Source organism: Cibotium barometz, chromosome 48 (assembly GCF_041138505.1).
Source record: "Cibotium barometz isolate CiBa-2024 chromosome 48, ASM4113850v1, whole genome shotgun sequence".
NCBI classification, from domain to species: domain Eukaryota; kingdom Viridiplantae; phylum Streptophyta; class Polypodiopsida; order Cyatheales; family Cibotiaceae; genus Cibotium; species Cibotium barometz.
Genome location: NC_141093.1, coordinates 15,121,806 through 15,265,984, shown reverse-complemented (window position 1 = coordinate 15,265,984; position 144,179 = coordinate 15,121,806). Strand labels below are relative to the sequence as shown.

The 144,179-nt window shown below is 43.7% G+C and overlaps 1 protein-coding gene across 1 annotated transcript; it reads left to right on the top strand.

Annotated features, from left to right (window-relative positions):
- The first annotated feature begins 26,843 nt into the window (after positions 1 to 26,843).
- LOC147610860 (uncharacterized) lies at positions 26,844 to 130,997 on the top strand. The gene is made up of 18 exons (XM_086785486.1): positions 26,844 to 27,573; positions 36,188 to 36,353; positions 57,088 to 57,248; positions 57,362 to 57,518; positions 57,645 to 57,754; positions 60,506 to 60,578; positions 60,771 to 60,817; positions 62,324 to 62,459; positions 76,275 to 76,335; positions 87,377 to 87,492; positions 87,732 to 87,803; positions 88,622 to 88,936; positions 89,072 to 89,260; positions 89,356 to 89,664; positions 98,860 to 99,108; positions 103,112 to 103,239; positions 106,812 to 106,995; positions 130,616 to 130,997. Exons 1-18 carry the CDS (start codon positions 27,281 to 27,283, stop codon positions 130,841 to 130,843), a joined length of 2,994 nt encoding a protein of 997 aa, XP_086641612.1. The 5' UTR covers positions 26,844 to 27,280; the 3' UTR covers positions 130,844 to 130,997.
- The last annotated feature ends 13,182 nt before the right edge of the window (positions 130,998 to 144,179 follow it).

Genomic DNA, 144,179 nt, shown 5'->3' with positions numbered 1-144,179 from the left:
TTTATGTCAAGAATGCTGGGAAAGCATTTTGACCGTCTTGTGATCAAGGTCGTGGAGACCTAACTCATAAAGGCAACTGCTGACAGAGAGTCAATGGAGGACGTCTCGCGCAGCAAGGTCGGCCGAGGTCTTGACCAGCCTCGGTACGATTAAAATGGTGAGCTTCCGGTACGGTGGATGAGGGGCCAAGGAAGCGGCCTATGAGTGAAGCGCTAGGTCACCTGCGAAGGATCCTATAGAGGGTGCTGACCATACGGTGCTCGGGCTCTGGGTCGCCCAGGATACCCACGCGTGCGTCGAGGAAGATATTGAAACAAGGAGTAAGAGTTGTTTTCTAAAACCGGGCATGGATCTGGTTGATTGACCTTGCTGGTCCTCAACGGATGAGTCCATGGCTCTTTATATGGATTTGTTGGTTGATCTTGCTGATCTTCAACGAGAGTCCATCTTGATAAGTGATTATATTGCCGAGTATTATGGGCTAGGAACTATTGAAACGGCCCCTGAGTGGACAGGTGGTGAGCGTTCTAGTTGCCAATGATGCCATACATACTCTGATGAAGGAATGATGGGAAATTGAATCAACCGGATAATTTGGAAGATGGTGATCAGTGATACTATGGTTTTATTAAAGGATTGTTTTAAAACTAGTTGAATCTGTGAAAAGGCAATTTCATATTGGGTGTGTAAGTGGTGTGACTAGTTTTATTTTGCATGAACTTTCGGCTAGGGGGCCTTGGAACTCTTTTCCTTGGTACCCGGGACAAAACCTAACCAAATTCTTAATTGGATCCCATCACTACAGTGGTTGGGCGGTTGGCTAACCCATGGGACTGGATGGGGCTAGGCTAGACTGATGGATCCGTAAATCGAGACTCAACTTTTGTTATTACAATAGATAAAGTAAATCCCGGATAGTAACTGTTCTATGGATAGGAATCAACAGCTGTGCCTCTTGAATGGGAAAAAAAGCGTTGATCCCAATGATCCAAGTACAAGTTTCTTCCTTGATCTGATCAAGTATCTTGTAGATGCAATTGGATCAGCTTGATCAGAAATGATCTTGACTACGTTAGAGTAAAAAGTTATCCTGGTGGAATCACCCGTGATAATGTAAGATTCCTCCCCCAACCCCCTTTTGATGTCTAGTATCTTCCCCTGTAATCAATCCCTCTTCAGAAATATAAAGACCTTGTTTCTAACTGTTTTAACCTAGAGAGAGAAAATATTCTAGAGAGAGAATATTCAGATTTTTAATATTTTTGGATAGAAAATTATCTCATCTTATTAAAATAGGTTCCCCTGAAACAGAAATTCAAAAAGAACTTTCCAATGTGCAATTAGAATTTATTGGAAATGGGTATAAAGGACCTTAGCCTAAGGGTCTAGGTTTTCGGAAATTTTTGGATTATGGTCCAATTAAGGTTCCTATGGCCCAATAGCATCAATCCATGTGTAGGGAGGAGATAAATCCAATTTGTAAAAGAAGATACCCAAAAATGAGTAAATGCTCACATAAGATGAAGAGTTGAAAATGTACAAGGTTTATTAGTAAAAAACTATGAGCAATATTAAAAATATGAGATATTTTGGGTATCCAAAAATGAGTAAATGCTCACATAAGATGAAGAGTTGAAAATGTACAAGGTTTATTAGTAAAAAACTATGAGCAATATTAAAAATATGAGATATTTTGGGTATAATGATTCCATTTTGACACATATGTAAGGAAGGGGAGTTCTTTAAAGGAGGTGCATATTTCACATGCTTGAATGAGTTTTAAACTCATAAAAATTGAGATATTTTATCTCTCCTCTCTCCTCATTCAAGTCTAGTTCCAAAAAGTTAGCTTAACTGACCTAAAAATGGTCAAAAAGTGACCAAACTGACTTGGAAAATTCTAGAATCAGTTTGTTTGGTTAGGAGCTCAATTTTTCCTATAAATAGAAGCCTTCCCTTGTTTAAAAAAATATAGTGTCTTATGCTTTGTTACTCTACTCCACCTAAGCCAAGAACTAGTGAATTATTAAAAATGTAAGATTCTTCCCCCAGCCTTCGAGGTATACAGGAGTAAGAACCTCCCTTTCTGATCTTATAATTATTCCCTCTCTAAAATAAAAGAAAGATTCTGTTTAAAAAAAGAAGACCCTCTCCCTAGAATACTTCTCAGGAGTCACGCCTGCTTTAAGGATTCAGAACAATGAGTTCAGAAGTAAAAATCGGTGTTTTGGATACCAAGGTTTTGGTCTTCATTCGAGTATGGCCCAAAAGAAGTTCTTTATCTATTGGGGAGTTTAAGAAGTTATCCCCCAGATATTGTGAGCCTTATCTGAATTCAAAGAAAGTAAGTGACTTAGCTTACGAGCTTCTTTTATCTCCTCATCTCAAAGTTCTTAATGCCTTCTATAGAAAATTGTGCCAAACCCAAATCATGGAAAGACGGTAAAACTTCAGTGGCAAGTTACCGTTGGCTTCTAAGTTATGCTAGCTCCTTCCTTTATATAAGTCGTAACTTCTACTTGTCGGTCACAGTAATCTTACTCCCATCGATCTCCTTCTTTCTTAATCTCCTTCATGGATTGGCAACAAGAATTAGTTTTATCCATGATGATTTCTCACCTTCAAGATGCAAGAGAGTCTGTGAAGAAAGATTTTATAGAACAGTATGAGCGCTCACTTTTTCCTCACCTAGGAACTTCTGTAGCTCAGACCAAATGGCGAACCTATCAAAACATAACTAGGGTAACACCCTGGGGTCAGCAGCACTTTCGTAACAATGTCCGCTTGGCCATGGTTATTGAAGCTTTGGGTTTGGGTCCCCGATACTACTGCGTCATGAGATCAAGACATCTTGGGTTTTCTGAGCGGGTCTTCTTACTGGCGTGTTTTCTTCCTCATGAGAAGATATGTCTTTACCCCGTTTTTGGCTTACCTCTCAGAGGTCCTTTTATTAGATCACCTCATACCACTGAGATAGGTGCGGCTATAACCAACAGAATTATTCCCATAGATGAGTTACCTTATACATGCGCAGCTTGTGAGTGCTGCTTTTGTGATCATATGATGGACGGGCTAATGGAAGTGTAAAGAGTTCTTCTATCTTTACTGTATAAGTTTCGAGAATAAATAAAGTTTAAATCTTGTTCTTATTTTGAATCTTGCTCTCCTTGAGACTTTTCTTGGTGGTTAATCTTTATTCGTGCATCTTGCAAAATTATCCCAAGTTGCGAGATGAGGACATCTCGAGTTTTTTAAGTGGGGTAGAATGTAAGATTCCTCCCCCAACCTCCTTTCTGATGTCTAGTATCTTCCCCTGTAATCAATCCCTCTTCAGAAATGTAAAGACCTTGTTTCTAACTGTTTTAACCTAGAGAGAGAAAATATTTTAGAGAGAGAATATTTAGATTTTTAATATTTTTAGATAGAAAATTATCTCATCTTATTAAAATAGGTTCCCCTGAAACAGAAATTCAAAAAGAACTTTCCAATATGCAATTAGAATTTATTGGAAATGGGTATAAAGGACCTTAGCCTAAGGGTCTAGATTTTCAGAAATTTTTGGATTATAGTCCAATTAAGGTTCCTATGGGCCAATAGCATCAATCCATGTGTAGGGAGGAGATAAATCCAAATTGTAAAAGAAGATACCCAAAAATGAGTAAATGCTCACATAAGATGAAGAGTTGAAAATGTACAAGGTTTATTAGTAAAAAACTATGAGCAATATTAAAAATATGAGATATTTTGGGTATCCAAAAATGAGTAAATGCTCACATAAGATGAAGAGCTGAAAATGTACAAGGTTTATTAGTAAAAAACTATGAGCAATATTAAAAATATGAGATATTTTGGGTATAATGATTCCATTTTGACACATATGTAAGGAAGGGGAGTTCTTTAAAGGAGGTGCATATTTCACATAAGATGAAGAGTTGAAAATGTACAAGGTTTATTAGTAAAAAACTATGAGCAATATTAAAAATATGAGATATTTTGGGTATAATGATTCCATTTTGACACATATGTAAGGAAGGGGAGTTCTTTAAAGGAGGTGCATATTTCACATGCTTGAATGAGTTTTAAACTCATAAAAATTGAGATATTTCATCTCTCCTCTCTCCTCATTCAAGTCTAGTTCCAAAAAGTTAACTTAACTGACCTAAAAATGGTCAAAAAGTGACCAAACTGACTTGGAAAATTCTAGAATCAGTTTGTTTGGTTAGGAGCTCAATTTTTCCTATAAATAGAAGCCTTCACTTGTTGAAAAAAATATAGTGTCTTATGCTTTGTTACTCTACTCCACCTAAGCCAAGAACTGTGAATTCTTTAATAATTCACTAGTTTTTGACACTTCTCTCTTTCTTCAATCCCCATTGGTGGCTCCATCAACATACTAAACCAATTGATTGGTTGGGGGCCTCTACCGTGAACAAAGAATCAAGCAAATTGTAAGGTAAGTATGGTGAATTTTGATCTTTTCTATAATTTCTCAATGTTTCTCTCTTCTCAACCCCTCTCAAGCTTGAGAAGCTTAATTGGTATGGCTTTTAAAATGCTATTGAAGTTAATTAATTAATGATAGTAAAGAATTACATAAATTTTTATTTATGTTTAATTCTAATGGTTTTTTCTCTCTCTCACTTAATAAATGGTCATACTCATGACCCATTCTCAATCCGAATGAAGCTTTTCATAAAGCTTTTTCTTAATCCAAGATTAATCTATGCTTGAGAATAAATTAATAGTTTTTTTTATCTATGCTTTTAGTTTATGATAATTTTAATTTAATCCATTAAGGATTAATGATCCAATCAGGGATCATTCTAATCATTCCCTTAAAGATAACCTATCTTTTAAAATAATTGAGATTTATTAGTTATAGTAGCGGAGCTATGGCAAAATTTTATAAAAATTTACACATAAAATAATTTCATTTCAAAGCATGAAAAGAGGATTTCCTACCATATTCTAGGAATTATCATCCTACATTAATTGAAAGAAATTCATAGTAATCATGGAAAAATTAAATTTTTATATTATGCATAAAAGATAAATATATTATTATAAAAGTGTTACTTTTAACATAATTGAATTTTATGCATAGAGGTATGCATAAAAGATGAATATTTTATTATAAAAGAGTTACTTTTAGCATAATTGATTTTCATGCATAGAGGTATGCATAGGAGATGAATATTTTATTATAAAAGAGTTACTTTTAGCATAATTGATTTTCATGCATAGAGGTATGCATAAGAGATGAATATTTTATTATAAAAGAGTTACTTTTAGCATAATTGAAATTCATGCATAGAGGTATGCATAAGAGATGAATATTTTATTATAAAAGAGTTACTTTTAGCATAATTGAATTTCATGCATAGAGGTATGCATAAGAGATGAGTTAGGATGTGATAAGATGAGTTAAGAAGTGATAGGATGTGTATGGGATGAGGTAAGAAGTGTATGTGATGGGATAAGATGTATATGGGTTGTGATAGGGTGAGAATATGGATGTAAATGTGGATGTGTATGTATGGATGTATGCATGTATGCATGTAGATGTGAGTGTGAATGTGGATGTATGGATGTAAATAAGGATGTCGATGTAGATGCATGGATGGGATGTGGATGTATGCAAGAAGATGTGAATGAGCATGTAGATGTGGATGTATGGATGTGAATGAGCATGTAGATGTGGATGTATGGATGAGGATGCATGAATGTGCATGTAGATGTGGATGTGAAAATAGATGCATGGATGTAGATGTGGATGTATGGATGTGGATGTGGATATATGTATGGATGTGAATATATGATATGTGATGTGAAGGAATCTGAAGTGACGAGATGGAAAATGATGTGATGGGATGAGTACACATATAACTGGAATGTGGAATAAGCAATGTGGATTGATGAGGGATAATGTAGGAATCTAAATCTGTCTAGCAGGCATATAGTCTGGAATATGACCTCTACCATCATAGGAGGCGCAACAAACTCTGCTCGGATAATGTCATGAGGTACTGACGGTTTGCTGCGTATCATGCGTGCCATCATGAGGGCATGTGTGGTCTCTCTATCTGTGTTGGTGCCCATACCGCTGCTCCATACATCAGTGTCGGTGTGACTAATGTGTCAAATAGCAGCCCCTTCGTCCGGGGCTCCTAAAAATACGCCTGGTGGCACTGTCTCTTTAGCATAGCCAATGCTGCATGTCCCCGTGTCAATCTAGCTTTGGCTGTTGAACCCATGGTGAAGCGCGTGGCTGCTGTAGAGAAGGTAACCCCTAGGTACACGTATGATGTCACCACCTCCACTTGGTGTCCTGCGAGAGTGAATGTCAGCTGACTCTTGCCCTGTCTCGATGTATGAAAAACCATAACCTTGGTTTTTCCAAGGTTCACAGTAAGACCCCTCTGTGTGCAGAAATCATCGAGTTCATGTAGATGCTGCTGTAGACCTCCTGGAGACTCAGACACTAATACAATATCATCAATGAAGGGGGTGTCCATAGCTCCCTGAAGAACATGCCTAGGTCTGCTCTCTGAAGTGAGCCAGTCGCTCTACACCCTCTCTGTGAAACTGAGCTCTGATCTCTGTCATCTCTCTCTGGTATAGGCGTGGTGTCTGAAAGCCAGGTGTCCTCTGTCTCCTGTGGGCTCTGAGTGTCTCTGCTCTAGAGAGTAATTCCCTGCTGTTGTGTAGGGGCTGGGAGTAGGATGGATTTCTGAAAAAATGTAGTAATCTGTGTCTATCGTCCCCCCTCTGGAGCTGTCTGACCCTGTAATGATGTTTCTCTATGATGTAGTAATCTGTGTCTATCGTCCCCCCTCTAGAGCTGTCTGACCCTGTAATGATGTCTCTCTATGATGCTGTATGTCTAGAATGAATCTCCCCATCTGCTGCCTCAAAGATCTGGCATAGGGAATGTGGCTCTGTGAATAAAATGGGATATCTCTCTCTGATGGCTGTATATGCACTACATCTGCATACATAATGCTCCTCACTCTCCACCTCCTCTCTGCACAATTTGCATACCCTCTGCTCTCTCGGGGGATCGATGCTGCTCTGCCAGTCTCGATCTCCAATTGATGTGATGAAACTCTAAGCTGACCAATAGCCACTCAGGAGCCATGGTAAAAAGCCCTCCATGTATCTAGGCCTCTCTATAAATCCATCATCAATGATACTCATGAAGTGATCTCTGTAGTATAGCATCTTTGGTGGAAGAGGCTGTGTAGGCGATATCCATGTCTCTCGTGTATAGAGCTGCCATAGGTCCTATCTCGATACTCTGTTGCTCTCACTATGAGAGAGACGGATATGTGGTGCATCCCTATCATACTGGAATGGTGGTAGATGATCCATGTATAGGCCATGCTGTGAGAACCAATGTGTGACCTGTGCATACCATGATCCTCTCTCTCCTGCAACCTCAGCCAGCTGTCTAGATGCCTCAAGAGCTCGGTATGATAATCTATCCTGTGGCATCTCTCTAAATCTGTCTAACAATCATATAGTATGGAATATGGCCTCCTCTACCATCATAGGAGGCGCAACAAACTCTGCCGATAATGTCATGAGGTACTGACGGTTTGCTGCGTATCATGCATGCCATCATGAGGGCCTATGGTCTCTCTATCTGTGTCCACCACACTGGGTAGCAAGGCCTGGCGCCCATACCGCTGCTCCATACATCAGTGCTGGTGTGACTAATGTGTGAAATAGCCACCCGTCGTCCAGGGCTCCTGAAAATGCGCCTGGTGGCACTGTCTCTCTAGCATAGCCAATGCTGCATATCCCTGTGTCAATCTAGCTCTGGCTACTGAACCCATGGTGAAGCGCGTGGCTGCTGCTGCAGAGAAGGTAACCCCTAGGTACACGTATGATGTCACCACCTCCACCTGGCGTCTTGCGAGAGTGAAATTCAGCTGACTCCTGCCCTGTCTCGATGTATGAAAGACCATACATAACCTTGGTTTTCCCAAGGTTCACAGTAAGACCCCTATGTGCAGAAATCATCGAGTGCATGTAGCTGCTGTTGTAGACCTCCTGGAGACTCAGACACTAATACAATATCATCAGCATAAAGCATAATATGTACTGAGGTACCTGCTACATCAACTCCATCTCCACCTCCCCGTGTAGTGAAGTCAGCCACCTCATCAATGTATAACCCAAATAGCGTGGGGGAAAGTGGGCATCCTTGCTTCACACCAATGGTGCTAGCAATAGTCTCGGACATACCTCCTGGGCATCCTGACTCGCCCAAAAACCTGCTCATATAATGCATAGATGCCCCATGTCATATCTGCTAGTATGCCAAGAGAGTGCAGGCGCTGAAAGAGCCTCTCTCGTGGTACTGTGTGAAATGCCTTGCGGAAATCCACAAAGCAGCAATAGAGCTTTCTCTTCCTCACTCTGGCCTGATCAATTATACATCTCAAAGTGAATACATGGTCAGTTGGTAGAGAAAGCTCTCCTGAAGCCTGCCTGCCCTGATGAGCGTAAACTTGCTTGCTCAGCATATAAGCTAAGCTCTGGCTCCAACACTGCACCATAGAGTTTGGCCAACACGTGGCCAACCATAACCGTCATGTAGTTGCTCGGATCAAGCATATCCCCTGTTTTGTGGATCGGCACAATGGTGTGTATCGTCCACTCCGCAGGCAAACCCTCTGCTAGTGCCCCGTTAAACAGGTGTGCAAGAAAAGGAGCGAAAGAATCTACTGCATATATGAGATGCTCACCCTGTAGGCCCATATGGTCCGCGGCCACCATCCATGCTAGTGGCGGATAGCTTCCTTTACCATCGAGTGGGTAAAGAAGCTAGCTGTGTGGTAGGTCGAGGCTCCTGTGGGGCTGAGGTATAGGTGGTTGCTGTGGGGCTGAGGTATAGGTGGTTGCTGTGGGGCGTGGTATAGGCCCTCTGCATATGTGTGCCATGTCTGTGGGTCTGCAATGGGTGTCGGTGTCCGGGGCTCTCTGAAGTGCCGCCATGAGATAGGGCTATCTCTACTCATGAAGAAATGGAAGATCTCTAGCTCCTGTATCTCTGCGAAGGCCCGCCTTTTGCGGCGAGTAAGTCTCCTCATCTCTCTCCTCGACTCCCACTCTATGATGGCTCTCCCAAGGCTCTTTGTATGCGGAGCCGTGAGTATAGGGCTCTGCACTCGTCATCATACCATCTGTTCTGGGGCATAGTCCCAGATCTCGCAGGCTCTCCTGAGTGGACACGATGTGGGAAGCTCTGTAATGCAGTCGTGTGTAGGAGTGATGCCAGCTGGGCTGTAATGGTATCCATAGGTGCCAGGGGATCCATGAGTAGGAGCCCATTCTCTACTCTACCAGTGTATATGTATGCCATGTCATGTGTGAAGTAGATGGTAGTGTGTGGCGTCGGTATGTGGGGGGCTGGTGATACCGGTGATCCGGCTAGTGAAAATGCCAAGTATGTATGATCTGCCCCAATAGGACGAGGTGGGATGGAGAATGAGGTGACAAGTTGTGATGCCTCCAAAGACCCCATAGACCCCCATGTGGGAAGCATGTCAGCCCTCCTAATCCTGGCCACTGTAGCATCTCGTTATAAATAACGAGACAATGCCTTGCTCCCAACTCTAGTAAGTAGTCCCCATAATGTCCTCTGTCTGGTCTAGTGTCCTGTGATGCCCGACTAGCCCCTATCTCCTCTGGATCCACAGGGTGGAGGATCTCCATGTCATCATAGTCATACATCTCACACTGTCTGCTCTATGTGTGGGCATTGAAGTCACCCGTAAGAAATACTTCCCCTAGTGTAGAATAATGTATAATCTCCTCTGACGACAAACAAGTGTATGTGGCGAGGCTCCTGTCTCCTCCTCCTGTGGTGGCATGCCCTCTTTAAAGACATAGGAGGATCCTGATGGAGGAAAGTAACATAGGGCTATGTATATAACCCTGTCATGTGAGAGCTGTAAGCTGATCCACATGTATCTGGCCTCTGGATCCTGTGCTACCACTCTCAGTCTCCCCTATAGCCCCCATTTGAATAGAACTGCTACTCCCCCCCTGACCCTCTCGAGGTACCCTGACGTGTGGTCCTCTTGTATGCTGACTCCCACTAGAATCCCTCTACTCGAGGTAGCCCTCTCTCTGGGCTCTAATGTGTCTCTATTAGAAGTATGATGTCTCTCCTCCCCATAACATGCTCCAGTCGTCCAGGCTGCACCCATAGTGAACCATTACAGTTCCATACTGCCATGTGTATCTCTGTCAGTGGCCTGGTCTGTGTCCCATAGGCCCCAAACTGCTAATCCATGGGTCGGCCACATCAATGATGACCTGACCATCTCGATAGAAGGCCTTCTTGCCTTCTCTCCTCGCGTGCAAGACTCGTGGCATGCAAGCTCTCCTATGCTCTAGCTGCATCCTCGTGAGATCATCATCCAAGAAAATAGGAGCTCCCTCTAAGCCTCGTAGTATGACCCTCTTCCTCTCATGAAGGTGATCCTCTCCGTCTCTCCTGCAAACTGTAGGATGAGGGCTCGCTTGCATGTTGAGTCTTTCCCGGCTCTCCATGCTTTGGTGAAGGGGAGAGGGTCCTCTTCCCTGTAGCCTAGCTTCATGCATAGAAGCTGTACATCTTTCTTGGGAGTGGAGTTGGGTGTCTCGACTATACCTGTGACTCGAATGTTGAGGCAGCCGGCGGGCATGCCTCATCTTCTCCTCCTGAATGGTGGTGTGAATGATTTGATGTTCTTCCCTTTGAGTCTCCTCCCTCACTTCTTTACAGATGTTCTTCTTCACCATCTCAACCCATCCTGACTGCTTGGCTTTGAGTTTTCCCTCCATGTCCTTTGTGATCTCCTTGGAGATCTCTTCTTTGATGGCCGTGAGAGTGTTGTCATTGATCTCCCCTTCTTCCTTCTCGATGTTCTTGACGACTACTAGTTCCACTTTCAATGCACTCACCTCCTCCTTGAGTGCCGTGTTCTCTTGTTCAAGGTACGTGACCCGTGCTTCAAGTGCTATGATGTGCCGGTGTAGTTTGTTCTCCACCTCATTGAGGTTGGAATCGGATGTCTTCCTGTTCTCCTTGATTAGTGCCTTCATTGCCGTCTCGAGGGCCTCGAGTTTCTCTTGGAGACTCGGGGCCATTCCTCAAGATTACTCTGCAGCCCTTCCCACAAGAAGCAGGGAGGAGAGAGAGAGAGAGAGAGAGTTATGTTGAAGCCTTGGGGGCCTGAGGAAGGGTGGGTGGGAAAAGGGAGGCATATGGGCTACCAAACAGGCAGATGGGCCAGCATAGCGCCAGCCTGCAACGAGGCAGAGGGGCTAGTGGTGGGCACCAGGTAGCGAACAGAGAGACGGAAAGAGAGAGATGGCGGGGTGTGCTGGGCGGCACAATAGGCGATGAGATGCAGCAGAGAGAGAGTGGCGGGAGGGGACTACGAGGAGAGAGAAAGAGATGGCAGAAGGCTGAAAATGCAGGGACGGGGGAGGGATAGCGAGGCTCTGAAAACGCAGAGGGAGGAAGAGAGCGTGGGCTAAAGCACAGTCAGTGGTGGGACAGCTTAAGCAACAACGCAGGCAGCAACAACACGATACGAGAGAGCAGCGCGGGTAGCAACAACGCGATGGGAGCAGTGCAAGAGGCAGCAGCCAACAGCAGCGCGATGGGAGCAGTGCGGGCAATAGCAGCGCAGGTAGCAGCAGCACGATGGGAGCAGTGCGGGCAGCAACAACACGATACGAGAGAGCAGCGCGGGTAGCAACAACGCGATGGGAGCAGTGCAAGAGGCAGCAGCCAACAGCAGCGCGATGGGAGCAGTGCGGGCAATAGCAGCGCAGGTAGCAGCAGCACGATGGGAGCAGTGCGGGCAGCAGCAGCAAAAACGAGAGAGAGAGAGAGAGAGAGAGAGAGGGGGAAGTGAGTGTGTGTGTGAGAGAGAGAGAGAGAGAGAGAGAGAGAGAGAGAGAGATGAGGAAGAGATAGAGGGAGAGGGGGAAGTGAGTGTGTGTGAGAGAGAGAGACACAGAGAGATGAGGAAGAGATAGAGGGAGAGGGGGAAGTGAGTGTGTGTGAGAGAGAAACAGAGAGGGAGGGAGAGAGATGAGAAAAAGAGAGAGATAGATATGTGTGAGAGAGAGATGTGAGAGATAGAGAGAGAAGGAGGGAGAGATAGAGATAGTGATAGACAAGGGAGACAGGTAGAAAGAGATGAGAGTGGAAAAGAGACAGAGATGATTTTTGGAGATGAGAGAGAGAGAGAGAGAGAGAGAGAGAGAGAGAGTGTTCATCTAAATGAGCATACTTGTTGCATGAGAAAGGAAGAAAAGAAGAGAAAAGAGACAATGCAAGGGTTGGTTCAGGAACATGCACTTAGCCAACCCTAACAAGGGTAACTCCTTGATGTGAAGCCGCCGCTAGGGGCTCCTTCACCACCACTTATGTCACCCAAGTAGAGCTTTCCTTGAGCTAGGTAGGGAGCAATGAGAGAAGGAGCTATGGAGAGCTCAACTCCTACTTAATGCCTTCATGTGTTCAAGAATGGAAGAAAGAGAGGGAGAGCAAGAAGAAGAAGAAGAGGCAAGCAAGGAGAGCATCACCTACATGCACATGCAAACAACTAAGCAAGCAAGCATGCATACACATAAGCTGGCTCTTGACCTAGGCTTGGTACTGGCCTATGATCCTATTATGAATCTACCGCAACGGCGATAGTCACCATGGCTCCCCATACCCTTGGTTCAGTTTGGATTGAGTTACTTGGGCCCTACCCCACCTCAAGTCTAGGATCTAGCGTAGGTGTGACAGTTCTCTCTGGTTGACAATCCATGCATGTGTCCCTAGGATGAGGCTCTTTTGATTGTGTGTTTCCCAGGATAAATTTTCTCAAGGTTAGACTCCTTTGTGAATGTGCAAGGGATCCTAGGTCTAGCTTGTGAGTCAAAGGTCGGTCCATGCACTCGGTAGCCAATCCTCTTCTCTCTAATTCGGGGATGGTGCATCCTGTGCTCAAGATGTTCTTCGCTTTCATTGGTGCTTTCAAGGATCAACACCATTTAGCTCCATGATGTGTTGACTAAATGGATCTAATAAGTGATTATGCATAGGATGGTTCAACGTCATCAAATAAGGGGTTGTTTCGCACCAACTTCCCTGAGCATAAGTGTATGAATGTGTCAAGTAATAGTGTAGAATCACACTCTGGACAGGGAAAGTTTTCCCCTCTAGGAGCTTAGGAATGGCCGTTCATTCATAGAAGAACGGGTGTTCGCCTAATGAAGGTACGAGCATGGCTTAGTAAGAGTTACGATCGCATGTCACAGTAGGTACAATCATGGGTTGAGAACAAGAATGAGCCTAATGGAGGAACGAGCATTCATGTTGGTGAGTAAGAAGGGTACGGTCATGGAAAGACAGAGGAACGGGTGTTCCTTGGTGGAGGAACGAGTGTGCAATTAGGAAATGTCTTGAGTCGGCAAAAAGATTTTCCAATGGGTGGAAACGGACATTGAGGCCAATAAGAGGGAACATACATATGTTTGTGAGGGTACTGACATACGCTCACAGACACTAGTAGGTATCTTAATTATGCCCAAAACGACGTATCTTTTGATAGCCCCCTACAAATATTTCCATGAAAGCTAAGTTGTACCACTTTTATGCCTTTTTAATGCACATTTATGCCTTTTTAATGCACATTTATGCCCTTTCTAATGCACATTTATGCCCTTTCTAATGCATATTACTCACATTTATGACGTAGATTTAGAAAGATTCTCCTACAAGAAGTGAACGGGCATGGCCTAGGAAGGTACCTCTATGAAGTGAGCAGCCATTCACTTCTCAAAGATGCAAGCTAAGATTGAACTGCACCCAGTTTTTCATTGGTCTTTGGTCTTTCCTTGATTTGCTCCCCTCAGTGATGATTTTTTTTTTGTTTTTCTTTTTATGGATGGCTAGTCCCAAGCTACCCAATGATCCATAGGATGCCTAATTAATCCTAATATTTCTAGGATTAATTATGATGTGCATTTTTTACTAGTTGAAGAAAAAACAAAAATTAATGAAATCAAGAGCAAGATTAGGGCACAAACTTATAGCTCCTGCTTTTGGTGTAGCCTCCGAAGCTCCTCATGCTCCAATTAATCCATTGTACTCCATTATATGAAGAAAAACAAAATTAAACAAATCAAACAAACAACTCATATAACGAACTCCTACCAGTGGATTTGCATTCCATCCGGGCAAATCAAGACTCTAGTGTAGGAATAGAATGTGGAGGACCCTAAGCTAATTGCTATCCTCGGCAACAACGCCAAAGATGTTCACCTAAATGAGCATCCTCATTGCATGAGAGAAAGGAAGAAGAGAAGAGAAAAGAGACAATACAAGGGTCAGTTTAGGAACGTACACTTAGCCAACCGTAATGAGGGTTAACTCCTCCATCTGAAGCCACTAGGGGCTCACTCCACCACCACTTGTGTCACCAGATGCTACAGGATAAATTATCATACAGAGCTTTTAAGGCATCTAGACAGCTGGCTGAGGCCGCAGGAGACAGAGGATCATGGTATGCACAAGTCACACATTGGTTCTCATAGCATGGCCTAGACATGGATCATCTACCACCATTCCAGTATGACAAGGATGCACCACATATTTGTCTCTCTCATAGTGAGAGGAACAGAGTATTGAGACAGGACGTATGGCAGCTCTATACACGAGAGACATGGATATCGCCTACATAGCCTCTTCCACCGAAGATGCTATACTACAGAGATCACTTCATGAGTATCACTGATGATGGATTTATAGAGAGGCCTAGATACACTGTCTCTCTCACTCATGAGACAGGACGTATGGCAGCTCTATACACGAGAGACATGGATATCGCCTACACAGCCTCTTCCACCGAAGATGATATACTACAGAGATCACTTCATGAGTATCACTAATGATGGATTTATAGAGAGGCCTAGATACATGGAGGGATTTTTACCACATGGCTCCCGAGTAGCTATTGGTCAGCTTAGAGTTTCATCACATCGATTGGAGATCGAGATTGGCAGAGCAGCACGAATCCCCTGAGAGGAGCGGGTATGCAGCTTGTGCGTAGAGAGGAGGTGGAGAGTGAGGAGCATTATGTATGCAGATGCAGAGCATATACAGCCATCAGAGAGAGATATCCCATTTTATTCAATGAGCCACATTCCCTACGCCAGATCTTTGAGGCAGCAGACCAGCGCATACTGGGGAGATTCATTCTAGACATACAGCGTCACAGAGAGACATCATTACAGGCTCAGACAGCTCCAGAGGGGGGACGATAGACACAGATTACTATATTTTTTCAGAGATCCACCCCACTCCCAGCCCCTACACAGCAGGGAATTACTCTCCAGAGAGCAGAGATACTCAGAGCCCGTAGGAGACAAAGGACACCTGGCTTTCGGACACCACGCCTATACCAAAGAGAGATGACAGAGATCAGAGCTCAGTTTCATAGAGAGGATGTGGAGCGATTGGCTCAGACCGAGGCATGTTCTTCAGGGAGCTGTGGACACCCCCTTCATTGATGTATACCATTTTATACCCCCAGTAGTATGGTACAGGATGGAGCCAGCTAGGTTGCATATTATGATTGTATACTCCATGCATATAGCTTTGCATTCTCCTAGAAGTAGAGCTCCATCCCCTCCCCCACTCATTGTACTTATTGCACACCACCCAGATTCAGCTTTTTAGTTCATTACTTTTTCATTTTGTTGGGATGACAGAGGATACCCCACACAGGTACATTGATTTGTCTCATAGGCCGAGTTCGGTCTTTTGGAAGACGTTAATAAAATCATAAAATCTTTCTTTCTTTCTCCCCCCTCCTCTCTCTCTCTCTCTCTCTCTCTCTCTCTCTCTCTCTCTCTCTCTCTCTCTCTCTCTCTCTCTCTCTCTCTCTCTCTCTCTCTCTCATCAATGGCAAGGCCACCGATTAGTGCCACGCGGCCTATGGGACATCGGCTGCTATGGAGGATCCAGATTCACAGATACATAGCAGTTTAGAACTGTAATGGAGCACTTTGGACACATCTTGGGAGGATGGAGGAGGTCATGCAGGGACGGGACATTGTACTACTTACAGAGACGCACCAGAGCCCAGAGAGGGGGCTACCCAAAGTAGAGCCCACATGGTCTCAAATAGAGAGGCCTCAGATTCTCATGCTCTCACGGATGATCCGCACAGCAAACCCTCCGTGTCCCACATGACATTGTCCGGACGGAGTTTGTTGCACCTCCTATGCTAGTAGATGGCCTCTTCCAGACGATCTGCTTCATACAGAGGATCAGAGATATGCCATCAAATCAACTCTCACATAGAGCTTTTTAGGTGTCCAGGAAGCTCGCACAGAGTGGAGATAGCAGATCATGGTATTCATAGATGATTCGGTGGCTCACTCAGCATGGTCTTGACATAGATCACCTTCCACCTTTCCAGTATGATATACATGCACCACACATCCAGCTCTCTCACAGTGAGAGAAACATAGTCGTTCGACAGGATTTATGGCAGCGATACACTCAAGAGACTTGGATTCAGCCTCTATCGTCGAAGATGCTATACTATTATAGAGATCAGTTTATGCGTATCTTAGCGGATTGATTCATACAGAGACCTGGATACATGGATGTGTACATGCCTCATATTGCCCGAGTGGTGAGTGGCCAGCTCAGAGTGTCATCACACCAGCTTGAGATTGAGGCAGGTAGGGCAGCACGGATCCCCATAGCATAGAGGATATGCAGACTATGCCAGGAGGAGGTTGAGAGTGAGGAACATTATGTATGCAGATGCGGAGCATATAGTGTCATTAGAGAGAGATATACCACCATCTTCAGTGGACATCCCTCACTCCGCCAGATCCACACCAGCGCAGATTTGGCCAGGTTTTGCTAGAGACACAGCGCCACATAGAGACACTGCTACGGACTTATACCACAGAAAGAGGTGGGCGACAGCTCCAGCTCACTGATTTCTTCCATAGATCTACCCGAGTGCCTACCGTGACACAAGAGGGGGTTACACTTCAACGCGCTCCGAACCTCCGAGAGCCTCTAGTAGACGTTGATTTGTCTCATAGGTTGAGTTCGGCCTCTAGTAGACGTTAATATAGCTTTCTTTCTTTCTTTCTTTGTCTCTCTCTCTCTCTCTCTCTCTCTCACACACACACACACACCCACTTATTGGTTACTAAATTTATCAAAAGTCAAAAGGTATTGATTACATTTGGATAGGAACACTATAAGTTCACTATGGCAATCCTCTAGCATAAAAAATGATAACACTCCAAAACAATGACATTAGAACTCCAAAGTAGTATCTCTAAGCGGTAGTTTTAAAGTTTGTTGAGTGCCTCCATCACTACTATTTTTGGTAAAGTAGGTTGTTGGATAAACATATTCTCATTTTGAGTAAACAAAATACACGTGCTTGCATGCTAAATATAGCTTGATGTTATGTAGTCTTTTCTCAAAATGTTCTAATTGCAAGATGGGTGGGTTTTGATGTGGACTTAATAAATGTTCTAATTGCAAGATGGGTGGGTTTTGATGTGGACTTAATAAATCGACCACTTCATAATTTTCTCCTAAAGTCTCCACAAAAAAAATCTCATGCACCCCACACATAATCACCCTCTTTTGTGACAATTACATTCCCTTTAAGTGTTTTCGAAGATCTTTTTGCAACTTCCTCTAAAATGCTTAGTCGATACCTAGCACACCTCTACCACCATGTGTTATAATATTGGTTGGAGTGTTTATTTAAGAGTTTCTAGTATTTTCATTCACAATGGGTTCTGTACTAGGACCAATGACTTTTATTTGTAAATTGAACCTTGCATTTGTCAAAGCTTTCACCTCTTCTTCAAAGATATTGGTACTCTTTTCTACATACCATATAGACGGTACATTGTGTGGTGTATGGTGGATGTTTTTGTATGTGATTTACTAAAGTAGAAACAAGGTGCATGCATGCTACAAGAACATCTCACAATCATGCATCGCCGATGTCCTGCACTTGACCCAAACACTTCACCCTACTATTTTGAGGTGTTCTTCTAGTTGCTTAATTTTTCATATGAACAAGAGTCTCCTTGGCTTTAGTCACTCTAGTTTCACAAGACGCATCCCCATCTCATCGGTGAAAATTATCTTTCTTAGTCGTCCACTAGGTTTTCTATTTCTAATGTGAACATTATATTATGGCCACACCGATGGCTAGCATCCTCCTCCACATTAATGACTTTTGATGTTTTTCTCTTGTGTCTTGCTGATTCTCTACCCTTAGAAGTACTTGGTGCTTTGTACATTGGAGTGCCTATAGAGCTATTTTGGTCAGTCCTCGTAACCTATGTAAGATTAGGACTCTTATGTGCATTTGCTCTTAGCTCTTGTAAATTAGGGCCTCCACCAATATATTATATGATGTGGTATAAATGTTGTTTGCACTATGTAGCAATGGATTTTCCATTTCCATCAGTATAAATAAAATTTTGCTTTGAACCCTTTAACCACCAACCAACTACTACGCTTTGATTTAAATAAGTTAGTTCAAGGTGTGCAAATAATGTTCTCCCTCTTCTCAACTTGGAATTTATTTTTCACCTAATAAGAATCAAATTGGCTTGCATTAACAATTTTTATACTAATTAAATGTCAATGGCCAACTCACATACCATAATCATTATATTTTCTTAATGGGCAATGTGCACTTTCCACCAGCTGAACCAACTATTCATGGATGGGATATCCCCAATTCTTAGATTGCCCCTACGTCAACATTGTCGTATGAGGTAACCTTGTGTAAGTGCAACATCCTTAGTTCATGTAGTTCTCCATTTCTCACACATTCTCTTATGCATTCCTTGATGAACCTTAATAACATACTTTAATGAGTGTTGATTGAGGCTCTGTTTCCAATGGAAAAGGTATGAACACTCTCGATCAACCATCTCTTCTCCACTATTATACACACCATATTGCATTATTCCAATTGCATGTGCCTCGTCTACCACAAAACCAAAGAAGTCTACCTTTACATAGCCTTGCAACTTCAACACATCATTAAGATAGTACCAGAAAAGAACTTGAGATGTTTTGTCCTCTTCCTTCATCTCACATGTTACAATAGTTAGGATTTCTTGCAAACTGCAAGGTACAATATTGATAAAGCAACATGTCCCAAGGTATATAATAAGTAAGAAAAAGAGTGTTTATGGAACATACCTTGGATTGTAAATTTTATAAGGAGTAAATTCATGGAATTTAATATTCCCACGTTTCTCATTATTTATGAATTCTCCTAGATGGGTTTAGATTGGGATGCCTTTTTAAATCCGAGCGATAGTAGCTTACTTTACATGTACGTGGGTGATTCCATACATGCGTCTGGGAGTATGGATTATATCGTCTTGATTTATTCAATTTTATATGTTTTTTTATATTTTTAATTAATCAATCAATCAATTGATTAGCATACTTTATGTAAGTGCAGATCCTGGGGTTAGATAATGGAGGTGAGGTGGTGGTGTGGTCATGTAGATTTTGAGACATTCGACTTTGGGTGTTGGTAGATTACAACTTGATTTTGTGTAACATACACTATTTATTCTATTTTGGGTGGCATTCAATTTTATTGCCAGTTGATATATTTATTTTGGACATATGAAAGCTTCCTTATATACATTTTATAAGGTTGTACATATTCATATGATTAAGGATTTTTACCTATTTTGAGTAGATAGACTTGCATGTCAAATAAAGCAAACTATTTTTATTTAAAGTTAACACATTTGTAAAGTGGAAGCTATTTTGAGTCTCACAAGCTATTTCAAGTTAGTATGATTAAAATACACCAAGAGAAAGCGTGGGCTCACTCTTGTGTGGAGGCAAATTGGACCCAATCTTATGTAATGATTTTTCTTTGTTATGTGTTTACAAGTACTTTTCTTTGTGACTTAAATTATTAGGTAATTTGCTCTATAGTGGAAAATTTTCTTGAGGTTTTCAAAGCAATTTGACAAATTTCTTAACCACTTACAATTGTTGGACCAAGTATCTTCTATCCAAATCAATGGATTTGGACCTTGATTTTAATCAAGCTGTCAATGACAACACTAACAATGATGACACTCATGTTCGAGTTGGTGACTTATCCAAATTCCCACTTCCACAACCAGCATTTGAAGAGTGGATTTGACTTCTTAAGCAATAATTTCAAGACAAGTAACAAAGATGTCTTGACCTTGAGCAACACCTTAATGGTAAATAGATCATGCTCTTGGATATGAAGATACACGCATCATCGCCAAGATCATCAAGGCTACTTTTGACACTCAAGTCACTAAAAAGAATAGTTAGATTAAGAATTATACTTTTTCTTTTATTAAATTTGGTGGCAAGAAGGATTTTTATCTTGTGCTTTCATTGTTAAGTCGATTGGTTTTTCTCTGAAGAGTCTTTTTCAGAACGAGATAAGATTAAATGTACTACCAATCATATGGTTGATCGTGCATCACTATGGTGGAATGTTCTTCGTAATTGTTTTGACAAGCCTACGACTTGGGAGGCATTCCAATGCACGGTGAAGGTTAGCTTTTTAATACCACAATTTGCCCTCAAAGCTCGTCGTGCATGGGACACTTTGTCTATATCTGATTGTGAGACGATCCCACAATACAATGCAAGGTGAAGGTTAGCTTATTACCACCATAATTTGCCCTCAAAGCTCATATGGTGCATGGGACACTTTGTCTATGGCTACGACTTGGGAGGCATTCCAATGCAAGGTGAAGGTTAGCTTTTTACCACCACAATTTTCCCTCAAAGGTCGTCGTGAATGGGACACTTTGTCTATGTCTGATTGTGAGATGATCCCGCAATACAGTGCAAGGTGAAGGTTAGCTTATTACCACTGTAATTTGCCCTTAAAGCTCATCGTGCATGGGACACTTTGTCTATGGCTACGACTTGGGAGGCATTCCAATGCAAGGTGAAGGTTAGCTTTTTACCACCACAATTTGCCCTCAAAGCTAGTTGTGCATGGGACAGTTTGTCTATGTGTGATTGTGAGACGATCCCTCAATACACTAAAAGAAGTTTTGGCAAACTCCACTTCAACTTCGCATGCTTAAAGATGTACCTGAAGATACTATTCAACGTTGTTATAAATCTGATCTTGATGAAAATATTCAAGCGGAGGTAAACATGTTCAAGGATACGTGACTTGATGATGCTATTGCTTTAGCACATGATGTAAAATGCAAAAGAGGTTAAACCAAGCATTCTCGACGCTTCAATGTCTCTTTTCTAAATAATCAACAAACTTCGAGCTTTAACAACAATCGACAATCTTTTTCTCGTCGCTATAGTACTCCTATTGGATCACGTCCTTTTAATGGTTTTAATGGAAATAGAAAGCTTTAGGTAGCATCTAGTAATGCACGCTGTCGTGCCACGGCACGTCTATGGTGTGAAACCATGCATGTGAGGCCATTAAATACAAATCTAGATGTATGGGATTAAGTGCCTGTGTACATATGGGATGTATGGCGTGTGGAGAGTTTTGCTTTGGAATGCGTTGCCAGATGTACAGGGTGGAATGGTTTGTGTTGAGCTTGTTGCAGGCCTGTCGGGTGAGAGGTCAGATGATGGAGATGATGTCAGCTGTTTGATGGCTCGTATGTGTGCGCGGCCGTTTGATATGTGTGGGCGTGTCAATAATACAATGAGCACTCAAGGTTGCTATTTGAAGAGGTATGAGGTGCATGGGCAAATAAAGATGAAGTGGCCAAGGTAGGCATGGGCATTGGTGTGAAAAGGAGGTGGCCATCTTGTAGGCCTCACAAGAAAAAAATAATAATAAATAATATTTACGTGGCACTAGTGAGAATAGCCATGTGCAACTTTATGCTGCTGCCAGCATCCATGCGCATTCTGGAAGCTGGCGAGGATTGTATACGTAAGGAAGTCGCCTTGTTTTGTGGGGTCTCGGGGAGGCAGACAAGATGGTGGGGGAGATCAACAGGCTTGAGACGGCTTTAGGGTGTGCCGGGGGTAGCTGAAGCACGAAAAGGAGGGAATAGAGCCTGTTGCGCAGAGTGCTCGCTACAGTGGCTGGATTTTTGTTTGTGTGGTTGGCGCAGCCGCGAGCGGACAGAGAGAGGGGCTTGGGTCATACAGCAGCAAATGTGAAGGGAACTTCCGCCTTAGAGGTAATCTGCAGGCGTAAAGGGAGTGGTCAGCGAAGGGACTGTGAGTGTCGCCTTGTACGAGAAGGATGTCTCTCTAACGAACATGCAGAGAAGAGAGCAGGGCCCGGGTTAGTCTGCAGAGCCAACTTTGGGGGTGTGAAGACCGTGGTGTAGAGAGGACGGGTTTCTCTGGCACATCTGCAAGACCAAGCCAAGAGCACTTGGAGCGCAGAGTGTGGTTGCTGGAGGACCGATGTGAGAGCCGCCTTGGCTTTGTGAAGGCGAGCTGCCGGCGTTAAGGGTTCAAGCTGGCGACAGAGAAGACTTGCAGTGGAATCACAACGAGGGGTTTTACCATCTTGTTCAGCAGACAGCTCTCAAGGGAAAATGTCTGTCAATGTTTTGGCTTCTGTCAATGACTTGCAAAGCACCTATGTTGGGATTGAAGACAGCTCTGGTAATAGGCTGAGCATTTATTGTTGAGCTGAATTCTACCTCTTGATCCAGAGCTCTGTTGTTCTCTACTAGTGTGTGTGTTATGATTATGATGGTAATTGTGTGTGTGATTTTGGGAGTGCATGTGTGATGATGAACTTGTAACCAAGGAAGAGAAAGGGAGAATGATACTAATTTCAAAGCTTCAAGAATTGAAATGATTTGGGACATGTACATGTCAACAAAAATGGTGATGTCTTATGCTCTTTGAGGAGTTATCTATTTTGTTTTCTTGCTGGGATTTTGGAAGTTACTCTCACAGCTAGAAGTCCCGCGCTTTCCCAGCGACACCGCCCATGTCACGACAACGCACTACTCCTATTCATATGGTTAAGGGTTTACACCTACTTTGACTAGATAGACTTGCACGTTTAATAATGCAAATGTTTCTTGTTTGAAGTTAACACATTTATAAAAGTGGAAGCTATTTTGAGCCCCAAAAGCTATTTCAAGTTAACATGATTAAAATACACCAAGACGAAGCATGGGCTCACTCTTGTGTGGGGGAAAATTAGAACCAATCTTGTGTATTGATTTTTCTTTGTTGTGTTTTGTAAGTACTTTTCTTTGTGACTTAAATTATTGGGTAATTTGCTCTTCCAATAGTAAACATGGTAGGCCTTCATTACCAATCCTTTATGCACCTAGTGTGGTCAATCTGAACCCATGCTCTCCTTAAATAAAAATTGCTAGAGTGTCTGATCTAATTCACTAAATTAACACCCGAGACTAGTACTTTGGTTGAAATTTTGAAAACAAAACAACGATCCTTGTTATTTCCTTGTCCTGGAAATCTACTCCCATGAAAAAACTCATATGTTGTGCCCCTCTTTAAACAAAGAAAATCATCATAACCAAAGGATCCCATAGTGGGGCCTTGCCTCACTTGAGTAACCAATGTGTGTGACTTGCAAAAGATGATCAATTAGAATATATTTTAGCATTTTCAAGTATAGGCATAAAGGAACTCTTTTACTTCTACATATAGAAAGAAAATTTGAATTACCCGTTATTTTTAACAAGAGGTCCAAGCTCTTCAGGTACATTTGTAAGCTCTATGTCACCAATAGTTTGTCCATGGATGCCTTTCTTTCTCAAAGCACATTCAACACTATTTCTTGGGCTATACATGTTTGAACTTTCCTTGGACCGATTCCTCTATCATATCTAACAACCTTTTCAAAATTTGTAAGCTTTATGTCACGAATTGTTTATCCATGGATACCTTCCTTTCTTAAAGCATTTGCTTTGGCTATACACGTTTGAACTTTCCTTGGACTGATTCCCCTATCATATCTAACAACCTTTTCAATAATGGCCTTAGTCTTGTCAAGAAGATGCTTCAAGGCACTTGTTTATACTAGATGCATGCACCTGTTTATACTGGATGCATGTGTTGACCAACATGAATACTTAGCCATCTGAATGTATACGTGAGCAAAGGAACATCAGAACCTTTGGAAATGGGAACTACCATGGTCTTGCAAGCCCCAAATTCACCAATAACTAGATCTGCAAATAATGCCACATAAAATTCCTAAAAAGGGTATTAAACTATCCTATCTTTGGGTGAAGTTTTGTGGAAGAAAGACCATGAATTTCAAGGTTTGCTCCCTTAGAAAGTGCTGAAACCATATTAGTCATGCCATAATGTTTCAAACATTTGATATTGATCTTGAATTGGGTTTATTCCAAGCTAGCCATGGCTAAGTAGCTTAATAACCATAGTTAACGACAATTAGGACATGTCTCTTTTGCTATATGTACCATTAGAGATAAGCATTTCACAAAACACCTAACAACAAGCAGCGACACTGTAAGTAGGACTCCCACATTCTACAGGATCCCATTATAGAAGCTTCTTCACCATGAAACCAAGCTCCAATTCTGGATGGGGAATAGGGAACATGAGAAGGGTAAAGAGCTAGTGTTTGGGACTATCCCAAACCCAAGCCATTAGGGATAAGTATTCCACAAAACATCTAACAATAAGCACAGATAGTCACCACCATGAAACTAATCTCTAGTTCAGGATGAGGAATAGGGAACACGGGAAGGATAAATAACTAGTGTTTGGGACTACCTCAAACCCAAAGGATCTACAAGGGTATTCACATAATGTGTTTTGAGCCACAGTGAGAGCATTCAACCTTAAAGCTAGCCAACATAATATGTGCCAATGGAAACCACATAGCCCAACACCATGGGTCATGAAATCCCAAACCTTGAAAAATAGAGGGATTTGCACAACCACTCTCTTACATTCCACTACCATGTGAAGATGCAAAAGACATACTTACGATAGCGTTTGAATGGGAAGGAGGGTTGCTATAAATATAGCACCTAAAGGCTTAGAGGTGCTGCTATGGATGTATGTGAGGTAGCTTGGTTGGGAAAGCTAGTTGGTGATTTGGATCAACCCATGCATGATGTGGTCTCATTATATATTATGACAATATGAGTAGTATATAGCTTGCTGGTAGCAGGTGATATTGGTATATGGTGGCATGGATATTCCACATTTTCACAAAGGCATTGGGAATTTAGACATTTGGTATTTGTTGGCATGGATGCAGATAACTGACATTTTCACAAAGACATTGGGAATTAAGAAGTTTTAGGAGTTCTTAGCATGCATGAGATGGAGTTAAGCTTGAGGTAGAGTGTTGAGAATGCAAGCTCAATAGTCATGGATGATGGGTAACTTCATGATAGAGGGGGATGATGAAAACTCGTCATCATGAGGCACTGATGGGATGCCATTTATGTTGGGTAGATATGCGTGTAGGAGCAATAAATGGCCACATGGCTTGTGTGACATACGACGACCAAGTTGTAGCAAACAAAAATGCCATTTTCCAATAATCCTTTCTTAGTAATCTCAACATATATTTCTTGTCATATATCAATCTCTAGAGCTTAGACCAGGAGTTGTTTGAAGTGGAAGTGGAAGTGGAAGTGGAAGTGGGAGTGGGCTTCCAATCACATGCTTCTTGATTCATCTCATTAAAGGGCGTGTTGGAGGATGCCAACCTAGATACAAAAAGGAAGTCCTTGGAAACATCTTAAACTTAAGCAAGGGCTTCTTTGTAAATTAATACAACTTAATAGATTTCTATTCTCTTGTTGTTAGAGTTGCCAAAAATAAGACGAATACTACTCAGAGTCCAATGTGGTTTTTCTTTCAAGAGCTTTCTCACGGGAAGTTGTACTACCATGCACCTTCCTATAATAATTGTTTTGTAGTGGATTGTGTTGACCATTCATGCCAACATTTTAACACAAGCATTAATTGTGTCTAAATGTAATATATAAAGTTATGTAGTAAAGGTAAGATGTGGAGTTAATATGTAGAGAGAGAGTGGTGTGTGTGTGTGTGTGTGTGAGAGAGAGAGAGAGAGAGAGAGAGAGAGAGAGAGAGAGAGAGAGAGAGAGAGAGAGAGAGAGAGAGAGAGAGAGAGATGCAAGAGATTTCATTGCCTCTTTCGAGATGGCTTTGGCCCCCTCTCACAAATAATAGAATATTGTTTTGAGTTGAAAGTGAGCGGTCACTAAAATGTACACATGTCTCTTCGTCTGCAAGCTGGAGGAGGTGAGGCTAGAGGAGACGTGGAGGTGGAGCAGAGAGTGGGTTCGAGGAGGATGGACAAGGAGTTGCCTTGAAGATTCTTTTTTTTTTGGGAACAATATATATTTATACTTATAAGATAAAAGCTACCATTTATAGAGGATCTCTTTTTACACCTGCCACAACCATCCTACTCCTGATCCCTCTTAAGTAGATTACAGATTTGGTCCCACCTCTCCTCCTCCCACACAAAAGATGAATGCTCCCAGGAAACATGATAACCCAACTGCCATCTATGCCACAAGTAGAGAATTAGAGGTACATCCCTTCTTTGATTGAAAAACCTTTAGGTATGAGACCAGTTGTGAAAATTTGGAGTAAGAGAGATTATTTTGAAGAACAAACTCCTTGCCTTGAAGATTCTAATGGTGGAAGAATTCTTGCATTTCCTAAGGTTGATAGTTTTGTGGACATTTGTAAATATAGAGTGACGAAAGTAGGTAATTAAAAATTTTAAATGTACGTGAAGCGAGGAAGTTAAGTTCGTTGTTTGCGGCTCTGCTCTGTGTACAAATCAGCGTTTTGGCGGGATATTATTCAACAAACCACGACGTACGCAAGTTTTTTTCGTAAGAGTTAAGGTTTTTTCTCGAGATCTTCATCGGAAAGGCCACGAAGCCGAGGTGCTCTGTTGAAAATTAGGGTTTTCATTTCGAATAAGCTATCGAAATCAGGGTTTTAATTGGCCAGAAAAGTTACTGGGAAGAGGGCCTGTGTTGAGAACTAGGGTTTCTGCTGGAGACAAAGTCATGAGCGTTTAAAGATGCTGCTGAATCCATCTCTGTAGCATGGAGATTTAGGGTTTGTGCAGGGACCCCGTTGAAGCAAGCTGGGTAGCTTTTGCAGCTCTCTTAACAAGGCATAATCTCACCATTTTTGTATATTCTAACACGTTAAAACAGGTTAATCATAGACATGCAGAGATTGAGTACTTTTGTTTATGACGCCTCCAGCTTCAGCATGACAATCTCTTTGACCCCCATCCCGGATGATGCCGTGGTTCGTGTGGCAGTGCGTGCCCGCCCTCTGTTGGAAAAGGAGGTCCTAGAGAATTGCCAAGAATGTGTTTCGTACTCGTCTGACCGAAGTGAAATTACCCTCGGCAAGGAGAAAAGGTTCACGTTTGATCATGTCTTTGGGCCCAATGTGGGACAGGAGGAGGTCTACCTGGCTTGCGTGAAGCCTTTGGTCGACAGCTGCATAGCAGGGTAAGTTCCTACATTTTGCTTTCTAAAGATGGTTGGCAGGCTGCATTGTGAAAGATGCTTCTGCCCTGCCAGTTTTGAGTGTCATGAATCAAATTTTGCAGTAAAGTCTGCAACCTCAAACTGATGGCCTCAACCGCGATCTCATATGCAGTCCACTAAGAAGTAAGAGTCCTATCACTAACTTTAGGAATGAGGTTGACAAGAGCATCAGTCTCCACCAAGTAATAAGAGTCTTATCACCACCTTTATGAAAAGGGTGTAATGCTTGTGGGGTGAATGAGTGTCTTGGTTTCTCAGTTCCTTGCAAAGGCAATTGACTACCTAGAAGCACCGTGCATAGATTCAAGTTTTGGTACTGCCCTTTCATGGACCTTGAACACTGACTATGCATAAAATAAAACCACTAGAGAGGGATTCTATCATCACACTCGAATCCGAGATCTCTTGATAAATTTATATGAAATTTATCCTAAACACAAAGACCATGTAGCAAGAAAAAACATAGGAGAAAAATTATTATCACCCAGCATCTGTACTTATGCAAGGTATGTAAAGCTCTCTTGAGCTCCTTGGAGTAAAGCATATCTGCATCTTTGCTGTGACTAATCGTCTCAATTGACTCCATAAACTGTGCTGAGCTTTATCCCTGCTGATGAATGAGACTCAATGGATGGTGAAGCATGCATCTGCATCTTTGCTGTGACTAATCGTCTCATTTGACTCCATAAACTGTGCTGAACTTTTTCCCTGCTGATGAATGAGACTCAATGGATAGTGATGGAGGATGCGATCTGCCTCACCATAGAGGCATCTGACTGCAGCACACCATGAACATCCCTGAGGCACCTCACCACCTCACTCTCATGACGAGGGCCAATAAATTGTGTCAACATATCCCCCAACTTGAGCATCATGATAACGATACTCAGCTCTGTACTCAAGCTACTCTACTTCTCTTTGGTCTGAGTGATCCTCTTACAAATTTGTGAGTCTTTAGGCTTCTTTTCATCCTCCCTCTGCAAGGCATATATTTAGCTCTCCAGATGTATAATCTTTGGCCTCTCATCTCTGCCAGTGAATGTGTATATCCTCCTAGGAAATCATCTAAATCAGAGGCTAAACACAAGATTAGTACAAACAACATAGAAGGGTGCAAGCAAACTCACTACCCAACTACAGTCCACGTCCGCAGACCTCCCTCGAGCCAGGGGCTAAAGCTTACCCCCACATATCCATGCCAAATCAGCCCTGGCATCCCATGGGCCATACCATGAGAGCTTGACCAACTGTTAGTCGCCCATGATAATAATCCACGCCTCACTCATATAGTGATAATTGCTGCTATAAATAACCATCCAGTGATAAATAGTCAGTCCATATGTGGATTTATTAATGATGAACCTTAGCCACCCATATCTGCCTGCGTTTCCTGATCTCAGGGTGCCTCAATCTTGCCAGATTAGGACCTAATCCATTGGATTAGTATTATTGCCAGATTAGCAATAATGGCTTTGATTTGGCGATGGTGAGGATGCTGTGGTCGGGATCCTGGTGGGCGTGGCCGACGAGCACGACATAAGATAACTGCTCTATCAGTGGTGACTCCCTGGGAGCGTGGTCGGTGCCCTGATGGCCCAATGGAGGAGGTATCAGGAGGTGTGTGGGTTGGGTTGCTGGTGCTGGTGCCGAAGAAATCTGTCAGGGTACTCTGTCTAGGTACATCATGGCTCAGCCTCTTGTCTGCCAAGAGGGTCTCTCTGTGTCTCCTGAGCTCAAGTAGAAACAATCCCAGGCATCTCTGATCCTCAAACTCCATGACCCTGCGTAACGGCGAAAAACCCTCTCAGAAGAGGCAGTGATATCTCCTCGGATCTCATAATAGACTGTACATCGGCACATGTGTTCCTCTGCCTCTACCTCTTGGTAGCATAGCTGACAAATGCGGTCATCCACGATCTGATGCACATATCGCCTGTCTCAATCCGCAGCTGGTGTGATGAGGTCCCGATATGTCCAATGGCACAACGTATCCCATGTGATCGGTGTACATCCATGTACACCGGGCGGGTGATAAAATCATCCGGTGAGAGGTGTAGAAAATGGCTCTTGTAATGAGCCATTTTCGTGCCCAAGGGCTCAAGGGGCCTAGGCCATGTCCTATCTGTGTCCACTCTGATGATATCCATCCTGATCACGCGGTTTTGCTCTGAGCGGGTGAGATCCAAAAATGGACAATCTAGAGACTAGACTGTACTGAAAGGGTGGTAGTGTCTCTATCCGCAAACCATGTAGGTCAAACCATGATCTCATCTCAGCGTACCAACAATGAGTGTCTCCATCCTCTGCCAGCTGTATGGATGAGGTCAATGCCAATCGGGAGTACCTCTGCTGAGGGAGCTCCCATAGCCGCTATAAAAAGGTAACTGCCTGGAATAGGGCCTTGGTTACTACTGGTGGGGCACCTAGCTCAGCCCGAACAATCTCATGTGGTTCTGATGATTTGCTCCGAATCATGCGGGCAATCATCATAATCAGTGGTCTCTCCATTTGCCTCCATCCCTCATCTATCCCTCTCTGAGATCTGTGATGTATACTGGGTCCCCAAATTGGAGCTCTGTACAGGAGGGTCAGTGTGACAAGCGTATCAAATAGCCACAATTTGGTGCGTGGCTCCTGAAATTGTATGTGTGCACATTGCGTCTCAAGTGCCCCCAAGGCTGCATGCCCTCGAGCTAATCTAGCTGCTGCTGTCTCCTTCAAGGAGAAACGCGGTCCTGTTAAAGTAACTCCCAAGTAGACATATGACCTGACGTACTCTACCGGCTCCCCTTGGAAAGTGAACTCAGGCTCTGATCTCGTCACCCATGCCTGTGTGGTGTTAAACACCATAACCTTGGTTTTTCCAAGGTTCACTGTCAAATCTCTATCTGCACAGAAAGCTTGTAATGCATCTAGGTGTCTCTGTAATGCCTCCGGAGAGTTTGAGATTAGAACAATATCATCAGTATATAACAAGATGGGTATCAACACCCCTGCCAGGCATGCCCTTGGGCCTCCCAATCTGTCTACATAATCACAGACCGCATCAATGTACAGTCCAAAGAGGGTGGGCGATAGCGGGCATCCCTGCTTCACCCCTATCGTGCTGGTCACCCTATCATATAGTCTGCCTGGAGTTCGGACTCTGACTGTCAGAGACTCATACAAAGCATATATCCCCCATTGCATATCCTTGGGTACCTCAATGTCATGCAATCTGTGCATAAGCCTGGCACGTGGTAAGGTATCGAAGGCTTTGTGGAAGTCCACAAAGTAGCAGTATATCCTTCTCTTCTGTGCCCTGCCCTCTTCAATAAGTGCTCAAAATGTCAGTATGTGATCCAAGGTAGTAAATCCTCTCGTGAAGCCAGCCTGTCCATGTGCTCGATGACCATGCCTCTGCCCATCGGCTTAGCTCCGACTCCAATATAGAGCCATATAATTTGGCCAAGTAATGACCAATCATGATCGTCCTATAGTTGCGTGGTACCATGGGGTCCCCACTCTTAAAGAGTGGTACAATGATATGCTCTGTCAGCTTGTCGGGAAACCCTCACAAATGGCACGATTAAACACATGTACGATGAGTGGAGCCAAAGTGTCTCGTGCATATGAGAAGTGCTCCCCAACTAGCCCATCATGATTCTGTGCCTTTCCATTCTGTAACCTTTCTATCGCATCTAGCACCATCCGCATAGTAAAAAAGGTGCTGCTAGCCGGTCTAGCTCCCAGTGGAGGGGGGGTGGGGGGCTGTCCTGGTGCATCATATAGCTCTCTAGCATAAGTATGCCATGCCTCAGGTGTAGTAATCGGAGTACCAGGCTGTCTCTCCTGAAACATCTTCCATGCCCTCTTGCTGTCCTTCCCCAAGGAAGAGTTGGTAGATATCCTCCTCTAGCTTAGCCAGATAGGCTCGTTTCTTCCTCCGCACAAAGCACCGAAAGATCATCCTAGCCTGTCTATGCGTGTGAGACCCAATGGCAATCTCACGCTATAGCTGTGCTCGTGTCTCACGACACTCATCATCATACCAACTGTTCTGTGGGACAGTGCTACGGGGGTGGGTGGAAGGGAAAATAGTGCAGGGAAACACATATGAGGCGGATGCATGTAGTACACCTGCCGATCCTCTTGTGATCTCGTCTAGAGGGCTATGCGGGTCTAAAGCAAACAAGCCATCAGATATTGCATCTCGATAGACCCCAACTGTCTTACGTTGATGGCACGGAAGCGGTAAAGCTATCTACGCCCTTATAGGATGCCACACTTCCACACATGCATATAAACACACTAGAAAACCAGACCAAAGAGCATGAACAAGACTTGTATTTCAGATCTGGCTGTCACAACTTGTATCTAAACAAACAAAGAACAAAAAAGAACTCTCTGGCATCACCAAATACCAGCAACAGCTAATCAAAGCGAATTTACAACTCTGGCCTGAGTCTCCAGAAGAGGTAGAGTTCCACAAAAAACCACACACACACCCTCTCACTCTCTGGTTCTCTGTGCCTGCAGATCACCAGCCCGAGCTTTTCCTCTGTAGCTAACACCTACAGCCCTTTCCTTCGGTTATCAGCTGTCATCAGCTTCACAGCAACAAACCCAACTCTGCCAAATCATCCTTTTAAGCCTTGTAGCACAAGATGGAAATCTTCAAGGGGCAGCATCATTAGGGCGCTTCCAGCTAGCGCATCCAAACACACTACTCACTGTCAGTTATAGGGTGTTTTTTTCTTGCAAGCGATCCACAATTGCTTGCCCAGGTTCCACTCAGCTACAGCCGACCCTTGTACTTCTCTGCGTCTATCTGCTTTACCACAAAAAAAACTCAAGGCCCCTCCTTACAACACGGCCGCCTCCTCTTGTCTCCAGCTGTGCCCACCTCCACGATTCGCCAACCTCTTTAACAACAGCAGCTCCACAGCCTTTGCATAAGTTGCCCTTCACACCAGGCGTTCTTTCCTCTACCAGGCGACCAACCTTGGTCGTTGGCTCACTTCAGCATCTGGACACCCACCAGAGTAGCCTTCGCATTTCCTCATCCTCTTACGCTACCCGCCACCCTTCTCTGTCGCCAGCACCAGTAGTCGCCAGCCCGTCACCAAGTTGAACAGCAGCTTCTAGGCTTCTCTTCGCTCACCACGCCTTCACCTACACGCTGCTCTCCTGCGCTGTCAGCCCGACCTGCACTCAGCTGCAGTTTACCACATGTTGGCCTGTCTACACCAGTAGCTGCACTCCACGCGAATCCTCAGTACCCGGCTTGTTCTCTCTCCGCGGCTGCTTCTTCACCAGCTCTCACGCCAGCTGCGCTCCCCCTCTTGCTTCTTTTTCCTTCGCTGCAATCAAATCAGAGCCCCCCAACAATACCGCCTCCTCTTCTTTTCTACTCGTGACTTCTTGCAGCCTTCGCTAGCACCTTCCCGAACACTCCAGTCTTCGCTGGCGGCAGCTCAACCCTCCAAGTGGCTTTTCACATTCCAGGCCACGTAATTATCATCATTATTATTATTTCTTCTAAGGCCTAAAGATGGCCATCCTCACGCCTTCATACCAATGCTTTTAGATTTAAGGCAACCTTGGCCCCTTCACCTATTAATTGCCCTTCCTTCCATACACACTTCAACACAGCTTCAAGTGCCCGTTCTTTTCTTTGACGCGCCCACAATCAAAGCCATCGATCAGCTGATACCATCTCCAGAAGATCTAGTTCCAGACAAGCCTGTACATGCTCACATGAAAACCATCTACTCTGTACACCTGGCAATGCTCTCAAAAGCAAAACTTCACACAGTGTACACGTATGTACACATTATCAGCCTCTATTTTTGTCCACACGTGTAAACTGATATCTCGGGTACCTAGGTAGATGAGTGGCTGGCGCATCTCTCGGGGATCTACCTAACTAGTGTGAAACTCAGGTATGCATGATTGGCTGCTATGCCTATGGGCCTACTGGAAATCGTGAAACCCCGCACATCAGGAGTACATAGGTTGGCGTGTCGAAGGCTTTTGGGCAGGCTTCGGTGGTATGGGACATTACTGTTAGACATGGGCCTATGGGATTGTACAGTAAGCCCTAGCCTAGGCTCGAGGGAGATTGGTGGATGCCAATCGTGGTTTTGGAGGTGACCTAGCTTGCTACCTCATGTGGTTTAGGACTAACCTTGTTTTCAGCTATGTTCAGGGTAGATTTTTGGAAGGACTTCACAATAATCCATTACTATCCGCCCTAATCACTCCCAACGTGCTAATTTCAAGTAATCACAAGCTAAACACAAGATTAATACAAACAACATAGAAGGGTGTAGGCAAGCTCAGCACTCAACCGTGGTCCGTGTCACAGACCTCTCCCGAGCCAGGGGCTAAAGCTCACTTCCATAGATCAGCCTTAGCATCCCATACCACTAGAGCCTCTTCATACAGGCCCTCGGCAACTATCTATGATCCGTCATGTGCACGGAATGAGTATGGCTACTTTGGTCGAGGCACATACCAATTGTTAATCTCCACATGATAATATCCCATGCCTCACTTATATAGTGATATCTGCTGCTATAAATAACCACCCAGTCATATATAGCCAGCTCACATGGATTTTTAAGTAATGAACCTTAGCTACCCCGCCTGCTTTCCCTAATCTCAGGGCCCCCCCTAACTTTGCCAAATTAGGCACTAATCCTGAGGATTAGGGTTAGGTACATAACAGAATGACAATAATCAGTGATGTTCTATGGAGCACTTACAAGGTCCTTGAGTGTGGGCCATGAGTTGAATCCAAGGAAGTTCCGATTTCAGTGATCTTGTGGGCAACGACCTCAGAGGTGTAGGCTTCCCACGTTGGACTTGTAGACATGGTTAGAATCCATATGGTGCTACATGCTTTATCCAGGAGAAAAGAGCAAACGGATCATTGGTGAATGGCCAGATGTCGTGGTGCCAGGTGCAATCCTGACTATCCTTCTCTATCAAAGGTCTTCACATCTGCATAAAATCTGCTAACTTGGCATGGGGATTCTATTTACCATTCTCATATTAGACCATTGCAGATTGGGGGGAGAACTGATCTTCAAGCCAACTTGACCCTAAGAGTAAGAAGAAGTTCCTCACAAAGAACTTTCGGTGGGGGAAATTCCTCCCTCTTTGAGTCTGCTTTTGTCTGAAGGGCTGCTCTACCTTGTTAAATTCACCACCTGTGACTCTGCATGTGCATCCACCAAAGGAAGAAGTTGCCCAATCCCTTGCAAAAAAAAACAATCCTCTTTCTCCTGAGGTTAGATAAATTGAGGAATCCAACTCTCCTTTCCACCTTCTCAATGATGATTCATGGAATGGCATCTGGAGTAAAAATGCTGGTGAATTTTTGTCCATGACAGAAATAGAAGTACCTCTAGTAGACCCAATATGGCATAAGTAAGAGTAGTTTTCCATTTCTAGGACACTGTGTGGCATCCAAGTTATGCGTCTAAAGCATAATAAAGTCTAGCTGGCATTTTCACAAAACTGATCTCTAATGACTTGTCTTCTATGGTGGTTGGGTGCTCTGCCAATACTTTGTTACTTCTAGCTAATGACAGCGGAAAGATGTAGACGAATGACAAAAATGCTGAAGCACCAAGTGAGAGATGAGAAAAAACAGCAAAACGCTGATGCACTAATCCTCAAGAAAAAGATGGATACAACCAGCCCGTAGGCGAGGAGTGGTCTCCGTAGGCAGAGGGCTGAAGGTGCTCACCAAATGACCAGAAGCGATGATGATAGTGAGGGGAAAGGGCATCAAATATATACTCTCCATATGAGCTGGCTGACTCCCTCATGAACTCTTACATGACCTGAAAAATGGGAAAACAAAGCATAAATGCCATAAAAGGGCACATCAGAGGTCCAATAAAAATAGGGGGGGTGCCTGAGCATGAGAAGGGCACCCGTAGACACCAAAATAGCCACCAACAAGAGATGATATATGCTAACAGAAGTGTGCTAATGTAATGACATCCCTGACTGGGTAATGCCAATGCAGGTCTAGATCCCTGTAGGTGTGGATATACATATCTTGTGCTGCTTCCTACTATCTTGAGCTAGCTCATGGAGATTAATTGTGGTCTCTGCCTGGCTCCAGGCAGATATGAAATCTGATGCTCCTGTAGTGTTGCTTTTGGTGTAGACTTAACATGTGAGAGAGGAGCCGGTTGCAAAGAAGGCACTGGAGGCCGAGGAGGTAAATGTGTGGTGCAGGGAGTGATTCTTATGATCATTGTTGAAGTCTGCTGTGCAAATATGTTATTGACCTTCATGATGGAATCGATAGGATAGCATGCCAGAGCCATCTTCTCACAGGCTAAGTTCTGTATATTAACTTCAACTGGGAGAGTCATGGGTTAATTTATTGGAGATTCCTACCTGCATCTTACTGGAAGAGGTGACTTAAAAAAAAAATTAATTTTTTTTTGTCTTTTTTTGAATTGTTTGACGTACTTCAAAAGTACATTAGAAGTGTTTATTTCCATTCATGGTACTTGTAAAAGTTGTTTGTCAGGAGACTATAACCATTACTCACTTGTTTTTGTCTTAGATACAATGCAACTGTGCTTGCTTATGGACAAACAGGATCCGGAAAGACACACACAATGGGTAGTGCAAATAGTAATGTCCTACAAGAACATGAGTTGGGAATTCTTCCTCGTGTTATCCGCCAGCTCTACAAAAGCATTGAAGAACACAATCAGGCCGAGTTTCTGGTATGTTTGATTTGCATATACCTCTATCATATCAAGACCAGAAAATACAATAAATAAAAGGGTTGTTGTACTGAATTTTAGAAAGCCCCAGTCCACTTTGTCATAGGCTTTCCGAATCTCCAATCTGTCACCACCCTCCTTGGGAATCATGTGGATCAATCCCTTTGAAGCCTCGCGGCATGGGTTTTGTAATCATTATCTCATTGAAGGCAGCTCTGAGGTTGCCTTCCTTGAGATCCTAGTGTTGGAGAAATAAGGAGATTGGAAGCCTGTCTTCTCCCGAGCATTTTTCCCTAGGTAGTGTCATCATAGTCTCCGCCAGTTGCTTTGCAGTGAAGGGAGTCAACAGGAAAGTCCGGAGAGCGGGAGGAACCACCTCTCTCATATGTATCCAACCCGCTCATGTGTGCATCCGGCACCTTTGAAGATAAGGGGGCACTCATGAGAAGAGAGCTAAAGAAATCTGTGGCAATGGCTCTCACATGGGGGGGGGTTGTAACAATGGAATATACCTGGCCTCTCAACCTGCGGATACCATCTCTTTGCCTGTGCAAGTGTGCAATCTCAAAGAAATCCTTGGTGACCTTGTCTCCCACTTGTGTCTAAAAGGAGGCTTTGGCATGGTATCTATGCTCCACCCTCCGCTCCTCTATGGATTTGAGCTATGTACAGGCACAGCCAAATGATCCTCAATCCACGGGTTATTTGGTGCACTCTCTTGAAGCCGCTGTAAGGAAACTAGACTCTGGTGGATGCTCCTCTCTTGCTCTTGGAAGCCAGCCAATCTGCTCTGTGCTCCCTCCTGTAATAAACCGCTAATCTCTCCAAGGCTTGCATCCAACGTGCTTGTGGCTCATCCTGAGTGAAAATCCAACCTCTCCCAAATCAACCCTATCCTGATGCATATCTCAGAGTCCAGAATGAGGCTATGCGGAAGAGGGCTGTTTGGGGGGGGGGGGGGGGGGGGGGGGGGGGATGGTGGTTCTGATGAAGTCGGAGTGGAGGGAGCTGCAGGGAGGAAACAAGAGTAGAAGGCGGGGGTGGGGGGGGGGCGGGGGGCGAGGGTTCGCCTGTGAGGGGTGGTGGAGGTATTACAAGGTCGGGCCTGCGGAAGGCTTTGAAGGTCAGAGAGCCTCTTGGGAATCTAGATTCCTAGAGGTGTGTCTCGACGAGGCAACGATCTCTAGACAGGGGGGGCCGGAGGCGGGTTCCTTGAGGGTACCTGGGGCGAGGGGGGGGGGGTGTTGAGATAAATGCTCGTTAACGGTTCTCTAACAAAACCGTATCTTCCGGTGTCCAACCAGCCTTGCGCGCCTAGTTGCGCTGCTCTGCTTTGGAAGTGTACCGGCGGTTTCGCCTCGGGCAAGCGGTCTGCCACTCTCCTTGCACATGGGGATTGATAGAGGCCGGGTCCTACTGCTCCTTGCTTGGGGGGTTGGTATTCCTCCCACACCCTTGATGAGGATCTGAACTGAGAATGGGTTCGGGGGGGGGGGGGGGATCAGTAGGGTAGGAATGATGTCAAGAACAAGCTCTAGCAAGGTGTCTCATCTGTCGACAAATGAAACATTGGCTTGGGAGACCGGAGTACTAAACTCTCTGCAAAATAGGACAAGCTCTAGCAAGGTGTCCCATTTTCCAGCAGATGAAACATTGGCGTGAGAGGCCTATGAGGCCGGAGTACTCAACTCTCTGCAAAATAGGATCTCCCCGGAGCCAAGGAAGCGATATGGCATGAGGAACTGACTTTGGAGAGACTATGGAGATATGAAGGGATGGAATCTCGGTTGTTTGAGTGGTGGGGGGGGATTCCATCACTCCCAATAACACCACCTATCACCGGGAGGAGAGGAAGGTATTCCTTCTTGAGACGTGGAAAGCAGACTATCACGGGAAAGCCTGAGACACCAGCCAGAGGGTTGGACGCTTGGTCGAAGCCGTGCTACCACCTCACAAAGAAGGCGTGGGCTGTATGTAGTGCGACGGGGCTCTGCTGCATGACTCTGTTTGAAGTTGTAGGCGAATCGAACTCAACCTGGTAGTAGCCACACCCCAAGGGATGAATATCAGTGACCTTTCCAAGCGCGCCAAGAAGAGTTGCCTATAACAAATCCTTGAGCTGTCCACGTGCCAGGCGGCTACCCACAATCTTGCAAACCAAGGTGGAGGCTTGCAAAGATGCGACTATCAAGGATCTGGAGGTCCGCTTCTAAGAAAGAAAGGCAAGGGATGGCAACCTCGGTCGGGGATGACAGAGCGGCTGCCATGGAGTCCTCTTGGAGGTGCTGAAACTTGCCTAAATGGAGATTGCCCGAAAGTTGAAAGCACCTGTCCAGGGAGATGGAGAAGAGGATTTGGGGGGGGGGGGAGATGGAGGGAGCAAAATGAAAAGGCTAGTGGCAGGGGGCGCTCGGAAGGATAAGGAAGAGGCGCAGGGGAAGCGAGGGGTGGACAGGCAGAGGGGGGATGGAGATTATTAAGATGTGATACAGCCAGGATAGAGATTGATGAGATGTGATACGGAGGAGATTATTCTAGGCATTGCCCTTCATCCAGTGAGAGTAGTTAGTTGCTCAGTGAAGCATTGGCATATTGACCCTCCCCCTGATATATTGATGCATGGGTCTTGGTGCTTATGGCTGTATGGTGGATGTCTTATCCGATGTCTTCATTGGGGTCTTGGTGAGTGGGAGTGGATTGGTGCAGCCAATCCAATGAAGGGTCAAATCCTTTTTCAGCCACGCTGCCCTTAATGCAAGGCTCCTTTCACTTGGACATATTCAGAGGACTTCTATACTCAGACAGGCATTGGCAGAGTTATGACATCACTCCATTGATTCAAAAGAGATTTTGGCACAGACTTTGGCACTCAAGTAGGAGGAGCCAGATCTCCCACTTCTTTTGGTTATTCTTACATGGTGGTCTCCCCATTAATCAACAGTGGAGGGCTATTTTTGGTGCTGATCCCTCTTGCCCCAGATGCCTGGTAGCTTCTTTTGGTTATTCTTACATAGTGGCTTCCTCATTTATTAGTAGTGGAGGGCTATTTTCGGTGCAGACCTCTCTTGCCCCAGATGGTGCCCCCCCCATTAATCCGCAATGGAGGGCTAATTTTGGTAAAGACCCCTTGTGCTCCATATGCCTGGCAGCTTCTGAGACAATACAACATTGTATATGGTGGTGTAGAGCTGCTTTGAGGATTTGGGGTTCTATAGCTCAACTTATGAGCAGATCGAGGAGAGATACCATCTAGGTTACTTGGGGTGCTATTGCTTGGCTCACTCAGTCTGGTCCTGTTATGTACCTAGCACTAACCCTTGGTGTTAGGACTAGGGTTAGGGGAGCCTTGGGATTAGGAAAAGCAAGCGGATTCAGGTGGCTAGGGTTCAGCTTTAATAAACCCAAGGTTGTTGGCTATTTATGACTGGACTGTTGTTTATAGCAGCAATACACACTACTATATAAGTGAGTCTTGGGCTATTATTGATTTTTTGTTGTCTGGACTTGGATCAAGAGGCTTACTTCTGTCATGGACGTGGCGGATCACGGGTTGTCCACTGTGGGTAGGCACTGGTGGTATGGGACGCCGGGTTGGCCGGCATGCACTCATGGGAGTGGAACCTTAGCCTTGGGAGACACGAACCTACGGTTGGTGGGTGCTGAGCGTGCCTGCACCCCTTTTATTTTGTTTCTTTAATCTTGTTTATGCCTGTGTATTAGGCTGGAGGAGTCCCTCATAGGTCCACATATATTTTTTGAGGGCAGGGATTTGGACACTGCCATATTGATATGTAGAGGTATGGCACAATGTTGCATGCTACTCATACACAGTATACACCACCTGTGCAGAGGATTGATACCACCTAAGAGATCATTGCCAGTAATATAGCTTTTCAGATTTGGAGGGCTAGATGCATAGACGCTTTAGAGGGCATTCATATATATGACACTCAATGCATTTTTAGTATATGGGGAGATATTATTCACACTCTTATGGCCACATGGGCTCGTATACAAAGGACCATCCAGACCTGCGCAAGCAAAACACACCGTTTTCATGAAGGAGTGGCATCATGGGATCTTTTTCTCATCAACCCCCATAGGACTCTTGGCACCATTGTGCCCCAAATTGGTTGAGATCACCATACATTTTGGGATGAGGATTCTTTGCTCCGGCGTCTAGCTGTGATTTTGTATGGTCTATTCATACTTAATAAAAGTCTCTTTTCAGCAAAAAAGAAGAAGCCTTTTTTTTTTGTGTTTTACAGAATCTCCTTTGGGTCTAGATTACAAGAAAATTGTTAGGGAAAACTTGGTGAATGATTGGCTGAGCCTTTTTTTTTTCTTCGTCTAGCAATTCCTTATGTGGTCACAATTTGGTACTCACGTGGGGGCGGCTTGGTCTTCCCACCCAAATACATTACAATTTTGACCGTAAAGCGGCCACAACACAAACGAGGGCCTGTGGGGGTTTGAACTTGGGACCTCTCCCAAGTCACAACGGCTGGGCTACACTAGATGGTGCAAACATCCAGACCGGATGGTGGCCATCCAGTGTGGCCACACTGGTTGGCCCCAGGCCACTGCATGTAGCCCGAAGCCCCTAAGGGGTGATTAGAGTCATCTCTAATAAGTCCGTTCCACATAATGAGCTGCTTGTTTCCATCATGAACATATCTTGGGGTTCTCCAATCACCCCCTCCATGGGGTGTGCATCGTGCTATCTGAAAGAGAAAGAAGTCGTTCTAGGGCTCTGTGCTGCCTGGGAGAAATCCTCTGACCACAAGTTTGCAAAGCAGAGCTCTGCACTAGATATCTAGACTTATAATGTTGAGCCCTCCCTCCTTTTTGGGTCTCGTGTCTGCTGTGCCATCCAAGCCTGACCAAAGGAAGTTGTAGACCAATTTCTGCAGGTGACCAATACAACCTCAGGAGAAACGTCAGCAGGAAAAGGTACACCACACCGAGGCAAGCAGGACCTGGTTAACCACCAACACCCTATGGAGGGTGATCTCTAATCTGCCTTTGTAAATGTAAAGCGTGCACGATGCACACCCCCTCCATGGGGTGTGCATCGTGCTATCTGAAAGAGAAATAAGTCCTTCTAGGGCTCTGTGCCTGGGAGAAGTCCTCTGACCACACGCTTGTAGAGCAGAGCTCTGCACTAGATATCCGGAGCTATAATGTTGAGCCCTCCCTCCTTTTTGGGGTGGATGATAGTCTCCCATGCAACTCTGGCTCTCGTGTCTGCTGTGCCATCCAAGCCTGACCAAAAAGAAGTTGAGGACCAATTTCTACAGTTGACCAATACATCCTTTGGAGAAACATCAGCAGGAAAAGATATACCACGCTGAGGCAAGCAGGACCTGGTTAACCACCAATGCTCTATGGAGGGTGATCTATAATCTGCCTTCGTAAATATAAGGCGTGTACTAGGCATCCGATCACCCCCTCCATGGGGTGTGCATTGTGCTATCTGAAAGAGAAAGAAGTCCTTCCATGGCTTTGAGCCTGGGAGAAATCCTCTACTACAAGCGTGCAGAGCATAGCTTTGCACTAGATATCCGGATCTATAATGTTGAGCCCTCCCTCCTTTTTGGGGCGGATGATAGTCTCCCATACAACTCTGGCCTCGTGTCTGCTGTGCCATCCAAGCCTGACCAAAGGAAGTTGTGGAGCAATCTCTGCAGCTGACCAATACATTCTTGGGAGAAACATCAGCAGGAAAAGATATACCACGCTGAGGCAAGCAGGACCTGGTTAACCACCAATACCCTAGAGACTAGATCAAGTGTCCTAGAGCTCCAATGCATCAACTTTTTCCTTACGCACATGAGAATTGGAGTGACCTGCTCTGTAAGGGATACATCGATCCCGACATGGCATGCCAAATATCTTGCATTATTTCCTCTCTCTCTCCATGTAAATCCAAGTTTAGTGCCTCAATTAACACTTCTCGAGACACTGACCCAAAAATCAACTGACTTGTGCTAGTTGATTTTAGCACCTCCAGCTAGGCAAACATCCTCTAAAACATTGTGAAAAGAGCCTAGGCAAGTGTGTGAGGCCTCAAGGTACATCACTGTGTCATCTGCAATGCGTAGAGGTAACCTTAGGCGAGAGCATAGTAACATAAAAACCCGTTTTGCCCTCTTGAAACGGCACGAAACGTTTCGAAACAAAACGAAACCTGCCCATTGAAACGGTGTTTCGCCCAAATGTAAAGTGAGGTTTAAAAAAAGGGCAAAAGGTTTTTTTTTGCGAATGCGATTTTTGCCGTCGTTTCCGTCCTTGTTTACTGCCCATTTTCCACTTCACGCATCCGACGCTTCTTCTCGGTCGCAACCTGTTGCTCTGCCTCTTCTCCTCGTCCACTCCTCCTTTTCGCTCCTTCACTTCTTCTCCTCCACGACTCCTCTTCCTCTTCCCTTTTTCCTCTTTCTCTCTTCTCCTCCACTGCCTCGCTTGTTTTCTCCTCTTCCACTCCTGGATTGGACGTTTGATCGGGGGCTACCAAGTTATTCCACTTTCTCTTTTGCCGACATGTCTGCCAAAAAAGCCATTGTCTTCTTCTTCTGCAACCATGGATTCAAGAGCATGGCAATCATTTCTGGCATTTGGATAGGCCGCTTGGGTTGTGGAAAACATGTCTTCATCGTACAAGGAAAAGTAAGCTTCCCCTCAAGCATCGGGTCTTTCTGTGGCGATGTTTGGTGGGGGCCCTTCCAGTGGGTGTCCTTCTGGCTGCCCGACATATTGTCTCCTCGGTTTGCCCTACTTGTTCGCATCCGCGCGAGACGGTCTTGCATCTTCTCTGGGCTTGTCCTACCGCTCGAGATTTCCTGGCTCGTTTGACAACCCTTCTCCATGCCCGGTTTCCCAGCCTTTCCTTTGGCAGGCACTTTTGGCTTTTTGGTAGATATCCCTCTACCCCCGATTGTGCTCTCTTTTTTTCGTGGTGCCATTATTGGGCCTTATGGAGTTTATACCATGCCTGCAACACTCAGTTGTTTGGGTACACTTCGGTGGATGTCTTCGCCTTTTTCAGATTCTCCTTGCTCCAGTCTCTCCAAGATGCCCACTTTCTTGGAGACCTTTCCATTGCCCAGTTGGAAGTGTTTTATCAGTGTTTCTAGTTTTCTGTAGTAGGGCTCCATGTGGGGGCAGCTATGAATGTACATTGCATTTATAATGAAACAGTGGTTTTCACAAAAAAAGAGTGTCATGGATCACATTTTGCAAAAAGGGTTGTAATCTCTTGCTAATTGCTTATTGCCAGAATTTTATAAGTAGTCCCAAGCAATGTGATCGGCCACCATTGGCTGATGTTTGTCTTATCTCCTCCTTTTGGAATAAGGTGGATAAGGCCTTCTGTAAAGAGCAAGTGCATACATCTGTTGTTCCACATATGTTGGAAAGCCCTAGTGAACTGCTGCCCACATCCGTTGAAGGGCCATAGTGATATGTTCCCCAAAGTCATCCCAAAATGGCAAGAAAAGGGTGGGTGAAAGGCCATCATCCCGTGGACACTTTCCTTGAGGTAATGATGGAGTGCTTGCGTGAACTCCTTAGTGGAGAAAGGGGCATCAAGTGAAGTGCACATGTCCTCCGTGTATCTGATGCAAAGAAGTGCAAACCTTCTATGGTGCTTTATCCCTCGCCCGGGGGGGGGGGGGGGGGGGGGGGGTGGGCTTTGTGGTGTTGTATGTGGGACTTATTGTTAAGAAGCGACAATAAAAGTTAGAGGTGATCCGCCTCACCATAGAAGGATCAGAGTGAAGTGTGAATTGAGTATCCTGCAACTATCTTAACACTTTTTGTGCTTTGAGATGGGCCATGAGTAGCAAAGATATGTTTGTTACATCTGCCTCCCATCTAGTTCCAAAATGATTCGTGGTCATGGGAGCGATACTTTGCTCTAATCATTACATTCGAGTTGCAATGCATCCTCATCCCCGTGGGGCAACCTCATCACTGCAATGCATCCTCATCACTGCAAGGCATCCTCATCCTGTGCAGAATCATCATCATGTGCAGCCAAGGATGCAAAGGGGTTAGGGCATTTCATTCAATGCTTAGGTGCCGACTTAGGGGGGGTGGGAGTTCATGGATGCTTGCCATCCCTAACCATCACCCATTGCTGCGTAGTCTGTTGAGGTGTAGAATCGGCTGTGGGTGAAGTTGTAGAGGGAGACATTTGATAAGCATGTCGGTGCTGCCTCCTAATGTGGCCTTTGGATTTGGGACAATCTCTAGCAAGGTGACTGGCAGCAAATATGGCACGCATGTGATCTGTGAACTGTCTCCATCCTTTGCCGAAATTTGAACCATCTAGTCTCTGTAACATGTAACTATCAGTGATGCTTACCAAGCTGGCATGTTTCACATACTTTGTGTATACCATAAGCCTTAAACTTTGGTAAACTTATAACAATATTTTGGGCGTCCATAAACTTTAGCCATGTATCTTCGCATGACCAATGCACTTGTGCCATATGTCAATATCTGTAATGCAACCTGTCCCATGCGCAAACATGGTTACCTTTACCTCACCTTAGGCATGTTAATATCCAAAGTAAACATCCGGTCATTTTTGTTACCCTTTGTAACTAAGCGACACTTTTTTTTGAAGTCTTTCACAAAGCACACTTCAGGATTGAACCTCACTTGCAAACCATGATCAACCATTTGTTCAATAAAAACCAAGTTTTTTATAATATTAGGAAGCAAGAGGGCGAAAGCGCAGGAAAGCAGAGGGTGGAAGGTGGGGGGCGGATGGTGGGAGGTTGGGAGACAAAATGAGCAAATGGCGAGAAGGTTGGAAGGGCAGGTGTGGCGGGAAGGTCAGGGAGATGGTAGAGGAGAGGCAGAGGAGGGGCACTCTCCGGCTGTGCAGATGTAAGGAGGTTTCTCATTGACATCTTTTGTCCATAGCATTTCTTTAAAATGAGAGTATTACTTTCTTTTGCTTCTATAGAATCTGAATTGCATGCTACGTAAAAAAAAAAATAAAAACTAGTGAAGATGTATTTTTATTAATAATAAGAAAAGAGTACATATAAACTGTGGGATAGTCTTCTCAAACAATCAAGAGAAGAACTATCCACAGAAACTGCTCAATCCAGAATCCTCTTAGTGAGTAGTTTCATTGCATCTGACTCCGGTCTGTTTATACTCACTAGACTAGCAATGTAAGCTTTCACTAAACAAATATCTTTCTTAGGATCTACACTTTGCATGCCATCATTAACAAAGACTAGAGTGTTCCTCGTAGACCATATCTCCCACAGGCATGTAAATCTTGCAAATCCAAAAAGGCTATTACTCTCCTCTGTTGGACCAATCTTTTTACCCAAAACCCAATGGGACCATGTACATTGTAGCCCAAAAATGTTCCCCCCCCCATTTAGAGAGCTGTGTCCAAAAGGATCTTAATGCCGGGCAATCCCAAAAGGCATGCTTGAAATCCTCGATGGCTGTTTTGCATCTTGGGCATATCCTTGAGGCCATATTTCTGATCATCAGCTTACACCCTAACGGAAGAGCCCCAACCATGATTCTCCACAAAAAAGTCTGAGCATGTGTTGGTAGTTTGGATCCCCAAATTCTTTTGCATCTGGATTCCCAGCATTTGTCCGGCCAAGCTACTTTCCATATTGTATTGAAATGTTTAAAATCTCTCTTCTCTTGCATTAACATCTGATAAAACTTGGCAGTTGATTCCCGACCAATGGGAAGTCCATCTGTCCAGCCCCAATCTTTGATCCACCTTTCCGTAAGCTTAGAAGTATTGATAGTTAGCGTCTTGAGCTTACCAATAATTACATGCAAATGATTCTTATCAAATCTTGAGAGACCATACATGACAGATAGCTGATCCTCATCTCTCCACCCCAGAAGAGGACCATCCTAAAAATCCTCAAATCTGTTTATCCCTTTGTTGTTGAGTCTTTTGCTCACTTTGGGCTTAATGAGGGCTAATGGGGGGAAAAAAACTGGGAACCACCAAACATTATACATGAATAATGAATTTCCCGTGATTTTGGGAGATCCCTGCCATTGAATGAGGGGAATGATCCTCTTCCATTTCATATTTTTAAAGACAAGAGGAGCATGGGAAAAAATCTTATCAATCCAAGAGAGTCCCCTCCATTTGCCTTGCCAACTCACAGTCATATTCAGAGAAAGCTCTTTAAGCATCCTAGTCCAAGGTTGACTCTGCTGTAGAAAGGAGGTCAACATTTTTGGCATTCTCGCCATTGCATGTGTTTCCATGTCTAGGATGCCAATTCCCCTATCCTTCTTGGGTTTACACACCTTCTGTCATGCCAAGAAGGAACATGGTCTCTTGCCTTGCTTATTCTTCCAAAGAAAAGCTTTAGCATAGCTTAAAGCTCTCTTCCAAAGGCATGCTGTAAAATCTATGATCCATGCTTTTTGATTATCAAGACCACAAATCCATTCCCACATCTCCTTTCTTTCTTTAGATGAGTGTGCTCCGTACACATTAATCAGCCAGAATTGTTCATCTCCCTTGGACACTTCAATAACCAAGATTCTGCCCGAGGGATGGGTAGCTATCATTGTGGGGTTCCATGAATTATGTACAATTGTCATCACCCCACTGTAACCATACTCCAACCCCCGGTAAAAAATCTTCGTTCTCTTGAATCTCTGCTTCCTCTTAGCTTTCTTACCATAGAGTTTATGCTCTTGCAACATACAAGCATCCAGCCCCCATTCATTTATGTGATCCCAAAATACTCTCTCCTTTCCCTCCTCAGAATCTCTCAGGACCTCTGTGCTATGCAGAACCTTACCTGACATCTGAACATCAAGATTTGAGGGCATTTCTTGCATATCAGACTCCTCTTGACCAAGGATTTCAAATGCATTCCTCACATATATAGGGGGGGCAGAGTCGGTTCTGTTTTTTATAGTTCCCCTGTTGAAGATCCAAGGAGTAAAGAAGTGAAAGCATGCCAACAACACCATGTTTACTATTACTACCCTTGAATGAAAGGGAAGAAATACATTGTCCGAAGTTCTAAATTTGGCTATGAATTTGTCCATAAGCCAGTCCGCTATGTCTTTAGCTGAAACATCCACTCCCATGGGGCATCCCAAATGTCTAAAGATCTGGCCTTTGTTCACAACTTGGCATCCCCATCTGGTTACATCAAAGGATTCATCGTCGATTAAACTGATTAACCTTGACTTGTGATTGTTACATTTGGAGCCAGAAGCATCTGCAAAGACTTGTACAATTGCCAAAGCCTTTCTAACATTATCATTGGATGCATCCAAGAAGAGAAGTGAGTTGTCAGCAAAGCATTGAATCACCATCTGCAGTTCATCATTCACTTGTAAAGCTTTTATTTTATTTTCTGCAGCTGCCAACTCAAGAGCTAGCATCAAAGGATGAGAAATTACAGCAAATAACAATGGAGCAAGAGGGCAGCCCTGTTTGACCGACCTTTTAAGGTTGAATGAGCCAACCACAAAGCCATTCCCTAATAGGGCTGCATATATGTTGTCCATTATGGATCTCCCCTTAATAAAGCCATGTTGTTTGGGGGCAATCACCTTTTGCAATAATGGAGTCATTCTCGTTGCCACAACTTTAGCTATGATTTTATACAAGACTGTAAGCATGGTGATTGGCCTCCAATGTGAAAAACATTTGCAGGCCACCTGTTTAGGAATCAGTTTGATTAGCCCTTCCTTCACACTACTCTCCAATTGTTGATGCTTGAAGGCCTTATTCACAATGAAGGTGACTGGAACCTTGAGATATTACCAAAACTCGAGGAAAAACTCCACAGTAAGGCCACCCGTCCCAGGAGATTTATCCTTCCCCATTACTTTCAAAGCATTCAAGCATTCATCTTCCTGGATGTTCCTCTCAATGCATTTGGCTTGGTCCAACTCCACTGCCTCAGGGATAATGTCCAGAAGCCAATTTTCAGCAAGAAATCTTTCCGCGGACTCATCCTCCTTCTGGCTTAGAGTATCCCCAAGGAATGCGGTCCAGGCCGCAGCCAATTCCTTGGGGTCTGAGATCATTTTACCATTGCTATCTCTAGCCTTGGAGATGTATTCTCTATCCCTCTTCTCTTTGAGAGCTTTGAAGAAGAATTTCGAAGGGGTTTGAGCTTGACCAAAGCGCAGCTTTCTTGACAATAATCTCCCTTTTTGAGCTCTCATGTTTTCTATCTCCTCCCACATCCTTTTACATTTGATAAAATCTCTCAACTCTGCTTGTGACAGGGGTCTGGACTGTCTAATCAAAATCAAAGCATCCCATTCCTCCTGCAGTGCTTCTTGTTCTTTTCTCCTCTTTGTTGCCATGCCCTTTCCCACTTTTCTGATTAAGCATTGCATCTCTCCCACAAATTTAACCCATGCCTGGGCATCGTGATAAGCCCTTACTTCCAACCTTGCAATTGCAGCTCTAGTTCCATCCACAAAGGCATCTTCCCTGATGAGAGAATTATTTACTTTTTTTTTTTTTTGTAAAGCTTCATGTCATTAATTACAGGTGGGAAACCTCAAAACGAGGAAAACCCACTAAAAAGACCATATACAAGGGAGACTAGTAGAGTGTTCACTATGTTCAGTGTGAACATAGTTAAACATCTAAAAAACAATCTGTAAAAAGAGCATACAGAGATGAGTCAATCTCATGAAGAGAGAGACAGTCATATAAAGATTGCTGAAGAGAGGAACGGAAGAATGAGTAAGCATCCAAATGAGGCCCAGCAAAAACTATCCTGTTGCGAGACTGCCAGGTAGTCCATAAAGCCCAATAACGAACCCAATCAAAGAAGACTTTATAGGATCTAAGGGGTGATGGGAGAAGACCGAAGATCCAGAAGTATTTCCCAAAGGGTGCCTGTCGGAAGCGGGCTCTCAAACGTGCAGCAATCTGATCCAAAAAAGTCCTGGTGAGAGGACAACTCCACAAAAGATGAAAGACTCTTGAGAAGCACCACAACTATGACAAGTTGAAGGTGCCAAAAGTCGCCTAGCCAAGAAAAGGCCGACTGGCAAGACTCCAATTAAGCATCTCCATAAAAAAAGTTTACTTTTCAAAGGAAGACTGCATTTCCAAAGAGAATGAAGCCGCTGTTTCCACCAAGCCTGACTTTTATGAAGATGCCAAATCTGATTCGCATGTTCTTGAACCCAAGAGGCAGGCAACAAGAGATGATATATCGAACGAACCAAAAGTTTAGCCATTGATAAAGGGCCTCGTGCAGGTTGTTCTCTTCTAAGGCTCCAATCAACCAAACGATCAGAACGATCCAAATCTGCAATTGGTTCAAAAGGAGCAAGAAGCTCTCGAATAAGCTGCCAGATTGTTCTATAATGCATCCCCAGACCAAATTTTCTGGCGGCAACCACAAAAGAAAGCACATGGCCACCAGCATCCAAAACATCATCAATAAGATAAACTCCTTTCTTTGAAAGGAAATATGCCTTCCTAGGCTCACGTAGAGCCAAGGGTACATCAAAAGCCTTTGACCAATGAATACTCTCAAGGCGAAGCGAAGAAGATTGCCCATTAAGCCTGGGATTCCAAAAAAGATATTGCGTAACCTGTCTCCAGGCAGAAATCAACTTAGATGAAAGAGGGCAGCCGACAATTTTTCCATCGAAATGGCTGAAAATTGCATCCCAATAGGTAACAGTCCACTTTCCAAAAGCAGATGAAGACATTGACATACACATATGACCCAACATAATAGCCCATGGCTGGCGCTGTTGTACAAATTCCAACAGCAAAGTGGATTTACGAGTAAGCACATGAAAATGAATATTCAATATGTTCAAGCCACCATGTATCTTTGGAGAACACATCTTTGGCATTGACAAAAGACGAAGACCCTTTTTACGATGTTGAGTTTTCCACACAATTGCCATTGCCAGAGACATAAACCGATCTATATCAGCTTTCCTCCACATAATCAATGGAAGAAAGAACTGTACGTAAGCCATTACAATAGCCTGCACTATCCTGAGACGTACATGAAGAGGCCAAGTGGAAAGCTGCCAATAATCAATTTTGCGATTCAATTTTAGCATAACCCATTGAATCATTTGTGAAGATGACAGCTGCCAACCCAAAGGGTAACCCAAATGACGAACGATATGTCCACCAGGAGGTATTCCACCGGGCCACAATACATGATGCCATTGCTGTACATTAAGCGCAAGCAAGGTAGACTTACGGAAGTTTACTTTCAAACCAGCACAGCCAGACCAAAAAGTTCCAAAGCCTCCATTAATCTCTGAAGATCTTGTTGCGTATTCTTGGGCATAAAAAAAGAATCATCAGCATAAGCCTGAGCCAGGAAAGTATGCCCAGCAGGAAGCTGTAAGCCATGCAATTCATCAGTAGCTTGCAAAAAATCCAAGTAGCAAAGAAAAGGATGTGTGGCAATAGCAAACAACAAGGAACTAAGCGGACAACCCTGGCGAACTGAACGTCCCAATTTCCAAGAATCTGATAGAGAAGAGCTCAAAATCAAAGAAGCATCACTGTCATTATAGAGCCAATACACAATATTTTGCCACTTTGCACCAAAACCAAGATAACTCATAGTCATAGCTATATAATCCCAATGCACAGAATCAAAAGCTTTCTCAATATCAACCTGCAAAATGAGTACATCCTGCTTAGTGTATTTGGCATATTCAATGGCAATGTAAGCATTAGCCAAATTATCATTGATTTGCCTGCGAGGCACAAAACCATATTGCGCAGGATGCAAACCATCATGTAAAAATCCTTTAATACGATTTGCCAACATCTTAGTCAGAAGCTTATAGATGACGGGCATAAGAGTAATGGGCCTCCAATCAGAAAAAGCTTCACAAAGATCCCGTTTAGGGAAAAGCTTAACCAATCCTTCTTTCCAAGAAGATGGTAGTACATTATTGGCCCAAGCTTCATTGATCATATACAACAATGATTGTTCTAGCTGAGGCCAAAACGCATGGAAAAATTCTACTGTCAATCCATCCCATCCGGGAGATTTCCATCGACCCATTGAACGCAAAGCATCTTTAAGTTCAATATCAGTGAACGGAGATTCTAATTCCAAAGCATCCTGTGGAGAAATAATGGGCCGAACATGATGTAATAAAGCATAACGAGCATTAAGTATGTCAGGTGAAGTTGTTGGCGGTTTAGCAAAAAGAGCTGCAAAATGCTGACTAGCAATGTACGAGAGCTCCAACAAAGAATGAGTCCATTGACCATCAGATTTTTTCACCCTTCTGATGCATTCCTTTTGTCTTGAAGCATGTAGATTTTTGAAAAAATCTTTGGAAGAGCAACCCTTATCTATGATAGCTCGATGTCGCGAACGTGTCAACCATTTTTGCAATTTTCTTTGATCATTTAGCATGAGGAAGTGCTTAGCCTGCATTAAAGATTCTTGTTCATTGGTATTTAAAACCCGAAACTGAACAAGATCAGCCATAGATTGACATGTTTCTTTAGCCTGCAAGATCCGATTCCGCAAGTCGGCCATGTAATAACGACCATAATCACAGATCACAGCCTGCATGCGCTGAACAAATTGAAACCAAGCAATGTCAATATCCTCATGTATTTGAAGGGGCAAAGGCTCAATGGCTTGGAAAACCATTTCCTTGAAATCAGCATGCACAAGATAACTGTTGTTTAAAAGCAACAGCCTATGTTTCTGAAGAATAGAAACATCCTGTGGCATATCAAAATAAAGGCCTAACCATAAAGGAGAATGATCAGAGAGTAACATGGAGCGATCAATCCATAGCTTGCATACAAAATCATCATATTGGTCTGCATGTAACAAGTACCAACGATCCAGACGTGTCCAGATATGCGGAAAAGCATTGTGATTAAAGGTAAACCCTTGCAGACGAGGGAATACATGTTGCCATAGGTCCAGAATATTGCAGGAAGAGAGCAAATCATTCCATGTTCTGCGTTCAGCTCCAAGCATATGAGTTCTTCCAGTGGAATTAAATTCAGGAGATGGAGCATTATTAAAATCTCCACAAAGGAATGCATTATGGAGCCAAGGATAAGCCAACATTTGCGACCATATATTTGCCCTGTCAGCTGAGCTTTGTGGCGCATAAACTGCTGCAAATTCATAAATTTGTCCATACAATGAACATTGAATGACCATCCATCTGCCAGCAGAATCATTGTAGGCCAACATTGGTTGCAGATCATGGTTAACAAGCATAAAAACTCCTGAGTAATGCTGAGTGCCCGCATAAAATATATCATAAACCAGCAAAGTGACCTGATTGACCCACTAAGGTATGCTGATTGTGTTCTTGCACACACACCAGATGAGGTTGCATTTTATGTACATAGTGCCAAAACAACCTGAATTTACCAGGATCACAAAGTCCTCTAATATTGTACGAGAGACATTTTATTGGAGCATCAAACATCAAATCTGTACAAAGGTATATACAGTGAACAGCCAGCCAAAATCAATGCTGCATAACAGCATCTGAGTCAGGGAGAGAGTCCTCGCCCTGAATCAAGAGAGACTCATGCATATTCGTATCAACACACATATCCAAAGCATTTACATCGGCATCCATACTCGAGGAAGCACCTCGAACTACATCTGACCATATTCTAGAAAGCATAGTCGAAGAAGTGGAAGACTGTGCAATAGTGGCAGATGCAGTCCAATTACGTGAAGGAATGGGAGCACGACGAACCATAGTAGCTTTTTTCGGAGTTTTCCATTCAGTCGAAGATATTTTATCTTTTCCTTTATCCTTGGGTTGATTAGGCACGGCCAAAGAAGAAACAACTTGTGGAATAACTTTAGCTTTTCCTTTTTCTTTCTCCTTTTGAGTATTTCGAGTGGCTTGATTTGTTGGTATCTCCTTAACTTGAGTAGGCAGCACATTCGCTGAAGTGGGAGGTACAGCAGATAATGGCGGAGGATGCAGCAGAGAAGGACATTCAGAAGCCATATGCCCAAATTTATGACAAGTGAAACAAGCACCTGCAAAGACTCCCCAATTTAATTTGAAATAACGTGCACCCATGCCACGCACATTTTCTACTTCAACAGCAATTGCAGGTGGTTGCTCATGGTCCGTATCCCACAAGATGCAAAATCTGTTTTTGTTTCCTGTAGGACGAGGTGCACAAACCACTTTGCCCAGAGTGGCTGCTATACCTGGCAAGTGTTCCCTCAAATATTCTGGAAAATCCACGACCTCGACCCAAACAGGACAACGATGCCTAATCAAGGACTGATAGTCCTTGGTCGGGGACCAAGGTAACACATGTACCAACTGTATACCAAACATAAGGGGAGAAGTTTCAAGCATCTGCTGCTTATATTGACCATCAGACAGTAATACATCATAAAAACCCCTTGCTGCAAAGTGAACTCCATCTACAAAGGGTCCACCTAGAATGGACTGAATCCATTGAGCTACTTCTTGCGCAGAAGGCATTTTGCCCGGAAAGAAGAGGATAATCCCTTTTTCTGAGTATCTACGCAGAGGAGACACAATCGTTGGCAATTTAATCTTATAACTGAAAGAAGGAGGCGGGTCCTTCCATTTGCGACTGTCTACAAAGTCCTCACATAAAGCTTCATATACAAACTGTGCATCCGACGAATCTTGCTTAATCATGGTGATAGATTCAATTGCAGTATGCTGCCTCTTGTTACTGTCTGCAGCAGTATCCCGGCGAGCATAGGTCACAACAGTCTCAGACATAATTGTAAGAGTAGAGTCTGTACAACACTGCCAAACAACTTTTTTTTTTTTTTAATAATGAAAGCTGTATGCTGTATACAGTAACCTAAAAATTTCTGTTGATGTGAATCAAAAATAAGCTCTATTTGCTGGAATGCTGAAACTGACTTTTGCTGATGCGAATGAACTGTACACTGGAAATCTGAAACTGATTTCGAACTGTAGAAAATCTGCAGAAGCGAAACTGAATCTGAAAAGGAAGGCGAAGCTATACGGGGAGAGAGGATGGCGTGCGAAGAACCGACAAGAAGAAGCGCACACACACACACTACACACACACACACAGCCGCACACACACACACACTCGTACAGGCGCACACAGGACGCGGAAGAGAGGAAAAGGGGCTGATAGACGATGGGAAGGCAGAGTAAATGTGCGTATAGAGGGGATCCCCAGGTGAACGCGATGAGGGCTGGAAAGGCGACACAGTCCAGGAGGCAGGCCCGATATAGTTCAGGAACCACGCGCCTCATCACACGTGCACACATAGAAGGGGGCGAGTAGGTCGAGGGAGCAGGCGAACCAGGCGAGCAGGAGAGGCGGGCGAACAGGTCGAGCGAGCACTCGTCTCCGTCTCGATGAGAATTATTTACAATGAGTTTCGTCTTATGAAAAGGCAATCTATCCTTAGCCCAGCAATTATTGCTCTCCCAAACCCACCTCAGGGGAAAGTGATCAGAAGAAGTGGTTGCATGGTCAACCCATGGCTTAAAGGTGTGAGGGATCCATTCTGCATCCTTGTTGAAATAAACTCTGTCAATCCTAGAAGAGCTAGAAATATACTGCAAGCTGAAATATGTATGTCGCGGTGTAGAACTCCAATCCCCAAGGTCGTAACAAGCATCCACCAGCCTCTTTTGCATAATCTATCTTCTTCACTCTCCTGGACCATTTCCTCTAAGTGGGGCTGAAACTTATCCAACGTCTTTGCTTTCCCTTTCTGTTCTCCTATCTTGCCAATATCCCTGCTGGATGATGGAACCTCAGAAGTAAGCAAAGAGGTCTTTCTTCTCCTGTAGTACGTCTGCTCTAATGTCGGAGATTGTGCTGTTTTATGTTGTTCAGAGTTTTTCCTTTCCTTGTTCATTTGTCCTTGCCATGGCGTTAAGTACTTGCTTTGCCCAGCCTGCACTTGTCTAGCCTACGCTTGCCCTGCCTGTAATTGTTCTTTTGCTTTCATGCAGTCCCTGGCAAAATGACCAAATTTCCCACAATGGAAACAAGCCCCTGCAAATGAACCAAACTGTAAGCTAATTCTTAGGTTACCATATTGACCCAGGTTTATATTCATTGCTGAGGGGGTGGGAACCTCTGTATCCCAAGTAATGCAAACCTTGTTTGAGCCCTTTCCAATGGGATGGATTAGAGGGAACAAATAGGGGTCTTCCAAGAGCTTTCACAAAATCTCCAATAAAGGGCCATAACCAAGGTGGAAGGTCCACAAATTCCACCCAGACCGGACAAGCATTAATGAGCCCATTATCCACATTGAAGCATGGGTCCCATGGTAAAACATGGATAAAGCTTTTCATAAAAAACAGCGGGGCCTTGGCAAGCACCTTGGGAACCCAAGTGGGATCAGCTAGAAGGACATTGTAGTACCCTTTTTTCAGATAGAAGATCTCTCTAACCATGGGTGCTTGTAGAATCTCCTTTTCCAGCCAGCCTTCATGTCTGGAAAGAACCTTCCCTGTACAGTATAACATTAACCCACAAGAGACAAAGAGTGCTACTTGCTTGTCCACAAATTCAGAAGAAACAGAGACTTCTACTGAATTTGGAGAAGATTCTCCTCTCTTTCCCTCTACGTGTTGAACTTCTGACAAGCCTTTTTCTTGTAGAGATTGATACATTCTCTTCTTAGCCCACTCAATACTTTGACAAGCCATGGCATCAAGTCCAAGAGAATCCATAAAAGATTTATTAACACCATTCACCTTATTAATGGCCTGTTTGACCCCCAGCAGAGGCATCTCATCCTGGACATCAGCCCATTCCTTCATTTGCAAATCTTCACCAATTACTGGAGATGGTATTAGGCCAGTCTTGACAGGTAACTTTCCCACTTCTGTCAGATTGCGCTGCACGTTTGCAGGTAGAGGAAGAGGCGATTTTCCCCCATGACCAGGCGAACTTACCTCATCTTGACTGTGGACCTAACCGGCTCATGATCAGGCGAACTTTTCCTCTCTCGATTGTGTGAGCTTCCTCCATCTCGTCTGTTCTCTTCTTCACGGCTGCAAAGGATGTCGAGATCCTCATCACTGAATAGCCCTGCTTCAGACCGACTCTTCTCTCCCCCTTGCATATCTTCAGCAAGAGCCTTGATCGCTAGCGCCGAAAGCTTTCTCCCCCTTTTTTTTTTGATCGCGACCATCGCTAACTAACATTTTGCATGCTGCGGTTTTAACGACCACCTTGTAGGAAAAACATTAGTACTTGGGTGGATGCTATGTGGAGACTGGCTGGCTGTGCAGGTGTTGGGGATGTCAAATTCTCTTGACTACTTGGATCAGATCCAAGAATACCAAGTTCCAACACCTTGACCCTGTTTATCTTGCCAACGTGGTAGCAGACCCAGCAGGAACCCTATACATGGAGGTGCTCCATGAGAACCTGTATTGTCTAGAGAACAAGTTACCCTCTCTACCTGATGACTGGTAGGTTGCCACAACTTATGCATGACTGTTTGTTTAGACTCTTTAGAAGGGCCCCACTGATTGAATATATACACATAGGCCACTTTCATCAACCCTCTGCCTGCTAAACAAGTATCAAAACATTATATGTTGAAATTGGGGACAGTAATATGTTTTAGCTTGAATTTAGATCTCGTTGATGCTGTTCTTATTGTAAGAAGTTGTCAAATGATTCCCAGTCACTTCTTGTTTCATACAAGTGGGATGTCATCGCCAATCCATATATATGTAGGTAAAGTGTTCTTTTGTGGAGATTTATAATGAAGAGATCAAAGATTTACTTCATCCAGAAACTCCTTCCAAGTCAATATTTATACGAGAGGATGCAAATGGAGACATAATCCTCGCTGGAGTTCAGGAAGAAGTCGTGACTAGTTTTGAGAATATGATGAAGTACGTAGGTCCATTTCTGCTAATGTTTCAAATCAACGAGGGATCTCAAAGGGAAAGAAGAGTATAAGTTTCCCCATCATAAGGGAGCACTAATCGTTGCTTCCTTTCCTCAGGTTTTTGGAGCATGGTTCTACATTTCGAACAACTGGAAGCACTTTAATGAATCAACACTCCAGTAGATCCCATGCCATTTTTACAATCATTGTACAGCAAAGATCTATTGAAGATTGCACACCTGACATTGACATCATCACTGCCAAATTCCATCTAGTAAGTAGATTGATTGGAAATTATTGCACTAATAATCAGAACATTTGCATTGAAGCTGTTACATTTCAAGGAATTTAACATGACTTTTTGATTGATATGTTTTCATATGTGCATCAATGTTTGCAGGTAGATTTGGCTGGATCTGAGAGGGCTAAAAGAACAGGTGCAGTTGGAGTACGTTTTAAGGAGTCTATCACCATAAACTCAGGATTATTGGCACTTGGTAATGTGATCAGGTTGGTCCTGCTGAAATTGCTATCTGTTGATGTACACAACCAAAAAAAAAGAATTTTAAGTTAAAGTTCACCTTTTAATGCTTCTAATGATTTTGTAAAGTCTTGGCTGGCTAGTGATCATTGTTCTAAAGTCAGAGAACCTTCTTTCCACACCACTACATGCCTTTTGGGGTCTCTTACCACCTTCGAACGAGATGATGTCAAAAAGAGTTTTGACTGTGTAACGGGGGTTTGCGGATCTTGGAGAACTTAACTTTCAAAGTAATCAAACACAATTAACCATAATTAAAAAACCAAGACTAACAACACCACACTGGGGGTGGAAGATAGGTTGACACCAACCAGCCAGCCACCCCCCCCTCCTTTTACACACACACCCCACATAAAAAAAAGGTAGTGTATTACCAAAATGGGTAGTTGTAGTACAAGCTTGTGGGTGATCACAAGATCACTGGATTTCCAGATGCAACTTTGCAATGAATACGATAATGAAAAAAGGTGTCGTTGAAGCCATTCCACTTGGATCTTTTTCAGGTAATCTTTATTATTGTATTCCTTGCAACTTTGCAATGAATACAATAATAAAAAAAAGTGTTGTTGAAGCCGTTCCAGTTGGATCTTTTTCAGGCAACCTACAGGGCAAGAGTATTCTCGTCATAGGTGTATTTGAGACAACAGGAAGTGACTCTCCCTCTGTACGTGTATTTGAGGCAAGAGAATTCTTGTCATAGGTGTATTTGAGACAAGAGGAAGTAACTCTTCCTCTATAGGATGCCATGGTTCTCCTCAAGATTTGTTTGTGTTTTAAGCATCTCCTCTTCAGCTTGGGTAGCTTGGTTCTCTATAAGAAGACTTCCAGAGTCTTCAAAAGTCTTCAAGTCTAAAAAAATTTCAAGCCTGCTTTCTTAATCAGCATGGACAGTATGGTACCTCTTGCCATACAATACCGTGGGTGACTTCCATGATGAAGATCTGATTATATGGTTGCAAAAAAGTATTTTTTCTGCCCTTATGGAGACTGTGTATGATTCCACAGGCAGCCTTAAAGGTCTACAAGTTCTTCCAACGATCTCTCAAGGAATTTCCAAGCATCCTCAAAGGTCCTCAAAATCATAACAAACAGCTTGGACTTCTCTTACCACTTATCCAAAGCACAGACATTCTCTTCAAGGTCGTCGAATGGCCAATTAATAGTATATCTCTCAGGCAGCAGGAGAGGAGTGCCAGACAACATACTTGCAAGCTAGGGTTGCTTTGAATGAGCAATGGTGGATCACCTCACAGGGGGTGCCACCTATCCTCTGTTCACTGTGGAGTTATATTCTCCATTTAATGGCCTTTTTGATTTTTGAAAAGGGTTGGCCAACCAGCATACGACTAGCATCTCAGATGCCTATAGGAAAATTTAGGGTCATTCATAGATAGTCTTGCATATTTAGCGACATAGCTAATTGAGCTGCATGTGGGTGAACAATCTAATGCATGAGGGTAAGCTCTGGTTCAGGACAATGTTGCTCCACGATTTGCACATTGTTAGCAGTCTTTCAAAAGAGAAAGATGTGCATTCCCTCCCTTTTTATAAAAGGAGACTTCAATTAAGTATGACAAAATACTCCAAAAACCGGGCTGAAACCCTGAAGTGCTGAAAACATAGTCAACCTAGTACATAGTGAAAGCCAGTCAGGGAGATAATAACAAAATGATAAACCAGTAGGAGAGGTGGTAAAAAACAACCCACGATTCCACTCTTTCACAAAAGCTGATCTCCTGGCTATAGCTGATCTGGAGCTACCATGTATCCTCTTCCAAATGGCCCTCAGGGTGTGAACGGTATCACAACAAATAATGGGCAGAGACTGCATATGATAAGTTTGAGGGCCCTCCATGGCCTCCATGCATCTGGAATGCCAAATCTGCCAAGCTATAATGCTCAAAATGATCTCCAAAGAAAAATCTACTGAGGTCCAGTATGTTCTAAACTGGGGAACTGGAACCTTGTCAGTGAATCCTCTCACTTTTTTTTTTCTTTTCAAACAAGAAGAATCCAGTCACGAATTTTATTTGTGTGCCGTAGCTGAAATCTGGAATGTAGCTGAAGTTTAAGTACCTTTGGGAGGGTTTCAGAGCCTAAAGATAACGTATCTTCATTAGCTGAATAGAATTCTGATCCTCCACTCCTTGTGATAGTATGTATAAGGCTCTGTCTCCTAGGTATGATCTTTGTCAAAAAGCATGCCTAACTTTGTCTCTAAGGCATACAGTATAGTTTCAACCTTTTCCAGGCATTTCCCCATTGGAATTGTTGTTTATGTTGGCTCTAACACCTTTATTACAAGTGGGATCTTTAAGTAGCACTGGAGATTTACGATAGAACAATAGGTGTGCTTCCAGTGCGCTGTGCCATGGCCTAGTCCTTCATCATGACCCCTCCCAGCCATGTATGCAGCAAAAGAATACACCTATATTGCCGAAAATACCATGCCACCTTTTTGTTAGATAAGGATTCTTAGTTATCCTCTCAGGATATACATCCAATCCACCCATAGGACACTGAGTTTTCGTCTTGTTTCTGCACTGGAATTTTCATACTTGACATGCTTTAAGGCTAATGCTATGCAATGACATGCTTTAAGGCTAATTTTCATACTTGACATGCTTTAAGGCTAATGCTATGCAATGAAATGACTTTTTGAACATATGAGTAGTGTCTTTGTTTTAAATCTTGTCTGGTTTTGGCTTGTCAATGTAAAGTGCACTAGGCGATGAACGTAAACGTGGGCAACATGTACCTTATAGGCAGTCCAAACTTACAAGAATTCTACAGGCAAGGAAAAAAAATCTAGGACGTTGATCTTAATAAGAGTACTATAAATGTAGACTTTTCTTCACTAAAACTAAGAAAACTTCATTACCCTTTGTTTGATCGAGCAATGCAGCTTTTCAATCTTCTAAATTTTTATCCCTTTGGTACCATAACAATTTACAAATTCTATGGTTGTCTTTGATGGATGTGTAGGATTCCCTCGGTGGAAATAGTAGAACTTGCATGATTGCATGCATCAGGTACTCCCTTTGAAGAAGTAAAAGATATTCCTTTCGAGGCTTTTTTTTATATAGTGAAGATGTATTTTTATTAATAATAAGAAAAGAGTACATATAAACTGTGGGATAGTCTTCTCAAACAATCAAGAGCCACAGAAACTGCTCAATCCAAAATCCTCTTAGTGAGTAGTTTCCTTTGGAGGCTTTTTTCATTGTGGTAGAGGCAGATTTTGATGTTGAAACAACATAAAAGCTCTATTTTTTGACATCCACTACCCCAAGACCTGAAATATGCAACTGTAGTAGGTGATCCAAGAAAGATGGATAAAATATTGGTTCCTATGAACCTTGTATGAGGCTTGAGCAACGGGGGAGCCTTGTATGAGCGCACTTGACTGTTAATGGGTTGATACAGAGAGTAGATTTTAATCCAGCTATGGTGGCTCTGAGAGAGGATGACATGAAAAGGTGAGTGGAAGAGCTATACTGGTGGCCTGTAGTACTATGTGATCCAATGGCTGCCAGACAAGAAAGGTCCCAGCCTCCAGTTGTGCGAGTAGGCTGGCCCCTGTTCCGGATGGCCCTGGAACTGCCAGTTTCATGGCCTTTGTTAGATTAAGTTTCCTCACATTTTGAAGTCCTCAATATGTTTCTTTCGTCCCTTCTCAGGTCCGTCCTTTATTTTTTGCTATCCATCTCTCATTTACAAGCATTTAACTAGGCCAATACTTGGAAAGGTTTGTATACATTGCCTGCACATCCTTAAAGCTTGGATACACCGAGACCCGGTCTTACCATTCAAGAGGTTTAGAAAATCATTGAAAACTGCATAGAGCAGGCTTAGAGTGGCTGAAATGGATACAATCACCTCATTCACTGGGTGGGTAACTAGGATGGTGTGCTCTACTGGCATCTATTTCTTTAGTTGAAGGCAGGCTGTTTTCAAGCACCAACATATCACTAAATATTGGTCCCATGCACTTCATATTTAAATGGAATTTCAAAAGGTCCTAGCTTATTTTGTCCATACAGTTTTCTAGCCCTACTTTGATGCAAGTAAACAGTGGCACCATGCTGCTATTGCATCTGAGTTAATTTTCAGTGCCTTTTATAGGGAGGGTTTTTTGTAGTTTGTGCCAAGTGACAGACTTGTGGAATCCACCATCTGTGGCACTTTTCAGAACATAACGTGCTGTCATTTAGAGGGAGAATCTTGAGACCAGAGGCTAAGATGGACAAACTAAAGGCTCATCTCAAAGATTGAGAAGAGCTTATAATGGATTAGAAAATGTGGTCATTCACGTGACTTGGGTTGAGGTATCACTACATGAATCTATCATGAAATTATTCAAAATCCTTTGATAACTAGTATATGTATTCATTTGTGAATTCAAAGGGTAGTATGGATAACAGAGTTTCATAAATCTAGTTAGTAAAAAGTGTCTATTTAATACTAGTAAATCTAGTTAGTAAAAAGTGTTTATACTCATAATACTGTTATTAAGATGCCTATGTTTGCAAGTTCAGTACTGCTGATATCAATCATGAAGAGACTCTCAATACCCTCAAGTATGCCAACCGTGCTCGGAATATTCATAACAAGCCCATCATCAATAGAGACTCCCGTGCCTTACAAATGAACCAATTGCGACTAGAACTAAAAGTGAGTCTTGGCCCCCTTTATTATTTCTAAGTTTCAAGTCGTTAGCAAATATAATACACATACATGCACAGCACAGACACTTGCAAAGAAGGTTCTTCCTTTGATTGAGCCCTTTGAGTGAAAATTTTGGTCTCTAGAACAGCTGGATTTCCTCGCAAGTCGCAGTTTTTTTTTTTTTTTTTTTTTTTTGGTTTGAAAGGATTTTTTCATTCAGTATAACAAAAATTTAAGGGTTACGAGTCAAGCAAAGAATATGGAAGATTCCTTGAGATTCAATCACTAGTGGCAGAGCCATGTAGATATATGATAATGCCAAATGTCCCTAGTAGCAGAGGGAAAAAGAAATGGGACCGGATGGCAGAAATGGGATATATATGATATGTGTGAGTGCCCTCGAAAGCCTGAGGAGGAGTCTGTACCAAGTTTGTGATATGGACCGTTGCACAAGTCCTAATGAATTACCCTCATAGAACATTTGGGGCCTTGAGTCAGTGAACCACACAAATTCTCTCTCCAGGTATTATGGCATGGTCAATACAAGACAGGCATATTCTCCATCCTCAAAGACAATGCTGAATGCCCTCTTTCAGTGCAATGCATCAGGGACACATAGGGGGCTGCACCCATCACTGATCTTGAAATACAGTCCATAATGCATTTTCAGGCAGTAGAGGAGTGTAACTTCTGCTAGAACTCCAAAGCCAAGTCACACATTTCTCTCAAGACATGTCTATAATGCGATGGATTTGTAGCTCATAAGGCAATCTAAACGGCTACTGCCATTAAATTACCAATACAAGCCATAATCAAGAATGTTGGATATCAATGCGCCACCCTTGTCTTGATTGACTACGTGGGTATTGGCTAGCTTTCATTGTAAGGCCCCTTTTATAAGGAGAGGCCACTCTGACGTAGAGTAGCATGAATGCCTGGTAGAGCCCGGTTTGGACACCGGGATGAGGCCATATGTGGCCCGATGGTTAAGAGACGGGTTAGCCAGGCTTGGCATCATGCCAAATAGGCTACTTGTAACTACTTGTAAGTGCGGGATGATATATCATATCGGACCGCACCAAGGGTAAAGGGAGATCTTCCTGAGACACTCTCCTCAGGTTGCGGGGCCCAAATGGGCACACCAAGATGATCTTAGATGGGTCTGGAAGCTGCACTGAAACCTGTGGTCCATACTATTGCCCTAGTTGGGTGATGTGGGCGGTTGGGTCCAATGTGACTTATAGTAGGGGGCCTACATTGGCCGACCTAGCATAGGACCATCCTTCAATACTATATATAGATGGGTTTAGCAGCTTCTATCATAGTGAGTTTATCAATTTTGAGATCCATCTTCACTGATCTTTGTGCCCTTTTTTCACAATGCATATAGTCCTTCTGATTGTCTTTCCAGGGTGCCATCTAAGCTCCTTTATAGGAGTGCACAAGTGGAAGGCAGTTGCCATCACTTTGCAATGAGTAACTTAGAATTATTCTCTAGAAAGAGGCTTGCAGATGCAAAGAATTGCACCTTGAAGCCCACTAAGAAGGAGTCTAGTAACAATGCCGAAACTGAGTTGGAGCTCTTTGTGATTATAGAAGAAATCTGTGCAAAGGTGGACCAGTCAACTTGGCCGATGGATCATGGATCACATCAATAGTGGAGCATCCCAATTTATGACCAGTAAGAATGATTGATATACAACTGTACAGCCATGATGGCAGCATATGCAATGAATTGCACCTTGAAGCCCAATCAGGAGTCTAGTAACAATGCCGAAACTGAGTTGGAGCTCTTTGTGATTATGGTAGAAACCTGTGCAAAGGTGGACCAGTCAACTACCCGATGGATCATGGATCATCGATAGTGGAGCATCCTAATTTATGATTAGTCAAAAGGATTGATATATATCTCTACAGCCATGATGGTAGCAGTCGTATGATGCCAAATGCCCAACCAAGGGCATAGGTACAATTTGTTTTGTTTTGAAGTAATGGTGTTCATAGTCATAAGAAACAAGTCATCTGTCTTACCGTTTCGTCGTTTGAACACGTTTCGTTTTGTCTCTATGAACGAAACAGAGGTGTTTCGAAGTGACACTTCTCAAATCAAATCGGGAAAAAGTGAGAAATTATGGAAAACATAGGAAATTTCACGATTGGGTGTGAAATTAGATGTGATTAAGGATGAAAGTATGAATTGGGATTTATAAATTGGGAAAAAGTGAGAAATTGAAGAAATTGTAGGAAATTCCAACAATTGGGTGCTAAATTAGGTGCAATTGAGATTGAAGTATCAAATTGGAATTTTACAAATTTGGAAGAATGTGAGAAATTGAAGAGCCAGTGGAACACTTATAGGAAATTTTGACAATTAGAGTGTGAAATTGACCAAGAAGTCGAATTGGGACAAAACAATGTTTCGACATAGAGGTTGAGAGTATGAAATTGGGATTTATAAATTGGAGAAAAGTGTGAAAAAGAACTAGTGGAATACTTCTAAGAAATTTCAACAATTGGGTGTGAAAATAGGTAATTGATCAAGAAGTCAAATTTAGGACTTCAACATAGTCACTAGAAACGTCTCGTCTATTTCATCATTTCACCTTTACGGGTTTTTCAAGAAAATTGAGATGGAAAGGAGAAGAAAGTAAAGAGGAAGAAGAAAAGGAGGTGTTCCGTAGTGACATGTGACTATGATGGTGTCACTTTCTAAACATCAAGACATGTTGCTAATCGATAACTACAGGAAGAAGATTTGGGTATATTTTCTTAAGGATAGGGCCGAGGCTTTTGGTAAATTCAAGATTTGGTTAGTAATGGTTGGAAATGGGACATGCAAGAAGCTGAAGATGTTTTAGACTGATTGGGTGGAAAATTGCAAGGGCAGTTGTTGGACAGTGGTTTAGATTGCTCGAAGTATGCTAAAAGGAAAAGGGTTGCCTAATACCTTATGGGCCAGGGTAGTTGATAGTGTTGTGCACTTTCTCCACAAGAGTTACATTGAAGCAGTTAAGGGGCTGACTCCTCAATAGGCCTACTGTGGTAAGAAACCTGCTGTTGCATATTTTATGACTTTTAAGAGTGACTGTTTTATGCGTATGCTAGACTCAAAGATGTTAAATTTGCAGCAATGTGATGAGCTATGGTGGATCAAATGCTAGAATCAACATCATTAACAAAGAGATTAGATGATAATTAAGACGTTGTCGTGCCATAGCACGTCTATGGTGTGAAACCATGCATGTGAGGCCATTAAATGCAAATCCAGATGCATGGGATTAAGTGCCATGACTTGAGTCATTATATGATGCCCATGTACATATGTTCATATTGTAAATGAGGTTCTATAAGACGAGCTGAAGCTGAGCCAGGTCTCGAAGCCTCAGTACACGAGTGTGGTGTGAATCGTGGAGTTTTTATGCTTATGGTGAACCTTGGGGGCTAGCAGAAGTCCCTGTGCCTATGTACATAGGTTTGGATTTTGCTTGAGTATTTAACAGTTTTTCTTGGCCCCACGAGATGGTAAAATGCTCAGAAAACATGCTTGAGATGATAGTGGCATTTGATTGAGGTTCAAAATGGCATGGATATGGCCATGGTCATGACTACATGGTGACGGAGACATGTGAAAGAGGATGTCAAGAATCTTTGGTCAATGCGTGGGAATTAATGTTGATGCTTATCAACCTTAAGAAATGGAGAAAATGAAGGGGGCGCGGCGTGATGATCCGAAGCATAAGGAAGGAGGGCTCTTTTAGCATTAGTGTGTGGCCATTATTGAGGCTTGAGAAAAATAAATGAAATATATGATACAAGTGGCCAATAATATAAAGAGCCACATGGAAGCTTTGTTAGCGGCCAACGTAGCCGCCAGCACGTGAAGAGAACTGGCTAGAAGGCTGGCGAGCTGGTGCAGAAGCGAGAGTTTTTGTTTTTGCCGTGTTCTCTACGGGAGGGAGCCTTTGGCCGTTGAGAGAGGGAGATGCTGCTGAAGCTTGTACGAGAAGGGAGTGTGTGGATCGCCTTGGGAAGAGCTGCTGGAGCTCTGGGAATCAGCCGACTGAAGCGAAAAAGGATTGCTTCTCTCTTGCTTTCTCCCCTGCAGCCGACTGAAACGTTCTATGCTCTCTCTCTCTCTCTACCACAGGAAGGCTGAAACGTTCGATATCTTTCTCTCACACACAGGCGGAATGATAGTCATCAATATGCTCGCTGGCTGGACTGCGCCACAAGTATCTCTCTTTCCTTTCTTTCAAAACTGAACTACAGGAATACTCCATCATGTCTATTCTTGGCTTTTCCAAGGCTGTGCACAAAGAGGAGAAGAGGGACACCTTGTCAAAAACTCTTTCATTGTTCTCCATTGGGTAATTTACAGTATACAGGGCTGTGTACGAAGTGTATCACTCTCTCAGCACAGGGCTCCAAACACAGTGGTACAGCAAGTATTCTGTTGTTGAGCTTTTAGTTTGATGGTTATTAGACTCGTTTCCTTGGAAAGCTGCGAGCAGCTTGTAGCTATTGTTATGTAGAAAACATTTCCAAGGTGGTTGTTAGGCAGATTGGGTGCCCTATCCTTTTGATCTTCGAAGTGAGGCTAAAATACCATAGGTGTTGTGTTTTGGTGGCTTGTGTGCACTACTTGTCTCTGGTCTTCACAAAACTCTTTTCCAAAATGATATACTACATGATTGCATTGATGAGGCCATGTGTTGGTGACCTGGTAAGCTTGTACCCATCTATCTAAATTGAAAAGCTTCTGCTGGTGGTTCCCCTTTGAAGAGTTATATGTTTTGTTTCCTTGCTGGGATTTGAAGCTACTCTCACAGCCAGAAGTCTCGCACTTTCCCAACGATACCGCCCACGTCACGACAACGTGATTAGTGAGCAATTAATTGATAGCTTAATGTAGGCATGGATAATCAAAAACCAGCAAATTCTCATTAGGCCAATGCCTCAATTTATAGAGTTTACATCCAAGCATCCAATCCCACTGATTTCTCCTTGATTCACTCCACCTCTTTTGCTTGATTCTCTCCACCTCTTCCCAGAATATGTCCACACCTCCTAAATCTCCTCATGCTACCCTTTATTCTCTCCTAGTAGATACTTCTCACCTTTTCATAGGTTCTCTCACATTTACAGATTCTCTTTTACAGCCTCTTGCCAAGGGCTTGTTCCCGCACACACCCTATTCACTTATATATTTCAACACCTCCCCTCAAGTGAATACTCCTAGTACCTGGACCCTATACCAAGTTTCCCTCTTACTCGATAGTCCGCGACCAGTGCCTCAAGTCCCTAAACTCATAGTCCTTGACACTCTCTCTCTCTCTATGTGTCCAAGGCTACTACAAGTGCCCGTGACCTTGACTAAAGTGCTCACACATATATCTACCACATGGCCTATATCATTGGTGGCTCAGAGGTGGTTTTACTTTGTTGGGGCAGGTTACATTGGGTTGTGGGGTTTCTCTCTCTCTCTCTCACAGAAAAGATGATCTGACTCCACTTCCTTAGGAGCCTCCATGAAGTTTGCTGATGTCAATCCTTCTCCACTGGGTTTGCTGTAGCAGTCTCTTGCCATGTGTCCTGGCTTTCCACAATTGTGGCAAGTGAAGGTCCTTCCTCCTACTCTATCTCTTCCTCGTCCTCGTCTTCGAGAGAATCCTCCTCAGGTGAAGAATGCTTTTTCTTCTCTTGCTGTTGAGTCCAGCCATTTCTTCTCTTTGCCTCTGGTCTCTTGCTCTAGTAGAGTTCCTTCTATCTCCTGTAGCTTCAATTCAGGTACATTTTTTAATGTTGCTACAATGTTTTCATATTCACCTTTGTCCACACTCTTCAGAAGCACTGCTAGTGCCTCATCATCTTCTACCTTTTTGCCAATAGCTCTCAGTTATTGCTTAATGCTTTTATATCTGTTCAAAAGTGTGATTAAAGGTTCACTTTCTTTCATATTCAATTTGTAGAATTGCATTAACAGATTTATCTTTGAATTTTTAGCTTGTGTGCCAAATAATTTATTGAGTTCATCCCATGCATCTTTTGCCCACTGTATCCCTGTGATATGATGAATGATTTCATCATTTAAACTGAGTGCGATAAGTCCCAATGCTTTTTCATTCTCATGAGCAGGTACATGGTTTTTGTCTGCCATGTGTAAAACTGCTCCTCATTAAATTTGGCTATCTCTTGTGCCATGCTCATGATGATGTGAAGGGAGTCTTACCTCTTGATCTAATTTCAAGATTCAAGGACAGTGTCTACCCTTTTACAACTCAATCTGGTGTTTAGGTGATGATTACAACAGATTTATCAGCGTAATTTTACCAGAAATTATATTAAACCAAGGGTAACAAATCTGTACGAAATGGTTGGAGTATCAAACCATCTCCGAATCGCAATATGAAGTTATAAGGATCTGTATCAGATACCTAATGGTTAATTTGAACCCTCAATTGCACCAAAATACAGTGATTAGTATTGATTAATTATTGATTAGCAAATTAATCCTCTATTTTGTGTGCAAAAAACAGAGTATGCGGGGAGTCCAAATCTGAGGCCTTAGAGTTCAAATGAGCTCAAATCCTTTCAAGGCCATCAATAGCAATTAGTCTAGTAGAGGATTAAGCCAAGAAACACAAGATTTGACCAAACATTGAATGCTTAATCTTTGTTTTACCAAAGTCACCTGCAGATTTGATGAAGAGCTTGGATCTCACTGTAGACTTGATCAAATCAAAACCTGTCTTCACTAGCTTGTAGAGCACCCTTGAAAACCCCTAGGGCCAAGAGGAATTAGAGCCATTGCATCTGTGGAAGACAAGATCTCTAATTTCTTCAGAAAAAGCTGCGTTGAAAAAATCGCGATTTTCTCCTGCTTGTGCCAGCGGTTTGATGCATTTCTTGAATGGGCTGGAGCGGCTAAGAGCTTTTGCCCTAATGTTTCTCCTGGAGGGAGATCAAGCCCCTCCATTGTGGCTGGGGGTGCAGAGACTACTTGAAAAAGAGGTAAAAAATCTAATTATCTACTAATCCTAATTAGCCAAGTGATTAGCAAGATAATGGGCTCATAAACTTGATGGATTCTAGGCTAGGCTCTGATACCATGTTAAATTTGCAGCAATGTGATGAGCTATGGTGGATCAAATGCTAGAATCAACATCATTAACAAAGAGATTAGATGATAATTAAGACGTGATTAGTGAGCAATTAACTGATAGCTTAATGTAGGCATGGATAATCAAAAACCAGCAAATTCTCATTAGGCCAATACATCAATTTATAGAGTTTACATCCAAGCATCCAATCCCACTGATTTCTCCTTGATTCACTCCACCTCTTTTGCTTGATTCTTCTCTCCACCTCCAGAATATCTCCACACCTCTTAAATCTCCTCATGCTACCCTTTATTCTCTCCTAGTAGATACTTCTCACCTTTTCATAGGTTCTCTCACATTTATAGATTCTCTTTTACAGCCTCTTGCCAAGGGCTTATTCCCGCACACACCCTATTCACTTGTATATTTCAACAAAAGAGGCCTAAGTGGAATCCAAAAAGCCAAAAGTGCATCTTTCTAAGGTACAATTATAGGAAGGTCAACTGGTACTGGTGTACCAAGCCTGTTATTTGAAACGAGCAAAGAAGCTGGTTCAGCTTGGGGGCTATTTTTGGTCCACCAAATTCTCCCTCAAGATGCTGTGCAACTCAACACATTGGAAGGCCTTCTCCTACCATCGGTAAATGGCTCAAGGATCAAGGTGTATAGCACACCATGTTCCATGCCCCCCCCCCTCTCCCCCTGGTCATACTCACCTGGCCACGTTCCGAAACGCCTTCCCCACACGACTCACCACCGCCCTTAGGTCCCCAACAATTTTCTACTTGCCCCCCTTCCCACTTTCATACTCGCCACCTATGCCACTTTTCATGATCGTCCCCCTCTTCATGATTTTTGGGGAATTCCTACTCGCCAGCGCATCCTTCCCACTTGTGCCATGCCACCCTTGTACTCGCCGAGCGCCATCCCCATTGGGTCTTCTCCAGCTCACGCTTTCTTCTGCTGATCGGGTCACCTTCTCATAATCGCCCAATTGCTCTTTGGCCACCTCTCATACTCACCTAAAACAGCTCCCCGTCACCCTTGCTTTTCCTACTCCGCCACTTGCTCGCCTCTCTGCCGTGGCTCCTCCTCGTCTCCCAACTCCACCTCCTACCTTTGCTTGCCTTCACCTACTCGCCCCTATCCCTTCTCCCACGTCTTCCACCTCTATTCCCTTTTCATGTTCTTGCCTCTTTCTCCTACTCCGCCCCTCTCCTTGCTCACTTCCATCTCCTCCTCCTTTTCCTTCTGCGCACAGCACTGACCAGCGGCACCTTTATTCAATAAAGAAAATCAATCCTTTTTACCGCCTTCTCCTATGCCGTCTTTCCCATTTTTTGGCTCTTCCTATTTTTATCTACTTTACCGCCTCAAGCACTACTTCTTTTCATCTTCCTTTATTTTCTTCCTACCACCCTCCTACCATACTTCACTCATGGCAGACAGCTTCCCTGGCACTCTTGTTCTGGCATTCCATTGCCAGGTTTTTATGACCTGTGGAGCACCCACCATCTACACGGGCGGCCCCGGCCACCCAGGTGCATCCTTTTGCAACCATGCCTGTGACGACGACCACTCTGACCACCACCCCGTCAGGAGCTGGTTCCATAGACCGTCGCCTTCCGCATCTGCCACTACGGCAATGGTTGCTCCATAGGTAGAATCTCCGCCCGCTTCAGATTCCTCTAAATCTTCATCAGCCTCCTCTGACAGTGATCCTTAGTATTTCCCCTCTCAGGATGATGCTATTATCCCCATTTCTGTCTCACCTCTTCACCCACTCACTCAACACCATCCCACCCGCACCCCACCCGCTTCCATCCCTGTCTCGATACACCATTTTCCCCTGCCTCTTGCCTCCACCTCGCACACCACTCCCTTCACCATTAATTTCATCGATCCACCCCCTTCCATGTTCCTTAGCTTACCACTTTATTCACTCCAGTGGAATTCACCACGTTTGGCTTGACAGACTTTGCTTGATATGGATGCCTCCCTTTGTGCCGCTCTCCTTACCAAGTTTCCGATGATGCCCATCGCTGCTCCAACACTCGTATCACTGGTATCCCACTCACCGAGTTCTCGGTCGCCTTCAAAATCAGGTATCCACTCTGGAGCAGTGCCCTGCAGGAAGCCGAATCAGAGCTTACTCACCTCCGCACGTCATCTTCCCACAACACAGAGGAGGTGCTCGAGTTAAGCGAACAGGTGCCACAACAAACCAGGGAGTTAGTCTCTTTACGAGCCCAAGCAGTGGAACTGGATGCCCTTTGACAGTCTTTCGTCCTCTCCAGTCTCTTCTCACCGGATCCTAGACCTCTTCATCCGTTGGGGTACCCAGCACTACATTGGCCAGCACTCAGAACTTTCCCCCAGCATGAGGAGGGCCTTTAGTTTTTTATTATTATCATTGTATATACCATCATTTCATGGTGTCACTATTTTTTTTTTCGATTGGCCTTGGGCCCAAGATCCTCCCGTAGTTACTGATTTTCCACCGCCCGCATGCGTCCGCCCGTAGGCACTTAATTATCCGTCCGTAGGCGATGCTGCCGAAGAAGCACCAAGGGGGGTTTTGAACCCATGACCTCTTGGTCCTAGGCAAACACCTTCACCAGTTGAGATTGGTTGATGTCACTAGTTTCATTATTGGACCTATCATCTTTTATAATGTATTAATCACATAGTGCAGCTTTTCATTATGTAACAATCTCTCAGTTCATAGTGTTTTTTTCTATCTTCCTCACTGAGGACGGTCAGCACTCTAGTGGTGGGTGACCTGTAGCGACCAAGGGTGCCCACACTGGACTGTTCTGATCGGACCATCTCAGGGTGTCACACTGGATCACTGCCACAGTGCCATAGTGGATCACCGTTACACAGCCGCACCGCTACGGTGGATCACCCGACACTAGAGAAACCATTCCAGAGCAGTCGGTGGACTATCCAGAATTGGAAGCGCACTACCAACAACGAACACATGAGTGGTTCACACAGCGGCATTGAAGGCACCACACTGACACTCCAAGTGGCATCTACCAGAGAGAGGAGATTCCAGTGAAGGCCTGTCACTGTCACTCTGATACCGATGCTACCAACTCCACCGACTCCACCACGTTGACAGATTTTAGTGGTAGAGCTCACGCTACTTCTCTATAGCTCCTCTATCACGTTGATCTCATCAACATCACATAAAACAACAGCAAACACTCACTCTAGATACCAACTCCAAGACCCACCAGCACCTTCATTTATCCAAACTGAAACAACCACCCACCATGTACACAAAAAAGGAGCACCACCCTTGTAAGGCAAGGGACCTTAGCATAACATCAAGTGTCTTCTCAGCTTCTCATAGAACAAGGTACAGCATGGTATTATCTCAATCTCTTGGCTCAGGCATACGTTCAAGGGGATTATCTCTATAACTCATACAATTCATTCTCATCATCGACTCTGATGATACAAGGCTTATGGCAGGAAAATTCATCATCATCACATATATCATAATCAAAGCTTCATCATCATGCCAGATCTTCACACAACACCTTCATGCATATGCTAGATATCTTTACAAGATGGTAGGATAATGCAATGCACACTCAAGGGACATTATTATTCAGACTTGCACAAAGGAAAATAGAAACAAGAGACATATGTCTTCAATACATGCTGGCAGCTCATCATAGCTCTTTCGTCAGTATACTACCTTTTACTCACGAGAACAGCATCACATTTTATACCGGCCAGCCCTCCTTCTTCCAAGGCTCCTCTCAGCAAGAGGAGGAGGTATCTCTCTTGGCCAAACGCCAAACCATCACGATCATCAAGGATAAGTCATCAATTGTCTTCAATTGAAGCAAGAACATGGCCTCAAACTAGACACGCCAGCAGCATGCTCACACTGTCAACAAAGCTGTAATGTAAGGCTAACGCCTTCAACTCCAGCAACAAGAATCATGAAGGAGTTTGCCTTCTCCATAAACTTCAAGATCTTCAAACCCTCAGTAATCCAGCATGACAGCATCAAGCTAGCTTCATGTGTGACTTTGGGTAGCCTGGCATCACCATTCTCTCTCTCTCTCTCTCTCTCTCTCTCTCTCTCTCGGTCCTATTCCAGGCAGTTACCTTTTTACAGTGGCTATGGGAGCTCCCTCAGTAGAGGTACTCCCGATTGGCATTGACCTCATCCATATAGTTGGCAGAGGATGGAGATACTCACTGCTGGTATGCTTGGATGAGATCATGGTTTGACCTACATGGTTTGTGGATAGAGGCACTACCACCCTTTCAGTACAGCTTGGATTGTCCATTTTTGGATCTCACCCGTTCAGAGCAGAACCGCGTGATTAGGATGGATATCGTCAGAGTGGACACAGAGAGAACATGGACTAGTCCCCTCCTTGAGCCCTTAGGCACGAAAATGGCTCATTACAAGAGCCATTTTCTACACCTCTCACTAGATGATTTTATCACCCGCCCACCTTTTTGACTACTTTCTGCTTTGAAACTACCATTGTTTCCCAAAGACTTTCAATTCACAACCCGCCCAACGTACATGGATGTACACCTATCACATGGGATATGTTGTGCCATTGGACAGATCCGGACCTCATCACACTAGGCTGTGGATTGAGACAGGGCGATATGTGCATTAGATCTCGGATGACCGCATTTGTCAGCTATGCTACCAGGAGGTAGAGACAGAGGAGCACTACATTTGCCTATGTACAGTCTATTATGAGATCCGAGGGAGATATCACTGCCTCTTCCGAGAGGGTTTTGGGCTGTTACGCAGGGTCATGGAGTTTCAGGATCAGAGATGCCTGGGATTATTCCTACTTGAGCTCAGGAGACACAGAGAGACCCTCTTGGCAGATAGGAGACCGAGCCATGATGTACCTAGACAGAGGATCCTGACAGATTTCTTAGGCACCAGCAACCGAGCCCACACACCTCCTGATACCTCCTCCATCGGGCCATCAGGGCACTGGCCATGCTCCCAGGGAGTCACCACTGATAGAGCAGTCATCTTATGTCGTGCTTGTCAGCCACACCCACCAGGATCCTGACCACATCATCTCACCATCTCCAGATCAGAGCCATTATTGCTCGGCATCGGAGGCGCCTACCTCGCTTCTACGACCTCTCTATTCTAGACAACCCCATGGCGGAGATATTTGATCTGAGGAGAGGGCAGCACTTCAACTGATCAGCATACATGGATCTACTTGATATACATTTTTCAGTATTTTCTACTTAGTATCATCTAGGAGTCTTACTTACAGTTCTTATAACTGTAAGACAATCAGTTTATTGTACTTTTCAGTTTCATTTAGTTGTTCTCTTTGAGGAGACACCAACTTCAGATATACTCTCAGTTTTGGTCTCATAGGCCATTATGGCCTCTTAGAGACGTTAATATATCATTTCATTTGATTTCATTTCTCTCTTTCTCACAAGGAATGGATAGCCCAAAAGCACAACACCCCTCCCGGTTGTTGCAGGCGACTCCCCAGCTTCCAACCTCTCCATGCAGCTTCTATTCCCAGCTTCAGTCAGAAGCATGCCACTTGTCAGTCCTTCCCTCATGATTAAGTGCTTCCCATGCAGTTTCTATATTTAACTTCTACGGACGACTTTGGCGGCCACCACTTTGCCCATAAAGCTTTGGCTAGTGCTTAAACCTTAGCAACAATAAATCAAATTTGAATGGCCTTAGCCCCCATTCCCACCTTATAAAAAGGTCTCCCCTAAGCTTTGTTGCTAGTATTTTCCAAGCTATGTTGGTATCATCAAGACCAAAAAGATTCAAGACTCACTCTCCTCCTACATGTCCTGAGCAAACATAAATCCAAAGCACCATACTACATCCTATCCTTAAGCTTCCCACCTGGTTCATTTGAGTCTATCCGTCAAGTGCTGTAGGCACTTGTCTATTTCAGCCCGTGTGTCGTCCTACTGACTGTGGCCACTGCTGGGTGCACACAGTACAGTGAAGGGCATCTAACAGTGTCTTGGAGTAATGTAAGTGTTATTGTCATTCTTGTCATTGTTTTATGTGCTTTCCTAATCCGTCTATTCATGTGTGCGCTGCGCCATGAGCATTGAGGACTCCGGACATATTGTCCAGATGAGAACCACCACTTTAGTGTGCTGGGCAACCAACCCTGCTACGACCGCCCTTGTGTATTGTATCCATAGATGGGCTCAACATCTTCCATCATATTAAGTTTATTAATTGTGAGATCTACGTTCACTGATCTGTGCATCCTTATTTCAGTCATACAGTTCTCTGTTTGAGTGTCTTTGCAGATTGCCATCTAAGCTCAGGCAGTTGTCACCAGTTGTAACATAGGTTTGCAGTCAGTAATTTCTAAATTATTCTCCATCTCTTCTTGCTGAGTTCTTTTTATGTGAAGGTCCTGCTATTTTTATTGACACACAAGCTGCATTTTCTTACAAAGAATCATACATGGCAGGCAGGGCAAGCATTTTGTTCTATGTTAGTTTGAGTTATAAAAATGAGTAAACAATTGGAAGAATAAGAAAGGAGGAGAATCATTGATGACACAGACTACATTTCCAACTCTATGGCCTTCCGTTTTTTTGCTTGGAAGGGTCACACCTGCATGACTTTTTTTTCTGCTGTCCTATAGATAGGACTACATCATGATGCCAAAAACTTTTCTTTTGACTTTTGTAAAACCTTTTGCAGACTTTACAAGAGGAATTGATAAATATGCGTTTGCGGGAAAAGGACCACCCCTGTGCAATAGGTTAAATTAACACTCTTCCTCCTTAGGAATCACATTTACTTTTTTTGGGATTTTTTTAATATAGTGAAGATGTATTTTTATTAATAATAAGAAAAGAGTACATATAAACTGTGGGATAGTCTTCTCAAACAATCAAGAGAAGAACTACCCACAGAAACTGCTCAATCCAAAATCCTCTTAGTGAGTAGTTTCATTGCATCTGACTCCGGTCTGTTTATACTCACCAAACTAGCAATGTTAGCTTTCACTAAACAAATAACTTTCTTAGGATCTACACTTTGCATGCCATCATTAACAAAGACCAGAGTGTTCCTCGTAGACCATATCTCCCACAGGCATGTAAATCTTGCAAATCCAAAAAGGCTATTACTCTCCTCTGCTGGACCAATCTTTTTACCCAAAACCCAATGGGACCATGTACATTGCAGCCCAAAAATGTCCCCCCCCCCCCCCATTTAGAGAGCTATGTCCCAAAAGGATCTTAATGCCGGGCAATCCCAAAAGGCATGCTTGAAATCCTCGATGGCTGTTTTGCGTCTTGGGCATATCCCTGAGGCCATATTTCTAGGTCTAGTTGCAGCATGATGCATTTTTGCTTCTTTTTCTCTGCCAGCTCTTTCCCTAATAGGGCTGCATATATGTTGTCCATTATGGATCTCCCCTTAATAAAGCCATGTTGTCTGGGGGAAATCACCTTTTGCAATAATGGAGTCATTCTCGTTGCCACAACTTTAGCTATGATTTTATACAAGACTTTAAGCAGGGGGGAAGAGAGAGAGGGCGCAGCAATGCATGAAGCGAAGTGGGCAGCGTGGAGAGAGAGAAGTTGGTGAATAGGAGCTACCTACGCGAAGCGCAATCAGCAGTGAGGCTGAGGGTCATGCCATAGGTCTGAGAGAGAAAGAAAGAAAGTTATATTGAACGTCTTCAAAAGACCCAGTGGGTCTATGAGACCAAAAGTGATACAATAGTGTCCATGTAATCTCATCATGGTACAAAAGAAAACAAAAACTAGAGCTATGGGCCGGGAATGTCAAATCCGAGCCATATGATAAAAAGTGGGACCATCATCATCAGATAACCCATGGAGCTAACCCCCCGGTAGGGGGAGGGGGCCATCAAGGATATCGAGTATGGGGTTAGCCTATAGAAGGCTTTGCAGATCCGCAGGGAGTGGGAAAGTGGCTATGTGCCTCTCCAAAATCTCCTTAAGCTGGGGAGGTCCAGGGAGTCTGGGACGTCAGGCTCGCTGTAGTGCCGTGGCCCAGTCTAGAGTCACACCAGAGTGGGGTCTGCAGGGAGAGAAAGAAAGAAAGATATATTAAGCATCTACTAACGACCCAATGGGTCTATGAGACCAAAGTGATACAATAATGTCCATGGCATATCTTATCATGGAATGGAAAATAAAATAGAAGAAAGAAAGAGAAAAGAAGAGAGAGAGAGAGAGAGAGAGAGAGAGAGAGAGAGAGAGAGAGAGAAATGAAATGTTGTATTAATGTCTTCAAAAGGCCAAAATGACCTGTGAGACCAAAATGATATCATTTCCATGGAATACATCATCATGGTACTAAAAGTGAAACTAAAAGAAAATATCCATAAAAAAGAAAAGAATATCTCACCTAGGGCGCTACAACATGGTACCCAATGTAGTAAGGCTGAGAGAAAAGAAAGAAAGAAAAGATATATTAACGTCTACGGAATGCCAGATTGGCCTATGAGACAAATCCATATACAAGTCCATGTCCTGAGTATCATGGAAAGAAAAACTGAAAGGAAAAGCTAATCCTAGTTATATGCAGCTCACTATGCAGTCACTGTCTAGCATGCCATAGATGTACAGTCATGATAGGTGGTATACCACTAATTCCACCCAGTGGAGATGGTGGGGTGTAGTACATCATACATGGGGCATGGGGCGAGGAGGACTCTCACATCTGTTGTGCCCTGGTGTAGCCTCTAGACTCTCTCCTCCATAGCTCTACGGTATCGTACTTGGATCTGGGCAGAACGGGCCTGATGGAGTAGTGGTGATCTGCGTCCGGGTAGTCGCGGTGTCCTGGCAGATCTGATCTCCGAGGCTCTCTGTAGTGTGAGCCCTTGTGAGGAGGTAGATGATACAGTGGGAGGGGGATGTGGCTTGCTGATAGGCCTGTAGAAGCTGGAGGTAGACAATGAAGAACTGCATTGCAAAATACAGGGTTTGGAGAAAGAGAACAAAAAGATGGCAACAATGCTTACAAAGACTGTTGTTGTTGGACCCTCAGCAAAAACCAAAGAAGCACATGAGTGTGTGAGGTTTCTCAAACCACTTCATCAGTTGACTAAAGGGAGTGGGCAATATAATCAGTGGGTCTATGCACAATGTGTAAACATGCAGAATATGTTTTCCAACCCAAGTGAAGAGGTTGATGATGCAATTGCAAAGGTCCTAAGAAAAGGTATGGTGAAGTCTGCATTGGAAAACCCTAAATTTAAAACCATTGGTGATGATGCCGCAAGAGTATGCTTGAAGGAAGTAAGCGATACATTTACAGCTACAGATGCTCAAGGCATGTGTGACAAGGTAGGGATTAGCTTTGAATCCTATGCTTTAATTTATAAGCAATTGGATGTAGAGTTTAAGGCTGTTCTTAACAACAGATAGGTGGTGCCCAGGCCTACACCGTTCCATGTGAAGAGCATGCCTGTAAAGATCTTAATGCAAAAGTCTTAGACATAATTGGTGAGCCAATACATTTGGAAGAGACACAGATGCTTAAGTCGGTGTTGGTTGTTGGGATCTCTGGCTCTGCACCTTTATAAGCCTCTCTCTATGTTGGTGTAGCTCAAGGAGGAAAAGGCCTAAGCATCTCTCATCAGGATACTCCATCAGCCGGCTAAGTGTGCCAAAACCCTCTTTGAACAAGCAGTGGTATCTCCCTCTAATCTCATAATATACAGGGCATCTGCATATGTAATGCTCTTTTGTCTCTACCTCTCTGTGACATAATCTGCATACTTTGTCCTCTCTAGGGGTCCGTGCTGCTCTCCCTACCTCAATCTCCAGAGTGTGAGGAACTTTGATCTCACCAATAGTCACCCTCATAGCGTGAGACATGTGTGTACATCCATATAACTTGGGCGTCTGACAAATCCATCCTCTATGAATCTAAGGAAATGATCTGTGTAGTACTGCATCTTGGTGGGAAGGGGACCGGACCAAGTCTTCCTGGTGTGCATCTAGATCAAATCATGTCTCAGAACTCTATTCCTCTCCTCTCTCAAGAGAGTGTAAAGTATGGGGAGTCATCATCATACTGGAAGGGCAGTAATCTATCCATGTTGAGCCCATGTGCTGAGAACCACTCATCTACTGCAACATACCATGATGGGTGATGGCCCTCTGTGGCAATACTCTGTGAGGACTCCATGGCCAAGTGGGGTGGCCTCTCTAGACCCATGCCTCTGATGCATCTGATGTAGGCTATAGTTTGAAATAGAGCCTCTACCATCATGGGGGGCACTGCAAGCTCTGCTTTGATGATCTCGTGTGGTACTGATGGTTTGCTGCGAATCATCCTAGAGATCATGAGGATCTGTGGTCTCTCCATTCGACGCCAATCATATGTGGAGAGGTTAGGGGCCCATACCGGTGCTGCATACATCATAGCTGGGTGACTTGCTTCACCTCCGTAGTGCTATGTATCTCCTTTGACAGACCACCTTGGCATCTGGCTCATCTCGTCACCCTCTCATATAAAGCAATGATCCCCAGATCATATCTGAAGGCCCCCCAAGAGTCTGCAATCTCTGTAGGAGCCGGTCCGTGGCACTGTGTCGAATCAGAATGCTTTGCAGAAATCACAAAACAACAATAGAGTCTCTACTCTCGTGACTTGGCCTGCTCAATCAGGCTCCTCAAGGTGAAGTGATAACTGCAAGAGAGATAGAGATCATGGGTCTTTTGTTTCATGTTCTTGGTATTCCATGATGAGATTTTTGTGGATAGTGTTGTATCACTCTAGTGACATGGTTTTTTTTTTTGGGTCTATTTAAATTTTCCGTTCCATGATGAGATATGCCATGGACATTATTGTATCACTTTGGTCTCATAGGCCCATTGGGTCTTTAGTAGACGCATAGTTTTGTATCACTCCAATAGGACCTCAAAGGATATGAGACTCAAAGCAATAGGGAGAGCATTATTAGACATGGGCACCGCACATAGCTTTCGATGGCGTCGCTACATCTAGCTCTCCATATGTGCCACGTAGCTATACCGCTGCAAATCTCCCATCTTTGGAAAGAACTTGGCATCCATTGACATGTAGATGGAGCTAGGATTGGCACTGCAGAAATGCGAAGATGAGAGACCTGAAGGGCTAGTCCCCTACCTTCCTCCTCATATGACATGACAACCACAGCCTCAGTGGCCCAAGCAGCTGTGCCTCACATAACAATATGGGTGGGGGCCGATCCAAAGTGAAAATGCGTAGGATCCTTTGCCAAACCTGTCGAGCCTTTGGGAAATCCCAAAGACAATGACGCTGAGACTCTTGGGGATGGCCACATCTTGGACATAATACTGGTGTATCTCCAATAGCTAACCATGTGCCAACTGCCAAATATGTGCCAGCTGCCACATGAGAAGGGGATCTTCGGTGCTGAAGTGACGTGAACCTGCGCTGCTGCCCCCGCCTGCCCTCTGTTGCCTCCGCCTGCTCCTTTGCTGCTCCCACCTGCCTCTGTTGCCTTCGCCTGCCCTTATGCAACCACCTGCCTGTCCCTTTGCAGCCTTCGCTAGCCTTTCCTCAGTCCCCGCCTGCCCTTCGCTAGCCTTCCTTCAGTCCCCGCCTGCCCTTCAGCTTCCCCCGCTAGCCCCTCTGCTGCCCCCCGTCTGCCCCTTCTCCTGCCCCCGCCAACCCCTTTTGCTGCCCCCCGTCTGCCCTTCAGCTTCCCCCGCTAGCCCCTCTGCTGCCCCCCGTCTGCCCCTTCTCCTGCCCCCGCCAACCCCTTTTGCTGCCCCGCCTCCCCCTTTGCTGCCCACCCCTTGCCTTCTTTAGTCCCCGCCTGCCCCTGTGCTGCCCCCACCTTCCCCTTTGCCCTTGTTTCCCCAGCCTCTCCCCGCCTTTGCCCCCCTTCCTCTGCTCCCGTTTTCCTAGAAGCTATTTTATCTGGATTCAAATCGGCTTCCCACTTTTCTTGATTGGTCTTATGGCTTTTTCTGCCGCAGCCAATCTCTCATCACCCCCACTGGCCGGGAGAATCATCATTTTTTCACAAGACGAGCTCACCTCTCTTCAGCACGACATTGACCTTGAGCTCTAGACTACCCTTGTTGCGAGAGTTTATGGTTCCCACCCCTCTCGTTCGCGCAGGCCTGTGAATGGCTTCTAGCAGCTCTCACTTCGGAGCTGATTGTGCACTTTCAAGATACTCATTTACTTGGTCGAGGCTTCTTCCAGGTGGACTTTCATTCTTTAGAAGCTACTTCTCAGGCTTTGGCTAGCAGCCCCTTTCCTCTCGGTCCTAGGAAGATTTTCTTCATTCAGTACTACCAGGTGGGCTTTGATCCAGTGGTGGAGTAGCGCCTTACCTTGGTCTCACTACGGTTCCGTGCTCTTCCTAGGTCCAATTGGAAGCTTTTAGCTTCCATAGGAGCATCCTTTGGCCAGGTTCTAGAGGTATCAATCCTCCCGAGGTCTCCCGCCTTAGCTTCCGCGGCCATTACCCCGGGTCCTTGTGCTTGTTCCTGATCCATCGATTACTGATGATCATGTTATGCTTCAGAGACCTGTCTCATTTCCGCCAGAGGATGGAGATTGTAGGCAGACCTGACTGGTGTCGGATTTGTCGTCGACGACAGGGTCACATTGCTAGAGATTGTCCTAGATCGAGGGCCATGCTAGGAGGCGGCGTGGTCCTGCCCATCAGAGGCCTTCTGCAGATACCGAGACTCCAGCTCCCTTTGCCACAGCAAACCACACAGCGTTGGGTTGTGGTTAGGGATGGCAGGCACCTCGGACCCCCGTACCTGCCCCTTCACCCACACCCCCTGTGGAGCACCCTAACCCCTATGCAGCTCTTGCCTCACAAGATGTTGATCCTTTTTTGGAGGATGAGGCCTTGCAAGCATATGATTTGGATCCCTCACAGGAGGATGTTGCATTACAGTTACAGGATGATTGTACGCTTGAGGATGATGTTGCACATTCGCATTGTCATGGTACCTCTCTAGTTCTGAGGACTAGCCCTGGCTTTTCCCCGGAGTGGGAGAGAGGTAAGGTTCACATCATCAGATTTTCCCTCCCTAACCTATGCGAGACGTACTTCCGCCTCTGAAAGGGTCCTTCGTCGACCACAAGATCTGGTCGTTCCTACTTTGAGTCTTTATGAGGATTGTCTCTTGGAACATTCACGGTCTTGGGGGTTTTTTTCCGCACCGACGGAAACAAATTGTAAAAACCGAGCTTCATTGTGCAGTCACAGGTGGACCTATGGATATATTGCTCTTGCAAGAGCATAAATTGGATGCTAATCAGTGTGGGAGATCAAGCAAGCTTCTCTCGGGACACACCTTTTGGTCACCGGCTGATGGTACCAAGGGTGGTGTTTGTATCTCTATTTCAGCTTTGATCTTGCCTTGCATCATTGGACATGGTGTCATTTTGCCTGTGAGAGCGCAGTGGATCCTTCTTATGCATGGTACTACACGCATTGGTATTCTCAATCTCTATGCTCCTAACCATAGAGGTGAGAGGATTGCCTTTTGGAAATCTCTCACTACATTGATGCCTCTTGCCGACCATTGGATTATTGGTGGGGATTTTAACATGGTTGAGATGCCAGCGGATAAAAGAGGTGGACATGAGGGCTTGGTGCATCCTCTTGAAAGAGCGTCTTGGGAGAGGTTTATACTCTCCATTCATGGTAGAGATTGTTGGCATGAGGATGACATTTTGAGGAGTCCATCCACTCTTCTTTATTCATGGGCTAACAGGAGAAGAGATGTAGGATGTATCTATGCACGGTTAGACAGATTTTGTGGATGATTGGGTGCTTGACAGAGGTGGACATACTTTGATTGCTACAGGCACCTCCAAATCGGATCATTGCCCACGGATCATTGCCCAGTGGTTTTATGTATTAGAGATCCGAATTGCCATGGATCAACACCCCATGTACGCATCCCTGATCATTTGTTGTCAGATGCAGAGCTATCGCGTCATATGCTTGATCTTTCGAGATCTCATGACTTCTTACAGGCCTCTCAAAGCCTAGCCTCTGCTCTCTGTGATATGAGTGACTTTTATCACACGTGTCCTGTCTACTACGAGGCAAGAGGCCTTGGACTTAGAAAGGGCTATTAGACGTAGATTGGCTGCCTTGCAGAAAGAGCACGAGAAACATCCTCATGCTCAATGGGTTGCAAATTCTTTATGTACTGTTAGAGCAGAACTTCATCACTCTCTTGAGCAGCGCGCGGAGTACCGTTTCCATGCCCAGGAATCCTTTTGGACACAGATGGGTGGCAGATGTAACAAACATTTCTTTGCTTCTCACAGCCCGTCTCATGCTAGAGATAGTGTCAGGCAGTTTTGCAGGATTCACATGGCACTCTTGACCCAGATCCTCTTATGGTTAGACAGATTGCCACCGCTTTCTATTGCCAGCTTCTTAGTGCTGAGCTGCATTCTGATTTGAGACACAGGGCACAGAGGAAGGTTTGGAATGCATTACCACATTTGATCACTGAGGAGATGTGTGCCGCTCTGGATGCCCCTTTTTCTATGCAAGAGATCTCATGCCTTTCCTCATGGTAAGTGTCCAGGGGAGGATGGCCTCTCCCCTGTTTTTTTCATTACTTTTTGGGATGAGATTGGGGCGCTGAGATCACATCGGCTTTGCAGGAGATGTGGGACTCAGGTTCTATGCCTTCTTCTCTCATTGAGGGGCTTATTTATCTTATTCCTAAGAGCAGGGATAAGACATTGATTGGCCAGTGGAGACGTATCACCTTACTTGGGATTGCCTATAAGATTCTTGCTAAGGCAGTGAGCATCAGGTTGTAGCCAGTTTTGCAGGATGTTATTCATGATACCTAGAATGGATTCTTACACGGCAGGAGCATCTTTGATAACATTTTCTCGTTTTGGAAGGCCGTCGAATGGGCTAAAGCAAGCAATCAGCCCTTAGCTATTCTGCTCTTGGATTTTAAGGCGGCCTATGATAGAGTGGATTGGGACTTCCTTGAGGGTACTCTTAGTCATATGGGCTTATCTCAGAGATGGATCAAGGGAGTTTCATGCATGTATCGTGATGCCCACAGTAGAGTTCTTGCTTGTGGTGATAGAGGAGAGCGGTTTTAGATTTCTGGCTCAGTACAACAGGGCTGCCCATTAGCCCCTTTATTATATATCATAATTGCAGAGGCCATGAGCATCTTTCTCTGCTCCACTGCTGGTGTTTCAGGATTGAGGTTGCCTCTTCGTAGTCAAGAGGAGTTGGTTGACTCTGAGTTAGCTGATGACACAGCCCTGTTTTTGGAGGCTTCACATATATGCTTATGTTCCTTCCGGGTAGCACTATTTTTCTCTGGTCAGAGGCTTGGATGGCACCTCAGACACTCGTGCTAGGGTAGCTTGGCTCACAGTTATTCAGCCCAAAAGAGAGGGGGGCTTGAATATTATCGATCCGGATGTTTAGTGCAAGGCGTTGCTTTGCAAACTTGTGGTCAGAGGTTTCCTACCAGGCATTGAGCCTTGGAAGGATTTTTTCTTGTCTCAGATTTCCAGATGTACTCTAGGGTCGAGAGAGACTGGATGCCCAACACACGTTTTTTGTTCATAGAGGCTGATATTAGGGCACCATCTTCCCCTCTTATTGCAGCCATTGTGGAGCATGGAGAAGCATGAGATATTTTTTGCGACAAAGGCTTCCGAGGTTGTTGGACGAGGCTGACCGACAACCTATTATGTGGAACGAGTTTATTAGGGATGAGGCTAGTCGGCCACTCGGTGCATCTCGTTATATGCGATGGTCGAGATGCACATACATAGTTCTTGCTTGGAATACCTTTAAGAGGCTTCCGGAGGATCGGAGAGTTGCATCTACTCAGCACCTTAGGGGCTCTCCCATTCGTATTGATCAGATTGATGCAGCTATTCCACATGAGTGGCTTTCTAGGACCTTTCACGGAGACTATCATCCGAGTTGGCTGGGAGTTTTTTCGAGGATAGGCATACCTCTGCAGGTCATTGCTCTCCCGGGCCAGGAGGATACAGATTGCCTCATTTATTCTATCATGCCTGTAGTATGGAGGAGATCATCCCAAATACTAGGCTTAGTCTAGTTAGGATTGTTGGTCGCTCGGGGAAGCACTGGTTCATTGACCCTTCTCCTCAGATAGTGACTCATGGCTCTTGGTGTTTGTGGCTATATGGTGGCAGTCCTATTAGATATCTTCAGTGGGATCCAGGAGAATGGGAGTGGATTGATGCCTTCGATCCTTTGAAAAGCCTTCCTTTTTTCAGTTTCACTATTTGGAATGCCAGGCTTCTCCTCACTCGACTGATGCATAGGATCCCTACTCTCAGGCCTCATTGGGAGAGCTATGATATTTCTCCAGTGATACAGCACAGATATTGGCATAGACTTTGGCACTCATACAGAAGGAGCCAGATCTCTCATTTCTTTTGGTTATTCTTACATGGTGGTCTCCCCACCAATCAGTGGAGATCAGTTTTCGGTGTAGCACCTTCTTGTCTTAGATGTGCGGCAGATTCTAAGTCCGTACAACATTGTCTATGGGGATGCAGCATTGTACAAGAGATTTGGGGTCTTGTAGCCCAACTTATGGGCAAATTGAGTGGCCAAGCCATGCATGTGACTTGGGGGGGAGTTGCTTGGCTCTCCCAGTCCGGTCCGCAGCTTTTTTATGAGGGTAGTGGTACAGATTCTGCTATTTTCATTTGTAGAGGTATTGCCCATCATGGTTTATTGCAGGATGTTCCTCACTCTGATTATACACCCCCTAGACAGAGGATTGACACCAGTTGGGAGATTATTGCCAGTATTACAGCATGGCAGATCTGGAGAGCTAGATGCACGGAGGCTATTAAGGGTGTCCAGATTTTTGGGTCTCGGTGCATTAGTACTATATGGGGTGATATCATCCACACTCTTATGGCTACTTGGGCTCGTTGCATTCAGGGGCCCTCTCGTTCTGCGCAGGCGAAGAGTGTGATATTTATGCGGGAATGGGACCATGGCATCTTCTTTTCCTCTAGTACCACAGGTCTTACATGGCATCATGATGCTCCTCAATGGTTGAAATCACCTTACATATTGGGGTGATTCTATTCTTTTCTGGCTTATAGCTGTGAATGTTGTATGTTTTTCTCATACTTAATAGAAGTCTCTTTCTGAAGAAAAAAGGGCGATCTTCCGCGCCTGAAAACTATCCCACAATTGCTTCATAAAGTCTGTGGCAAGAGGCCTGGGAGCACTAATGTCCTGCTGCTGGAGAGCCCTCTACCTTTGACATTTGAATCGTGTGGCCTCATGCAGTGTAAGCAAAAAGGGGGTGCTAGGCGTCTCCTCACTGTCCTCTGGATCCTGCCATGTCCACTCTCCCATTGGAGAGTCGTGAGAGGCCGGCCCTCCCAAATCCATAACTGCCAATCTCTCTTTGGCCACATTGGCCAGTGGGGGAGGGTCGATTGAGAAGGAATTATGGATCTGAGAGACCAAATTGAGGAAAACCTTGGCAAACACCCTTATTGATTGAGATGAGTTGATTGAATGCTGGCCTTTCTGTCTGTGGCATTGTGAGTGTTTCTTGAAAATATAGGAAGGTTTTTACCTTGTGATAATACCTTTCTTCAAAGATATTCTTGAGCTTTAGTAGCTGAGTATGTTGTTTAAAGATATTCTTGACCTTTAGTAGCTGAGTATGTTGTTTTCTCTTTTTCCTTTTTGTTTTGCAAGAGATGTCTTTTCAGGGGCTTTGACTATCTCCTTTCATTTATTTGATTGAAATATGTAAATTTTATGCTAGATTGTTACAGGTCAAAAGGAAATTTATCAGTAGGCGAGTTGGCTAATGTTCAAAACATGAATCACAGAACTGAGATATCACAGCAAGAGATCCTCAATCTGAGTCGTGATTTGCAGGTAAACATCATTTATAGCTTTGTTTTTATACATTCCTCTAATTGTTGATCATATTTTAGAGGCATAATATGCTTTTTCTAAAGTTTGTGGTTGTCAAAGTGGGATTAACTTCTTTGCTCGATAATTTTTGTATATAAAAGAGAAGTTATTTCTTTGAGGATAGCAACATCATAAGAATTTTGACTTTGTCTCATTTGACAACAGTATTCTATGCTGCTGACGTTTTTCTGAAATTATAGGATTTTCAAGTAACCATCAGCAAGCTGGAGGAGCAGTTGATTGAGTTGCAAAGAGAGAAGGATCAGTACCAGGTATTAGGATGGAGATTTTTTTTTTTTGGGGGGTTTTTTGGCTCCCTTCAATAAGTCCATCTGCAGTCGCAATTTGTTACCCACCTAGAGATGGCTAGGTCTTCCTGCCTGAAGGCATTACAACTTGTGGCCACAAACCTGCCACAATACCAAAAAAAACATGTGGGTATTTGAACTCGGGAACGACCTTCATGTTGTCTTGACATCTAGTTTACTCATGGATCACATGTAACAGCTTTTTGGTCTCGTAGACCCTTCGGGTCTTTTGTAGACGTTATTAATATTATCTTTCTTTCCCCAAGTTGTAAGCCCACACTGCTGGGCTAGGTTGGTGGCTGTCCAAGGACAAAGCAAGTGTTGTCCAAGCCAAAAGATGTGCAACTTTGTCTTAAAAGATGAAACCATAAAGCATTACCGCTATCAATCCGTGCCAACACCCATTCTCGTGTTTCCATTTTTTGTTCCCATGAAAGGAAACTTCATAGCAAATACAAAGAATAAACAATACAAAATCTTCCAAATTGAGTCATCATTCATCAAAATAATTATAAATATCTGCTGAAGTAGGATGGCTCCACACTTTTTGTGCGCTGCTGAGCCTAGGGGGGTGGAAATGGGTGAAAGTCATGTAATATGTGTCCTTGATTACACACAAGACACTATTCTGGTTTTCTAGTGATCTCCCTCTTCTGAGGAAAGGGGTTCTCCTCAGCTGTGTGAAGGCATCACATGATCTGCAACCAACATTCTTAATACCTGAAGGTTTTGATCTTATGACAACCAGCTAATATATGCTCATTTGGCCTTTTTAATTTCAGTACAAGATTGATGAAATTGCTACAGAAATGAACCTCGTACTCCAAATGATACCGTCATGGGAAAATTCAAGGGAAATATCGGAACCTCCTATGTTGTTTCTGATTGAGATGACCAAACGCATCTTGGCTGACACCAAAGAGGCGGGGGTGAATGGAAACAAGGACTTGAAAGCATGCAACTCTCAGACAGATGCTGGGGTTGAAATCCTTAAAGATATACAACAGAGATCAGTATTATTGAATCTCACTTCATCACCGAGTACAGAACAAAAACCCAATTTAGATAATATTGATGCAACGACCGATCTAAATAAGGTATATGATTGAAACTCTTTTATTTCCTTCTAGGATACAAGGCAGAGCTATTTTCTTGGATTGCAGCTACACTTCTACATACAGAGCATGTTAAAGCTCTTTTCTCATATATTTCAAAATTGTCTCATTATTCAGGAAAATTCTTTTGCTGGTACCAGGCATTTGTGGACAGATGCTCCCAGCATTATAAAGCACTATCTAAAGACCATACAAGTTCTAGAGAAGAAGCTTGCCAAGCGAGAGCAGGAGCTCAGGGAAAAGAATGAAGCCCTTGTGGAGGTCAACAATGATCTTGCAAGAGATGAGAAGATCTTCTCAGAGAAGGTTCTCCTCTATCTTAGTGTACCATCATTAATAGTTTTTTAGTTGTTGGCTTCATGCCAAGGATTATTCATGTCGTTGACTGTTTGAATGGTCAGATGAGGGAGATCAAAGCACTAAAAAAGTTGTCAAGGGAGCTGACTAAAGAGAAAGACTGTCTGCTTCAGAAGGTTCAAATGGATGCAACGATTATCTCAAATTTGTCGCATGATGCGTTGGCTAAGGAGGGTGAATTGTCTAGGTTAAGGGCTTCAGTTGAATCTCTACACATGCAGCCACAAGATATGTGCTTAGTTGCCAATATCGACAGTTTCCTAGATTCTGATAAAAAGGGACAACAAAGAGGGCTTTTAGATTCTGGAGCAGAGCTATATAGCAGGGAGAACTCAATTTCTTTTTGCAACAAGGTACTCTATAGCAGCCTTTGTGTGCCATGTGTTTGCAGGCTTAGTAGATTACCTGCAAGAGAAATAACATTGAAAGCTTGATGAACTGTCTAGATGAAATGGCACATAGCACAAGATTTTTCTGTTGAGCCATGGGCTCTAGAGGCTAATGTTCTTAAAGAACCTTCGATGCACATGCAATAAGCCTTATCTGGAAGGAAATCCTAATGTGTTTCTCTACATCCTTGGATACCTACAGTCAACTCATATGTCCAAAGTGTTTGGAAGTGCACAATCAGCTCCGAAGGGAGAGCTGCTAGAAGCCAAGCCTACGAACGAGAGGGGTGGGAGCCATAAACCCTCGCAACAAGGGTGGCTTGGACCTCAATGTCAATGTCGTGCTGAAGAGAGGTGAGCTCATCTTGCGAAAAATTAATGATCCCCGGCCTGTGGGGGTGACGAAAGATTGGCTACGGCAGAAGCCATAGAGCCAATCAACAGTGGGTGGCCAACACGAATCCCGTTTAACTCTCCATGTAGGCGATTCTTCTTCTTGAGCAGGTTTCGAAAAACAACAATGGCAATGGCGTTGGACTGTAGGCGATGGCTGTGAACCGCATTGTCCTCTCCTTCCAGCCACCAAGGTCCTTTCCCTTGAACTTTAGAAATGAGGAGCTTTGCAATGCTTTGGTAAGTTGATTGGGCCACAAAAACAAGAATCCAACTACTCAAATTGAAACTTTGAGAAAAAATGCCTATGGAGTATTCTTTCTAATGTGAAGCACAAGTCAAGTGGAGTAACAAAGAATTTCATTCCCGTGCTGATGGAAAAGGATTCACAGCCAAAGCAAGGAATTTAAATAAAATCAATGCCTTCATTGCATCAGTAAATGGTTGTTTGGTCGAGGCTTCTTCTAGGTGTGGACTTTCATTCGCTAGAAGCTTCTTCTTAGGTTTTGGCTGGCAGCCCCTTTCCTCTTGGCGCTAGGAAGATTTTTTTTTTCCTTTTCAGAAAGGGACTTCTATTAAATATGAGAAAAACAAACAACAATCACAGCTATAAGCCGGAAAAGAATAGAATCACCCCAATATGTAAGGTGATTTCAACCACTGAGGAGCATCATGATGCCATGTAAGACCTGTGGTACTAGAGGAAAAGAAGATGCCATGGTTCCACTCCCGCATAAATATCACGGGCTTCGTCTGTGCAGAACGAGAGGGCCCCTAAATGCGATCCCAAGTAGCCATAAGAGTATGGATGATATCACCCCATATAGTACTAATGCACTGAGACCCAAAAATCTGGACACCCTCAATAGCCTCTGTGCATCTAGCTCTCCAGATCTGCCATGCTGTAATACTGGCAACAATCTCCCAACTGGTGTCAATCCTCTGTCTGGGGGGTGTATAATGAGAGTGAGGAACATCCTGCAATATGCCATGTTGGGCAATACCTCTACGAATGAAAATAGCAGAATCTGTACCACTGCCCTTATAAAAAAGTTGCGGACCGGACTGGGAGAGCCAAGCAACTGCCCCCCAAGTCACATGCAATGCTCGGCCACTCAACTTGCCCATAAGTTGGGCTACAGAACCCCAATTTTGCTGTGCAGTGCTGCATCCCCATAAATAATGTTGTACAGAATCAGAATCTGCCACACACCTAGGACAGGAAGGTGCTACACCGAAAACCGATCTCCGATGATTGGTGGGGAGACCACCATGTAAGAATAACCAAAAGAAATGAGAGATCTGGCTCCTTCTGTATGAGTGCCAAAGTCTATGCCAATATCTGCGCTGTATCACTGGAGAAATATCATAGCTCTCCCAATGAAGATTTTTTTTTTTCAGTGTTAGGTGGGCTTTGATCGGTGGCGGAGGATCAATGCCTTACCCCAGTCTCACTGCGGTTCCCTGCACTTCATTGGAGGCTTTTAGCTTCCATAGGGGCAGCCTTTGGCTAGGTTCTAGAGTTACCGGTCCTTCGGGAATCTCGCGCCTCAGCTTTCGTGGGTGTTACAGCCACTTCTGATGGTGTACCCGGGGTCCTTGTGCTTGTTCTTGATCCATCGATTAATGACGACCATATTATGCTTTAGAGACCTGATGGCTTTCATTTCTACCATAGGATGGAGATTGCAATTAGACCTGACTAGTGTAGGATTTGTCGTCGACAGGGCCACATTGCTAGAGATTGTCCAAGATCGAGGGGCCATGCTAGGAGGTGGTGTGGTCCTACCAATCAGATACCTTCTGCAGTTGCTCAGATTCTAGTTTCCCCTATGCCACAGCAGACCACACAGTGTTGGGTTGTGGTTAGAGATGGTAGGTGCCCTCAGACCCCCGTACTTGCCCCTTCACCCGCACCCCTACTGGAGCACCCCAACCCTTATGTAGCTCTTGCCTCACATGATGTTGATCCTTCTTTGGAGGATGAGGCTCTGCAGGCACATGATTAGGATCCCTCAGAATAGGATGTTGCATTACAGTTACAGGATGATTTTACCCTTGAGGATGATGTGCGCAGTCGCACTGTCATGGTACCTCTCTAGATTTGTGGACCAACCGTGGCTTTTCCCCGGAGTGGGAATGAGAGGTAGGGTTTTCATTGTCAGATTTTTCCTCCCTTACATATGCGAAACATACCTCCATCTCTAAAGGGGGTCCTTCGTCGACCACGAGATGTGGTCGTTTCTACTCTGATTCCTTATGAGGATTGTCTCATGGAACATTCAGGGTCTTGGGGGCTTTTTTCCGCGTCAGCGGAAATAAATTGTCAAAACTCAGCTTCATTGTGCAGGCACAGGTGGACCTATGGATGTATTGCTCTTGCAAGAGCATAAACTGGATTCTAGTCACTGTGGGAGATTAGACAAGCTTCTCTCGGGACACACCTTTTGGTCACCAGCTATTGGTACCAAAGGTGGTGTCGGTATCTTTGTTTCAGCTTTGGTCTTGCCTTGCATCATTGGACATGGTGTCATTTTGCCTGCGAGAGTGCAATGGATCCTTGTTATGCATGGTGGTACATGCATTGGTATTCTCAACCTCTATGCTCCTAACCATCCAGGTGAGAGGATTGTCTTTTGGAAATCTCTCACTATGTTGATGCCTCTTGCTGACCATTGGATTATTGGTGGGGATACAGAGTTTGCTGCACCCCCGATGGTAGTGGATGCACCTTCTAGATAGTCACATACCTCCATCGCACCAGTCACATGGATCCCCACAGGTACCCAAGGCTTGCCCTGGAGTCCTCAAGATAGCTAGCACTTGAGGGCCACTCTCGAGTATGGTATGCACTAGTTTCCACTTGGTTCTCAGTATATGGGCTCCGCATGGACTGCCTACCCCCCCTTCAGTACAGTTTGGACTCCCCTTTTCTCCGGCTGTCTTATGAGGATACCAACCGGGTTATCCGGTTAGCTCTTCTCAGCCTCTACACCCATTGCACATGGATCACACCTCCGGAGCTCCCCACGAAGATGCACTTCTACAGAGATCACTTCCTCACACTCATTGAGGATGGATTCGTCGAGCAGCTGGGCTACTTGAGTGTTCACATGTCCCATGCCATGCAGATTGTGATTGTCCAGATACAGGTTTCATCCCACCGCCTCAGAGTGGAGACAGGTAGAGCTGAGCGCATCTTCAGAGCTGGGAATCTCATACGGAGACCCAGAGAGAAGAGGATCTGCCGACTATGCCACACAAAGGTTGAGACGGAGGAGCATTACATATGCCGCTGCCTAGTATACTATGAGATCTGCGGGAGGTTTCACTATCTATTTTGTGAGGGATTTGGTCCACTCTCCAGGATCATTGACTTCCAGGACCAGCGTTGCCTAGGCCTCTTCCTACTTGAGCTCCGTAGACACAGGGACATCTTCTTGAGAGAGCTTCGGGCCCAACCACCCCGCCCCCTCCCTCGCTAGCCAACCATCACCAATTTCTCTCCGGACCCAAGACCTGGAGGACACTGACATACTGGATCTTGTGGACCCTCCACGAGCTGCTCTGGACCTACCTCGCCCGAGAGGAGTTACCTTGGACCGAGCCTCTGCACTCCAATGTGCCTGACGCCCTCGGCCCTCCCGGCGGCCACGATGACCTCATTAGCTCTAGATCCAAGACATGCTCCACCGCCATCGAGCTACCTTTCCACGTGACATAGCTGAGGGAGACCTCTCGGCCATACTCATTAGCCCCATGCTTGATATTTTGGAGAGTGGTATACCATCTACTCGGAGCTGATGTTGCTCTCATGTTTCTATGTTCTTAGTATTCCATGATGAGTTTCCATGGACAGTTTTGTATCACCCCAGTGAGATAGCTATGTTTATGTTTTCTTTGTGTTTTATTTTCCATTCCATGATGAGATATGCCATGGACATTATTGTATCACTTTGGTCTCATAGGCCCATTGGGTCTTTAGTAGACGCTTAATATCTCTCTCTCTCTCTCTCTCTCTCTCTCACCCACCCATCATACAGCCACCACGCACTATTTTTCACTTCACTCAGGACCTAGCCGAGGTGTACGACTATCATGTTCATGATCAGCTATTTGCCTTAGATCCATCGGCACCCATGGCCATGCTCACCTCCCAGCTCTCACATGTACTGCACTCCGTAGCCGCGAGGAGTTTCCCATACCACATACAGACAGGATGGCCACCTACATCTGGGAGCATGCCCCAGAACCGATGGTATGATGATGAGTGCAGAAACCTTTACCGCAGTCTCCGAGTGCAGAGGGCTCGCGGGGAGATCACCCAGAGGCAGGCACGCAGGAGGATGCATACTCTCACCCGCCGTAAGCGGTGAGCTTATGAGGAGGCTCAGTACTGGGACACATATCACATGCTCATGAGCAGAGATGCTGCTGCTGCTTGGAGGAGACTCAGAGAGCCCCGTCCTCCCACACCTATTGCTGATCCTCAGACATGGCAGACATATGCAGAGAGACTTTATGATGTGCCTGCACAGCCCCCTATACCACAGCCCACAGAGCCATGCTCCACAGTCTCCACCTTCTTCACCCCACCTATGGTTAGGAGGGCCATATGCCGACTCCAACATGGAGGGGCGACAGATCATACAGGATTACAAGGAGAGCATCTCATCTATGCTATTGATACATTGGCACCATTTCTTGCTCATCTCTTCATCATAGCTCTTTCAGAGGGGTTTCCGGCTGAGTGGACGCATTGAGGTGCCTGATTGATCAGGCCAAGGCACGCAGGCCAAGGCACGGAGGCAACGGCTCTATTGTTGCTTTGTGGATTTCCGCAAGGCATTTGATACTGTGCCCAGAGAGCACCTCTTTCGGCGACTACAGACACTAGGCATACCTTCAAACATGATGTGGGGCATATACAGGCTATATGAGCAAGTCTTTGGGAGAGTCCGATGCCCAGGAGGCTTATCCGACACAGTTGCTAGCACCATTGGTTGGCAGGCCTTCTGCAGCCTCCCAGAGGAGATCCACGTGGAGAGGCTGACCCATATTCATGTATTCATGTATCCATGTACTCATGTACCCCATTTTGACTAGTAGCATTAGCTTCCCCCCTACTGATGTATTGTGGGGCTCTCTCTTCTCTTTTCCAGACAGTGTATCAGATGTCACATGGTTGTAACTTTGGTCTCATAGGTCACTTTGGCCTTTTGAAGACGTTAATATAACATTTCATTTCATTTCATTTCTCTCTCTCTCTCTCTCTCTCTCTCTCTCTCTCTCTCTCTCTCTCTCTCTCTCTCTGCCCATTGGGTCTTTAGTACACGCTTAATATATATTTCTTTTCTTTCTCTCTCTCTTTCTCTCAAATGCTCAAATGCGGAGCACCTGGTGAGATGACGTGTGCGCCTCTGCCCGCCTCGCTGCTCTGTGCACACCCACCTGTGCACCTCTGCCCACCTCTCTCCTCTGCTCTGTGCGTGCCCAGCTGCACGCCTCTCTACTCTACTCTTCTGTGTTTAGGCAGTCACCCTGTTATGTTATGTGCGCGCCTCTCTGCTTTGCTCTGTGCATAGGAAATTGCCCCCTTTTTTCCCACCTAGCCTGGGCGCGCGCCTCTCTGCTCTACTCTATTCGTAGGCAGTCACCCTGTTCTGTTCTGTGCGTGCCTCTCTGCTCTGCTCTGTGCGTAGGCTGTTGGCACTTTTTTCCCACCCACCCTTGCTTAGGCCCCCAAGCCAGCAACTAGGGGAAAACATGTCTCAATCCCAGGAGGGAGAACAGGATGGTGAGACAACCTTTTGATAGAATGTGCAGCGGAAGAAGGGAAAGTGGAAACACAAGAACAAGTGAGAACCTGCTCTAAGCACTGAGGGAGATCTACCAACTCTTCCTGGAAAAGGACAACAAGAGGGCATGGAAGATGTTTCAGGAGAGACAGTCTGGTACTCCGATTATTGCACCTGAGGCATGGCATGCTTATGGTAGAGAGTTGTATGATACACCAGGATAGCCCCCCACCTCCCCTCCACTGGGAGCTAGACTGACTAGCAACACATTTTTTACTATGCGGATGGTGCTAGATGTGATAGACAGGTTATAGAATGGAAAGGCATAGGATCATGATGGGCTAGTTGGAGAGCACTTCTCATATGCGCTTGATAGTTTGGCTCCGCTGATTGTACATGTATTTAATCGTGCTATTTGTGAGGGTTTCCCGGCAAGCTGGACAAAGCATACCATTGTACCACTCTTTAAGAGTGGGGACCCCATGGTATCAAACAACTATAGGCCGATCGTGATTGATCATTACTTGGCCAAACTATATGGCTCTATATTGTAGTCGAAGCTGAGCCGCAGGGCAGAGGCATGGTCACCGAGCATAGGGACATGCCGGCCTCAGGAGAGGATTTACTAGCTTGGATCACATACTTACACACCGGGCACTTATTTGAAGAGGGCTGGGCACATAAGAGAAGGATATACTGTTGCTTTGTGGACTTACGCAAAGCCTTCGGTACCGTACCACGTGGCAGGCTTATGCACAGATTGCAGGACATTGAGGTACCTAAGGATCAGAGTGGTTTAGTACTTTAGGTACGGTGCGGTAAGGTATGTGTACTGTAAAGATAAGTATTTTAAGTATGCTCACATATATATAGTAAAATAAGGAATATCTAGCATCCATACAAAAATAGCCTGAAAGAAAATGGTAATGCTAAAATGAAAACTAATCCATTAACTACTGAGCAATAACCATTGACTAAAATAATTAAAAAACTGGCCAAATAAGTGTTGTACATTGATTCTCATCTTTGGTACGCAGACCTTATCCGTACGATATACGGTATGTATGGAGTGGTACGGAAAGTATTGAAGGTACACATTGGATGAGTACGGGTATGGAATGCAACTATGCTAAGGATAGGCAGTGGGGGATATATGCTTTGTATGAGTCTGTGATAGGCAGAGTTCGAGCTCCAAGCGGACTATCCGATATGGCGACCAGCACGATAGGGGTGAAGCAGGGATGTCCGCTATCACCCACCCTCTTTGGGCTGTACATGGATGTGGTCTCCGATTATGTAAACAGATTGGCAAGGCTGTTGATACCCATCTTGTTATATGTAGATGATATTGTTCTAATCTCAGACTCTCCGGAGGGATTACAGAGACATTTGGATGCATTACAGGCATTCTCTGCAGATAGAGATTTGACAGTGAACCTTGGGAAAACCAACGTTATGGTGTTTAACACCACACAGGCATGGGTGACAAGATCAGAGCCTCGGTTCACTTTCCGAGGGGAGTCTTACTTTAAGTTCTTATAACTATAAGATAGTCAGTTTATTGTACTTTTCAGTTTCATTTGGTTGTTCCCTTTGATGAGACACCAACTTCAGATGTACTCTCAATTTTGGTCTCATAGGCCATTATGGCCTCTTAGGGACGGTAATATATCATTTCATTTCATTTTATTCTCTCTCTCTCTCTCTCTCTCTCTCTCTCTCTCTCTCTCCACATTTTCCTCTTGATGAGTGGAGGAACATCATTGTACTACTTGTTTGTCTCATAGGCCAATTTTGGCCTTTTGTAGACGTTAATATATCTTTCTTTCTTTCTTTCTTTCTCTCTCTCATCATCTCCCATTATCGCAGGACCTTCTCGCGCCGGCTCAGTTTTACCACCTTGAGCACCATGTCACAGCGGCCCATGAGGGATGTATTAGGGTAATATGAGAGCTCTTTGCTCATGTACCTAGATCAGATTTTATAGTTCCAGATTTTTGTTATCTTTCTTTATTACTATTTTGTACCCAGGATGATATACCTCATGGATATGATGTAACCTTTTGGTCTCATAGGTCATTTTGGCCTTTTGAAGACGTTAGTACAACTTTCTTTCTTTCTTTCTTCTTTCTCTTCACGTGACATAGCTGAGGGAGACCTCTCGGCCATACTCATTATCCCCATGCTTGATATTTTGGAGAGGGTATACCATCTACTGGGGGCTGATGCTGCTCTCATGTTGCTATGTTCCTAGTATTCCATGATGAGTTTCCATGGATAGTTTTGTATCACCCCGACCGTGCGAGCTGATCCAAGGCTTCTCTGGTAGGAGGATCCTGGTTGGTTAGATGCACTATCATCAGGGGCGATGCCATCACCACCAAACCTTCCCGACCTTAAGTGCGTGAAATTGTTTGTTTTCTACATAATCATGGCAAGGGTTTGCGGAACCACGGTGTGATTAATAATCACCGACGTGATTCAAAAAAAAATAATGGAAATTTTTGGGGTATTCTCTAGTATTTACCACTTTCTCTAGTGTCAGTAAGAATCCCTTAGGAACCACCCTACATAATTCTCCTTTTGATATCAGTAAGATGTTTATCTGATTAATTGGTCAAGTTCTGCTATCGTGATTTTAGATAGCGTGGCGATCTCATGGTGTGAATAATAGTGTGTGCGTGATTCTTGACCATGACGTGATTTTTGAACCATGATTGATGATGTGTCAATCACGGCGGCATCGCCTACGTGCAGATAATTAAACACCTACTGGTGGTGGAAAATCAGTAACTACGGGAGGATCTAGGGCCTAAGGCCAGCTGGGAAAAAAAAGGGGGGAGAAGTGTTTGTTCTCACGTCTTTGGATATGTAAAGTGACTTGTATTTTCATATATTTTGTTTTCAAGATGTTATGAACTTGAATTATATTTTTTTAGCTCACAAATATTGATTAAGTTCTAAATAGAAAGAAGAAAATGAGGAGTTTGGTGAGACACGAAGAATGCGTATGGAAGCAGCTGCAATTGAAGAACAAAAGCAAGTCAAAGACAAAACAAAACCAAGAAATCACAACAATTTTGAAAAACGATTCCAAGATTTGGCATGCAGCATTCTAAAAGGAGGAAAACTCATTCAGGAAGTGAATAGAGATGATATCGAATCGTTATGCAAAACTAAAAGATTTACAAATACGCTCCCTGAGTGTAAAAATGAGGTAATCCTTTCGCTTTTAATAATGCAAAACTATTTTTTCCCCTTTTTTATGGAGAGTTATGTGCATGTGTGTGTACAGTGCCCGGGTTTAAACTCACTCCCCTTGCTGCACAACGGTGTACGATAGCCACTCCGTAGCCCATGTGATACTTGTGTGAATAATGAGATTGAAACAATGGAACTTCAATCATGCCAAAAGTTACAATGAAGAATGACACCCGTCTGTTAATAGAGCACAAAATGAGTCATCACTTATGATCTTAAGAGAAGGGACCAAAATAATCTAGCACTATGGATTTGTTAAAATGAGTTATGCCGATTAGCCCAAATTGTCATGGGTCCTTGGCTTCATGTATACACAAAATTAGAGATCTATGTAACTTGCAACTAAGTAAGTGTAGAAGTCATAGACAAAGAATATTGTCCCTAACACATAAATCACCACCCACAACAGATCAAGGCACTGTGAAGAACTGGGGAAGAACGAACCCCCTAAACTGGATAATTTTGTTTGAATAGGGTACCGGAGCACAAGTATGTGGACTTGTCAAACCTAGCTTTAGCATTTACCGATTACCAACCAGTGTTCCATATCATTGTTGGCAATGATCGTCTTACCAAGTTGCATCAGGATATATCCAAAGAAGCCATGCATGAGGTGCAAGACTAGGGGTGTTTATAGACTGGCCAGTCCTAAGGAAACTCAAACAGGTTTTGGGATCTTCATGGATAGACCAAATTATGGAACTTCAGTTAAGCATGCTCATTGTTAAACACAAATGGAATAGAGGACCTCCTAGGAAGAGAGACCTACCCAAGTTATTCCAACAACCACAATCCAATGTCTCATACCAGAAACCTTCATGCATGCAAGACTTCAAAGTTGTTAAGTGACTTGTATAGGTAGGAAGCAAGTTCAAACCCACACACCAATTTTGATGATTATGTCCAAGTTAGCAATGGTCTCAATTCTTACCACAAGATCACTAGGGTGAGTGGAATGCTTACATCCTCTTAGTTTGACTTAAGCCTAGTTGCGGTGCCACAAGGACATGATCATAGAAAAAAAAACCATTTCTTGCCTACAAAACCCTCTAGCCCCAAATGTCTTGAAACCTGGAAAAGAAACCTCTTGGCAAATCTTGTTTTGCTGCTCGTTGACAGAAATACAAACTCCCCCTTGCGTCCTGGAGGGGCCAAAAGAGGGGGACCAGAAAGTGTGACTCGTGCTTGGTAAACTCTTCCCGCAATGGTGGGTATGCCCCTCCTAGAGGAAGAGGATATCAATGGGTCCCCCAACTGCTACTCTATGAACCTCTCCTCTAAGGACACCATGCCTCTGAAACCACTGAGGCCCCCCCTAACCCTAGATTTTCCATCAGGCAATCTGCATATCTAATCTCTTTAGGAACCGGGACTATTGGAACTGCTCTCCACATGAAGAGTCTTGGGAGTGGGTTTCGACAAGGAGTAGTCACAGTCAGTCCTGGGATGAAGACGCGCCAGGTGGGCGTGTGACGCCACTCTGTCCGAGCCCAGGAATAAGCGTAATCTGGGCTCCACCTGTCGCAGTGTAGGTATCTGTAGGAGGGGGGAAGGGGTACTGCTACTGAGATATGAAGGAACACAAAAAACAGTGATGCACAGATTATGCAAATGATGACAGAGCTCAACTGCCTGCCCCTAGATGGCGGCAGACACCAAATCCGTATCCCATTCCATCCCCGGTGCTGCACTCAAGGGGAAGGAGAAGATCATCGCGCCACTCTCTGGTGTGGAGGGCTTGGAGTGATGAAACACCATGCAAATCTGAATGGGAGCCACCGTCTCCTTGAACATACCAGTTCCTTCGATGGCGAGACATCGGAAGAAATTGTAGTCCATTGGTTGCCCCAGAACCCTTGGAGGTCGCTTGGTGACTTTGGCAAGAGAACCCTCACTAGAGAGGGGGCGATCGTCATCTCAAGCGGCTCCGAGAAACGATGAATCAAGCGGCTCCGAGAAACGATGAATCAAGCAGTGGACTGAACTCGCCGGCTGCCTCTGCTTCGGGTCTAGCGCAGCTAGAGGGCGGTGGGAATGCTTTGGAGAGGCGGAAGGAGGGAGGAGAGGGGGCTCCGAAGGAGTCGGATTAGAGGAAGTTTTTGAGGGGAGAACTGAAGCTGAAGGTTGGGGAAGAGATAGAAGGGGGGGGTGGTAGTTGAGGGGTGGGAGAAGGAAGAGGAGGGGAGGAATCCTCTTGGGAGAGGGGGATACGATGAAGGGTCCACCGAAGGCTCGGTAAGGCCAAAGGGCCTCATTGGGATCTGGGAACCTGGAGAGGAATCTCGGTGAGGTAACGGCCTCCAAACAAGAGGGGCCGGAGGTGGATTCCTTGAAGTAACTGGGGGGGGGCGGGGGGGGGGGGGGGGGGGGGGGGGGGGCGGCATCAATGTTAGGGGGCTGCTATGATAAATTCTCGAAACGGTTCTTTGACAAAACTGTATCCTCCTGTGCCCTACTAGCGTACCGTGCCTTATATACGACAACAAAATGGTGTATTAGAGAGAAAGAACAGGTATCTCATGGAGATGGCATGATGTATGGTTAAAAGCCAAAGTTTACCTCACAAGTTTTTGATGGAAGCTATTATGTGTCCAACATGTGTACCTAAGAGGTGTCTAACAAAAGCCTTGAAGACTATCACTTCTATTTGGGTTGTACTTATCCTTTGTACCTTCTACCACTCATTCTACTTGGTAATCATCATCGAGTTGTGTGCCTCTCACTCTCTCGTTTTGTTTGAGATCTACTTTGAGTGTCTTGCTGTTGCTAACCCTAACGTGTAGGTTCCAACAAATGCCTACAGGAATCGAAGCTTGATACGACTGGATAGCCGAGTTTGCTTCCATAGGAGAGTACCATGCCTAATATTCCAGTGAGATAGCACAGCTGGAGCCGCCAGTGGAAGAAGAACTAGTCTCATGCCTACATATGGATTAGAATAGAAGTGGAGCAAAGGTGCATCATGTGCCCCAATGCTCCAAGTTTAGTAGGAGAGGATGCCACATGCACACCGTGATCTGGGTTTGACGTTGACAAGCTTCCCACTTGCAGCCACCTTTTAGGAAAGATCCGAGGGCGAGTGTGGTCCAATTTGGGCAGGCCAATAGGTGCCTAGAAGTTCCTAGGTTGTGCACCCAATGGATGGGATGTTCATTAGGCTCAATATGAACATGTTTAGTGATGATTTTGATGATATTCTTCGGTTTTGAGCATATGACCTGCCATCAGTTCCCTATATAAAGGGAGTTAAAGGGACATTTGTAAGCAATGAGAGGCGAGGGTTGTAGAGCCAAGACCAAGGGCTACAGAGCCAAGGCCAAAGAGCAGCAGCCAAGGTGGCTGACAGTAACCTTTTGTATGCATTGTAGCTAGTTTTCAGCACATACTTGGTGAGATCTAAGTGTAGATCTGGGAAGTCATTGTATATTCTCATACCTTGGCAATATATAGTAAATTTTACGGTCTCTCTTGCCTCTTCTATATTGTGTGTTTGCTATGTAGGATTAGTATGTTAATCTCTCTTTGCATTAACATTTATCAGATCAGCTTTTGTTTGCATGTTTTCACGAAAATTAGCCTCCAACTTTGTTCACACAAAGGCACTAAGACTGGGATGCTTTGATTTGGGCCATCTTTCTTTATGCTTATACATATTTTGTGCCCAATAATCCTCAAGCTATAAAACTTTCCATTAGAAAGGGCTCTTACAGGTAATAAATCAAGCACCTACACCTAAAGTGGAACTAAATGTGCATGGCAAGCAAGGTCAACAACTCCATGAGCATGCTCATGGGTGTGAAAACCTTGAAATATTCAGAGCAGGTAACAGGATCATATGAGAGATCAAGAACAATTATTTAGAGTGAAAGTTATGATGTGCAATGCAGAGAATGGATGGAGCGTGTTTGCTGCAAGCATTAAGGCATGAAAATAGTTTCAATTTTTTGATGTGCTTGTAGGTACCGCATAAACATCGTGATATTTTTGAGCATGAGACATGGTCCAAAACTGGATGGGCTGCAGAGACACACATTGTGCAAGAAGTACTCAATCAGATGACTTCAACAAATCAAGAGCCTCACGTAGTGTAAGATCTCAAAACATATATTTTTGTTTGTTGATGAACTGAATACCCAGGCCAGGTATCATTTTGCTTGATTATTTACCAACAAACAATTCTTTTTTCAATCTAGTCATAAAAAATAGCTAGATGTTTGGATATCATTATGGAAACTCTCTATGGGTGCAGTCTCTCTGTGCATGTCTTGGTTTGATGCACTTGTGTTTTCTCCTTGTTATTTGGTTCTTGGGCTCCACACTGTCAAATGTTGTGGAAGAAAGATGTAAGGAGTGTGACACTAGGTATGTTCTATTTGCCGCCTTTGTCCCTTCATACAAACCCTAACCTGTAGAAAACTCTAATTTCAGCCCTGAAAATTCAATAAAGCCTGAGCTCAATTATGAGCCTGTTTTCATTTTTTATGCTTAGTGTTCATCTTTCTTAGTGAAAGCGTTGGTTGGAAATCTCTAGGTTGGGATGGTTTAACTTTGGAATTCTTCTTGCACTTTTGGGATGACCTCAAACATGGGTTGCTTTTCATGATTAATGATGCTTGGTGTACTTGGGAAATGCCCAAATCATGGAAAGAAGGGCTTGTAAAACTTCTCCCAAAAAAGAGCGTGTGTGAGACGTTCGTTGATTGGCAACCAACAACCCTAATGCCCGTCGTATACAAATTGGTCACCAAAAGGTTGGTCAATAGGCTTAAAGGGGTACTGGATGCACGCTTACGTGAGGCGCAATATGGTTTTGTCCCACGCAGACATATAATGGATAACATTGCAAATGCCTACATTGGGGTTGAATATGCAAAATATACAAAACAAGAAGTGCTTATTTTGCAAGTGGATAGAGAAGGTCTTTGACACAGTGCAATGGGATTTTATTGCAGAGACCATGTGCAAGATGGGGTCTGGAAACAAGATGTCCAATCTTGTGTTTTGGTTGTATCAAGGCATTGAGGCATCATGTATTCTTGATGGTGAACTCTCTGACTCGTGGTCTTTGGGTAAGTTCGTGCGTCAAGGATGCCGTTTGAGTGTCTTTTTTATATATATAGTAGTTCTTATATTACTAGTGGGAAACCTCATTGTGAGGTGAAAGCCCACAAAACCCACAACAAAACATCATGATACAACTGAGGTCCCTATATAGGGCCCATGGAATTGACTACCTAGAAGCAGTCAAAGAAGGCCATGTATTGCTGGTCGTCTATTTGTTGCAAGTTTCGGCAGTTGTGTAGAGACTGTCTCAACAAGCGTCGGAAGTAGGACAAGCTATGTACTCTGAGAAATTATGGGGGCGTCAACATTCTCGACCTTCATACTCATGTCATTGCGAGGGAAGCCACTTTGCACGCTGATTTTGCAGCTCAAAAACAGCCTTGGGCATAGATGTTAGCAGCCATGTGGACCACTTTGAAGTTACCACATTTGGTGCATGGACCCCCGACTACTGGGAGGTGGTTTTCGGGCACTTTAGAGTCAGGTTTCCCCTTCAGCTCTAGGTTAATCATGGACTGGAAATTTCTAATAGAGAAACTAGAATGGCATGGAAGATCACCGAAGGTTGGAAACACCATGCGCCTAGAAAGCATACATTGGAGTAGGCTGTTTTGTTCTCTGTTAGGCCTTCTTGAACCACGGAAAGCTTTCTTCCTGTCACAAAAGGGTGTACGTTTCGTGGCGGATGTGGTCAATGATGAAGGCTATGTTATCTTTTTGAGTGCCTTATTATATGCCATAGCAACTCATCCTCTGCTTCTATACATGTGTCATGGATCATCTTGCTCAGCAAGGTGCACTTTGTGGTCTTCGAGTGCGGAGGCCTTGGATATGTTGAGTACAATCGCAAGGCCGTGAATTAATTTTCGTAAATCCAAGCTTATCCCTCTCAAGCCACAAGCTTGGCACAATGTCTTGTGGCCAGGGGCTCTTGTTCCCTCCAATCATCTGGTTAGACATTTGGGTTACCCACTTGCATGGCACACATCGTTCAATTGCAGTACTGGAAGTTGGCCGCATGGCCTTTACATGTTAGACTCCGTATTGTGCAGTCCATTCTCAGTGCATACATACAATTCTTCTTGTTATTGCTTGTTTGGCCAAAGAAGCACTTGGATGAGTACATGTCTGCTATACTAGAGATACTTTGGAAAACTAAGCACAATACTAAAGGCCTCAGATTGTTGTGAAAGGACAAGCTATGTACGCCAAGAAATCGTGGGGGCGTCAACATTCTCGAACTTCGTACTCATGTTATTGCGAGGAAAGCCACTTTGCTTGCTGAGCTCAAAAACAGCCATGGGCACAGATGCTAGCAGCAATGTGCACCACTTTGCAGTCCGCCACATTTGGTGCATTGACCACATATTACTGGGAGGTGGTTTTCAGGCACTTTAGAGGAAAAATTCCAGGCTGCCCCTACAACTCTAGCCTACTCATGGACTGGAAATTACTGACCGAGAAACTAGAATGGCATGGAAGGCCACCGAGGTTGGAAACACCATGCAGCTGGAAAGCATACATTGGAGTAGGTTGTATCATTCTTCGTTAGGTCTTCTTGAGCCACATAAAGCTTTCTTCCTGTCACAAAAGGGTGTATGTTTCGTGGCGGATGTGATCAATGATGAAGGCTAGCAGCACGCCGGAGGTATAGGTTAGGCATGCACCACAGGCCTCTATGGCATCTCATACGCACCCTCTTATAGCCTCTTCAGCCAGTGCCTCCACTGAATTATGAGGAGCGTTTGAAGCTAAAAGGGTGTATATAAAACTGCTTGCTCCTCCTTGGATCACGGATCATGCTAATGCACTTGGACAATGCACAAAACAGATAGATGGTGGGGTGGTTGTTTGAGGAGCTAATGGAAAAATTGTTTGCCACTACATGTCTTCCAAAACTTGCAACAAATAGATGACCAGCAATACATGACCTTCTTTGACTGCTTCTAGGCAGTCAAATCCCTTGCCCCTATATAGGGGCCTCAATTCAGTTGTATCATGATGTTTTTTTTGTGGGTTTTCACCTCGCAATGAGGTTTCCCACTGGTAATATAAGAATTACTATATAAAAAAAAACCTTGGCTCTTAAGTATCTTCAGGGCAGCAAGGCCATGCAGGAGAGACAGCTACTTTTCTTGAAATTGCTAGCTCTCAGCCCTTCGGATCAACGGTGAGGATGGCATCATTTTGCATTCGAGCCCCCAATGTGTCTGTTCCCCGTCTCCTCCCCTCAGATGCAGTCTCCCAACAAGAGCTGGTAGCCTTAGAGCAGAAAAACAACCCAAGCCCTCTCCCCCCCCCCCTCTCTGCCCCCCAGCAGCTTCCCACCCCCTTTTTGCAGACCTTACTTCTTACTTCAGGGTTGATGTCTGTTTTTCTTTCAGAGATAACCTTTCTTTCGTTTAATGAACGGATCTTGTTCTGGATTGAAGTGTATATTGCATTGATTTCAAACATGCCATGTGGCTCTGGTACAAAAGTTTGCAAGTTTGAATGCTGTCAATTTTGGCATATGGACATTTTGCATTATTTGAATTCAATCAATTGCAATTTCATTACCCAAATTAAAATTCTTTAACTTCAAATGATACTTAGGTCGAGAGGTGAAGATCTGGTGATGGAATTTGGCGATGTATCATGCACTCATGAGGTTGGTTATATCAACCACAATAAATGCGTGGAACTCCTGCCCAAAGATGGTGATTGTCAAGAGCCAAAAAACATGTATCTCGAGAATAAACTAAGAGAGATAGCACTTGCTTGGCATGCAGAGAAGCAGGTTGGTTCAATTTTAAGGTGCATGAAATTTCATATGCCACTTATAGCTTCTGAAGTGTTAAATTAGAGCACCATGCAATCTCATCTATGTCATATGTTAGTCTATAGACATCTTTGTTTGCTTTACAGGAATAAAACTATAAACTCAACAAATTGTTAAATGTTATGAGATCCAATCACCACCCATGTACATCAGTTAGTGAGAGTTGTGGCTGTAAGGGTCATCACATGCGCATTTGACCTCACACAAAAATTTCAGCAGTCATCTTTCTCACTATTGGTACTACTGCCACGGCTAGATTTGGATGGGATGGTTAGCTTGTCATCCTTGACCTCTCCTTGAAACGTTGGGTAATTGTGGACTCTTAGTGTACCTTGGTGTTGTGGAATCTCCTGGAAAACAGCTTCAGTGCATCCACCTACCTCTTTCAACCCACTTAAAAAGAGAAGTAAGGTCTGTAGCATCCATTTCTAGCATTGTAGCTGTATACTTAATGCTTAAGATCATCCCCACCCACATCTCAAGCAGGGTGTTTCATCTTTTATATTCTACTCACAATGCAAGTGCATTGAGTGTTTTTACTTTTTCCCTCAGGATTGGTAGTGAGAGATCCTTACTATTGTGCTCTTAAATATCTGCACTTTCATGGAGCTGTGTGCATAAGGTCTCTTAGCTCAAGCCAATGAGGTGATAGCCAAGTGGTGAAGGTATTTGTGTAGGACCAGGAGGTCCTGGGCTCAAAACCCCACAAGATGCTTCCTCGGTGGTGTCGCCTACAAGAGAGCACCTATGAACGGTGAAAAAACGATAACTACGGGAGGATCTTGGGCCTAAGGCTAGTCGGAAAAAAAAGGTCTTTTAGCTCAAGTGCCAAATGAGGTGATAGCTCAAGTGGTGAAGGTGTTTGTCTGGGACCAAGAGGTCATGGGTTCAAAACCCCACTAGGCGCTTCCTCCATGACATAGCCTATGGGCGGATAAAAAGCACTTACAGGTGGTGAAAAATGGTAACTACGGGAGGATCTTGGGCCTAAGGCCAGTCTCAGAAAAGAAAAGAAAAGAAAAGAAAAAGGTCTCTTAGCTCAAGGTCTTGATGATGTTAACATGTTGGTAGGCTACTTGTTGATGAGCTTGAGCTGCTGCCCTGCGTCCTGCACATAGACCGCCTCCCTCGCCCTGTGCACAAGCCCTCCAGCGCCCTTTCTTCTGTGGCTTTCCTCACCCTGAACCTCCCTCTTTGCTGCCTCCCCTTCTCCCCCTCTTCTCTTGCCTCTTTTTCTTCACCTCCATGCTCTTCTTTACTCTATGTTTCTTATTTTCTTGTTTTTTCCTTGCCCCCTTCTTCTTCTTCATTGATTCTCCTCCAGCAAATCGCCAGCTGATACCGTCCAGGCAGTTCACCCCGGAGGAGCTTGTCTTCACGCTTCAGTGACCTATGAGGGATTTCATCCACTTAGGGCCCGTCTATACCCTCACACATTCATGAGCCTCACGTGCCCAGAGATGTGTCTGTGTGGACACTTTCGTCCCCTCTTAGTAGCTTCCCATGTTTCCCATTTTCCCATGTTACTCTTGATCTCTAGATCTATAGATCTTTAGATCTTTTCACTTTTTTCTGTTACACACCACTGACATTTGTACTTCATCTGACAAGATTATTGTAACTTTTGGTCTCATAGGTCATTTTGACCTTTCGAAGATGTTAATACAGTGGACTACATCATCGGGTCCATGGAGACCACACAGGCACTGACATCTTTCACCATCCCCCCCTGTCCTGTTGGTGCGGATCACACTACCTCTTACTGTCAGTGGTGAGCTCCACACCACCACCCACACAGCCCACATAGGCATCGCATACAACCTTCTACTTCACCCATGACTTGGCAGACATATATGAGCATCATGTATATGACGGGCTATTCCAGATGGATCCCCTGTCACCTCTAGACACACTCACCACCCAGCTGTCATCTCTACTACATACGGCTGCCACCCGCAACTTCCCCCATCATACACACATTGCACATACACAGAGATCTGGGAGCATGCCCCAGAATCGGTGGTATGATGATGAGTGCAGAGAGCTATATAGACACCTCCGTGCCTAGAGAGCACTGGGGACCATCACACCGAGACAGGCGAGCCGACAGATGAGGATCCTCACACGCCGTAAGAGGCGTGCATATGAGGAGGCACAGTACTGGGATATATACCACCTTCTCATGAGCAGAGATGCAGCCTCTGCATGGCGCAGGAAGAGAGAGCCTCGCCCTCGTACCCCGATTGAGGATCCACACACATGGCACACATATGCAAAGAGCCTCTACCATATCCCTCAGGAGCGGCCCATACCACAGCCACAGGAATCCTGCCCTACCACCTCTACTTTCTTTACCGCCTCGATGGTAGAGAGAGCTATCCGCCGGTTACAGCATGGGAGATCGGCTAACCACACAGGTATACAGAGTGAGCATCTTATTTATGCAGCTGACACACTGGGACCCTTTGTTGCTCACCTCTTTAATAGGGCACTAGTGGAGGGCCTACCAGCTAAGTGGACTATGCACACCATTGTGCCTCTCCACAAAGCGGGGGACATGCTAGACCCCAGCAACTACAGGACTATCATGATTGGTCATACATTGGCCAAACTTTATGGCGTAGTGCTCGAGGTAGAGTTGAGCTCATATGCAGAGAAGGAGGGACTCCGAGCACCAGGGCAGGCTGGATTCCGACGAGCTTTCTCCAGTATTGACCATATATTCACTCTGAGATGTCTCATTGACCAGGCTAGGGCGCGGGAGAAGAGATTATACTGCTGCTTTGTGGATTTCCGCAAAGCATTTGACACGGTGCCACGAGAGAGACTCTTCCAGTGCCTACAGTCATTGGGGATCCCATCAGAGATGATTTGGGACATCTATGCTTTATATGAGCTGGTCTTCGGGCGCATACGATGCCCCGGGGGGCTATCTGATGTTATTGCTAGCACCATAGGTGTGAAGCAAGGATGCCACACTATTTGGCCTATACATCGATGAGGTGGCTGACTTCATTGGTCACGGTGGTGGGGACGGGGTAGACATCTCAGGTACCACAGTCCACATTATGCTATATGCAGATGATATTATTCTGGTCTATGAGTCGCAAATGGGACTACAGCACCATCTCTATGCACTCGATGACTTCTGCACACAGAGGGGGCTTACACTGAACCTTGGGAAAACCAAGGCCATGATTTTCCACACCTCAGGGCCGGTGATGACACTGAAGCGGTATAGCTATATATGCCTTTATAGAGTGTCACACTTCCAGACACTGATACAAACACACCCAGAACACCAGACCCAAGTGTATGAACAAACTTTATTTCAATACAAGTCTTCGTCTTTACAGAGTTGAACATCCATTACATCCTTAGAACCATCTTCATCTAGCATCCATTCACAATCAGCCCCCTCCCCTTCATCGATATGAACTATGATTGACCAATACCCTGCATCACTCTCAGAATAAACAACCTCACCTTCAAAATACAGCTCCTCAATATCCGGACCAAACTCCAGGACAAGATACATGTCTGAGGTGGACTATCCTCAAAACTTTACTTCAGGTTTACAAGACTGTATTTTCAGGACAAAAACTATTACAAGTATGCATACAAGAACTCAGTTCTAGCTTTCTCTCTTTACATCAAAACCTCACAGAGAACCCGTCCAGAGTATACTTTCACACAGGGATTTAAGTGCTGGTTTTTGATTGATCAACCAAGAACACGTGGGTGTATTACCATCATCATCATAATCATTATCATGGCCATAGGATGCATCAAAGTTCACAACCCACAAGGAGGCAATACAGTCCTGACAATGGCCCTATGGTAGCCAACCGTTGCATTCCACAGTGGTTGCTCCACGACTCATCACATGTATCCATACTCCAAGCTTTAGAGGAAACAAATACAAATGTTCTCTTCGAAACCCCAAGGCATTCCCTCATTTTCATGCGCTATTTGGCCTGCAGCCCACACACGCCATCTACATGCTGGAAAACGTCATCTACCAACTCTGTGTAGCCACTTACCATGCAAAGACTTCGAATCCCTTCCTCATTCACCACCTCATGCAATAGACCTTCTCTTTAGTCCCTGGTAACCTTCACTCGCCAACTTCTTTCCATGGTGACTGTAGCAAACCCACAATTGATCTCCTCTGTTTCCACTGCTACGCAGCTTCCCAAATTCAAAGAAAACGTAGGTGCCTGCTTCAGCTCCACGCTTCCCTTCATCACCTTCTTGATTCAGCTCACGATAGTCCTCCCCTCTCCTACAGGCGGCGCCCCTCCTACGGATCTCCCAACTTGCAGTAGCGACCGAGAGCACTCCAAAAGCAACAGTCCACCTTCTCTCTCTTCTGGCCTGCAGTCGACGTCACCTTCTATCCTCCTCTGCTTCTCTGCAGTCCCCCCCCTCTTCGTCTCTCTTTGGCGACTCCTTTTTTAGTTCCTCTCAGGGATTCCCTACTCCCCATACAGCAAGCTCACCTCCTCTTGCCATGTGGTCCCTTCCATCCTCTTGTGCACGCGGTGAAGGTTAATCTGCCAAGATTCCGTTGGCCGCCGCCACCCTCACTTTCTGGAAGCTTGAAGCTTCTATTTTCTTATTAATTTTTTATTGTTTAAGGCTGTTCATACTGCGTAGCCCCTTAAACCATATCAGTTAACCCATCCTTTGCTCACATGCCATTAGCACCACCCTTTTTGCCTCCTCATTGGTCTTAGGTCACACGCCACCTACATCCCTGCTATATATTTACAAAGGGCATGCCCAAATGCAAACGGTCAGCACTCATGCAGGCATTGACACACACACACACACACCCGAAGGCTCGTCAACAAAAGCAACAAGATCACCACATCATGAGGATGCAAGGCCTGATGGTTATGCCTCTGCTCCTTCTGTTCAGCAGATTTAATCTCAACCAAAACTCAAAACTGATCCAAACTGATTACATATTTCCTGAAACTCTTAGTACTTTGCACAGTATGTACACATCATCAGTCTCTGTTTTTGTCCACACATATTCAGCAACCCCCTATCTCTGCTCAGACATTCAGCAGATTTAATCTCAACCAAAACTCAAAACTGATCCAAACTGATTACATATTTCCTGAAACTCTTAGTACTTTGCACAGTATGTACACATCATCAGTCTCTGTTTTTGTCCACACATATTTAGCAACCCCCTATCTCTGCTGAGACATTCATGTCCAGCAGCTGTACAAACAGGGATGTAATATTCAGATCTTCCTCTGTACTCTCCACAACCTCCTGACATGCATCACAAGCTTCCTGGTCTTCTTCTTTCAAGGCTAACATCAACCGAGCAAAATATTCCTTTAATCGCAGACCATTCACTCTTCTTTTATGCTTCTTTCCATTTAAATCAGTAAGCTGATAGCTTCCATTATTAAACTTTTTCTCAACTTTGTATGGACCTTCCCACTTTGTTTGGAATGCAGTATGAAATGTACTGTCCAGCTTGCTATTATACCTGAGAACGAGATCACCTTCTTCGATTTCTTTTTGCTTCACCTCCTTATTCTCTTTTTCTTGTCTCTTCAATTGCTTAGTGGCATAGTGATCAAAAGCTAGCTCTCTGTCTAATTGGACTATTTGCAAGGCCAGCAATCTTTCTCTGTAACAATGGATGGGTTCATGTCCTTCTTCAACCAGAAACTTCAAAGCTGGAATTTCTACATTAATAGACATGAGTGCTTCTTTCCCATAAACTAAATGAAATGGTGAGAATTGTGTACCAGATTTCACTGCAACTCTGTATGCCCATGATACACGATTCATCTCTACATCCCAATTTTTGACATGACCTTCTGTCATTTTAGTCATCATTAGCTTAAATTCACCATTGAATTTTTCATTCAAACCATTGCATTGAGGGTGATAAGGAGTGGTATACTTGTGGTTGATGTTTAATCTTCTGCATAAGTGGTCAGCTACCTCTCCTCGAAATTTAGGACCGTTGTTTGATAATATCTCCAGAGGAATACCAAATCTGCAGTATATATGTTCATACACAAAATCGGCCACTTCCTTACTATCTACTCTCTTTGCTGCCTTCACTTCTGCCCATTTTGATAGGTAATCCACCGCAGTAAGCATATAACACCTCTCTCTGGCCATCCTGGGAAATGGTCCAATTGCATCCACCCCCCACCTCTCAAAAATGTCATATACTAGCATGATATTTCTCGGCTCCATTTTTAGGATTCTTTTCCCCATTCTCTGGCACTCATGGCAAGACCTGCACTAGTGCTGAATATCCTTCTGGATGGAAGGCCATACATAACCCTCCAGTAATATCTTCTGCAAGGTGATCTCAAATGCATAATGACCTCCACAAGCTCCCTCATGATTTGAAGATAGAATATGATATATTTCTTCCCTCCAGGGAATTCTTCTCAATACCTGATCAGCTCCTTGCATGTACAATTCATCCCCAATCATGACATAATGCTTACTTTTCCTGATAAAATGATACTTTTGGCCTTTTTTGAGCTCCTCAGGCAAGCGACCTGAGAGTAAGTAATCCACCACCTTAGATAGGTATTCTCTCCCTCTGTATAATGGCTCTTCAATTTTTGCAATTACTGGGTCCTGATCAATTACCTCCTGGGCTAATTCATGTGCAATATGATTGTCCTCCTGCCGCACATGTTGAATACTCCATGCTGTAAATTGATGCAGCAGCCTTCTAACATCGGCCAGACATCTTTTTAATCTCGGATTCTTTGCCCGCCAGCTACCCAAGACCTGCTTTACTACTAACAAGGAATCTCCTTTTACAATTAGTTTCTGAATTTTCTGTTTTAGAGCAGCCTGCATCGGCCAGACATCTTTTTAATCTCGGATTCTTTGCCCGCCAGCTACCCAAGACCTGCTTTACTACTAACAAGGAATCTCCTTTTACAATTAGTTTCTGAATTTTCTGTTTTAGAGCAGCCTGCAGCCCCTGAAACAATGCTGCGTACTCAGCCTCATCATTACTTTTGGCTTTCAGATGTATCCCATCTTTTAGAATTAGCCCGCCTTCTGAATCCTGGATTATATAGCCCCTGGTGGCCTGATGTATACTCCTCTTATACGAACCATCAAAGAACAAGACATGAGCTCCGGGAATGATAATTTGTTCCTCTTTTTCTATCTTTGAATCCACTTCCTTCACCAGGATCGGGCCTTCCTTATATGTTAGAAGACCTGCCAGAGTTGCCTTGCAAGTATCTTCAATCAAAAATGAGAAATCATATTCTTGAAGCTCCACTAACCATCGCATCATACCTTTTGAGAGCGAAGTACCGTTCACCAGCTGAGGGAGAAGAGTATAGTTCGTCAGAACCACAAATGGTCTCATCAGGAGATATGACCTGAACTTCCTGCAAGCATACACCAGACTTGACAAAACCAATTCAGCCTCTACCTCCCGATACCTTCTCCATTGGGTTTATCAGGGCACCGACCACGCTCCCAGGGAGTCACCACTGATAGAGCAGTTATCTTATGTCGTGCTCGTCGGCCACCCCGACCAGGATCTCGACCACGGCATCCTCACCATCGCCAGATCAGAGCCATTATTGCTCGGCATCAGAGGCGCCTACCTCGCTTCTACGACCTCTCCATTCTAGACAGCCCCATGGCGGAGATATTTGATCTAAGGAGAGGGCAACACTTCAACTGATCAGCATAGATGGATCTACCTGATATACATTTTCCAGTATTTTCCAGTATTTTCTACTGAGTATCATCTCGGAGTCTTACAGTTTTGTTCTTATAACTGTAGGACAATCAGTTTATTGTACTTTTTAGTCTCATTGAGTTGTTCTCTCTGATGAGACACCAACTTCAGATGTACTCTTAGTTTTGGTCTCATAGGCCATTATGGCCTCTTAGAGACGTTAATATATCATTTCATTTCTCTCTCTTTCTCTCTCTCTCCCCCCCCCTCGAGTCTTGTTGCAGAGTTTGTGCCTTACACAGTCTGGTGTGCCGCCTTTGTGTGCTGCCTTTGGTTTTCCCCTTTCGAAGGACTTCATGGAATCTGTTTCATCACCCGAGACCAAGGCCGCCCCAAACTTTATTTATTTGGAAGCACATATGTAGCTCTTGTCATCCGCAGTTACCTCATTAGGAGCCAGCACACTAGTTTGCAAGTTTGCCGTCAGCCTACGGCAGGCAGATTAGGGACTCGATGCAGGTTGCCTTAGTGGGTCGACAAGGATGGATCACCGACATCCAGTTCTTGGGCCACCGCTATACCTGGACTGAGTTGGATTTGGTAGCCCTCATGATGGACACCTTGGAGTTGAGTTTGACTGTAGTTCGGGAGGCTCAGGTCCTTTTCACTCGTTGGTGCCATGGGTTCTCCTCGGAGTCCGACCCTTTGGATGGACTGCAGGTTTTCCCGTCACCGTCTACCTTCGTGGACTCCCCAAGGAGTATTTGGAGCTACTCCTTGGTTGGAGTAGCAGGTTTTCCCAGCACCCTTTGCCTTTGTGGAGTCCCCAAGGAGTATCTAGAGCTACTCCCGACAATCAGGCACACCCTTGGACAGGTCCTTGAGTACCCCCACGGCAGTGTCAGCTTTCGTGCGGGTAGCTGGACTCCCCTCCCTCCGTGTGCTTCTCCCCTCGCCGGAGAACCTCCCTTGACACTTGGTGGTTCCTTGGTTGGACGGCTCCTTTCTTCAGTGGGTGGAGTGCTCGGGCTTGCCAGGTCAGTGCTTCATTTGTTGTCAGATGTGGCACTTGGTGTGTTGTTTCCGCCGCAAGCGCTCACACCCTATTCGTCAGCCTCTTCACCTGGAGCCCACACCCTTTGACGTAGCTTACCACCCTTACCTTGCCATCGACCTCCTCCCGCTCCCCACCCTCCTCCGCAGGTGCCTGCAACAACCAACGCTGAGAGCCTTGTGAGGCTTTCCTAATTTAATAATACTCTAAAAGACATGATTAGGATTAAATACAAGAATTTAAGACAAGTAGAGAGCGGAAAGCTAGGTGTTGTTTCCATTAACAAAGCCCTGTTTAAATAGGGGCTGAACAGGTACATATGAAGAGGCACATCCCTAATGCAGGGGTGTGACTCTTAGATGAAAAGTCATGTCTTTAGATGAAGAGTTTCATCATTTTACGAATAGTTATGTCTCTTGAGAATGAGACATGTCCTTTCATAGGTGACCCATGTGATAGGGTGTGACCCTTTACTGGTGTCCTTTCAATGATTAAGACTAAACAAGGTAATTTAGAGAGATTAAGTTACAATCGTGATATTCCCTCCCACTTAAAATAAGATCCAGGGTTATATAAGTGACTATTGTTGACTAAAGAACTCTTGAAGTAATTCTGGGTATTGTTATAAATCTTCATCACTTTGCCAATTGAATCTAAATCATCCAAATCTTTCCATTGTACCAAGAATTTTGGAATTCTATAATAATCTTCTGTCGAGTTTCTTTCTGTCGAACATCAAGAATCTTTTCTGGAATCAAAATCATATGCTCATCTTCGATCTCTGGAACATGATCTGAAATATTTGGTACAGTAGAACCTCCTTGTACAAATTTCCCTATCCATGATATGTGAAAAGTCGGATGAATCTTTCCCCATGAAGGTGGTAAATCCAACTTATAACTCAAAGGGGATTTCTTCTTAATAATCCGAAAAGGAACATAGTAACGTGGTCGTAACTTTGGAAAAACTGATTTCACTGTTTTATATCGATGAGGAGCCACGAACAAAAGAACCATATCACCTTCTTTGATTTCATCATGTCGGCGACGTCGGTTAGCTGCTTGTTGATATTATTCCCGAATTCAAATCATCTTATCTCGAACTTGAAGAAGAACATCTTGCATGTCTTGAACTAACTGATCCGCTAATGCCACCTTGTGTTGAAGAACGAAGTTTGATGGCACAATTGGTGTATGACCATAGGCGGCTTGAAAAGGACTCATTCCAATTAATGTGTGATGAGAATTGTTATAAGCAAACTCCATCAATGGTAGATAATCTTTCCAAGATGCTAAGCGAGACTGAATATAATGTCTAAGCATCTCGTCAAGGATTTGATTAACTCTTTTAGTTTGGCCATCTGTTTGTGGATGATACGTTGAACTGAATAATAAATTCGTGCCAAGTGACTTGAAAAGTGAAGTCCAGAAATGTCCTATAAACTTAGGATCTCGATATGAAATAATGAACTGAATAATAAATTCGTGCCAAGTGACTTGAAAAGTGAAGTCCAAAAATGTCCTATAAACTTAGAATCTCGATCTGAATTATGGACTTTGGCAATCCATGTATCTTGAAAACATACTGAATAAATAATGAAGCAATATCCGGAGCTTGAGCTGTCTTCTTGCACGGTATAAAATGTGCCATTTTAGACAATCTGTCGACCACCACTATTATCTGTGTATTACCTTTCGAAGAACAAGGCAAAGATGTAATGAAATCCATACTGATACTTTACCAACGTTCATTTGGTACTGGAAGTGGTTGTAGAAGACCAGCTGGAGCTTCTCTATTGGCTTTCATTTGCTGACAAGAGAAACATGCTGTAACAAACTTTATAACATCTTGCTTCATTTGAGGCCGATAATAAGAAGCTGCTAGCAACCGATATGTCTTGTTGATACCAGGATGAGCTACATAAGGAACCTCATGATGTTCCTTCACCAAGATTTAACGCATACTTGTGTTATGAGGAACACAGATGCGATCCTGATAATATAATAATCCATTGACGAGAGAATAAGCTGCATAAATCTTCAAATCAAAAGGATTAGACTGTGGAGTCGTAATCACTTGAAAAACATTTGCAAAATCTCGATCGTCTGCATAATGATTCACAAAAGCTGCTGGAATGTCGACTTGGACTGTAGAAATTGCCATTGCTAAGGCCTAAGGCATTCTGCTAAGAGCATCGGCCACCACATTAGAAAGACCAAAAACATATTTAATAGTCATATGGAAGTTTGCCAAATACTCCATCCATTTGCCTTGTTGTGCATTCATAACCGGTTGTGTAAAAATATACTTCAAGGAATGATGATCTGTCTTCACAACAGAATCTGCTCCTAAAAGATAATGTTTCCAGGCTCGATAAGCATGGACAATTGCCAAGAACTCCTTATCATACACTGGATAACGTGTTTGAATTGCTGAATGCTTATGACTGTCAAAGGCGATGGCTCGGCCTTGTTGCATGAGAACTGCACCAGTTGCAATATCAAAAGCATCTGTCATGACTTCAGAAGGAAGATAAAAGTTGCTGGGGCATTGGTTAACCCGAAAGGCATGACCATATACTCATAATGTCCATAGTTCGTGTGGAAGGCAATCTTGTGTTCATCACCTTCATGAATATGGATCTGATGATATCTGGACTTTAGATCAATCTTGAAAAATACCTTGGCGTGAAGCAACTGATCAAATAATTCATCAATCCGAGGAAGAGGATATTTATTCTTGATAGTGAGTTTGTTGAGGGCACGATAATCACTGCAAAGTCGCATTGACTTATCTTTCTTTTTTACGAGCAAAACTAGTGCACCAAAAGGACTCTTACTGGGGCGAATATGACCTTTGTCCAAGAGCTCCGTCAACTGGCGTTGAATTTCTTGGGATTCCACAAAAACAGACTCGATATGGAGCACGAGTCGGTGGCGAATTGCCAGGAAGTAAATCAATTGAATGATTTACTGGGCATCGAGGAGGCGAAACTAGGGGTAGTTCCGTAGGAAACAGATCCAAGTGTGGGGCAAAGAAGGGGGCCAAATATGCCACCTTGGAATTTTGATCAGGCATCGTCTCCTTCGTAAAATAAACCATTAAGAGTGTCGAAGAACAACCGGCCTTTCGAACTCACCGCTTTGCCTGTAGTGCAGACAAGGTTGGTGTGGAGGGTTGATTCGCGAACACCTCGGAGATCGACGTCCCTACCATCTTTGACAAACTGTAAGGTGTGGCTGTGCAAAAACCGATGAGAGGATCATACTGATGTAACTATTGCTGACCCAAGATCATATCGTATCGGGATAAAGGCATAACCCCAAAATCCATCTTATGGCGATATTGGTGAATGCGGAAGGAAAGTCGAGGAGCCATAGTGATGCAATTAAAACCCGATCCGTCTGCCAACTTGATCTCGTAAGTGTGGGGGCTGTGAATAGTTCGTATCTTCAATTGTTGCACCATCGCGATAGCCACAAAATTGTGAGAACAGCCGCTGTCAATTAGAACTGTGCTAGGACAGCCGGAAATTGAGCCAAGCAGTGTCAACACTTGAGTGGACACGGAGGTTGGAATTTTAGAGGCATCTTGTGTTTTTACCACTGAAGTAATTACGCAAGCCTGTGCGTGCTGGGATATAACCATAACACGTTTGCCTTCAGAATTATCTGAAGGCTGAACCTGAGACTTGTCTTTCGAGGTGGAAGGTCCCACGTTGGAGTTCTGCCGATTACTGGAACGTTTAGGACACTCAAACCAACGGTGACGACCCAGCCTTAAGCACCTGTTGCGCTAGTCGAGACCATTCTTCTGGATCCTTGGAATGCCGGAGGGTCTCTCTTCAGTTGAACGTACTAACCCCCCCCCCCCCCCCCCCCCCCCCCCCGCGGGCGGTGTGGAGCTTGGGAGGTAGGTGACTCAGAGTAGGCCCCTAGTGTAGCTTTCTACCTTTGTATTAGCAATGTAACATTCCTCTGAGAGCAGTCAGCCCCATGGAGGAAGCACCCCTATATGTTGTGTTTCTTTTACTCCTGTAGCAGTGCTTGTACTCAGTCTTGTAGGCAAGTCTCTTTTTAACTAATAGAAGGATCTCTTTTTTGGGGAAAAAAAGCTCTTTTAGCTGAATATCCTGCCATTTGAGACATTGATCTACAGGTTGCAAAGGTTACCCTAGCAAAGAGTCTAGGCTGTGCATTGCTTCTAGCTTGTATGCAGTCTTAGCATCAGCCATAACTTCTTCTTTTTTTTCCAGAAAAGAGATTTCTATTAAGTAATATAATATCATACAAAGAGAGATCTCAAACCAAAAGGTAGGGAGATCTCAACCAATCGGGGGAAACTCTGCTGCCATAAAAGCCTTGTTGGACTGGAGGAGAAGAAAATACTATGGTTCCACTCTCATAAATCTGCTGCGTTTTGTTTGTGTAGCTCTAGAAGATCCCTAGGTGGCCAAAAGAGTACGAACGATGTCATCTGCTCCCCTACCCTCAAAAAGAAGTTGTGGGCCAGACTGAGTCAATCATGCAACAGCACCCCAAGTAATATAGCTAGGATCACCTCTCAATCTGCCCAAGAGCTGGGCTATAGATACCCAGATCCTGTGTGCTCCTTTGCACTCCCATAAGCAATGATACACTGTATCAGATGGAGCTAGGCATCTAGGACAAGAGGGATCCAGGCCATCCACTGGTTGGTGGGCAACCCACCGTGTAGAAACAGCCAGAAGTAGGATATCTGGCTCCTCTTGTACGAGTGCCAGAGTCTCTGCCAGAATCTCCTGGGTGTAACGCCTCCCAGGGAGGCCTAAGAGTGGGAACTCTCTGGGTCTGTCCAAGCATGAGCACAGTGTAGCTGAAGAAAGGTATGATTCTCATGGGGTTAGTCCCATCAGTCCATTCCCACCACTTCCAGGGTCCCAATGTAGATATCTAGTAGGGCACAAAGCCCGGTGTCATCACCTGTACATCACATCCCTCCATCTTCCATCGAGATTGAATGGAATAGAAGGCAACTCCCTCTTCCTCCTCTGGCTTCATGCTGGCTTCGGGAATCCCAACACATGAAGGGGCACACCTGTCCCAGAAAAACCCCCAACCACAAGTGATGATACTCATGTAAAAATGTACCAGTGATCTACTGGTTATGTATAGCTACACTAATCTATGCAATTTGTCGGTGACTCCCTCTGAGATGTTGGGTAGTTGCCTCTTTCTCATCATCTGGAAGACACTTAAATTCTTCGAGTCAAGTACTAATGCTAGCATCTCTCCCAGCCTGGCCGCTGCATGTACCCAGCTACACCCGGGGGTCTGCCGAGATCATCTTTGATAAGGTCGTTCCACATAATGGGCTGCCTGTCAGTCTCATCTACTGATCTTGGGGGTCTATGACATAAAAATATCCGCATACTGTTCCAAGCGTGGATAATGGCATAAACAAGTGGGAGGACGGCGGGTGGTAATCTGCCTCAGAGAAAATAAAGCGTGTGCTGTGCCTCTGTAGTGGACTGGGATGCCCGTTGTGCAGGCACACTAAATCACTAGGGTCCTCTCTAGGGCAGTATACCCTCAGGAGTTGGCATAGGCTAGGGAGATGGTGACCTCTCTATCCCACGCCACTACGCACTCACACAGACTCAAGAACAGAACACCACACAAGAGCTACCTCAGTGACATACATGCAATGCAAGATGGAAGTAGACAAAAGTTGGGACACCACAAGACCATAAGACCATGTATTGCATTGGGGATCCTCGCTCAGTAGTACAACAGGCTCTCTCTATATACGATGGGCGTGGCGCCTTGGGCTATCATGAGCCAGGTGCTAAAAGTGGTCACTAACAGATGCCTTTGGAGTAAGTGAGAGACGCTGAGCACAAGTAGGTGAAGATGCCGTTGGAGTAGGTGAGAGGCGCCGACGAGTAGGTGGACGCCGCTTTGCCGGTCAAGTGGGTAGCCAAACTTGGAAGTGGGGTCGCCGGAGATTCCATTTTGTGTGGCTAGTGATTGGCCTTGTGGGCGCCCTTGAGGTTCACGAACTTTGGGATGCCTGATCTTGGGTTCACACAGTGAGGATGCCGACTTGGGGATGCCCGATCTTGGGGTTCATGGCCACCATATAGCCGCAAACACCAGGAGCCATGAGTCACTATCTGAGGAGAAGGATCAATGAACCAGTCTTCCCCGAGCGACCAACAATCCTCACTGGACTAAGCCTAGTGTTTGGTATGATCTCCTCCATACATCATCTCCTCAATCTCCCACCAGGCATGATAGAATACATGAGAAAATCTGTATCCTCCTAGCCTGGCAGAGCAATTGTTGGAGATAAGTGCACACTAGGTGTACTTCTCCTAGTCTAGTCTAGTCTAGTGCCATGTGGCACCTCTATAATTGTCCCATAAGTCAGTGAGTCTACTCTATCTTGTACTTATCACCTATATATTGTGGGTGTCACATCAATGAAAGAATCAATCTTGTGTCTTGTCTACACTCATCTCAAGGTATCTCTATGCTTTGTGTCTCCTTCTAGTCTTGCTCTCATTTCAGTTTCAGTTTCAGCTTTGTCTCTCCCCCATTTTTTCCTACATGGTATCAGAGCAGGTTTATCCTGGCTCCCCTCATCCTTGCCTCAAGCTTCAGTTCACTTCAACCCACTTCAACTCGCCTCAGCTCTCTGCTTCTACTTCAGCTCTCTTCACCTCATCCTCGACGGTTCTTAGCTCGTGGTTACTCTACTTCACCCCGACAACTATCTTCAGTTCATGGCAGCTCATATTCAGCGTCAACGTGTGGCGCAATTCCTCATGACAGCTCATCTTTAGCTCGTTGCTTTCAAGCTTCAGCTCCGCGTCATTCTACATCAGCTTGCCGTGAGTTTTGGGCCTCATCTCATGGCATCCTCAGGGCGATTTCAGTCAGCCTGTCATCGCCTTCATTTGCTGCTCCCTTTCTTCATGAAGCAGCCCGCATAAATTCAGATTTTTGTTGCCTCAATTCCAGCAACTTGTCCACTCACTTCATGGCTGCACAACTCCATGGATATACCTCACCTATGGTCAGAATCAGCTCGACACTTTGCTACGATTCTGAATCCTCATTGGATCATGTTATGCTGTTGTTTTCTCACATGGGACAGCCCCTTCATCTTTAGTTTATCAGGCTGCTCCTGGTTCTGCGAATTTCGAGGTATGGATGCTCTTCGTTTAACAATCCTCAGCCTGGCCCTAATGCCCACTTACTTTCACGACTAGCAAGTTCTTCATGCTTCATGATTACTTTCAGCATTCATGGTTTACCCCTCTGGATAGACTATCAAAGATATGGTTTTGAAAGAGGGAAGACCTGCTCAAGCTGGAGTAATCAAATCAGGATATCTAGATGTAATTTTCAGTCTTCTACTTTCGAAAAAACTCAAAATATAAAAATTTAATTTTCAGTTTTCATGGGATTAGACACTGCCCTTGCATTTCAGCAAGTGGTAAGACCTTCCCTTCATCTATCTGTCTCTCATGAACGGGATTAGACACTGCCAAATATGGTAAGACCTTCCCATCTCTCTCATATTTGTCTATGCTTTCATGCTATCTACCACCATTGATCACCAATGATGTAGATCATGGGGTAATGTCATGTCTATTTGTCTACATGGACTTATCTTTGTCCCTATCCAAGAGGCACCCCTGCATTACCCACTCTAGCAGGCAGATTGCCTGAGGAGGGATTATCTATCAAGGTCCATCTCTCTGTCTATCTACAATCAGTCAGTCTCTCTGTCTATGTGTCTATCTTGTGTGATCTTAGAGTCACATGTCTCTGACACTCTGTCTATCAGTCTATATGCCTCTCTTTTGTGGATTAGCTACCCACATTCTCTTGGCATTTTCTGTCTATGTCCCCACTTATCTTCTATCTGTCAGACTCTCTCATGTCTATCTGACAGTCTCTCTCTCTGTGGGACCACTCTACTGGCTGATTGCCTCTCTCTCTGTCTGTCTATGATCCACTCTTGTCCCTACCCTTGTGGACCCATATGAGGATATCACTTGAGGAGGGGTGTCTCAGGATCTTGTCTATCTTATCTTCTGGCTTGTCTCTCAATCCTTGTCTAGTCTATCTGTATTGGTCTTATCTTTTGTCATGTCATAGTCTTGTCTTTTTGTCTTCCTTCTAGTGTCCACTTAAGGAGGGTGTTGGAGATAAGTGCACACTAGGTGTACTTCTCCTAGTCTAGTCTAGTCTAGTGCCATGTGGCACCTCTATAATTGTCCCATAAGTCAGTGAGTCTACTCTATCTTGTACTTCTCACCTATATATTGTGGGTGTCACATCAATGAAAGAATCAATCTTGTGTCTTGTCTACACTCATCTCAAGGTATCTCTATGCTTTGTGTCTCCTTCTAGTCTTGCTCTCATTTCAGTTTCAGTTTCAGCTTTGTCTCTCCCCCATTTTTTCCTACAGCAATGACCTGCAGAGGTATGCCTATCCTCGAAAAAACTCTCAGCCAACTCGGATGATAGTCTCCGTGAAAGGTCCCAGGAAGCCACTCATGCGGAATAGCTGCATCAATCTGATCAATAGGAATGCGAGAGCCCCTAAGATGCTGAGTGGATGCAACTCTCCGATCCTCCAGAAGACTCTTAAAGGTCTTCCAAGCAAGAACTGTGTACGCGCATCTCTCCCATCTTGACCATTGCATATAACGAGATGCACCAAGTGGCCGACCAGCCTCATCCCTAATGAACTCATTCCACATAATAGGTTGTCGGTCAGCCTCGTCCAAAGACCTAGGAAGCCTTTGTCACAAAAAAATATCTCATGCTTCTCCATGCTCTGACAATGGCTGCAATAAGAGGGGAAGATGGTGCCCTAATATCAGCCTCTGTGAACAAAAAACGTGTGTTGGGCATCCAGTCTCTCCTGACCCTGGGTGTACATCTGGAAATTTGAGACAAGAAAAAATCCTTCCAAGGCTCAGTGCCTGGTAGGAAACCTCTGACCACAAGTTTGCAAAGCAACGCCGTGCATTGAACATCCGGATCGATAATATTCAAGCCCCCTCTCTTTTGGGCTGAATAATTGTGAGCCAAGCTACCCTAGCACGAGTGTCCGAGGTACCATCCAAGCCCGACCAGAGAAAATTTTGTATCAATCTCCGCAATTGGCCAATGCACGCACGAGAGAAGCACCAACAAGAGGCAATAAACCAAGCTGAGGCAAGCAAAACCTGATTAGCCACCAAAGCTCTGGAGGCTAAATCTAATCTCTCGGAGCTCCAATGGAGGAGCTTCTTCCGGATACTCATAAGTACCGGAGCAAACTGCTGTGCGGGAGAAATATCAATCCCAACTTGGCATCCAAAATATCTAGCAGTACATCCTCTGCTAATCCAAGTAAAACCAAGCTCTGCACCCCAATCAACTCTCGGTGAATCACTAACCCAAAAACCAATAGATTTGTGCCAATTAATGAGTGCTCGTGCTGCCAAACAGAACTTCTCTAGTGATGTGAAGCCTCCAAAAACAGGGCTGTGTCATCAGCTAACTCAGAGTCAACCACCTCCTCATGACTACGAAGAGGAAACCTCAATCCTGAAATACGAGCAGTGGAGCGGAGAAAGATGCTCATGGCCTCTGCAACTATGATATATAATAAAGGGGCTAATGGGCAGCCCTGTCGTACTGAGCGAGAAATCTGAAACTGCTCTCCTCTATCACCGCAAGCAAGAACTCTACTATGGGCATCACGATACATGCATGAAACTCCCTTGATCCATCTCTGAGAGAAGCCCATATGACTAAGAGTATCCTCAAGAAAGTCCCAATCCACTCTATCATAGGCCTTCTCAAAATCCAAGAGCAGAATGGCTAAGAGATGATTGCTCGCTTTAGCCCATTCAACGGCCTCCCAAAACGACAAAATGTTATCAGAGATGCTCCTGCCGTGTAAGAATCCATTTTGGGTATCATGAATAACATCCTGCAAAATTGGCTGCAATCTGATGCTCACTGCCTTAGCAAGAATCTTATAGGTAGTCCCAAGTAAGGTGATAGGTCTCCACTGGCCAATCAATGTCTTATCCCTGCTCTTAGGAATAAGATAAATAAGCCCCTCAATGAGAGAAGAAGGCATAGAACCTGTGTCCCACATCTCCTGCAAAGCCGATGTTATCTCAGCCCCAATCTCATCCCAAAAAGTAGTGAAAAAAATAGGGGAGAGGCCATCCTCCCCTGTGAGGTAAGTATCCAGGGGAGAGGCCATCCTCCCCTGGATACTTACCATGAGGTAAGGCATGAAGAGCATGATTGAACTCCTGCATAGAAAAAGGGGCATCCAGAGCAACACACATCTCCTCGGTGATCAAATGTGGCAATGCATTCCAAACCTTCCTCTGTGCCCTGTGTCTCAGACCAGAATGCGGCTTAGCACTAAGAAACTGGCAATAGAAATCGGTGGCAATCTCTCGCAGGCAAAATGACACCATGTCCAATGATGCAAGCCAAGATCAAAGCTGAAACAGAGATACAAACACCACCCTTGGTACCAACAGCCGGTGACCAAAAGGTGTGTCCCGAGAGAAGCTTGCCTGATCTCCCACACTGACTAGCATCCAGTTTATGCTCTTGCAAGAGCAATATATCCATAGGTCCACCTGTGACTGCACAATGAAGCTTGTTTCCGTCGATGTGGAAAAAAACCCCCAAGACCCTGAATGTTCCAAGAGACAATCCTCATAAAGACTCAAGGAACGACCAGATCTCGTGGTTGATGAAGGACCCCCTTTAGAGGCGGAAGTACGTCTCGCATAGGTAAGGGAGGGAAAATCTAACGATGTAAACCTTACCTCTCTCTCCCACTCCGGGGAAAAGCTAGGGCTAGTCCTCAGAACTGGAGAGGTACCATGACAATGCGAATGTGCAACATCATCCTCAAGGGTGCAATCATCCTGTAACTGTAATGCAGCATCCTCCTGTGAGGGATCCAGATCATGTGCCTGCAAGGCCTCATCCTCCAAAAAAGGATCAACATCCTGTGAGGCAAGAGCTGCATAGGGGTTAGGGTGCTCCACAGGGAGTGTGGGTGAAGGGGCAGGTACGGGGGTCCGAGGGTGCCTGCCATCCCTAACCACAACCCAACGCTGTGTGGTCTGCTGTGTCAAAGGAGCAGCTGGAGTCTCGGCATCTGTAGAAGGCCTCTGATGGGCAGGACCACGGCACCTCCTAGCATGGCCCCTCGATCTAGGACAATCTCTAGCAATGTGACCGTGTCGACGACAAATCCGACACTGGTCAGGTCCTGCCTGCAATCTCCATCCGCGGAAATGAGTTCCGTCAGGTCTCTGAAGCATAACATGATCATCAGTAATCGATGGATCAGGAAAGAACAAGCACAAGGACCCGGGGTACACCATCAAGAGTGGCGGTAACGGCCGCGGAAGCTGAGGCGGGAGAGCTCGGGAGGATTGGTACCTCTAGAACCTGGCCAAAGGATGCCCCTATGGAAGCTAAAAGCTTCCAATAGGACCGAGGAAGAGCAGGGAACCGTAGTGAGACCGGGGTAAGGCGCTGATCCTCCACCACTGGATCAAAGCCCACATGGTACTGAAAGAAGAAAATCTTCCTAGGACCACGAGGAAAGGGGCTGCTAGCCAAAGCCTGAGAAGTAGCTTCTGAAGAATGAAAGTCCACCTCGAAGAAGCCTCAACCAAGTAAACGAGTATCCTGAAAGTGCACAATCAGCTCCGAAGGGAGAGCTGCTAGAAGCCATTCACGGGCCCGTGAACGAGAAGGGTGGGAACCATAAACTCTCGCAACAAGGGTAGTCTGGACCTCAAGGTCAATGTCGTGCTGAAGAGAGGTGAGCTCGTCTTGTGAAAAATTGATGATTCTCCCGGCCAGTGGGGGTGATGAGCGATTAGCTGCGGCAGAAAAAGCCATAAGACCAATCAAGAAAAGTGGGCGGCCGACTTGAATCCAGGTAAAATAGCTGCCCGGAAAACGGGAGCAGAGGAAGGGGGGCAAAGGCGGGGAGCAGCTGGGGAAGCAAGGGCAAAGGGGCAGGCGGGGGCAGCAGAGGGGTAGGCGGGGACTGAAGAAGGCAGGGGGCGGGCAGCAAAGGGGGAGGCGGGGCAGCAAAAGGGGGGCTGGCGGGGGCAGCAAAAGGGGGCAGGCAAAGGCAGGCGGGGGGCAGGCGAGGGGCTGACGGGGGCAGCTGAAGGGCAGGCGGGGCAGCAAAAGGGGCAGGCGAAGGCAGGCAGTGGGCAGCACAGAGGGGCTAGCGGGGGTAGCTGAAGGGCAGATGGGGACTGAAAAGCTAGCGAAGGGCAGAAGTTGGGCAGGCGAAGGGGGGTGCGAAGGCAGCAGATGGGCAGGCGAAGGCAGCAGAGGCAGGCGGGAGCAGCAAAGAAACAGGCGGAGGCAACAGAGGGCAGGCGGGGGCAGCAGCGCAGGTTCATGTCACTTCAGCCCCATGGAAGTGATTTTGAAGCATTCGTCACACTGATATTTTGACAAAGAATGCTGTGAAATAGCTCTAGAGGCACAATTTCCTTTTTCTAAAAACCCCTAGAAGATTAGATCCTTCTATTAGTGAAAAAGAAAAGCGTCTGCTCAGTGCAGACTACAATCTTCAAGAGGGTTAACAAGCTACAAAAATCCCCACATACAAGATATTTAGGGAAAAAAAAACAGAAGGAATTGTGGGTTTTTTTGGGGAAGGGAGTGTGGGGGGCTCCCTCTTTGGTTGACCGCTGTCGAAGGGAGGCTACATCGGCGGAGGGGAGGAAAAGGTCATGCTGAGGGCCTGTACCGCCAAACAAGTTCGGAGTTCCCATAGGGTGAAGAAGGGGCCAGGCCCTCCAAGTGGGCAAGAAGGCTGCTCCGTGCTACTCATGTGGTCTGAGTCATCTTTAAGCAACCCCAAAGGCAGTGATGCTGTGAGGCTTGGAGGGTGCCACAAGGTCTGGAAGAAGCTGGGCTGCCTGCAATGTCTAACCATGTTTCCACCACTGGAAGTAGTCAAAGGAACTGGGTAATCTTCTGAGGCTGGAAGCTTTCCCAAAGCCCTTGCGAAATAGCCCAGACAGAGGTCTTGAGCCTGCTAATAGGCGGTGGCAGCAGCAGGGGTGCCATTAATCTCTTGCAACAAAATGCAGCAAACACAGCCGGGAGAAAGAGGTGACCCATTTCAGATTGGGAGGTGAGGCTATGGGGATAAGCCAATCCGGAGGCAAGTGGATGTGAAGGTTGAGATGGTTTCAACCTTGAAGTCTTGCTAACCTCTCCTGCTGCATGTGGGGAGGTAATTCTTAAAAGCATAGGCAGGAGCCTACCATGTCAGCGGTCTCAAACTGAGCTGTACCCAAGAGATGTGGGAGCAGGCCTGAAAGAAGTGTCTTGAGGCAAGGCCGGCAAGCTCATTCCACATCAACGGCTGGCGTAGATGCTCCCCCTCATAGGTGGGTGGTGACCAGAAGAGGGCGGGGTGAGAAGAGCATCCAAGGTGCGGAAAAGGTTTGCCGCGGGCCCCGGGGGGGGGGGGGGGGGGGGGGTGGGGGTGCTCTTGGCACACTGGCATGTGTCGCCCCTATCCACAAACTGAGTACCATTTTTGAGGAAAAATATGCGACAACAGACAATGAGCTGCCCCAGCAAAGCTCTGCCAGTTCAATGATGCCCGCCCTCCCTTTGTGGAGGGGTTGCACAATGCCTCTCCAAGCCACCTTGGTTGTGGCTGCTCTACCAGTGCTTCTGGTCCATAGGAAGTTACGGCAGATGAGAGGCTGGATGTGACGAATGCACGAGAATGAGAAACCCTAGCACAAAGTGATGTACTACATGGTGGCCAAGAGAGCCAGCTTGGTGGCTACCACGCTGGCCTGCCTTTGATAACCTTGCTGAGCTCTCCTCTAGTTGCTCACAAGGAGGGGTGCAATCTGTTGCTTTGAGATGGTGTCAGTGCCCAGTTGGCATCCAAAATACTATGCTCTGGGGCCTCTGGAAATCCACTGGAAAGCATCAACTGGCTGCCAAGTCGCATTAGGGGAGGGCCCCACCCTAAAGCCATACGAATTGTGCTAGTTGATGTGCGCCCCGAAGTGAGGCAAAACTCAATCCATGCAGCAAAGTGCTGAAAATTCCCTTCCGAACTGGAAAGGTAAGCCATGGTGTCATCTGCGAATTCCACAATCCAAAGCTCCTCCAAGGTGGGAATAGGTAGGCTTAGCTGTCCACGTGCCACAACTGATCACCTTGGTGAGGATTTTGTATGCAGTGCCAAGGAGGGTGATGAATCCGTGGCTTTAGAAGCAGGTGGAAGAGAAAAACCACACCAAAGGCCTGTTGACATTCACTAGATAGTTGTAAATGATTCTTTGATGACCACCGTCCAGGTGATGAAATGATCTCTTTTCCTCTTCGGTTCTCAATTTTTCAGTATAGACTCAAGTGTTGATCTGGGTCTCGGCCATGACCATGATTGTCGTAGTGATGCTCGATAGGGTGCCAGCCACCTTGTGGATAGGGATGCGAGTATCAGTAATGTGGCTTTAGGAGGGCTTTAGATCCTGGTAATTTCGAAACTTTTGTCATCTTTATTTTAGTTTGTGGACTTGCTTAGTTAGGTGAATTTCATCCAATGCATGTCAGGTGTTTGAAGCAACTTTTGTTACATATTTTTGTTATTGATGTCAAAAGCCTATGCATAACCAGCCTCAAGGCAAGATAAAGGTTGGAGGGAGAAATAAGCATGAAAAAAAGGTTAAAAAGTTTCTCCTCTTTTTCTTTCGCACCCCCCCCCCCCCTTCCCCTTCATAGGCAATGGAAGACATGGTTCAAGCAGAACGTGAAGCTTGGGAGAATCGCGCATTGTCTGCGATCAAAAAACATGAGCAGCTCGAGAGAGACCACCAAGCACTCAAGGAAGAGCTAGAGAACACAAAGTCTCTCATGCAAAAAGCTGGCCTTGGCATTAGGCTCTCTGCACAAAGTGTGAGAGAGTTGAGGAACGGGGATGTAGACCTAAGAACTTCAATCACATGCTGAAATAGGTGTGAAAATGAGCATTCTTTAAAATTTATTTATTTTTTGGTTTGGCCTATAAATCAAATTTTGATCAAACATCTCTTGACAAAAATTAAGAATTGATGAGATCCTTAAATTGAACGTTTCTTGCAAAATATTTTCATATTCTCAAGAATAGAGGAGATCCTTAAACTGAAAATTTCTGTCAAATACTCTGAGTCTTGACCATGTCTGTGTGCATTCGCGTAGTTGCACTTGTCCATATGTTCCCTGTCAGGCCCCCAAGGTCTTGCCATTTTCTTTCAAAAAAAGATGCAAATTAGTCTCCAACACCATTAAACTTAGTGTGCCAAGTAATCATGATCTCTGCCTGAAACTGAATCTATTGATGTTGATACGGAAACAATTAAACTGCTGTTATTTTTCGTACTTCAACTAGCTTTTCTGAGCTATTAAAATCTGTTCACGTTGCTCAAGATATGTTGTTCTTCCTCACAATGAAAACCTTGTGAATAAAAAAACAGATCTTGAGAGGTTTAAGAAACCTCCAGGTCCACCTGTTGGTGGGCTCATCCATGCAGCCCACCTTTCAACTTGTTGATCCTTGTCCACCTTAGGTCCACATTCCTCTGCATTCATAGCATCCTCTTTTATTAGGTATAACTAGATGAGGTAAAGAAACTCCACCTTGCCTTCCTGTTTTTGTTTTAGGAGCCGGGGTTTATATGGCACAAAATGTGTCCCGTAAACTCGCACAAGGTCACTAGTATACTCTTCTGCATATCTCTAGTCACCACCTTTAAGCTGCATTTTTTATAATCTCTTGTAAATGACAATGTTTCAACACCCTCCCTTAATATACATTACAGAATTTTTACATGTAATCATTGAAAATTTGCAATGTCATAACTCAAATAACTAAGGCTTATGAAGTAATAAGAAATGTTGTTAATAAGAAAGCAAGTCAAATAGGGCGAGTTTGAAGAGTTTAGAGCAATATATACACTTCTTGGGTTGCAAAGTCCATTTAGGGAATGTAAATGTAGTTCTCACTTTAACTTTCAAGAGTAGCTTATGCACAATGAGAGTGCCATTGCCTATGTAGCAAAATTGCCAATCTTTAAAGCCCTTCATACTTAGTTGCTAAACACTCATGGTGAGGTGCATTACAACCCATGTATGTTACTTATTGTAGTATGGTAAAAAATGTGAGAATTCAACTTCATTCAAATAAATTTGAAGTTATTAATGGTTGGTATTGTTTGAAACAACCTAGGTTGTATATGCATCTATGATTTCTCCAAGTCATTGCAACCTTGAGAGAAGAATAACATATTTATCAATTTCCTATATGGGTTTTGTAACCATCAAAATTAGTTCCTTGTTTTAAAGGAGGTATATTGAACATGATTTCCAATTCTTTAATAGGTGCATCTCCATTTTTCCTTGTAGTTGCTTGTTATGATAAAATTCATGCCCTTTTTGGACCAAGTGGGAAAAATAACGATGCCACTTAGAATCCCGATACAACGAATGGATTGTCACCTGGGCTTCCCCTTTAGGACTACTTTATGATAAAACAAATCAAGTTAATCATTTTTAAAATGATTCATGTAATGCTTAAGGCCATTGTCCCTTTCAACTTTATCTTCATCTTTATGCATCTCTCCTTAATGGGTAGTGAATCTGCCACAAAGAGTGGATACTTGCTCATTATGATAAAATTCAAAACATAAAATTTTATAGTAAGAATTCAAGACTTAGCTTTTTTTTCTTCTTCTTCAATTGTTCTTGTACTCTCTAGACATGCATTGTAATTCTATTGTCAAAACAATAAAACCTTGTAGATTGTTTATAACTTTGTCATCCACCTTGCTTAACTCAATGTCACCAAATTTCTCTTTATTGAGACTTAAATTCAAGTTCACTTACAAGGCTATAAGAATAATTTTGAGCAATACCAAGGATAATATCAACACATTGCTTGCCTTCATTCTCCATGTCAACCTTGGATGATGTCAAGAAATTCATCATCAACACTTTCGGATGATATTGCTTTTGAAACATTATGTAGTGTTTCATGCTCTTGTATCCCAAACACTTTCAATGCACAGTGAGGGACATTCTCTCAATCCAAGAGGTAAAGGCCTTTCAAACACACTAACTTGGAAGCTAATTTCACTCTAACAAATTTTTTTCACTTCTTAATCAAAATTGGATTACAATGGATATTTATAGTAAAGTTCCACTATGATAGAGTGCATTACGTGGCCAACTTGCAAGTGAATTATCTCACCAATACTATGATAAATTGCATTATGTGGCCAACTTGCAAGTGAATTATCTCACCAATACTATGATAGATTGCATTACATGGCCAACTTGCAAGTGAATTATCTCACCAATCTTGAACTTGATGGAGATGAGATTTCACAGATAGGGGCAGCTCATAGGTCTCTACAACTTATAGAGATGAGATTTTATAGACAGGAGCATCTTATATTTTGTTAGGGTGTATAGGGACATGAAAACTGGCTTCTGACTCCATTTTCATCACAAAATATATGAAATTCATGTAAAACACACTCACCATCATTGTTACTTCTCAAAAGCCTATTTTTTTGCTTGTTTGATTCTCAACATTTACTTTAAATCTTTGAAAATTCCAAGCACATCAAATTTTTACTTCAAAACATACATGCATATATAACTTGTGTAGTCATCAATGAATGTGAGGGCATATTTGTATCCTTGAAGTATTGGGGTTTGAATCGGTTCCCACACATTTGTGTGAATGAAATCCAATATATCTCTTGCTCTTGTGGTAGCATGATTATTAAACTCTTTCCTTGATTACTTTCCCACATACAAGTTGCAATTACTTAAACGTGACAAACCACGAACCAGACTCATTCTTCTTCTCAATAAAACCAATGAATTGGAATTTCCATGTCCATGCCTTTTTTCCATAATTAATTCTGAAGTAGGTATATCTTTGTTTGATTTGCATTCAATGAATGTAAGTTTGGACTTGATGTAATTAGCTTGAAAAGCTTACCTTTCATGATCTAATTGTCAATGACATGATATCCTTTGCTTTTATCTTTAATAAAGAATTGTCTATTTTCAAATTTCGCTTTTAATTTTTTAACACTATTTATTCTATTGATAATAAATTCTTTAATACATACAAAACATTTTCAACTATACTCTTGTCACACCACCATTGTGCAAGTGTAAGAAAAGGAGGTCCTCTTAGAGCTTGAATGGGACAAGATAGATGAAAGTTTACATTACATAGCCAAGGGTTCCATGGAAACAAGAAGATGTATTAGTGAAATTGATTATATCTTGATTACTATAGGATTAGGCCCAATAATTGGCCCATATACTTGGCTTTCCTTCACACCTATTAAACTATGCATATGCCCAAAATACAAGCATATAGGCCATAATCCATAGACCTTATACATAGTAATATGTACTTGGCCGCATCTCATGTCCATGGGCCCATGCTTGTTACAAACTATTGCCACCCATATGTTTCATCCTCGAAAACATTAGCATTCAGCTCAAGAGATGGTATTTAGCATCAACATAGCATGTGAGCCATGTGTCATATACTGCTTGAAACGATACAGCTATAAAATCTGTTCATGGAAGCAGACTACCATGAAACGTCCTCAAGGGGTAAACCTTTCCATTTCACCAAGTACTCCACTAGAGAACGAAACACTCTTTCCCTCTTGCCCACAATACTCTATTTAATCATGACATCCTCACCCATGGGAGCAAGTGCATCCACAACTTGCATATATGGACAACCCAAGAAAGCCTTCAAATGTGATACATGGAAAACATCATATATCCTAGTGGTGGGAGGAGGAAGTAACAATTGATAGGAAACTTCCCCAACTCTCTTCAACTTTGAATGATTTATAGTAACGATGGGAAAGATTTGTGCATGTGTTGCCTTTGAGTAAGCCATATCTACTCTTTCAGAATTCCCAAAAACACTAGATAATGGCCTTCTGTAGGCATCTTCATAATTCTTCATTCTCTCTTATGACTTTTTAAGGTTGTCTTTGCATTGTTGGAGTATGGATTGCACACTTCATCTCTTGCACTTGGATTCATACCATCTCTTGCACTTGGATTCATACCATCTTTCTTGAAAACGATCATTTGTTAAAACACTTTCTACCCATACATAGCCACAAATGGTGACATTAATAAGTAAATACACTCCATGAATTGATGCACCACTTGTGATGCCAAATATCTCACTGGGCATCAAGTGGGTTTCCTCTTTGTCAACCTATCTAGCACCATATAAATACCATCCCATCTCTTTTTTGGTGATAGGAAGACAAGTGATGCAGTCCATAGCAATATGCATCCTTTTGCCTTTTGGAATAAGCAGGGACTAAAGAAATATGTCCCCTTTATAAGTAGGATTATGGTCCATCTAACATGGTAATAAACATTTGGACACAATGGCATGCACATCACTCTAAAGCCCTTTTGAATGGAAACTCTTTCTCACACCATCATATGTAGAGCCCCAAATGGCCCACAATTGGTGAAGAGTGCATTTCATCCACAACACATTTTATTTGAATCCTTGAAGTGGGAACAAGATAGACTGTCCTTCAAGTATACGAGACCATTTCCAATATAATAATGAGGCAATTCTTTACATGTACCATGCTGCATCATATGGTTGAATCCTCATCCACCATTAGGAAAAATTTGGACTCACAAACTGACCCTCTAAGAGCTTTCTCTCTCTTCCATGAATCAAGATAAAGTACAAAAATAATGTTATAATATTGCTCCTCTCTCTTCTCTTTTTGAATCTTGTACATCTCAAAATATTAGTTTTATAATAGATTCACTTATTATTTAATTGACTGTCCAAGAACTGTACTAGACCTACTCAGAACTCGAATATCTCAAAAACTATTTTTTTATTTGAGTTGGTTTCGAATATCTCAAAAGATATGACATTCTAGAATGCCCAAATTCATTTATGACTGAAGAAACAATCATTTCGTGATTCTGGAAGGATTTTATCTTAAAAATGGAACATCTTGATTTGTACTTTGTATTTCATAATTTCTTTTTACAAGTACGTAGATTCGTGCTTTATCTACATTCTGGTGCATTTTTATGCTTTTTTATAGAGATTTGAAGCGAATAGACATTTTTTAAGATTTTAAGAATGTGTTTAGATTTATTATTTTAGAGAATAGTGCATACGAATTTTCCTTTTTTTGTGATAGAGCTTCTTCTTCTCTTTAGGTCATTTCTTCTTTCAATAGCTCATTTCTTTTTCTACTTTCAAATTTGCATCTCCAAACAGTTTGTATTTCCCTCATGTTCTATTGCACTTGTTCACAACAAAGCTAGAGAATGAAGAGTGATTTGATTTTTTAGTGCCATTTTCTTGGAGCCAACAAACCATTTCCCTCTTCATTAATCTTGCTATCAAGGAAAGAAGCAGCAAAGAGACAACACAAAGCCAACACAGAGAAGCAACATAGAATAAAAATGGAGGTTAGTAATGTTTTGATGTTGGTTATGTTCAATTGAGTTCTATAAGTTATGTTTTCCTGTTGGTTATGTGCACTACTATTCGTAAATAATAAAGTTAATAGTAAGATATGTTTTACTATTGGTTAATAATAATAATATGTGCATTATTATTGGTTAATAATAATATATATATGTTAAAGTTGGTGTTAAGTTACACATATGTGTTAATAATCATGAAATTTTATGTAAGTTTTCTTATAGGCATTGATTGTACTCAATGGAGATAGTGATGCATCTAAGTGTTTTTAGTTTTTTGATGTTTTAGGAAGCAAGAAGCTCTAAGAAGAGAAGTATACACTTCCAGAGCAGCTAGATGAAGAGTATGCCCCATTGTACAAGATAATTGAGGTTTCAATGATGAATCCATCGGTGATGAAATTACACAGAATAGCAGGGAAAAAACATATAGATCTTTAGGTTGATGGATCTATATATCCACCAGATCCTATTACGCAATAATCTCCCCAATTCTTAGGACTAACATCATTTGTCAAGTACGTTTGTGAGGGTAATGTACGGTTACAGGGTTATACTAGAGACATGCAACCCAAGCCCATGTTTCTGCACAACAGATCATGAAACTTAATAGATCATTGTTGGCAAAACAAGTAGAGAACAATGTTTTGCAAGATGCTATGCATGACATGGTAATGCAAAATGTCAGTTTGATTAACTAGGTTAATGATTTACAGGCTATCAATAAGAAGATGAAGACAATGTTAGAGAAGACTGTCACTTATGGGCCCACAATGACATGGGAGGTACGTGAACACCAAAGGTTATATAAACCTATGGACATGTTGGCAAAGACAGGTGGACAATACAGGTGAAGGATCTATGCACAATGTGATAACATGCAAAAGATGTTTAGCAATCTAGAAAATGAAGTGAATCAAGGAATTGAAAAGGTACTAAAGATATGGTGAAGTCCACGCTTTAATGCCCAAAGTTTAAGTCAGTGGGGTGGTGATGAAGTTATCATACAATGCTTACAAGAGGTAAGTGATTCCTTCACATCAAATGATATTCAGGAAATATGTGATAAGGTAGGAATAAGCTCTCAATCTTATGGCATGATATACAAACATTTAGATACAAGGTTTAAAAAAGTGTTGCAAAAGAAAAGGGTATTGCCTCTTCCTAAACCATTTCATGTGGTGCAAGCATGACAATCATTAAACAGTAAGGTGGAACAATTAATTGGTGAGTCAATGCACTTATGTCACAAACGTGTATGCAAGTATGGGTCAAAGGAAGTGCTGTTTGTCTTGCACACAAACAATTTTGTATTAGATGTATGCAAGTTACAATCTCTAATGGTAAAATTTTACAATATATTGCAGAATGTGGAGACAAGCTAAAATTTGTTTTGAAGCTTGATGAAAGTGAGGTTATCAAAGGTCAGAAGTTAGAACGTGTTAGTCTAACTCTCATGAATAGAGCACTGGATCCTAACATCTTGCCTGGTCATCCTGAATACTTTATTGTACAGCCTGAGAATGAAATTTGTTAGCTTGTTGCATTTGAAGTACCAAAGGAAGATCATGAGATTTTGAAGATTTTCTTTAACTTGACACAGATACCTAATATAGTGCAACGTCAAAATCATGGTGAAAGTTTGCATGTGGAAGGTTATGGTGAGTATCAAGTGGAATGGCACCTTGCTGGAGATCTCAAAACTTTGAAGTGCATGTTTGGTGTGTCAAATGCAGCAAATGCAGAGTTTCCTTGCATATATTGTACGCGGTCTAGAAAGAAAGGTAAGAATGGGAAGAAATAGGTAGATAAGGGTGTCCTACACATGATCAATTTGTATGCCATGGGGCCAAATGGTCCAAGTAGATCCTAAGTGGGATCCTATTCTTGACATCCCCTTCACAAGAGTACACTTTTGCACTTTGCATGCACTAGTGAGGATCATAGACAAATTGGTTTATGAATATGTGTGTTTTGCTTTATAAAATGCAGCCAGCTTCTGATATCCAAGAAATATGTAAAAGGGTGGAATAATTATTATCTGGGATGGGTTTACATCAAGACCAAAGTAGAAATAAAGAAGGATGAAAAAAGTCCGGAGCAAGAGGCAATGTACCACGCAAGCCTTGCTTTGGCGGCTCAAAAGCAAGAAAATTCCTCTCTGCACCACGAAATGAAAATGGAGAACTACTAGTACAACAACCAGAGAAATATGAAGCATGGAAAAAGTTACATATGGCCGTTCCTGATTGAAGCAATGGAGAAAAGACTAAAGGAGCAAAAGCAAATGTGTGGATTACTCTTGACAAATTGGCAGTGCTTTTGCAGAAGATGACATTTGGACCAGATGATTAGGTGATTGGTATATTTTATGCATTGTTGAAGGAGGTGATTGGTATATTTTATGCATCAGTTTAAGGAGGTGATTGGTATATTTTATGCATCAGTTATTGAAGCCTGGACTTCAAGTAGTATAACACATTACATGGTTATTATTATGACATTACAATTAATTTATATGGTTTTAGAGACTAACTATGATTACGTTGTTTATTGATGTAGTATATATTGCATGCTCATGGTCCTTACTTTGCAAATGAAGGAAGTTTAGCAATATGGTCTATACACGGCATGGAATGATCTCATTGGCAAGCACGATGTGCTTTCCAAAAGACAACTGCTCATGGAGGTGGAATCTATGATGTCAATCCAATGAAACAATTACTTCTATGGTGGTATATAAAGATAGTAATAAGGTTAGAGGAGAAGAAACCTATGTCCAATGGATCACATGCAATACACAGAGTCATATATGAGGTTAGAAAGGCACGATTTGAGAATTCATCAGGTAGAGAGAAACATGCTGAATGGTTAAGAACTCAAGAAGAAAGAGAGGGAAGCAAGTGGAAAACCTGAGAGCCAAGTGTTTCAAATGAGCAAATGCAAGTTGAAACTCTATAATTTTTTGTTGATGCAAGTATTACTCTACTAAACCAAAATGGCTTTCACATAGAGCTTGTAAACCAATGTGATATATCACCCATAATCTCACTAACTATAACCATAATATTAAATGATTTTATGTGTGAGAGTATATGCATACTTGTGTGTGAACAATTATGTTATTTTTAAAATTGACTAAAGCTGACTAAACTATTACTTATAAGTGCTTATAAGTGGTGAGACATTTACATTTTATAGTCTTCTAGCTTTTAAGGCATGGCATGCACCTCCAAGAAAAGTGCTAAGAGGAACCCTACTAAGACTCGCCCAACACACCCCAGGTCAATATACCAACAGAGACTGATAGTGAGCGTAGTCAATTTGACAATCCAGGAGGCACTACTACAGGTACAACGAATCCACATTCGCCACGTCATAAGAAGTGTAGATAGAGACCAGACACTGCTGCTCTTCGAGAAATAAGGAAGTATCAGAAAAGTACAAACTTAATCATACCGAGGATGCCATTTGCAAGACTGGTGAGAGAGATATTGCAAGATCTCCAGTGAATGTCTCGTAATAGGTTCTATGCAAGACTTAGTTTTCTACAGTCAACAATGTGCAGCGACGATGATCAGCCTAAGCGTTGCTAGCTCTTCAAGAAGTAGCTGAGGCATATTCGGTGGACCTCTAGCATGATGGTCAGTCGGCAGCTATTCATATGAAGCGCATCACTCTTATGGACAAGGATTTGAGACTTGTACGAAGGATTCGTAATAATAATGGTGATGCCTTCAGTTTGAACATGGATAATATGATTTGAGACTTGTACGAAGGATTCGTAATAATAATGGTGATGCCTTCGGTTTGAACATGGATAATATAATTTGAGTAAATCATATGATGCGTTGTAAACCTGTGTTTCAATGTACTTGTAATCTATGAGAAGTGTTTTTAATACAAGTACAATTTGATGTTTCTTTCTCAATATCTTGGGTGTTATTATCTTTTTCTCTCGTATAGTTTTTCAAGTTTCTCAAAAGCATTATTTTTTTGTTCACAGGCCTCATATGGATTTAGGATTTTTCACACAACATGTATGCATGAAAGACTATAACTGTATAGAATTTCAATGAATTTAGAAATTTTAAAAATTTTATCTTTACTAAAAAAATATAATAAAAATTACTCTAAAAATTAGATTACTTTAAACATAGAACGAAGTTCTCGAAACCCTAGGGAATTAGTGAGATGTTGCATTAGAGGGGCTCTTATAAATAAGGAAATTACTAAATATAATAAAAATTAATAAAAAAATTAAAAGTTATTTATTTTCATTCTATAATAATATAAATATAAGTTATATTTTTCAGTTTTTGAAGTTATAAATATAACTTTAGAGTCTTTCATTTTCATTCTATTCTTATTTTATCTTCTTCAAGAACATGGCTCGCACCAAGCAGACTGCCACAGGAGAGTTGATCCTGTAAAGGTCAGGACCCAGCACCGCCCACACATTGCAAACGTCGGTGGTGGAGACCTGGCACCGTCGCTCTTCGAGAAATAAGAAAGTATTAGAAGACGACAGACCTTTTGATCCTGAGGAGACCTTTTCATCACCTCGATGGATGATTTGAACACGAGCCGGATATCTCGATGGCATCGTCGGGTCGGCAATAGTGAGGCTCCCACACGATGGACATCAATAGCTTTGGAAGCTCTTCAAGAGGCTACTGATACTTTTTTGGTGGACATGTATGGTGACACAGTGTGTACACAGTAGTCCATGCGAAGAGAGTCTCCATCACTGACACAGCTAGTTCTACGCATGTGAAAGTGGAGGGAAGATTATGGTGATGAGCCGCAGGGGAGATCTTGTAATCTCATGTATATGCCACAATGTTATCTCATGTGATCATGTGATCTTGTAATCTCATGTATATGCCATAATGTTATCTCATTTACATCATGTGATCATGATGTAAATGCTTTACTTAATGAAAATATTTTTTTAAATCCTTGCCAAGTGTCTACTTGATTATATCTGGCAATCATAATTGTATTGTGATTTAAATTTCAAATTAATGATTAAATATTATTTATTGATCGCACGAATACAACAAAACTTCAAAAATATATTTTTATTAATATAGAAACTGTTACATCATGACATAGAAGCAAGTACAAAACCCTAAACTCTGCACCTCTTAGTACTAGGCTCAACAGAGTCAGTAGGAGCTTTAAGCGAAGGAATTACAACAAAATTTCCATTGAGCTCGAGTTGGATAGCATGAAGATCAATCTTCCCAGTAGCAAGGCCTAGGCCAACAAGTGAATGAATCTTCCCTCCACGTTGAGCTTTGAACAAATATAGGAGCTTGGAGTGCTTTACAAGCACCACCTTCTCTAAGCTTGATTTCATAGGCATGGACTTGAATGCAGCACCCTTTGTTAAAGCCTTGATCTTCGTGAGAGAGACTTGTCCATCAGGGGAGCATAATTTGTGAAAGACAATGATGTCTTGGAAGATCTTGCCAATATACTCCTTCTTGCATGAGGAGGTACTCCACCCCTTCAATGGTGATGTCTTGGAAGATCTTGCCAATATACTCCTTCCTGCATGAGGAGGTACTCCACCCCTTCAATGGTGATGGCACTCAATGAAGCTAGTGGTGGGTCATGACTTCGGGCTTCATGAGGCTGGATGGATGCAATTTATACTTATGTTTATTATTGTACTTAAAATACTATAAACTTATATTCATTTTAATACCTTATGTTTATACTTTAGTAAATAAAGGACACTTCAATAAAATATAATAAATAATAAATAATAAATAATAAATCATACTTCTATTTCTTGTTACATATTATTATTATTATTATTATATTATATTATTTACAAAGTTACTTATATTATTATTTGCACTTAAATATATACTTAAAGTTATATTTATTTTTATACTTATCAACAATTAACAACAAACATAAAAACATAAAAACATAAAAACAATAACAACAATCAACGATCAGTGTCTTGCAATGAAGTACTTATGAATAAAAACTATAAACAATCAATAGCAGTGTAATCTTACCTAAAGGTAACATTTGACACAGTGATTCTGCACTCAATGATATCATGTTGAGTTCTCTTGAGGAGATGCCATGACTCACCTAGTAATTGAGTCATCTAATCCTCAGATGGGCACTTGCACATTGATAGGTAATCTTAGTTTTCTTTACTACTTCACAGGATCCAAACAAATGTGCAAACAAACTAACTGGAACAAACCAACTTAGATGCACATCTCTAGAGCCTATGGAGGGTTTCATGGCAGCGCATGAACATCAATTTTTATCTTTACCCTACATGCTTCTGACATGTCTAAGCTAGGATTATACCATTCCTAGCTAGACAATGGTGGTAGTAGAATGTACTCCAAACTATGTCTCTCCACAACATATGTGGAATCATAAAAGTAAACATTATGAGATGCCAATTTGCTTGCACTCTTATTGTCATAGATCAAGGCACCTATCTCTGCATGTAAAATATTTAGCTTTCCACTTAAGCACTCTACATTTTCCATTCATGCAGAGTTGATGGATATTGTACCGTTGGTGCGTCTCTTGAACTCTATGATTCTACATTTCCATTGTTTTTTGGGGTCTGTTACATGTTTGAGCTTGACCTTGAAACTCCCACGAGTACTTGGTCTCATTAAAATCCAATTTAACTTACTGTATTGAGATCAGGGATCCAATTACCTTCATCATCTCTCCTATTAAACACCTCCACTGTTTGAATATTACTGATATTCCTCCTCCTTGAAGATATAAAAAACAAAGCACCAAATTAACAAAGTTAGACTGCATGATTAATAAATATGTATGTTAAGATTGTAAGCAACAAATAAACATTATAACAATAAGAAATAAACGGCAACCTATTACTTTGATTCACACAAACCTGTTGCTTACAACCTATGAAAATTAACATAAACACATCAAGATAAAACATAAACAAACCTTAAACCTATGATCTCATTACTCACAAGTATTTTATGCCACTTAAAATCAAGATAATTATCTGTGCTGTAGGAAAGATTATAAGCAACAAATAAAGATTAAAACAACACGAAATAAACAACAACTTACTGCTTTGATTTGCACAATCTTGTTGCTCACAACCTTGCTCCTGCGAAAATAAACAACAAATCAAGAAAAAACATAAACAAACCTATCTTACATCAAGACAAAATATAAACAAACCTATCTTACATCAAGACAAAACATAGACAAACCCTAAACATATGATCATTACTCATAAGAATTTGATGCCACTTCACATCAAGATAGCTATTTGTGGCACAAAGAAGAGAAAGTTCATGTGAGAAAACGTACATAACTCATAGAGGTTTTGTCCAAATTAGATGAAATTTTATGAGGAGAGAGCCACGGTGGAGAACAACATACCTGTAAAATTTTGTGAAGAAAGGACTAGAGTTGCAGAAGATATGGCAAAATTAAATTCTGCTAAAAAAGGGGGAAAATGAAAAGGTAGTGAAATGCAAAAGGAGAGAAAGTAAAAAGTTAAACATAAAAAAAGAAAAAATTTAAAATTTGGTTTTCAAACTTCCATGTGCTGACCACAAGGTACATCTAACATGAAAGATATGGAATCTGACATTTCTCTATTTTTTTAAGATATGGGCTCTATTATTGTATTGTCTTAAGAGATTTGGGCAAAGATATGACAAAAAGATCTATGTTACATGGATCTAGAATCCCAGCTCTCTCATTGGTCAGGTCAATCTTTTTTTATTCACTCCTTAAGGGA

Excerpts from the sequence above, each read along its gene's own strand:
- LOC147610860 (XM_086785486.1), top strand. The coding sequence starts at position 27,281 with ATGCAGAGATTGAGTACTTTTGTTTATGACGCCTCCAGCTTCAGCATG. Across the intron at positions 36,354-57,087 it reads ACAATCAGGCCGAGTTTCTG|GTAAAGTGTTCTTTTGTGGA; the intron begins GTATGTTTGATT and ends ATATATATGTAG. Across the intron at positions 103,240-106,811 it reads AATCAAGAGCCTCACGTAGT|GTCGAGAGGTGAAGATCTGG; the intron begins GTAAGATCTCAA and ends AATGATACTTAG.